The sequence below is a fragment of the Cydia amplana genome, chromosome 4 (assembly GCF_948474715.1).
Source record: "Cydia amplana chromosome 4, ilCydAmpl1.1, whole genome shotgun sequence".
Taxonomy (NCBI): domain Eukaryota; kingdom Metazoa; phylum Arthropoda; class Insecta; order Lepidoptera; family Tortricidae; genus Cydia; species Cydia amplana.
In genome coordinates, this window is record NC_086072.1 from 15,231,429 (window position 1) to 15,336,903 (window position 105,475).

At 36.2% G+C, this 105,475-nt stretch overlaps 3 protein-coding genes across 3 annotated transcripts; 1 reads left to right on the top strand and 2 right to left on the bottom strand.

Moving 5' to 3' along the window:
* The first annotated feature begins 22,980 nt into the window (after positions 1-22,980).
* LOC134647268 (protein windpipe) lies at positions 22,981-76,263 on the top strand. The gene is made up of 3 exons (XM_063501545.1): positions 22,981-23,212; positions 56,603-56,651; positions 73,164-76,263. Exon 3 carries the CDS (start codon positions 73,184-73,186, stop codon positions 75,233-75,235), a length of 2,052 nt encoding a protein of 683 aa, XP_063357615.1. The 5' UTR covers positions 22,981-23,212; positions 56,603-56,651; positions 73,164-73,183; the 3' UTR covers positions 75,236-76,263.
* Positions 76,264-78,312: 2,049 nt separating this feature from the next.
* Positions 78,313-81,135, bottom strand: LOC134647269 (insulin-like growth factor-binding protein complex acid labile subunit). The gene is made up of 3 exons (XM_063501546.1): positions 81,038-81,135; positions 80,510-80,720; positions 78,313-80,427 (listed from the first exon to the last, which is right to left on the bottom strand). The coding sequence occupies exons 2-3, from the start codon at positions 80,699-80,701 to the stop codon at positions 78,340-78,342; spliced, it is 2,280 nt and encodes a 759-aa protein (XP_063357616.1). The 5' UTR covers positions 80,702-80,720; positions 81,038-81,135; the 3' UTR covers positions 78,313-78,339.
* Positions 81,136-82,653: 1,518 nt separating this feature from the next.
* Positions 82,654-85,085, bottom strand: LOC134647270 (leucine-rich repeats and immunoglobulin-like domains protein 3). The gene is made up of 3 exons (XM_063501547.1): positions 84,945-85,085; positions 84,299-84,462; positions 82,654-84,012 (listed from the first exon to the last, which is right to left on the bottom strand). The coding sequence occupies exons 1-3, from the start codon at positions 84,952-84,954 to the stop codon at positions 82,696-82,698; spliced, it is 1,491 nt and encodes a 496-aa protein (XP_063357617.1). The 5' UTR covers positions 84,955-85,085; the 3' UTR covers positions 82,654-82,695.
* Between the last annotated feature and the right edge of the window lie 20,390 nt (positions 85,086-105,475).

The window sequence follows — 105,475 nt, forward strand, 5'->3', positions numbered from 1 at the left end:
AAAATATTCGGTGAGTTTAGTTATTGGTTAAAGATCTAAAGAACTACTAAATAACTAGGTAACAAATAACTTTTTACATATTAACTCACATTTATAGACGGGTCTATCTCGGGTTTCGCTGGGACATCAGTTAGCCGCGACCACGACCAGTGAAACCTGTGTGGAAACCTCGGTAAATAAAGGTAATTAAATAAATTACGCGATAGACCCGTCTATTCAAAACGCGATAGTTTTAAACAACGTTTTACCTGAAATAGATGTAGGTATACATACATAAGTAGGTAGGTACTCGGCACGTTGCTCGGGCTAGTGTAATTTCTCGTCAGCTGTTAATGCAATAAGTGTGTCCTTATTTAATAATTAAATAAGTATCAGGAACCGAATTTAAGTATATGAGTCGACTTAGACTCACTGTAAGTGCTAGGAACCTATCAAAACCAGGGCTTTCATGAAAGACTGGGTTAGTGATTAACGAAAATATGCGTTTGCTTACAAAATGTACATAGGACGACATAGGTAGGCTATGAGTATAATTATGAATAAAATACCACGCAGGACCGCTAGCTTCGTATTTGACCCTAGATCGACCCTTATTACTAACATCTAGGCCAACCGTGTTGTAAAATAAATTGTCGTCATTATTGAATGCAAGCAACACTATTTACATTAATATTCATATTCAGTAAAACCTATAAAAAATATACAGTGAAACCTGGTTAAGTGGGACCTGGATAAGTGAGAAACCTCTATAGCTGGGACTCATGGTGCGGTCCCGACACTTTAGCACTGAATTACCTCTGTTAGTGAGAAAAAACGAACCTCTATAACTGGGATTAGTTGTTGTGATTTTATAGTCACATTTACCTCTATAATTGAGACAGAGAGTGTATTTTACCTCTTTTACTGAGACTATATTTATAAGGTTACATTTTCCTAATAGTTTTTTTAGAATTGTATAGGAATTGACCTCTGTATCTGAGATAACGTCAATCAATGACCTCTCTAACTTGGACTTTATTGATCAATTTCCGTATTCTTAGTAACTCTTAGTATAGACTAAGCACAAATTCGGCATTTGCTTAATTGTGTCTAAACAACTTCAAGTTTCATTTAGTTACTTTATGTAGTTAAAACTATCGAAAAGAAAGCTGAAATTTTGATAAGTAACACGAATAAACAGATTTTCATTTAATACATTTTTAAGACGCAATGAAGTCCGTAGGTATCAAATTTAATTGAAAAATCTATCCTTTGGAGAACCATTCAAAAAAAATTCAAAGAAATATTTAAACAGATTTAAAAAATATTTAGGGTCAAGGATTATTTTACCTTATTTATTTTTAAAGATAATTACAAAAACCTTATTAACCACCTCTATAACTGAAATATATCCTCTGTTCTCACCTCTATTAATGGGAGCCTCTGTAAATGAGACAGACATTTATTTGTACCTGGCTAACTGAGAGCCTGGGTAAGTGAAATACCTCTTTAAGTGAGACAAATCTGATCGTCCCTTGAAGTCTCACTTATCCAGGTTTCACTGTAGTAATACACTGATGACTTATAGGTATCTGAGGTAGGTACCGAATGTTAGTTTAATGTTGCTATTTCATAGAAAATCGTTATACATGACATATACAATCGTAGGTATCTACAATCTACACACGCACTCGAACACGCTTGACTCAAGATTGCGCAAAAACATAGACAAACTCGTACACAGCATAATTATACATATCTATTTTAACCTTCAAGTCAAAATATATATAACATTTTATTATGTACCATAAGCCGTAAAAGTGTATGGCGAATGTAACAGTGATTTCATTCACAATTTCTCCATGAAATTTCGCAGCTCACTGTACGTATACGTGTACGTAAGCAGAAGAGAGATTCACGAGCATTTTAATTAAATCTAGATAAGTTACAGTTCGTCGTCATTCCTATAAGGTTTGTAAAACACCCGCCTTCGATCTTCACGGCCATCATTTTCTATCACTCAACGATCAAACTTAATTCATATAGCCGCTGATTATAGTAATGTAGTAATAACAGTATCGTCTTAGCGATGGATTGTAATTTAGTTAGCTTTTTGTGGGAAGTAAAAAGTAAGGAAGTACTATGACACTTCTGCTATAAAACAATATCGATTTGTACGTCATCCATTAACGCGTGGTGCAAGGGTGTTTCGCTTGGTACGCGTTTGTTAAGAAGCAATGTATAGTATTATGTTTAAAGTGGTTGTTGATTATGTATGACGGTTCTGCCACAGCGTCTAGCGGCAGTCTAGTCGATGGAGTCAACGGCAAGCCTACTTTCCCAGACGAAATCACGTCATGTTTTTTTTGCCGTAACAATAACTAAACTAAGCGATTGTAATCGTGTTCGCTGATACTATAGATCAGGGATGTTGCGGATGCTGATTTTTTGACATCCGCGGATGCGGATGCGGATTTTAAAAGGCTCACATCCGCGGATGCGGATGCGGATGCGGATGTCAAGATAGGTACATAAAAAACGTCAAATATTTACATTTTAGTAATTTTTATTTCAAAAAACCGGCCAAGTGCGAGTCGGACTCGCGTTCCAAGGGTTCCGTACATTAAGTCCCACTCACCCTTGACTGCTCATTTCTAATAGGTTTTTTGGCTAATGACTAAATTACCTAGCAGTCTAGCACTTACGCCGATGCTAAGACGTTCCAGTAGCGACCCGTTCCACATCCGCATCCGCATTAAACTCCGCATCGATTTTATGCGGATGCGGATGCAGATGCGGATGTTGAAAATAATGCGGAAGTTCCGCGGTTGCGGATGCGGATGCGGATATTCGCAACATCCCTGCTATAGATTGCTTTCGTTACAGTGTATTTTAAATTGCTCTAGAATTGATTTTGCTTTCTATTATGTAGTTACGTATTGTGAGATGTATTTATCCCGGCGCGGCGTCATACAAAAGGGGTTGATTGAAGTATAAAAAACACTGCTTATCTTTTTGTCATTATAGCTTCAGGCAAAATAAATAATTAGACTAGTTGTCTAAATATGGTCAAGAACACATTCAAGATATTTAACTAATGTTTTGAATACCTACTATTTATTTCTGTACCTGTTTAAAAATCCTTTATATACCTACATAATTGGACCAAACGAGAGTCAATAAAAAAATTAATATCATGAAATGATCAGTTAAATTAAAAACCATACCAGATTATATATTCAGGTAATTTTTTAACTCCCGTTATCAGCGGACTGCATCTTAGCTCATATCTGCATCATAGCTGCATCTTTACAGTGTGTGAATCAATTAATAGGTAAAAACAGCTGAAATTAACACCGAGAGAAAAAATAAGTTTATAAAACATTGTACAATAGATATGCAGTATGAAAAACAGTTTCTAAATTTGTAGTATTTTACCTATAATATTGTGCTAAATTTAGGCAAAAACGAAACCTTGTTAAAAAAAAATAGCATGTCGGTATGAATTGAATGTTCTCCCCATAGTTTTTCTTGTACCTACACATGGCCTTGAAGAAGGAGTAAACACATAAATTTAATGTTGTTTTCCCGACCAACCCAGACTGATCTACTTATATTTCGATCTGGTGGATGTTTGCAACATGATGGATAAGGCAACCGCATGCAAGTAAACATTTACAGAATCAGTTTATGAACCCTTTCCAACGTCGCAGTACTTGTGTAGTCGTCGACCGAAGACGATTCAAAATCGAACCCGTTTCAATTAAGGTCAAAACCGGCATTTCAGAGTAAAGTGAGTAATTGCTAGGTCGACGTACGTTGAACCGGCGGGTGTTATTTTTCTGCGGGCATTGGGTCGGCAGTCGGCACACACTAATTTAATTTCATCGACACAGTTAAGTGGGCGCAGGATGCGATTTAGGATTCAGGTCGGTGAGAAAGAGTTTCGGAGAGATCGGATGATATGATCTGAATTATTTCGCACTCGTTAATGAATACTAGAGCATCGAAATGTATGACTAATTGTACCCTACAGAGCTGGTACTAAGTGTTGATAAAAAAAAGACAGAATTAAGAATGAATCTACAGAATTCGTGCACAAAGTCGAAAGAATAAATCTTAAGAATTAATATTGTACTTAGTAATAGATTTATTCTGGAACACCTTTAGGTACAAAAATGTAATACCTATATATTGTACTTGTTTTACTTAAAACATATTATGATTTTTTAGCCATGTTAATCTTTTAGTTTAAGTGGCCTAGGTGGTTATTATATTGCATGCTGCTATACATACATGTGTTAAGAAAGCTAATTTATCACAAGGTGGTTAGGTTGCCTTCGTTATCAGTATCACTATCACTGTAAATTAATATAACCATTTAACTATTGTTTTTTTTTTCTTCAACAGGAAGTCACATGGCTTTATATATGCACGTGTTACCTTCAGAAATGAGATTCCATTTCCACGCAATCTTCCACGTTAGAGTCCGAGTTAGATTCCGACATCCTCCTCAGGACTCAAGGATCACACGTGTCATCTTCCTCCTGCTGTATTCCCAACATTGCTGAGCACACGCGAATGTTCACCTCAGAGAAAAATAAGTAAAACTCTGTTTTTCTAGGATAGTGGCGCCGTCATATAGCGGCCGTCTCCATACAAAATACTATTATGTAGGTATGTAGGTAGGTACATCCATGTATAGCCGTATTATTTTGTTTGGAGACGGCCGCTATATGACGGCACCGATCCTAGAAAAACAGAGCTTAACTATTATCGATGTTTAAATGGATTTCACTGAGATATGTTCTTGTTTGTATTTTCTATACCCAAAAACTCGTACAGTCAGCATCAAGTAGAATGTAAAGGCTAAAGTGGCCAAATATATCGTAATAACACACCTTTGTTACTATGTATATCTTCGTCACTATCTATTTGATGTTGACTGTGACCAAAAGTCACGTCATAATTTCCATAAATTGTTTAAGTTTTGATCGTCGTTTTCTACACACGATTGTCATATGGATCGGTCCCCTATTCCTTATGAGGCGGTGCATTTGGTAAGCGATGGTAAGAGTGGTGTGCGAGCGCCGGTACGGTGGCGGAACCATTCTAATTGTGTCCTGGACAACCAAGGTCGGATCAATCCGGAGATTGCTCGGAATTGGGGAGCGACAGCAGAACAGTCTAGCATTAAAGTATAGGACTTTAAGAACTTGTTATATAGGTTAGTGGGTGAAATATAGGAGGAAACTTGCATTCTAAGTATTTTGTTGCCGGTCGATGAGGGTTAATACCTTGACTACACGATCTGACGTTATGTATAAATTTTCCGCAAGGAAATGCGGTCATGCCCGCCATTGATTCTGCGAATTGGCCGCGATTGTATCCTAAGGTCGAAAATGAACGAAAGTACCTACAGCTGTGCTGATTTGGTAAGTCGACCTCACGTCACCTGAGCCTAGGATATGATCAGTGCCAATGGTAAAATTGGTCATGTGATTATTTTGTCACATTATCATGACAAAGGTCGAAGGATTGGGTGCATTACATTTTTTATAATTACTTTTCATATATTATAGTTTGATATATCGTTATTTTGAATAACGTAATAAATGGCATACTACCGCAATACCTAATTAACGATATACATCATGTTATTATTGGTATAATGGTCATAAGGTATATTTACACTTCATCTAATATACATTGCCATAATTATTACATACTCTAAAGCATATTATTTGTTATAACAAGTGATATCACATAATTATTTGTGTGGCATAATAGTTGCATGACATAAATGGGTTAGGTTAGGTTAGAACTGCGACTCCGCACATACGAATAACTAACTAGCAAAAGGAGGGTTAGGTTAGGTTAGAACTTTGACCCTCCGTAGAATAAAATACCTAGCAAAAATGGTTTAGGTTAAGTTTGAACTGCGACCCCCGCAGAATTGAAAATCGTGAAAAAATTGGTTAGGTTAGGTTAGAACTGCAACCTCCCTAGAATAAAAACTTACAAAGTTTGTAAAACTTTACGTTATCATTAAATGAATATATGACAAAAAATGTTATACAATATATGTATTTATATTTGATAAAATTGTATGAAGTATTACGTTATACAAAAATATATTATAACAAATGTCATTATAAAACATGTATTTATACTAATTAAATATTATATTACAATAGGCATGATATCAATGACAGTTTAGATGAAATCACAATATAACAAAGGAAACGTATAATAAAAATTACATTATAACATATAATAATATATCAAATGGCGTTATAACAAATGTATGATAGTTTTTTTATAATTATATTAAGCATTACACACCCCGAAGGATTTTACGGTTAAGGAAATTGAGACTGCAGCTTTTATGTGGCTACCGCAGAAGACAATTGTACTTGTGCAAGGTTGATGTACGGCATTGTACGGTGGTCACTTTTCTGTGAAGTAGATATTTTTATAACAACTGAATTATCAGAAATGGCAAACAAAGCAATCTCGTTAAACGAATATAGTACTTTATTAATAGCCATGACTTTAAATTACACAGGAAAATAATGCGTGTAACATGTTTTTTTATGGTTTATTTTCTTGGAACTGACTTTATGTACTACTTAACACAAAAATATACATGAAAAGACTGTGGTTTTTGCAGTTAGTACGCCACGTCTTAGTTTTATTTTGGTATTATTACTCAGATGAATATGAAGATTGATCTGAATATTTTGTCAACAAATTATCCTGAGTGACGTGCAGCTCTAACGTATCAGGACGTCCTTATCATGATATTCAGACAAACATTACAGCGTCGGTCGATTTCATTTCAGACGTCAATGTCCTGCCATTACTGATGCAAATGTGGAATGTCAATGACTAATAAAACATGAATATTGATTACTGGTAAAAATGACAGTTGATCTGGTACTCTCCATCTATTACTTTCAAGTTATCTACTGTGTAATCCAAACCTATAAACCATTATTTAATAAAAAAGTAAGTAATAAGTTACCGCGTTTTTCTTGTGATATTATTTATAATAAGTAGTTTAATCTCTTACTTAGTTGCACTTTATTATTTTTAAGTTTCTTGCGAAAAATATTGGCATTTTTTTATTGTCTTTGATCTTAAAGCATATCCAAAGGCGAGCTAATTTATTTATTTTCTAAGTAATTTTTTTACTAATTTGTGGATTTAGTAGAGCAAGCAATGATCAATTATTTAACATCTTTTCAAATGCTTCGGCAATAAGGCATGTGGCTTCAAATTGTTAATTATACTGATTTGTCTTATCCATTGAATTTATGGAAATTCATTCCAATCCTATCGCATAAAATGTCTTGTAGATTTGTCGTAGCTTGCGAACGACCATAAAGGTTCTAAAGCGTTAGCAAGCCAGGTTATAATTTCATCAAAACTGCAGGGGACTGATCGCCTTGATAGCCGTAAAGTTGCCACAAAGCCACAATGACACAGAATAGCAAGATACGAGAATATAATATATTAATGGAAAAGAGTAGGCTAATGCGATACAATTAATGTGTAGGCAATATTTACACTGTTTATGTGGTAGCGAGATAGAAATCAACAATAATATATAAAATAGGTCGGTCGGTCGGTCATACGTCTTCTTTGTTTCCTTGTGAGTAAATTAGATGATTTAAAACGAAATCCCTCGGGGTGTAGCTTAGTAGAGATCCTCCTTATTGCACGTTGTACATAAGGTTTACCAGAATTTTCATGTTACGTTTGCCAATTGTCTTGTTCCTCTCTCTAATGCTATACCTACAGTCGTTCATATTATTTAATACCCTTCCGTAGCTTCCTAATCATCGCTACTCGCGGCTGTAATCTATATATGTATATAAATCCAAGTGTCCTGACTGATTCATCAACGCAGAGCCGAAACTACAAAAGATAGAAAGTTGAAATTTGCACACCAGGTTACATTTATAAAGTGTACACGAGATAAGAAGCGATTTTGAGAAATTCAACCCCTAAGGGGGTTAAAAAGGGGATGAAAGTTTGTATGGGGTTAAAACTTTATTATATGCTAGCAACTTGAAACTTTGTAAAAATATATTTTATTAAAATACTTGAAAACGAGTTTCAGTGTTTTTGAAAATTCATCCCCTTAGGTGGTGAAAAAGAGTTGAATGTTCATAAGTTGAAGATATCAAAAAAAAAATTCGAGCGCGGGACTTGAAACATTGTATGGAAATATAACTCTTAGCAGCTCTCAAGTCTAGGGTAGTCGAGCTCTATATCGTTCAAACGACTAGGTAACCGGGCAAAAGCCATATTTACACTTACATTTTCAGAGAAAGTAGAAATTAACAAGAGTACAACGACTGAGCTTTCATCCGCGCGTTCATGTAAATTGTTCAAGTCTGTGTTGAATGCGAAAAGACCGTATATTTTATTCCCATTGAATGCGCAAATGGAAGTCATGGATATAACCGCGAAACAAATCGTTAGTTCGAATATGCGAATATGCAAGAGATGGAGAAAGATAACTAAATTTCGATTTTATATACTCGTGGTAGGCGCCTAGACAAATTTCGAAACCAACTAGTGTCAGCGTAGGTATCATGGCCGCCATTTTTGTGCAAAGCATAATTATGATAATGTATCTTTCTGGCATATATTTGACATGTAATGCGCGATAAACGTAATACTTCATAAGGCAGATTTTTTGTACTATTTAACATCTGTCATCTGTCTATTAACTAATAGTTCTGCTGGTTATGCTCATGCCCTCCCGTGCTCGTGAAGCGATTGGAATGCGACAAGATCTATCGCCTGGGCCGCGGCGCCTGCGCAGCCGTGCGTTTTCAATTAAGTTAGACTTTGGAGGGCGGCCGCCATACAAATGACTTTACTAATACTTTCATAAGTTATCTACGGGGTAGGTCTGGGGCTACCAGACTGCAAATAATTTACGTCAGATACTTCGTTACTAAAATTGTTGAAAACCGCGGGTGAACTAGATCAGAGTAACATAAGATTAGGCTTTTAATATATGATAGAAAGTTTTGTCACTGACTGTACTTTTCCTAAATGTAACCAGGTTATTTGAGTCAAACTCACCTATGTCTTGTGACTCTGTGCCACCAGACTTAAAATATAAAACATGCAAAAATACAGGTACCTACACACTACGAAACTATTACACACTACGCAACTATGTTTTGTATATTTAGATAATAGTTAATGTTAATGCTTTCCAGTATAATAAATAGTTAATGTTCATAATAGTTCGTGTTAACTAACCTCTTAATGAAGAAAACTAGCGCTAATAATAACATTAACTCGATATCTTACTCTGACCAATTTATATGCTACATAAAGCCAGTCACAAAAGCATGAATGAACAAGTCCTTAAATTAAAATCTGATCAAGATCTCGACTAAAGGGAATCCTGAACCAAACTACACTGGTTCGCCCACGGCAGACAGCTGTGGGATTTATTCGTTAACGAACTGACATTTATACGCAGAATACCTCATATTAGATGTACCTAGCAGGAAAATGGCACACCCTATGGACCCCTAGGTCAATCAAAAATAAATCTAATTAAAGCTAAGTAATGCCTATCTACTTCTAAACGCAGTCCTCCTTTATATTGCGTTGTTTTATTTACACTTTTATTTTACACGAAATTTACGAATGAATTTGGCTTTTCTTGTTGGCTTTTTGAATTTGACAACATCACGGCAAACCATTTAATACACTGAATATACACTTAATCTATATATGTATATAAACGTGAAAAACCTGACTGACTGACTTAAATCAACGCACAGCCCAAACCGCTGGGACTAGAAAGTGCAAATTTGGCAAGTTCCTTATGTCTAGGGGTCTACTAAGAAAGGATTTATCAAAATTAATAAAATAAAAAAAACTCCTGCACGTGCGAAGCTGCGGGCAAAAGCTAGTAATTTATGTACCTGTGTTCAGGCCGTGAAAAAGAACGCATAGTGTGCCGTAATCGTCTATACATGTAATACCTTGTTGTTAAATAATTCTTAGCTTAGCCTAGTGACATCAGGCGGTCTAGCACATTAAGTTGCGTTCTCGCGCGCGAGTCCATACTTGAAGTCGCGCTTGATGTATGGAGTCGCGCGCGTAAACGCAACTCATGCTAGCAGGTCTGGTGACATCTACTGATAGATACTCGTAATGGCCGCTCGAATGTGCGCTATCCCATCCAACGGCACTTGCGATCTTGGCCAGATAGTCGACCTGCCTTATGAGGAGCTTACAGTACAGTATCTACTTGAAGATATCTGTGTATAAAGGTACCTTTTATACAGGTACTAAAGGACTGCTGGCAGCACTGGACTATTCTACTTCTGTCGCGGAAAACGTATTAGCCATGTTATTGTTGAACGTTCATTGCGTGCAAATGTTTAGATTTTCCCTTCGCATTGCAATTAGCTTTCTTGCTGATTTGTTTGCTTAAAATAACATAAAAGTAATGTTCAACATTAAATAGATACAGGATTGTAGATTGAATTGAACACCTGGCCAGATTTAGGGGTTAAAATAGTGAGGGAAATTAGGGCACCCCATTTGAATGTGGTGTAGCTTTATTTGACGTTCATAAGCGCATTGTAATACTATCTTTTATCTTTATCTTATCGTAATGTACTTATGTCTGCATTTCTGTCGCAATTACCTAATACCATAAGGTAATAAACGTATTTTTCCCTAATTACATGTAATGTAATGTAAATATTGTATCTTTAAACGAGTAATTCTTGTTTATTTATTTATATGTATATTTGTTTATATATATATTTCGGGGATCTCGGAAACGGCTCTAACGATTTCGATGAAATTTGCGATAAATCGATCTAGCTAGGTCTTGTCTCTGGGAAAACGCGCATTTTTGAGTTTTTATATGTTTTCCGAGCAAAGCTCGGTCTCCCAGATATTGTAAATAAGCTAACATATACAGCAAATATCGCTGTTTATGTACTTTATGTACCAGGTGACAGCTAGAGTGGGGCATAGGTTTTTAGAGGGGTCCCTTTGTTTCCCATAAAGTTTTAAGTCATAATGTATTGTTTGTCATATTATCATTACTCATAAAACTGAAACCGTTAACTATTCAGGATTTTCGTCAGGTTAGCCTATAGATGGATTAGGTTAGATTAGGTTTGTTTTATGGCAATCCTGAAAGTGACGCGTTTCTGAACCAAATAAATTATGACTAACTAAAATGCGGGCAAACAATACATTATGACTTAAAATTATTTGGAAAACAATAGAGACCCGTTTTTAGATTTCGTTTTTTATATAAGTTAGTTTATAGTGTTTTTTTATATGACAGCATAAAACGCACGTTCTATCGGTCGGTCACTGAAGGCCTTAGTTACTTTTTTCTTTCATGTACGACATGTATTGCAGTTTTTGTGTAAGCTCGAAGCCGGAATAGCCCCGTCGCCCACCGCCCGCTAGTTTACGAGTCGCCCTGCATTTTGTTGTCGCCGACATCCGCTGAGTTATTGCTGTCCCTATCCTAAACCATTTCCCCTTAGAGCCGCGCCCGCGCATGATGATTAAGTCGTGAATTAATGCGTTTTAGACCTCCGGATGAGTAACAATGATGTAAAAACCAATGTTTTTGAGCATCAAACAAGACAAGTTTACATTAGCCCGAAGTTTATGTTTACTAAGTCTATGTATACTACTGTATCACTTCGCCTTTTTTGCTTGCAAAAAGTGCGGATAAATATTTCATTTTTGGTTGTACTAAAGTCTATTTTTTATTCGGTAGACTAAACTGACATTTCATAGTATGAACATCATGTGTCATTTCATACTATGAAATGTTATTTTAGTCTACCGAATAAAAAAATAGACTTTAAGGAAAGATAATAATAATCAAGTAAATGTTACGATGGCTAATGGCTATATTTATCCGAATAGGTACAGGCATTATGTACATAAATATACGTGTAATGTACACTAACTAGTCCGAAACTATACCCTTTCCTTAATCTGCCCATAAAATTGTAGCTTCATTAAAACGAGACAGGATTAAAATGCCAGGCAATTAAAAGGCTTCAAAACAAGAAAATCTCGTATGCCGATTTAGCTTTTATTTATCCATACTTAATATTATAAATGCGAAAGTGTGTCTGTCTGTCTGTCTGTCTGTGTGTTTCCTCTTCACGCTTAAACCACTGAACCGATTTAGTTGAAATTTGGTATAGAGATTGTTTGAGTCCCGGGGAAGGACTTAGGGTACTTTTTATCCCAGAAGTCATCCTTTAAGGGGGTGAATAGAGGGGTGGTAGTTTGTACGGGAAATCGATAAAAAGCAGATTGGATAAAAATAAGCTACCCAAATTACTAACTCCACGCAGACGAAGTCGCGGGCTAAAGCTAGTATTTCAATAAACATAAAAGTAAACAACAATAACTGTTAGCAGTTCAATTAAGCGGCGGACTTTCTCCGTCGATTTAATAAGTTAATTGGCTGTTAAGAGAATGCGGGGTTTTAGCTTTTTTGGAAAGCATTATTACCTACAATCAAATGTTGCTTTCTCACTATGTTTGTAAATTGGATATAGCAGTCAGACAGTCAGCAGGAAAAGTTGCTAAGCGGGCGAGGTGTTCGAAATGATCTTGACGCGACTTTGTTCTTAAGAGAATATGAGTGTGTCAAGGTAATTTTAAAACCCTCGCCCGCTTAGCAACTTCTGCTGCTGACTGGACATATTTTACGTAAGTAGATACACTTTAAACAAAAGCATTTTGAAGTCATCTTATATATTTAAAAAAAAACGGAAAACTTAAAAATATGTATATACTAAATGTGGCTGCGTAAGATCTATACCTATTTAAAAAATAAAAATATGCAACATAATCAAAATACAGACAGACTGAAGACAATCTTAATTTGTTCGCAGATTACCGAGGTTATTTTTTAATAATATTTTATTAAATATATCTTAATTTTACTGACGACTGTTTGTTTATAAAAATGACATGTTTTTATGTTGATACTATAACGGAAATAACGGGATTGATAATTTTTACTATTTTTCGTGACAAAAATAAAACCTTACCCATATACGAAGAAATGTCCGCCGAGTGCCCCCTTAACAAGTTAATTGGCGGTTAACGCAGATCGGGACGCTTTCACGGTGCTGGATATATTTCCCAGGCCGCTGTGATCTATGGCATAGTACCTACTGTCGGATGGGGACAGTTGCTGCAACCTTAATGACTGTCGTGAAAAGTTTGGGATCACACTAAAGTGTAGAATCGAGAATTTGACGCAGCGTATACGCAACGCAGTGACGTCCTTTGCTTTTGTTGAAATGAGGTCCGCGTGTTTATTTTTACTCCCTCTAGGTATCATTTAAATAGTGATATTAACTCATAATTTGCCACATTTCATAAAATTCGCCTTTTTCCGTAATTTTCTTTGCCCGCCGACCTGGCAATGTTATTTGGCATGTTATTAACTTGATTTTGAGAGCTTAACGAACGACAACACTGTGTTGTAAAATTGAACATAAATTATTTAGATAGACCTATTGTTGGCCTCACCAACAACGCCACTAAATTATATTGCATGTTTAATTCATGGTGTTGACTGTACTTAATTTTTATTACACGCGTCTACTTTTGTAAGTGTTGTGTGCACTTAATTAACGTCTACTTATGATTTACAAGGTCCGTTGCACCGGGGGTCATGAAAATGTATGGACTGTGTGGCTCCATGCATCTCTCAGTAATTTAAAAATTACTTATTAGGGACAAAATTAGATATATTCAACAGAGGGGAACGAGTGACATACATTTATGGTTTTTTGCTTCGGCAGTAATGCAACTATTGAATTAGACGAGGGTGAGATTTGGGGGTGGAGATGAGGGGAGCTTTATGGGTTCATTTATAAATTTTAATCAAGTTTTATTTGTATTTACATACTTTGGAATAGTTTTTATTGTTACTTATTGTTTGATTTTACTACGCAACGCATGCATTACCTCTCAAACCACTTATGAAATTGCTATAGTTAATATTGATTTTATAGTAGTCCATCAGGTCTAAACGGGTAGCACTGACTGTATCTGACGAATGATTATTCTAACACAGCTGTATGTGATAACAGCTAAGTAATACTGTAAAAATTGCTATGTTTTAGGGATCGTCTTATTTACGATAACTAGGTACTTAATTGGTGCTTGTTTTGTCGGTTTTTTCTAGGTAACAAGAGTATTCAATTCTAGAAGTACTTTGGATGTCTATTCTCCGCTAGTACATTGTAAAGAATATGTACTTAAGTGGATGATACGTGTGACATTAAAGTATTCTTGCACCGGGCATCGTGTGGCGCTCGTTTGCCGCTATTCTGTTTCACACAATAAGTAGATTATGTGAAGTAATGACGCAATACACGAACACTTCGCCCGTGTGCACAGCACATTAGTTGCCACCTCGTGCTAATAGAAAATACATCTTTCAATGACCTTAGACTCACATAGTACAGTTTACCACAATGGTATCACCTTTATTTGCAAAGCGATAACGTTGAAAATGTTAATAAATTTTGTGGCCGACCGTATGGTTGTTAATGTGCATCTACTTATAGATGTACTCGTACTTTCGGCTTCTGTTGCTTTGTGCTCTGAGAGTTCCCGCGGTTCTACAAACATGCGTTTTCCGGTGTTATTTTGAATTGCGGCATCTAGTTTAGGTAAATGGAAATTACATATTTACAACGTGTGATTTGGGAGTTTCAAATGTTTTAATTAATAGTTTACAGTTAGGGCAATGAGGCTCATTATATGGCGGCAAGTTGGTTTTCATGGAAGTTGTCTTTAAAGTACGTTTTTTTCCTCGCGGTATGTTACAGAAATCAATACCTACCTAAGCCATATCATACCGCTTTAACATTGCTTCCATCTTCCATCAATCTTTAGGAAGAGACAAACTATTAAAATATTATACAACATAAGTAAATTATTTACCAAGTATTTATAATCCAATACAAACTTAGGTAGTTACCTATTGAATTAGACGAGGGTGAGATTTGGGGGTGGAGATGAGGGGAGCTTTATGGGTTCATTTATAAATTTTAATAAAGTTTTATTTGTATTTACATACTTTGGAATAGTTTTTATTGTTACTTATTGCTTGCTTTTACTACGCAACGCATGCATTACCTCTCAAACCACTTATGTAATTGCTATAGCTAATATTGATTTTATAGTAGTCCATCAGAGTCTAAACGGGTAGCACTGACTGTATCTGACGAATGATTATTCTAACACAGCTGTATGTGATAACAACTAAGTAATACTGTCAAAATTGCTGTGTTTTAGGGATCGTCTTATTTACGATAACTAGATACTTAATTGGTGCTTGTTTTGTCGGATTTTTCTAGGTAACAAGAGTATTCAATTCTAGAAGTACTTTGGATATCTATACTCCGCTAGTACATTGTAAAGAATATGTACTTAAGTGAATGATAAGTGTGACATTAAAGTATTCTTGCACCGGGCATCGTGCAGTTACAGCTATACACAGTTGTGTATAGCTGTACTTATGTGATACATATCACCATACTTTAGATATAAATTATAGTCACTAATTTCGTTCAGAATGTGCATCACGTCGGTGAGTAGGTACCGTTAAAGTTAAAACTGCTAAAAGTAGCGCACTTGTCACGCCGTAACGAAGTGGAGCGCAATTTTCTTCGCGTCCAATATCTTGCTAATGTTCGCTTATCGTTCAACGACACCTCGTTAGACTGTTGTGCTCCAATATCAATTACCAGCTTCAGTTAACTAGTACTGGCTCTGTGTTCCGATTGCTTCGAACGGCTCGCTTTGGGCGGACCTAAAGGTGGATTAGGCGAAGGGCGGAGAAATACCACAGTGGACAGCTGACTGAACTTATCCGTAATAGATGGTGATCATACTATAATCAGAATAAGCATCTAAACTTTATAGATACTAAAACTATAGATCTTAACCCTTCGCCTGATCTGCATAAAGATCCGCCCAAAGTGAGCCGCTAGACTAATCTGCCAATGTTCTCACTCACATAAATTAGACAACATTTTCTTAACCTGATGTAGAAACTTTATTTTTTGGTTGAAAACATATTCACACATATTCTACTTACAAGGTAGAGTATGTTCCATAGATTACAATCAAATCGATTGACTCCTAATTGATTAAAGTCGGCGTAGTACGTAATTTAGGCACTACGGTGCGACAATAACACACCCATTTTTACATTATTGTGATACCTCGCCTAGTTTTTTTTACCGTTTCAGAGGTTTTTGTTTAGAAATCGGTAGGTAGTACTATTTTTCACATAAATTGTCAGTGCGTTGTAATTTTAAAAACAGACAGCTATGATCTCATATTCTCATATTGCTATTTGTTCATATGTCTTTCACCTGTTGCACCTCCACCCCCTCCCCCCTCCTCCTTTTGCATTTTCATAAAGGTTAAATGGAAGAGATCCCTTTTAGGGATAAGTTCGCCTTTGTACATAACATTTTTATTTTTGTTTTGTTTTGTCCGTTTTATGTAAACCCACAGCCTGTTTATGTGCAATACAGTGACATACATTGTACATGCATGATATCTGTGTTTTTGACTTGACAACCTTTCCTGTTAGGTTTGTCGTTGTTTTTTAAATGCTTTACACTTAACTTCCGCAGGAGAAAGCAACAACAATAGAGGCGATTGTAGACAATTTAAATGGGTATTTTTTTTTGTTAAAACTGGACATCATTAGTATCATCATCAAAATGCATTTGCCTAAAGTTTTTTTTTTATTCGGTAGACTAAAATGACATTTCATATTATGAAATGTTATTTTATGTTCATATAATGAAATGTAATTTTAGTCTACCGAATAAAAAAATAGACTTTAGTCTTGCGGGTCTTACTTATACTGGTTTGCGTGAGGCAAGTCAGTCGCTAGGATAATGTAATACCGGTTTAATACTGCGTGCTGTATTAAGTGTATTAACGGCACTGATGAAGGAGTCGATATACTTGATGTAAACTTATCACTTAGTAAGAGCTTGTAATACAAAGAGAAACTTTGTACACAGCTTTTCATAGTAACTGCCAACAAGCGTTGACAGTTACTTTAAAAAGCTCGTATCCCGTAACGTGTGTGGTGTATTACATTGCGGGCCGAATTATTTTGTATGGTTAAAATTTTCAATGCATTTCTAAGTAAAATCTATCTAAATATACTTTTTAGGTCCTATGCTAACCACCGTTTAAATATTCGCCCGTATTGGATTTACACACTGTATAATAGTATTATTTATGTTATTAAGAATCTAGACTCCTTCACTAAGAATTCTGATGTCCATAACTTTAACACTAGAAATAAAAATAAGCTTGCTATCAGAAAGTTTCGTGTCCGTAAAGTACAAAAGTCATTCGTTGGGCAATGCATTCATTTTTATAACAAGTTACCTGAGGATGCTTTAAGATTAATTACCCTTTCCAGTTCTTAAGAATTACTTAAAAAAATCATTGATGTTGAAAGCTTATTACAGAGTCGAGGACTACTTGATAGACAAACATGCATAGCCCAAACCAGAAACTAATAATAACTAAAAGCAATTAAAAACATTGTATTATGTATTATAGGTGACAAAGCTCAGTTAAGAAAGCACATCAAATATGTTGTGTTGGTAAATTGGTAATTCATAAATCATAACAATCAATCAGATTTACCTATATATGTTTTCCCATTTATTTTAATAACTTTATTTTCTTTTCCTTTTGCAAGAATTTGATGTTTTCTGAAAGACGATCTACGTATTTGTATGATTCCATGTACATATGTATATATTTTTTAAATCAAATTTCTATTACACTTTATGTGTATAATTGCATGAATTCTATAGTAAATTAAATTGTATTTTTTTTTACTTATTTTCTCGTAATGCATGTTAATTATAAGATGTAATTTTTTTTTAAAAGATGTGTCCCGCCGAGTTTGTTGCCGGTCCCATATTGGGATACCCTCCTCCAATTGAGGGGGGATTGAAATCTTCTCGGGGCAGAGGTGTAGGGTTGGAGCCGGTCTACCTAGCTTTATTTGACGTTCATAAGCGCATTGTAATTATGCCTACTTGAATAAACTATCTTTTATCTTTATCTTTACCTACAGGCGGACTCCAGACTCCCCTATGACCCATGGCAAAATGCCGAGACAACGCTAGGCGGATAATACTTGCATAGTACTTCCAATATAATATAATTAAAATAGAAAGATTCTACAAAATTTAATAAACAATGTTATAACTTATCAGCTACCACATCCGACCGAGCTTTAACTAGTATCTCAAAAATGCAACCAAAATCTGTTATCACTTTCCTGTTTTCACAAAATGCTCCACTCCTTGTTATTGCAATAATGATTCACGAGTATGTTGACTCATATTATTATCACTGTCCAATGTCACACGCAGATACGGAGTCACAAAAACGTCTCTATGACTAGAATTACCTCATCTGAGTCTGACTAGATTTCTTACCTTATGTTCGAGGTCATTTATGTCATGCGATCCAACCTAAATACATACATATTTTGTCACTCAGGTATTGGGAAGCATTGGTGGCCTAGCGGTAGTAGGTGGCCTAGGTAAGTGAGGCTTCCAAATCTCATTGAATGAGTATTTCAATTGATATTCTGCTGTTATGTCGAGTAAAAATATTAATAGGTATATTATTTGTTTAAGTGAACTCATTTTTAGGGTTCCGTAGCCAAATGGCAAAAAACGGGACCCTTATAGATTCGTCATGTCTGTCTGTCTGTCTGTCTGTCCGTCTGTCCGTCTGTCCGTCTGTCCGTCTGTCTGTCCGTCCGTATGTCACAGCCACTTTTCTCCGAAACTATAAGAACTATACTGTTGAAACTTGGTAAGTAGATGTATTCTGTAAACCGCATTAAGATTTTCACACAAAAATAGATAAAAAACAATAAATTTTTGGGGTTCCCCATACTTCGAACTGAAACTCAAAAAATTTTTTTTCATCAAACCCATACGTGTGGGGTATCTATGGATAGGTCTTCAAAAATGATATTGAGGTTTCTAATATCATTTTTTTCTAAACTGAATAGTTTACGCGAGAGACACTTCCAAAGTGGTAAAATGTGTGTCGTCCCCCACTGTAACTTCTAAAATAAGAGAATGATAAAACTAAGAAAAATATATGATGTACATTACCATGTAAACTTCCACCGAAAATTGGTTTGAACGAGATCTAGTAAGTAGTTTTTTTTATACGTCATAAATCGCCTAAATACGGAACCCTTCATGGGCGAGTCCGACTCGCACTTGGCCGCTTTTTCATTATTACTTTCTTACTAATGAACTATGCATGAAATAAGCAGACAAGAGGTCATTGCGGTTACATAGACACTTAACTGTCATTTGCTACTATTTAATTATAGATTTCTAATGAAATTGACACCACCTGTTTGGAATTGTTTAGTAATTAATTTGAAAGGAAAAAACAACACAAATAAAATGGTTAATTTGAAACATAACTATGTAGGTACATATATGAAATGTTTTACAGGAAACAAGGCTAAATTTTATGACCCAGGTCTATTTAAACTAGTAATTTCAAAATTTAAGTGATCGAGCTTAATTTAACGGTGTATTGGATTACATTTAGCCTGGCCTAATTTGAAGTGATTGCCCACTAGAGTAGAATAGAATACCTCTTTATTTCGAGGTGTTGTAAGAGGTGATTAAGGTTGACCGAATACCTACAGTACAGGGTTTACATTCCCATTGCTTACAAATTAAGTGCAAGTTGAATACTTAAGTTTCTGTGTATTTTTCTGTTTTTATTATGTATCATACATTCCATGAAAAATGAAAAGATTGGATCACGTTTTTCTGTACGGGACCCGCCTTAATGTAATTTTTTTATAGGTCTATACCTAGTAGTTAGACAAACATACCTTCAACTATTCACAACAGATAACAAGTTTGCCCTTAAACGGATCTTCAACATTTTTGATACGCTTGTATAAGAACGCAATCAAGACTAATTCTGTACTGTCCCTGACAAGCAGTCCCCGCGACCTTCATCGAGAGAAAGCATCCACTTTCCCACATTAGATTTTTATTGATGTATACCTACTTACTATCCCTTATACTAATGAGGAAGGAAACATGGCGCAATAAGTGTTTTTACCACTTTCAGCTGTTTTGATAAGCGCTGAGCGTTAATGGCTTCTTAAAAGCATGCTCGTTACGCCAGGTATTAAGATATGTTTGTTGATTATTTGTACTCGGTACAATATATACCTACCAGCTTTGAATTAACACTATTAATTTTGAAGTAAGCGACGTCTAACGTCACGGCGATGTAGTAGTTGGTATCAGCATCCGATAGTGAGTCTGCTAACGAAGTTGTTGTGGGTCCAAATCCCGGAACTTATACGATAAATATCTTTAAACTTGAATATTGATTTGATGAGTGCGAATATTTGTTCATAAGTCTTAGGTGTTAATTATGCTTGGCCATTTAAAAATTCATTCAAATTTCTACCGTATTCTCGCGGAACAGGTTTCAAATTCAAGAAAGATATTACGGATATTATGCGTGGTGGGGAAGCATAAGCATAGTCGCCAGGCTAGTGCCATAGTTGCTACATAACCAATAAATTGAAGTCTCGTGCAAGTAACCACTTAGAAAGAAAACTAGTCCCAGGAAAATTAATCCTTTTCCCGGCAATTAATTAATTTATGATTATGACGTTCCGTTTTATACCAACCACATTGATATCATAGAAAGCAGAATGCGAAGAAGTGCTGGCTGGACATGCAAAGGATGATTATGCGTGCGATTGGTTAGAAATAAACAGACTTAAAAAGAAAGTAACGGAAACCGGACGCTTAGTTTTTAAGCACTAGCTGTGGATGCCAAGATATAACTGAGATTACGCTGAGATAAGAAAGAATCAGAAAGGCTTAATATTGCCAAGCAGAATCAAATAATACTTAACCGGATACTTACATACTTTACTAATTAGGTACATAATTTTTTGGAACAGGCAAGTATTCAGTTATACTGTGAAAAAACGCAACAATTTTTCAAAATTTTCAAGTAGGTACCGGAAAATATTAATAACGAACTAGGATATTTCGTCGGGTGACAATTAAAAGTCATTAACTAACACCATTGAAATTATTGGACAATAAACCGTGTTACAAGTGTAATAAAGTGCATTGTTACTTTAATTTTTTGATACCTATTTGTGACCCGACGATTTCTTACAACGATACGAAAGTAAGTAGAAGTACTTAAGTACCTACTACTTATTTTAAATAATGTCAAGTGAAACTGGAACCGGCTTGCGAAATTTATTTTGCATACAAGACAGTACGGTAGCTAGATGTTTTATTGTATAATACAGCATTTCACTGATTCTGCTTTTACAGCGTGTTTACGGCGTACTTTTCAAGTTTATTATAAATTAAAAATTTGTCTTGGGAATATTATGTTATGTTTTATATTCAAACTTTTTAGTGTAAAATTATGAGAAAATTTGATGTATGGTAGCCCTGTCATATAGCTGGTAATTCGAGTCATTAACGCTTTGATATGACATGGTATATGATGAATGTTATTTTAACTGTAGGTACATTTTACTGAAAACAGTCTTTGCATTTCGAACAAAAATATTTTTCAATTTGCGCCTAAGTGGCACAGTCAGCAGCAGAAGTTGTTAAGCGGGCGAGGCGTTCATAATTACCTTGACGCGCTCTTATTCTCTTAACAATAAAGTCGCGTCAAGATTATTTTGAACACCTCGCCCGCTTAGCAACTATTGCTGCTGGCTGTACTAGCTCGACACTGTTGAAAGTATGGTTATTAGGTCAGTGTTTTGGGTCACGGTGATGGCTATTTATGCTATTATCATGTTCGCGATGACAAAGGGAGCGGCCAAGGCTGACGTTGACGTGGGGCGGACACCATCACGCACCCCGCATCGGAAAGAAAACATTAAATATTTGACCGTGATGACATGGCATAAAATTTGATGGACAAAGTAAAAGTAAAGTAAAAACTGGAGTAAAATGGTTTCACTCGGAAATTAAATTAGATGTTTTCTAAAATAATAACCAATAAATTATCTGCGAACAGCGATGGAGATACCGATTACAATTTTAAAGTTGGAGGCAAATGAAACAAAAACCCCATATGCATTATTGATGAGAATTGAAAATGTGTATTTATTATAGAAAAACATCGTAGTGTATAAATTTACGACAGACCGGATCATACAAAAAAAGTAAAATAAATGGTAGATAGTATTATAACGGAACCGTTAAAACGAGATAAATGACGTGTTTGCAAACCACTGCTAACCTAAACCACGCAATACGTAATCACACGCGTAATAAAAAACGTACCGTTTGCTAATTTATTACGATCGCTGAGGTGGTACGATTGTCGTACGATATCTGTGCTCATTACGTTTTCCAACAGACTCTGTGTGCGATTATTTGGAGTAAGCAAAATGTAATGCTAAGTAACGAACATGTTTTTGCGGTAGCTGCTGCGTGTTTCAGCTAAATTTTTGAGGAGAATGAAATCAGTTTTTCGCAGGTTACGTACACGTGTCGCATGATTTATAAGTACGCTTTTACGCCTGACTAACTCTCGGTCAGAAATTTACAGTTGTTGTTAATTTTGTAGGAGTATGAAAATAACAAGTAGGTAGGTAGGTAAACAGAAATGAGGTTTGGTAAAACTCTTGTCAAATTCTTTTCAAAATTGTTAAACGTTCTTTTAATGTCAGTCGAAAGAACAAACCCGAAACAATAATGTACCCGAGTCATGAAGCTTATGAGGGTGTCCTTAAAAAGAAAATGCAGTGTGTAGTCAATTTTAGCCAAGGATGGTTCTATAGTCGTGTCTAGTTTGGTTAGGAGCGAAGTTGCAGTTTGCGCGCGTGCATTGCTCCGGCTAGGCCGCGTCGAGTCGGACGACTGGATCAGTCCGCACCAACCCGCCGATCTGTCGACACGCCGCCGTCCCACGGACGGTCGTGGCGTGATACCCGCGTGACGAAGTGACAGTGCTGTGAGCAGTGAACCCGATTTTTCGGCAGGACGCTAATTTCACCGAACGACCGGAACGATACGACTGATTTTTTTAAATAATTAGTTGCACAATACACAAGGTACGTTTTTTTTTTAAATTGTGCATGAATGGGAAAATCGTCTTACCTACTTATATCCTTAAGTACGAGTATGTATTAAATTCATCTACCTAATAAGATAAGATAAACAAAATAATATTTAGGTTGTGTAGGAATATCTTCCGGCAATTATAGAAATTTGAAGCAAAGGATGGACTACCGGCATTTCCAAAAAAATGTTATAAGTATCTAATTTGAAACGTGATGTAGTAATAAAGTTTCACTTATTACAATTACAACTATTGAAAAAAAGTTTCTGATACTGAAATTCATGTAAACTTCTTTAATATTTTAGTTATAGGTACTTACAGTGTTAAATTTGCCGAATGCCGGTTTCGTACAAGAATGACAAAACAAGTTTTCAAGGTTTACATCATTTTCGTGCTACTACTACTGCTATGTTACGTGTAGGTAGGTACCTACGTTATTTTATGATCACGCTAGACAGGTAACTTATGATGCTAATTTAATGGTTTTGATGACTGATGGTTGTACTTTGGCTTGTCTTGACATGGTAACCTTACATGCTGATATCGTATCGTATCCGTTATAGGGGTCAATAGCGAGCTAACTTATAGTAATTACTGTGTGACGACTTCAAAATAAGTAAATCCGGTTGTAATTGTAATCAATGACTTTGATTACGGAACATACAATACAGTTCATGATTCTATTTGACTCTTTTAAGTTTCGTTCGAGATAAAAATAAACTTAATAAATGTTTTTTTTAGACTCTAAAACATCTCTACTTAGTTTAAGAAAATATTGTTTAACAAATAAGTTTTTTTTATTAAAACACCTATAACCCCGAAACAGTGCACATTAAATACGTATGCCAACTTGTACCCACTAGTCCTACTACTACCTAAATTTATCTTTTTCGCTTTCCTTTATATGTACCTATTACGTTTTATTTACTCAGACATCAGCGAGGTAGTAACGTTAAATAACAAATTACTCTTAACTGAACATATGGGCGTTTAAATGCGGGTTTTGGCATTCAAAGGGGTAGGTAATTTCACTGTATTTGTTGATAGCTCGTGACATCGCTTCCCATGTCACGGCCATATCATGATCCATGCCAATCATTACTTAACTGTTCACTGCCAGCAGTGGTGGATCCAGGGTTTTGGTTTGGGAGGAGCTTGAACCCAACGAGGGTAGGTTTAAGTAGGATCCTAATTATTTTTTTGTAGGGACTCTGATACTTAAGGGCAAGGCTTTCCTTAACTTCCTCCCCCCTCTAAGTGCAAGTAGGTAATGAAGAATATCTCTATGTAAAATGCGACACCGATCGCTTATTTATGTTCCAGAGACCCAGTATTAATGGCGCCGCCTTGCACTTCCTATCTAATATAAATAAAATTCTACCCTAATTAATAATAGCAGTAATCATTATACATCAATAATAAAACAATTAAGGTTAAAATATACTTGTTGTTTTTGTGGCTTTTAATTTGTTACTTACATGCAAGAAACTACGTTTTGGTAGGTACCTACGTATTTATTAATTACCTACGAATAACGGGTGCTAAACATGCTAACCTGCCCGTACCCATACCCTATTTAGGTACCTAGTACCTAACCAAGAAATAAAAGGGTTATCTGCATTGCATTAGATAAATGTAGCCCAAAAGCCGTCAGTATGGAGAGTGCAAAAAAATAAATTAAATTTCGGCTAGTTAGATGTTTTTTTTTGGGTTGAACCGCGCTTCCGCAGAAAAGTTGTTTAATGTGACTTTAATATTTTCCTCGCGGAATATGCAAGGAATAAAAAAATGGAGTAACGCGCGAATCTCGCAATCAAATTACAGCGCCACAAACACCGTTAATTTACACTCTTTCTGACAAGGTAAGTACCTACCGTGCACTCTGTGCAGTCATTACCATAGACATACCTAATAGAATACCAGAGCTCTATTCATATTGCTTATAGATGGTGCAAGCGTGCGACTCACAAAATTTTTAATGCTCCTTTAACTCTTATCTTATAATACTTTAAAAGTCGAAAAATACATACAAAAGGGGCATACTTGTGACTGGTACACATCAAATTTTGTTATTTTTGGAAAAATGTTAATATCCAGAGAGGAAAACTAAGTTTATATGGAAGGCGGTTTCGGGGCGGTCGTCCACTCTCGTCTCAAGACTGCCTAATAGACGCATTTAGTGAAGTTGTAGCAACATCGGAGCGATTTTCTAGCTCTTTCTTCTTCTTTCTTTATTTCTTTATTGCACCATGGTAATTACAAGATGTTATAGTACATTACATACTAGCGCAGGTGTTTGTGGCCCGAACCAAAGGTGAGGGCCATAAATATGCGATCTGGGGGTTTACGAATTACCGCCCGTGGTTTGTCTAAAGTTTTACGTCTTGCCTTGGCTAGGAAGTGAGATTTTCTCCCCGCTCACTTACGGGCCTAGGGTGACGTAAAAACATAAAACGTATTTCATGGACTCAGTTATAGTAGTTTTTCCGAGGCAAATACTCGAGTAAGCCGTGACAGTAACGCAGTAGAAGCGTCGCCATTAAGGTAATAGAAGCGATTAGCGAAGCTTGGATTAGCGGCCACCGGCGGCGCGCAATTTCCTACCTCCACTTACCTACGCCACATTGGCCACACTCATTAGCCTTGGGCAAGTTTGAAAATTATGATTGATCGGACTCTAACAGGGCTGCCAGTACATACTTTTCGATTATACGAACCAGTGCCTGCAATTATACGAAATTCGATTGCATTATACGACAACACAATTTTTAAAAAATCGATTAATATTAAATCGATATTTTAAAAAGTGGGGTCTTACCGCGAAGACCGAAATTCGCAAATTGCGGGGGTCTTTCTCTTTTACTCCAATGAAGGCGTAATAAGAGTGACAAGAGGGACGCCCGCAATTTGCGATCTTCGATTTTCGCAATTATTGCCCTGACGTTGACGTACCTACGGTTCCATTAAATTGTATAACAGGCCGCGTAGCCAACGTACCAATCGCTTACGCTCCGTAGCGATCGAAACACAACTGTCGCTGTCACACTAATATGGAAGAGTGATAGAGAGACACAAAGCGATTCGCCGGCGAAGCGATAGCGATTGTCACCTTGGCTAGGCCGCCAGTATTGACACACTGTTTTTTGAAGTATTGCCAGTAGTTTGACAACGGTGTTTTTGTTTCGTATCCAATTATACCGATTGACCACCTATACATAATAGATAGATACGAAAAAAATTCCATTATACGAATTTCGTATCCAATTCTACGATCTGGCAGCCCTGGACTGTAATCAAAAATTATTTACATAATCCAGGAAAAAAGCTATCGAAAATTCAAATTGTTGCAGACTCTTTAGAGTTTTTATTCTTCTTTCCGATTTTAATTCAAAAGAAGAAACTGACACATCAGGTTTATAGATTCTTTGATTTGGTTGTCAAACGCTGTGGTTTTCTGATCCTTGTAAATGCTAAATTATAATTAAATACACTATATCGAAGGTAACATCTTATCATTTAATACAGTCCACCAGTCCCATCTTTTTCACAAATGTTCACGTAATTTTCAGTTTCATCCATTTTTAACACACTCGGCGGGTTCTCTGTTTGTAGTCAATTTCCTCTACGAATTGGAAAAACGCTGGGATCGGCTACGAGCGTAGCGCAACGAAAACGTTGGCAGTGAATATGTTAACAATACGAGGGAAAAAATCTGGTAGAAAAAAAAATTGATGTGATGAGGGGTCAGTGTGACAATAGAACTATAATTAAATAATAATATAGTAGGTAATAGCACGTAATAGCACCTTATCTTGTGGAATACATTTAAGTATATTTGTGTTACACCTTTAGTCTACATTTAGCCACCTAATTAAGGAAAGTATATTAATCGCTTTTACTTAGTAAGCTAAATTAGGCTGCTAAGTGCACACTTTCCTTTTGATGATTAAATAATTAAGGGTGCTAATTGATTTGTTTGTTGCAGTGATAATGGTGACTCGAGTGTTTTTAAAGGGATTAAAATGGATATCGTATAAGTATTTTTTATTCACAATAAACTGCCTTAGGCTAAACAAATAATGCAGTGAATAAAATTGCTTTCAACTAATAATCGCACATAACAGTCACACCTTACTTTTAATAAATACAATAAGAAAACGAAAAAAAAAATCATTTCTCAATCAGTAAATATGCAAGTGAGGGCAACTTTAATGGACCAGACCTGTTAATAACCATGTGCTAACAGAAATATTGCATCCAATTAGATTTTCGTTTTCAAACAAGCCAAGACGATATAAGAAATGTTTGGCTGTTCTTCACAACCAAAATGGTGATCTTCTATTACGCTAAATAGTTAAGCAGTAAGAGTTCAAGATATACTAGGGACAGTTGAGACAAAAAAAGGTAAATTAAGTGGCTGAACTGGTTAGGCATGTGTTGACAGCGGGAATAACTTGCAGTTGACCTAAAGAACAGGGTTAGTTTGAAAGATTTCTCATTAACACTAATGAGGTTATGTCTATAAACTTAAAAGCTAATTAGCCTATAGCATAGAGAAATACAGGGTGGATTTTCTTTTTGGGTCAGTGAGGGCAGCTACCAGATCCCGTGCTGCTACGAGAAAACGGTCTAAGAAGACCTTCCCTCGATTTCAAATTAATGAAGATTGGCTTTTACAGATTTTGGAAAAAACATACAGGGTGCGAGAAAAAGGTCATTTTTGACAAACTTTTTTTTTGATGCCAATCGATCCCATTCCTATTAAGGATCAAAAGCTTGTATGGAACCAAAAAAAAATTTCCGGCTAGAAAAGCCACAAATCGAGGAAAACTTTTCCCATACAATTTGTATGAAAATGAAAACTTTTATTTTTCACATGCTGTTTTTGTATGCCAATCGATTCCATTCCTATCCAGTATCAATAGTTTCCTAGGGGTCAACTTACGGTAATGTACTAAAAAGCCACAAATTAATAAAAACTTTTTCCATACATTTACTATGGGGAAAATGTGAAATGTTATTCTCAGTTTTCTATCTCGCCCATCAGTCCTACAGCAATGTCTTCATACAGTATTATGGTCCTTAAATTAACACACACAGTGTTTGTAACAGGACTGATTGGCCAGATAGAAAAATGTGAATTAAATTTCACGTTTTCTCCATAGTAAATGTATGGAAAAAGTATTTATTAATTTGTGGCTTTTTAGTACATTACCGTAAGTTGACCCCTAAGAAACTATTGATACTGGATAGGAATGGAATCGATTGGCATACAAAAACAGCATGTGAAAAATAAAAGGTTTAATTTTCATACAAATTGTATGGGAAAAGTTTTCCTCGATTTGTGGCTTTTCTAGCCGGAATTTTTTTTTAGGTTCCATACAAGCTTTTGATCCTTAATAGGAATGGGATCGATTGGCATAAAAAAAAAGTTTGTCAAAAATGACCTTTTTCTCGCACCCTGTATGTTTTTTCCAAAATCTGTAAAAGCCAATCTTCATTAATTTGAAATCGAGGGAAGGTCTTCTTAGACCGTTTTCTCGTAGCAGCACGGGATCTGGTAGCTGCCCTCACTGACCCAAAAAGAAAATCCATCCTGTATAGTAAGACAAGAGTGCTCACTCCATACATCAGTTCAGACTATTAATTTCAGTGTCTAGATCAAGGACCGGAAAACCCCTCTTTACGCTTAATCCTATCCATTCGGTAACCCAATCAATTCGGTTACCGTATCATTCGGTAACCCTATCATACTGTTACCTGATTGTAACGGTAAGCTTATTGAAACAGTAACCTTAACCTTTAACCGAGTTAATCTCAAAACCCCATCGCGTTAGGGTTTTTGTTAGGGGTTTTTAACCGGTTTTTATTCAGTTATGGTAACCTTTATTATCGGTTGCTTATTGGTTTGCTACATTCGTATTTAGTGATGTGCCGTCAGTCAAATACCTACTAAAAGAAAAAGTTAATTTATTAATAGAACTAATAGTTTATTTTGTTATTTTTGTATTTTTTTTTTAATTTTGCATATTTTAATGTTTTTGTTTATTTTAATGTTTTTGTTTATTTTACTTATTTTGTCTATTTTTTTATTTTGTTTATTTTACTTATTTCATTTATTTTATTTGTCATTAATTTTGTTAATTTTATTTATATAATTTATTTTGATTATTTTGATTATTTTATTTATTTTGTTTATTTATTTTTATTTTTTATTTTATGTATTTTATGTATTTGATTTACTTTATTTACTTTATTTACTTTATTTACTTTATTTACTTTATTTACTTTATATACCTTATTTACCTTATTTACCTTATTTACCTTATTTACCTTATTTACCTTATTTACCTTATTTACTTTATTTACTTTATTTATTTATTTATTTTATTTTATTTATTTTATTCATTTTATTCATTTTATTCATTTTATTCATTTTATTCATTTTATTCATTTTATTCATTTTATTCATTTTATTCATTTTATTCATTTTATTCATTTTATTCATTTTATTCATTTTATTCATTTTATTCATTTTATTCATTTTATTCATTTTATTCATTTTATTCATTTTATTCATTTTATTCATTTTATTCATTTTATTCATTTTATTCATTTTATTCATTTTATTCATTTTATTCATTTTATTCATTTTATTCATTTTATTCATTTTATTCATTTTATTCATTTTATTCATTTTATTCATTTTATTCATTTTATTCATTTTATTCATTTTATTCATTTTATTCATTTTATTCATTTTATTCATTTTATTCATTTTATTCATTTTATTCATTTTATTCATTTTATTCATTTTATTCATTTTATTCATTTTATTCATTTTATTCATTTTATTCATTTTATTCATTTTATTCATTTTATTCATTTTATTCATTTTATTCATTTTATTCATTTTATTCATTTTATTCATTTTATTCATTTTATTCATTTTATTCATTTTATTCATTCTATTCATTCTATTCATTCTATTCATTCTATTCATTCTATTCATTCTATTCATTCTATTCATTCTATTCATTCTATTCATTCTATTCATTCTATTCATTCTATTCATTCTATTCATTCTATTCATTCTATTCATTCTATTCATTCTATTCATTCTATTCATTCTATTCATTCTATTCATTCTATTCATTCTATTCATTCTATTTATTCTATTTATTTTATTTATTTTATTTATTTTATTTATTTTATTTATTTTATTTATTTTATTTATTTTATTTATTTTATTTATTTTATTTATTTTATTTATTTTATTTATGTTATTTATGTTATTTATTTTATTTATTTTATTTATTTTATTTATTTTATTTATTTTATTTATTTTATTTATTTTATTTATTTTATTTATTTTATTTATTTTATTTATTTTATTTATTTTATTTATTTTAATTATTTTATTTATTTTAATTATTTTATTTATTTTGTTTATTTTGTTTATTTTATTTATTTTGTTTATTTTATTTATCTTATTTATTTTATTAGGATAAAGTTCATTTATTTAACTTAAAAGGTAATAATAAAAAAACATTACAACTAACTATAAAATCTATAAATTAAAAATGTAAAACCTAAACTAAAATTAAAATAAACCTACTTAAAAATTAAACTAATACTTATAATATTATATAAAAACTAAAATGCAATACTAATAAAATAGATGTCAATAATATAACTTATTTGTTTTTTTTTTATTTATTTAATTTATTTTATCTATTTTATTTGTTTTATTTATTTTAGAAACTTACAAAATTAAAAGTAGTAGTATGTAACTACAAAAGTTAAATTAATTCAGAATAACATTCTAATTGAATAAAACGTTATTTAGTATAATCCTACATCTGGAATAAATATTCCGTTTTGTCTTTTTCATTTAAAATAAAAGTGTCATGATTTATTCACTTTCTATTTATTCTAAAATAACGAGTGCAAGAATTATTCTTATTCAAATCGATTGGAATAAGAATGAAATTTCTGTTTTTATTCTTATTCTTATTCAAGTTATTTTTTGCCCAACTCTGCTCTAGATTACTCTCGTGTTGTTGAAGGTGACTATTGAACAAAATCTGCAAAATATCTTTCATGTATGAAGTCAATTATTTGCACTTCCTAGTACCTAATAACATGAAGATAATAAATATACCTACACGGGCGAAGCAACATGCGTATTTAAATCGAAACGCTGCGCTCCGCTGGCACGCGCTACAACGCAAGTGCACCGAATGTTTAAAGGTCGTGGTATTTTCTATTGTATTAGGATATTTAGGATTAAGCAGAATGCGGTGAGAGTCATAGTGACAACAATAAAGCCTTATTATTGTACTACACTACAGTATTGTTATCAGTACTCTGCCGTGTCATGACTAATTGATGTAATTGTAGATACATGAGTTAGTGGTAACAAGGTTAAATGGCATTTATTTGGTCATATTATACGTCATATTATATGTAGTACAATGTATATAGATAGTAAAATGAATTTCACCCCTCTTTTCAATGGTCGGATTGATTTGAATTTTTTGAAGCCTTCGAAACGGTGATGATAATTTTATAATGAAGCTACATAGAAAGTAAACTGCGAAATTATAATTATGATGGTTCAATGTATATTTCTTTGCGTATTAAGTATGTATTTTGTTTATTATTCCTACCAGCCTTGAGGTCTTACGTATGCTATCTCTTTCACACCTACGGAAAGTGAATGAGATAGTAAATTACTGCAGGTAAGAAAAGAGTCCTACGCTTATCACTATAATTAAATAGATTTGCAGAAAGTTGCAGGCGTGTTTGCACTTGAGACCGTCATTCATTACTCATTGGCAATAACAATAGGATTAAGTCGTGGCGTGGTGAATTCTTTGTCAGCATTTGCTAAACACGTGCGGCAAGCGTTGTGTCAAATATACCTGTTAATTTCCGTCTAAATAATAAATGCAAATTTTAAATATCAGAAGAGCTTTTAAAAACACCATAAGTCTTGGTAGTAACTCGGATACTGAAACCACATACTATAGTTCGTTTTTTTTAGCATTAGAAATAAGGTAATAGTACATTATTGCAGAGGCCGGGAAAGGGCAATTCGTGGATGAGTTTCGATTCGTTCGAAGAAGACGAATCCACGAATTGCTATTCCTGCCGAGGCATATATAGTGCTTTTCTCCAAACATGCGAGGAAATAAGGTAAAATAATAATTATTTAAGCAGCAAGCATCACTCAAATCGAACCTTCACATCAAAAATGTGAAAAACAATTTCCCTCTAAAATATTTTTTTTTTAAGTTAAGGGCACAAACTTATTCTGCCATTCAGTACCATTCAATATAATTGTGCAATATAGTTGGTCAAACCAATTTGTCAGTCAGTAAGAACCAGGAAAACTATACCCATCCTTTTCTTTTGGGTGCTAGTACTAGTGTAAGACAAAGATAGTATGATTCTCTCTGTCTCTGTTTATGTACACGGATGAGATCCTTAAAAAAATATAAAAATAATCTTTGATTTTATTAAGCAGTATTTGCACGATCATACACGAGCACAACGGTCTTGTAAGAACGAGACAAGTAAGGTCGTTTATCTTACTATCTCACTCTATCCTATAGTTTGAAATGATAGCTGATCGGGTCGTGTAGACGCGGCTCGCGGCTACAATAATTGGCTGTTTGCGTTTTTTATTTTTAAAAAGTAAAAAACACTACAGTAATAAGTCATTACTGTAGTGTTTTTTTCATTCCCGTCCGCTAGAACAGGACAGCGATAGTTTGATTTTTTTAAATTAGAGTTTGACAATAACGTAGAACTTCCCGTACTATTTTTGCTACAATAAGGTGAACATTTCCGAGCATATTGGAGAAAACAATCTTGATGTCTCTTTTAATTGAAAAGCACATTTTAAAAATAAGTTACGGTAAATATGTAACAATTATGAATCTAATACGATCTTTTATAGTCTTCTGCTTTCATAAGTAATAGTTATGGTTTTTAAAAAGTGTTTTTCAATTAAAAGACATGTCAAAATCGCTTACCTTCTTTCAAGTTCTTTCTAATGCTAAAAAAAACGAATTATAAACATAATTCGAAAACAGAAAAAAATCATGAGTATTTTCCCCATTTGTTCCTGCCCAACGTGATCGCCGCGATACATGGGGCGGGGACATATGGGAATGATTTAACTGAAGCGCCTATTCCCATCTGTGCCCGGCGGGGAGAAATAGGAATACACCATATCAAGCCATTCCTTATCCTACCTTTAAAAACATCTTTTTTAGGGTTCCGTACCCAAAGGGTATAAACGGGACCCTATTACTAAGACTCCTCTATCCGTCTGTCTGTCACCAGGCTGTATCTCATGAACCGTGATAGCTAGGCAGTTGAAATTTTCACAAATAATTAATTTCTGTTGCTGCTATTACAACAAATACTAAAAACAGCATATAATAAATATCTAAGTGGGGCTCCCATACAACAAACGTGATTTATTTGCTGGTTTTTGCGTAATGGTGCGGAACCCTTCCTGCGCGAGTCAGACTCGCACTTGGCCGGTTTTTTATTTTTTACATTAATTTACGCACAGTGAGCCATTGAAGAGTTTCGCTATCCACCATCCGTTCAGAGCAGCTGAATTGTACCTGATGATTTAGTTATCACATTAAAATAAATACGGGTATCGTCCAATACCAAGACTATGCGGCAGTAAATTAAATTTGTAAGATTTTATTGCATAAAATCAGGTATAAATTAGTCAAGAAACATAATAGTTTCTTGTCTAATTTACTTCTATCTATACGTAACGCCTATACGGCACCCATACTACATGTTTAATCCAGGAATATTATTTAGAATATAAAATCATGATTATATTTATTTGATTAAGAATGAGATGATTCTTATTCAATTTTTTCACATACGAATTATTTCCGATCAAAATTATTTGAATAATTTTGACGGGAATAAAATCAACATGATTTTATTCTTAGGAATTCTTATTTAAATAATGATTTTATTCTTGAATGCCCAACACTGCTTACTAAGTATGTATGTAATGTATGTATCTATTTAATTTAATCAAAACTATTTCACCTACCAATGTTATAGATACCCAATGAATATGTATAATGAATTCTGCCCTAGTAGCACGGTCGCATTTTTATCGTTTATCACCATGCCTGTCACGTTCTAACAAGTATGTAAGTGCGAAAGTGACGGGCATAGTGATAGTCGATAAAAATGGAACCGTGCTGAGCCCCCTGGTATTAATGAAAGATTTGTAGTATTAAAATAAGTTTATAACTGCTATAGATATATATTTTCTGATCGCTGCATTAAGCGGTACAAGGTAAATTACGACTTAGCTCATACAACTCACCGCATCTGAAAACATTTTAAACTAAAGTCTATTTTTTATTCGGTAGACTAAAATGACATTTCGTAGTATGAACATCATGTGTCATTTCATTTCATACTATGAAATGTCATTTTAGTCTACCGAATAAAAAAATAGACTTTAATTGCTTATTATAAAATAAGCTCATAATAACTAGTACATATGTCATTTGTTAACAATGGTAAAATATCTACCACAATCCGCTAGCGCATGTATCTTTATCACAAAGTGTTTTTTTTTTAAATCACTTAAGATAAATTATACCTAACTAGGTACCAGTAAAATTACTAGTTAGGTGAAAATTTTTCTTTAAATCAGTCTTTAATCTGTAGGTACATATCAAGTGTGAACCCGAAAATAAAAATAATAATCTAAGTAGCATAAAATATATCTAAATAATAGCAGATATTACTAGGATAGGATGTTGTTTACTTGCAACTCCTTTTCTAAAAATTTCTAAACTAGAATTGACAAAAACAATAGGAACACACAGGTATAAAGATAAACAAAGGAATGGCCGCGCTGCGCCGCGGCTGTCGCTCTAAAAATAATACTGTAATCGCTCACTTGTTTTCAATTTTAGCTTAAGGACTCAAAGTGCAATATTGTTTGAATTGACAATAAGCGAAGTTACCGGCAAAAAAACTTGTTTGTGCTGGAGGCTTCATAGACCGCCCATGCCAACCACGGTTATTCAATAATAAGTTGAATTTAAGTCTGCGTAAAGTTTACAATCGTTTGAACTGGTTCAAAACCTTATTATGAGGTAACAGCATAGACGGGGTTTTTATTTCGGTTACCGGTAACAGGGGTTAACTCGATCTGATACGGTTACCGAATCAAAGTGTTACCTTATCAGACGGTTACCGTTATGGTAGGGGTTTTTATAACCACTTCTAAAATAACCCTATGAAAAACCCCGGTTAAGGTAACCGGTTCCGGTCCCTGGTCTAGATCTAGCATCGAGTAGCGGAACTATCAGTACTGCTACTTGACAATAGATGTAGCACCGACCGGAAAGTCTTATCTCAATAGCATAAGACTTTCCGGTCGGTGCTACATCTATTGTCAAGTAGCAGTACTAATAGTTCCGCTACTCGATGCTAGATGCTAATAGTCTTTTTGGTACTAAAACTGATGTATGGAGTGAGCACTCTATGTATTTTTTTCTCTATGGCCTATAGGAAAATTAATTTGTGGTCATTTCTTCGCTCTGTGAAAGGAGACTTTCTGTATACCTACTAGATAATGCTTTGCAAACGAAGTATTATTTGTATGTGGAACATAACTAAAAATATAATATTTGGTACGGCATAATAGATCATTCCTTAAAAAATAAAAACTCCCGAGATTTTTTACAGATTTTGGAAAAAACATACAGGGTGCGAGAAAAAGGTCATTTTTGACAAACTTTTTTTTTGATGCCAATCGATCCCATTCCTATTAAGGATCAAAAGCTTGTATGGAACCAAAAAAAAATTTCCGGCTAGAAAAGCCACAAATCGAGGAAAACTTTTCCCATACAATTTGTATGAAAATGAAAACTTTTATTTTTCACATGCTGTTTTTGTATGCCAATCGATTCCATTCCTATCCAGTATCAATAGTTTCCTAGGGGTCAACTTACGGTAATGTACTAAAAAGCCACAAATTAATAAAAACTTTTTCCATACATTTACTATGGGGAAAATGTGAAATGTTATTCTCAGTTTTCTATCTCGCCCATCAGTCCTACAGCAATGTCTTCATACAGTATTATGGTCCTTAAATTAACACACACAGTGTTTGTAACAGGACTGATTGGCCAGATAGAAAAATGTGAATTAAATTTCACGTTTTCTCCATAGTAAATGTATGGAAAAAGTATTTATTAATTTGTGGCTTTTTAGTACATTACCGTAAGTTGACCCCTAAGAAACTATTGATACTGGATAGGAATGGAATCGATTGGCATACAAAAACAGCATGTGAAAAATAAAAGGTTTAATTTTCATACAAATTGTATGGGAAAAGTTTTCCTCGATTTGTGGCTTTTCTAGCCGGAATTTTTTTTTAGGTTCCATACAAGCTTTTGATCCTTAATAGGAATGGGATCGATTGGCATAAAAAAAAAGTTTGTCAAAAATGACCTTTTTCTCGCACCCTGTATGTTTTTTCCAAAATCTGTAAAAGCCAATCTTCATTAATTTGAAATCGAGGGAAGGTCTTCTTAGACCGTTTTCTCGTAGCAGCACGGGATCTGGTAGCTGCCCTCACTGACCCAAAAAGAAAATCCATCCTGTATAGTAAGACAAGAGTGCTCACTCCATACATCAGTTCAGACTATTAATTTCAGTGTCTAGATCTAGCATCGAGTAGCGGAACTATCAGTACTGCTACTTGACAATAGATGTAGCACCGACCGGAAAGTCTTATCTCAATAGCATAAGACTTTCCGGTCGGTGCTACATCTATTGTCAAGTAGCAGTACTAATAGTTCCGCTACTCGATGCTAGATGCTAATAGTCTTTTTGGTACTAAAACTGATGTATGGAGTGAGCACTCTATGTATTTTTTTCTCTATGGCCTATAGGAAAATTAATTTGTGGTCATTTCTTCGCTCTGTGAAAGGAGACTTTCTGTATACCTACTAGATAATGCTTTGCAAACGAAGTATTATTTGTATGTGGAACATAACTAAAAATATAATATTTGGTACGGCATAATAGATCATTCCTTAAAAAATAAAAACTCCCGAGAAGTCCTAAATATTTCGCCAAAAGTAATAGCAAAATGTACGTCACGCACAGTAGATAAATAGCATTAAAATTATTTTATGATAACACGAATTATATTTATCTGCGGTTGATTTTTTTTTTCTCACGATTTCCTATCTTTGCGATGTCGATGAACCGAATTCCAATCCGTAAAGGATGTTGTTCTCACTACTCCAAATCTACCTTTAAAATGTATTTGCATTCGATAGCCCGACTTAAGCAAACAGCATGATCGATGATAAGCGCAGATGTCGGGGTGTGACGAATTATTTACGTTTTTAAATGTCACATCCTTCTTAAGAAACGGTCCACAAAACTTTCGGGGTCTTATCATTCTGTGGGATAGGAGACGTCACATCCTTCTTTACATTTTTATACTAACAAATCGCCCTGGAGTTGAGATTATATCCGAATCAAATTCATGCATCAACCGGTTTTGATTAAGAAAGAGGTGTCGAGAATGATATTTATTTCCATCGTATTTAGCAATATTTCGACAATTTATTACGCAGTTGCATTACGAATTAAACCAAGATTAACCGAGATAAGTCCCGCATTGCTTTTTTCGCATTTATTCGCAGTGAAAGTGCACCTACTTTCACCCCCACTGCGAATCTGTATCAAAACTCGTGTGTGCAAAAAAATGGTGTCATTGGGTCTTCCCTCCGTGAATAATGCTAATCTATTAATCTGCAATTTGTTTTGAGCTGGCTGTTTCGAAATATTATACAGCATAGACATTTATCTTGTTAATCTAGTTTGCGTAATGTACCTACTTATAATAGCTAAGTAGACTAAGTAGTAGCGGGGATTTAGAGACATTGTCATAGTTTTTTAACGATTAATTTGATTATACATGTAATGCTGTTTATATTTATTTAACTTGCAACTCTTATTAGGTAAGAGCGCAGTAAAAAAAGAAAGCTAGTTACTTTCCTGGTCATCAGTTCATCAATGGTTCATTTCAAGTAATGCGTGACTGATTCAAAATAAAGTTATTCACATGCGTAAATAGGGCATACTAGTGGGTAAAGGTGTGTCCACACGTTGTGTCAAATAGGCCATGTGCGGCGCAGAAGCTATTGTGGCTCTGCCCATTGTGTCAGATGACAATAAATTATTACCATATTTAATGAGAGCGATGCACTGCGCTGGCGCATCTCGCCAACTTAGAAAAACAAAGACTGGCTATTGTTTGTTAATAATGCATAGAAATTCGTGTAACTATGATTTTGTAGTTTCGTAGCTGCATACTAATGTATAGACGTGTGCCGAGGATGTGAAAAAAATGAAGACGGGAGTCACGATGACGGACGTTTATTGTCGTGATGAATTGAAACTGCGTTGAATAATAACATAAACGTAACGTTATGTTGTTTTGAAGTTGAAGAAACTATGTGAATCTTTTACCATGATTATATTTTCTAGCCAAACCTTTTATGAAATAGTTATGATATACAAATACTTTCACATCCTTCATTTGTTACCTTTTAAGAAAAAGGTTTAAAAACTTACATGAAACATGCATGAAACCTTCGATATCTACGACGACAACGATATAGGTAGCCAAGGTTTGTTTCGGAAAATACCATTTTTACGAGTTTTCTGGATCACTCAGACAACTTTTAACATGTCGCAATAAATATTTAACTAGGGGCCCGATTCGGATTTTGCAATAGACATCTATTAGATATCTTTTAGACATCGCCAAGATACGATAACGATATGTTTAAGATCTAACCTTGCAAATTTGTCATTTCCGCGATTCTGGAGATAGGCTCTTGAACGATTTCCACAAGATATTACTTCGAGATAGAATTCACATCTAATAGATATCTACACGATCTATCGTAAAAGTGACATTGGTTGCCCGAATTGCGCTGCAAAAGAGAACTAGTTGAAATCTAAACTATAACGTATCTAGAATGGATCTAGTGCGTGTCGTCTCTTGTGAATATCTTGAAGTTCGAATACGGCAGTAGGTATGTTATTTTTATTTTACTAATTTGAGAAATGGACTCGTCATGTTTTCTTTTTATGTTATTATATTATACATACCTATTAATGCTAATTTATTTGTGGTGCTGTTGCAGTGACGTAAGGTGGTCATTCTGTCATCATTTTTGTTTACCTATCTGCAGTTGATTATCAACACTTTGGTATGTGTGGTCGCAGTATCATGTTAAAGATAAATATTTATGAAATTGGCCTGGGAACAGTAAATTAATTAAGAAGTTAAATATTTAACCAGATTCATAATAAGATAACTTATCGGTTTCTCTGTCAGTTGTCACCAACGTTATTGGATAGGCAATACAAAAGAGTTAATATAAGTTTAAAAGGAGTGTGAAAATGTTATAACCGTTTTGGATTTTAGAGTGCTATTACCTTTCGGGGATGAGCGAGTTTAGGTATTTTACGCGCTGCGGCAGGCCCCGCGAGCTCAGTACGCCGATCCGTTCCACCGCATTTTCCCTCGGTCGCACTAACAATGATGGATTAAACATTCTTGATCCGATCGTGAAGCATATTGAAATCAACCATAACAACACTAACTGTACTTTAATATCAAAGTCCTAAAAATGTTATTTGGTACGAAAATACTAAATCCAGTGCAAATATACATACTTATGTAGGTCATTATTACTAAAAAGAAATTATACGTAAGTACTTACTTAGGTACTCGCTTATTTTCATTTTTCGTCATTGCATATGGTATAGGTTGTATAGTGAAACTATTTTAGCTATATAATAAAACCTTTAATTTGTATCAACGAGGGTTTAGAAACGAGCTGGTACTAAGCATCTGATGATGAAGCCTGATGATGATGATGAAGGTGGTCACGGATACCAATCAACCATGTAGTAACATGATTAGGCTCGTTTGATTCGTCTCAAGAAGATCTTTGGCACTAGGTGATACTCAGGGTCTGATGATGGAGCTGGAAGGTAGTCTCCGGTACCAGTCAACCATGCAACTAAACCACTTCGTGTTTGGGCTCGTTTGATTCATTTCAACAAGATCTTTGACACAAGATATGACTCAGGGTCTGATGATGGAGCTGGAAGGTGGGCACCGGTACCAGTCAACCATGCACCTAAACCACTTCGTGTTTGAGCTCGTTTTATTCGTCTCAACAAGATCTTGGACACTAGGTGATACTCAGGGTCTGATGATGGAGCTGGAAGGTGGTCACCGGTACCAGTAAACCATGCAACTAAACCACTTCGTGTTTGGGCTCGTTTTATTCATTTCAACAAGATCTTTGGCACAAGATATGACTCAGGGTCTGCTGATGGAGCTGGAAGGTGGTCACCGGTACCAGTCAACCATGCAACTAAGGGATCATCCATTAATTACGTCACACGAATTTCTAGGTTTTTTTACCCCTCCCGTCCTTGTTACACTTGGTCACATTTTGCAAACCCCACCCCCCTGGTGTGACGTCACATTTTAGGCAATTTTGTTTTCAACGAAATCGACAATATTAACTCGGCATAATTTTTTTAATAAAAAAATATTTTTGATATATATGTCGAAGAGGGAGAGGGGGGCTAATTGTGTGGGGCTATTGATAGCGGGTGGTGGGCATGGTACCTCGATGTATTACTTCACAGCCAAAATAGTAGGTATGCTACCGGTGCATGAAATAAACATTCGGATTCGTTAACCATACTAGTGTCTACTATATTTCAGTACTAAATAATCAAAATAACTAAACGATCTTACGATGGAATCGGATTCAATTAGTAGTTTATGCAACAGTGATATAATAAGGGTTCTTAAAATTCAAGGGTCGAAGTTACAAAACGAGACGTAGTCGAGTTTTGTAAAAAAAGACCCGAGAATTTTAAGAACCAATTATGAGCTGTTGCATACATTACTTTTTCTATGACAGCTGCAGCAAAAAAAAAAAAAAAGTTATTATTAAAAAAAAAGAGATTATTAAAAAAAAAAGTAATTATTTAAAAAAAATTGAGTTATTATTTAAAAAAAAGAAGAGTTATTATTGTAAATGAAAACATACCTCTTTCAATCAAGATGATTGGAACTTGTATCTTTAAAAAAAATAAAGCAGTTGTATTATACTCATAAGATGACTGCTAGCAGTCATCTTATGAGCCTATAGACAAAGCATTCAAATGACATTGCTTTAGATATCACTGTCAGTCATTTAATTGACACATTTAAGTGCTGGAGTAGAAAAAAAAATAAAAAGATCACATGAAATCGTTCAAATCTTTATTTAAGTCAAACTACACCGGCTACAACCCTACACCTCTGACCCGAGAAGATTTAACCCGGCAACAAACTCGGCGGGACACATCTTTTCAAAACAACACATAGTTTCTTTATTTTACAAAAGTAAGCTTTTATAAGCTTGGCACATAAGAAATCAAAATAACACTTGGAATAAAACACTTAGCTAAACGGTTAAAGAACGTGAGAATCTATAAGCTTTCAGAATAATCCTTCAGGTAAGCCTTCAGGAACGTAGCGAATTAGGCACGAGCTTGGCTAACGTCCGATCTCTAGTGCGGTCCGATCAAGAAGAAGGAAGCCAGTTCCAGCGGCGGAGCCAACCGCTCCCGCCTCCAATTCAAGTTGGTAAACCTGCCTGACCAGTCTACCAACATAACGACAAAATTGCCTGCTCGTGCCTACGTTCACTCAAGATACACATCTTGATGTTCCAAAGCCTTCTACCTGTCATTTTAGTTCAACAATACGCCAATAGATGGTGGCGTTATTCACTACGCAACTTTATTATTTCGTTACAAGCAAATAATACGTAGCCAAACATTGCTAATCGACTTTATACAGGCGTTTAAAGCTATGAACTGTAACACTGCAATATGTCGTTCTCGTGTCTCGCTCCGACATATAAATATTAGTAATTTTATAACACAACGAAAGTTACATCCAAAATCTCATTATTTAACTATACAGCGAATAAAAAAATATAAATTAATTTTCGGTTACTGATGAGGCTAAAGTGACATCACAATGTTTGTGACTCCCCCCTCCCCCATGTCACAACATGTCACATTTTCTTGATCCCCTCCCTTCCCCTAAACGTGTGACGTAATTAATGGATGACCCCTAAACCACTTCGTGTTTGAGCTCGTTTGATTCGTCTCAACAAGATCTTGGACACTAGGTGATACTCAGGGTCTGATGATGGAGCTGGAAGGTGGTCACCGGTACCAGTAAACCATGCAACTAAACCACTTCGTGTTTGGGCTCGTTTTATTCATTTCAACAAGATCTTTGACACAAGATAGGACTCAAGGTCTGATGATGATGCTGGAAGGTGGTCACCGGTACCAGTCAACCATGCAACTAAACCATTTCGTGTTTGAGCTCGTTTGATTCGTCTCAACAACATTTTTGATACAAGATAGTACTCAGGGTCTGATAATGGAGCTGGAAGGTGGTCACCGGTACCAGTCAACCATGCAACTAAACCACTTCGTGTTTGGGCTCGTTTGATTCGTCTCAACAAGATCTTTGACACAAGATAGTACTGAGGGTCTGATGCCATGGAGCTGAATGGTGGTCACCGGTACCAGTCAACCATGCAACTAAACCACTTCGTGTCTGGGATGACCACCTTCCAGCTGCATCATCAGACCCTGTGAGTAATATGTTGTGTCAAAGATCTTGTTGAGACAAATCAAACGAGCCCAAACACGTAGTGGCTTAGTTGCATGGTTGACTGGTACAAGTGACCACCTTCCAGCTCCATCATCAGACCCTCACTACTATCTTGTGTCAAAGATCTTGTTGAGACGAATCGAACGAGCCCAAACACGAAGTGGTTTAGTTACATGGTTGACTGGTACCGGTCACCAACTTCAAGCTCCATCATCAGACCCTGAGTTCTATCTTGTGTCAAAGATCTCGTTGAGAGTAATCAAACGAGCCCAAACACGAAGTGGTTTAGTTGCGTGGTTGACTGGTACCGGTGACCACCTTCCAGCTCCATCATCAGACCCTCAGTACTATCTTGTGTCAAAGATCTCGTTGAAAGGAATCAAACGAGCCCAAACACGAAGTGGTTTAGTTGCGTGGTTGACTGGTACCGTTGACCACCTTGCAGCTCCATCATCAGACCCTGAGTTCTATCTTGTGTCAAAGATCTCGTTGAGAGGAATCAAACGAGCCCAAACACGAAGTGGTTTAGTTGCGTGGTTGACTGGTACCGGTGACCACCTTCCAGCTCCATCATCAGACCCTGAGTCCTATCTTGTGTCAAAGATCTCGTTGAGAGTAATCAAACGAGCCCAAACACGAAGTGGTTTAGTTGCGTGGTTGACTGGTACCGGTGACCACCTTCCAGCTCCATCATCAGACCCTCAGTACTATCTTGTGTCAAAGATCTTGTTGAGACGAATCAAACGAGCCCAAACACGAAGTGGTTTAGTTGCGTGGTTGACTGGTACCGTTGACCACCTTCCAGCTCCATCATCAGACCCTGAGTTCTATCTTGTGTCAAAGATCTCGTTGAAAGGAATCAAACGAGCCCAAACACGAAGTGGTTTAGTTGCGTGGTTGACTGGTACCGTTGACCACCTTCCAGCTCCATCATCAGACCCTGAGTTCTATCTTGTGTCAAAGATCTCGTTGAGAGGAATCAAACGAGCCCAAACACGAAGTGGTTTAGTTGCGTGGTTGACTGGTACCGTTGACCACCTTCCAGCTCCATCATCAGACTCCTATACTGTGGATGTGGACCTATATATGTATATTCTGAGATGTCATCAAAAACATTTGTATTCAGCCATTTTTTTCATTTAGTACCTATAAAATATCAGGTTGCATTACTATACTATATAAAACCAAATACACAGTAGTAGGATCAAAGTTTCTCAGTCGCCGTTTACACGCAGCGTCACGCACACAGTATAGCATTTTACACGGCGCCTGCCGCACACAACGATAAAAAACCTCGTCGACGCCGTTGTAAACGTGCGGAGCCGACCGACACACGTCCTACCTCTACAAGCTCTGCCGCGGCACTGAGCTCACGACCGCGCGTCATCGGTAATATTAGAGAAGTTTTCAAAAAATTGCCAAAAAATTATAGTAGAATTTCATAAACACTAATGTATACCAACAGTATAAGCAAACGCTGCAGATTGCTTGAGTATGAAAATTACTTCGATATTAAGTAGAATTTCGTAGGAATTGACACTTGTTTCGGAGAGAAAATTGAGTTTGTTTTTCTTCGATTTTCTCTTTCTAAAAGGTATTTAGGAAAAATGTCAAAAGTAATTCCTAAAGTACAGGGTATTAGTAATATAAAATAGCCAGCTTTACCAGAGTAAACTTCTCAACATTTACAAATACGAGCTGACAATTCAGTACTAGACGTGGTTTTTCGGAAACGACCATCAGAAAAAAAATCATTACTAATTTAATAAGTCCTTTTTCTAATATTTACAAAGTAATTCCTAAAGATAAGAAGACGCTTTTACTGGAACAAGTACTCATTATTTCTAATAATGAGCGTAAAGTACTGAATGTCATCGAGGAATATCATCAATTTTGCATTATTTCGACTTTCCTTGTGGGAGCGCTCTTAAACCAATTGATATTGAAGCCTTCTGTGGACAGTTATTCTTGTGGGGATATAGGTAATGATTTTATCTTAACTTATCCAAATAAAAGGAGTACCTTTTCATATGGGTAAGGGTTAAATAAGAAACTTAACCTAGCCCTTAACTTTTGGGTATGTCTACAAGAAAGACGTAAACACAGTTTTGTGCTTGACCCAGGATATGAGTTCATCTATTACGGACATGCATATAATTGTGTTTACTGGAAGTCATAAAATATTTATAATTTTCTACAACCCATGTATTAATTAATAACACATTTTCTATAGGGTTTAGAAACTATGTTAACACATGGATTCGTAGTAAATTATTAATGATGGTTAAGGTGTAGATCAAAACACTTATCTGAATAATCATAACCTACTTATAATTATTTTATACTACTTAATACAACATGCCATAGATAATTGTTTTGATATGCATTTTAACAGTCATAAATTAGATGATGAAAGCATGCCGTAACGTGCTCGTGTAGGTCATAAAATGTGTGATTTAATTACTGCCTGACCGCGGGGCACAGCATATCACATCACTGATACCTATGCTCTGCCCTGCCACATAACATCCGTAATAGTCGCTGGAAAAACAGTTTAAATTTAGAATCTATTGCGCGAGAATACGTTAAATAATTGACTGAGTTTTCCAGTGGCTGTTATTAGTAGGTATGTATTTATGGTTGTTATTTAATTTCATCGTGCACCGCCGACAAACAAAGTGAACATCTGAAAACAGTTTAGGTATGCATAATTGAGAGTGTGTAACAGATAACAATATTATTTGCTTGCAGATTGTTTTTTTATTCGAAAGCCCTATCATTTTATCATATTTATCATGTCAATCACGCCAAGTATAACAGTTTAATATGCAACATACACAAATGTAGGTAATTACACGTCAGTTCATTATTGTATTTTACTCAGTGCGTCATACTTACAAAAAAATACTACACTTATATTGTGGGTGCGAAAACGGTTAGTGCAAAATCGAGTCACGACTTTGGTTAATATATTTATGTATTATAAGTACACCCCGTTATCTAATGCTCAATTTGGGGGCAAGTGATGGGGCAGTTGCGATAGTCAATATCGATAAAAAATTAAGTTGATTTACTCACTTAATAACATATAAATAGATCTGATTCATACTTAACAGAGCTCTGCTATAGTGTTTTTTAAAAATTGTTATGAAATAAAAAACTTTTATTTATTATACGTTTCATATGACGTAACTTGTTTTATGTACAATAAAGTGCTACTACTACACCTGCTACTAATATTTACCCCCGAACTTAAACGGTTTATACAACACTTTAAGCACCTAGTACCTAATAAGTCGTCTCTGTACGATTCTATAATTTGTCGCCGTCCTATCTGATGAAAAAGCTGGAATATGTCTTTCACAAAATAAGAATTTTATTTTGACAAACGACCCTTTATAGATAAATATGAATTGACTAATAATGTGAAGCAACATCACTATTTGCCCCCAAACTGAGCATTAGATAACGGGGTGTAATTATAAGAAACTGAATTAAATAATAATAAAGGATGTTTTGTTAACTTTGGTTATGACTCGAAGACAAATATGCACACAATTATTTTAATTGGAAAAACATATTCTCCAATCACTCTCCTACCGTGAAGTGTAACTAATGGTTATTTACACAGCAGGGATTGATTGAGAAGTCAATATACGCCTTACTCCCATGACACTATACAATGGATTCTTTGACAGTTGGGCGACGATGACTTTTGACAGTTCATTGCACTCCGAAGCAACAAAGATACCTTGACCAGCACACTTACACTTTCAAAATTGAACACGGTGTATAAAAACCGTGTGAACGCGCATAGCATTAACTACACGCCTACCTTATTGTCCAATTGATAAAAATCGTATATCAATGACTGAATGAAACAGTAGTAATATAATATACAAATTTTAATAGAAAAAGCTCAGTCAGAACTTTTTTCTACTTAATCTTTACCTCGTACCATAGCGATGCACTGCAACTTACGCAATATTAATATTACGTATATCCCAATCGATGAAATCTGGGGAAAAAAAAGTGGCTGTTATTTATCTATTATCGCCCATTCATTTATATATTCAATTTCAGTTCCCTACTCTCTCTCTCTCTCTATTCACAGTAGGTACAAATTAATTTTTGTGTTAGGGGTCGGATAGGTCAGTGAAGAAAAAAATGTATCGAGTGTGTTTTAAAAGGAGATAGGGAAGTCTACTTAATTAAAAATTGGCAATTTGGAACGTTAGGAATTTAATTACTATAGTATTTACGGTATTTTTGTGGCAGTTTTTGATAAAACTACTATTAAAACGCAACACGCACAAGCCTTGGCAGTGAACCGCAACACAAAAATTTGATAAAACCTAACGGGCGTCGCCGAATAGCATTCATTATTTTGCTTGTTAAGGGGCCACTTTTATCTTTACTAGAATACTTGGAATACTAGCTTGGGCCCGTCTTGTCTATATAAGGTCCAAATGGCGTCTTCCGTACTGATCAAGATTCAGAGACGAGGCGGCGCGCGACTCGAGGAGTCGATCTGAAGCAAAAACACAAGGAGTTAGCAGAACTCGAAATATGCTGTAATTGATGGCGTGGACTCACTCTCGTGATATTATAAATCGGCTTGAGGGCCACTTTGATCATTAAAATCTGAGAGAATCCGCAACCACTCTACAACAGCTACAAGATTGCAAGGGCAACTTTGGATTACCTGAGCTCTACTTTTTATTACTAAGAATTTTATTTATGATCATCATTATTATCACACTGAACTGCTGATCTCAGGCGTCTCTTCGAATAGGTACTCAAGACTCATCTCATCCTGACCCAGTCTTATCTTAGTGACCCCCGATCTTTCTAGTATGATCGACCTGTTTACTAAGAAATTGCGACCGGTCCCATTTCAGATCATGAGAGGTATTTTTATACGTGCAATCAAACGACCAACTTGGGATGAATGTCTTGTATAGCTAATAAAAAAAAAGTACTTAACTATGCGTATACCGCGCGTGTTTTCGATTGTTCACAGAGCCAATATTTCTATTATTTACTTTGACCCTTCTTATTATTTATTTGTGATCATTTTGTTAAGTAAATGTATGTATGTATAGCCTGACCAGTAATATATGATAATTGTCAAGAGGGCGCTGTTATTCTCACGTATAGGGTGACAATTCAGTGTAGTATGAAAAAATTAGTTCCAGTGAAATTCCGCAACATGGCGCACCCTCAATAGATCCTGGTTCACCTATACGTAAATGTATTAGTTATTTTTTTTTATTTGATTCTTAAGTTAGATGATTTATTTTTACATGACTATCAATTAGACATTTGCAATAATTAGAAAATCCATACCTACTGAGAAGATTAAAAACAGGCAGCTGTCCGATAAATAGTGTGTAGAATTTGTATTGCAAATGTATTGTAGTATTTTTCGTTCACATGTGCCTTGAAGATAACCACAACCACCGCTATTACCACCTTAATTATAGGTATTTAATATATTAATTAATAATAATTAATAATTAATAATAATTGAATGCAAGTAGAAGTAGTAGATATTAAAGCGGGTATACCCGCTTTAATATCTACTACTTCTACTTGCACTGAACAATATACAATCCTCGCATGTTATAATTACGGTAGCAATTTTCCAGTTCATCCCAAGGATCTGTAAGTAAACATTTGTAGTTTATAGAATTACTCAAACATAATATAGGTACCTGAAGCTTTTGTATATTTATCGTTTATTCAGCTTATTTCAATATGCTCACTTTTAGGAGAACTCTCCACTGGAATGACAATAAAGAATTTCTGAGAAAAATGTGAGTTACATTACTTTCTGTTCCATAGGAATGTGGTCATTATTGTCTCTCTACGAGCATTAAGTACAAGCAAGTTATCGTAACTTTTGGAATGGTATCGATAAACAAATTCCTTCAACCGCCTGCCTTATCCACGCATTGATGGCAAGTAACCGTGTTAGGAAATCTAGAAACGCCATAGATGTCGTGTTAATAAGTGAGAAATGTTTTCCGTTAGGATGAGGGATATGACTGGGCACCAGGTGATATTCCAATAGATTAAACAGCGAACTCTTAGGACGTAGGTACACACAGCTTCAAAAGAGCGTCCCCACTTTATGAATGGAATTCTTTCATAAGTGTAGCTGTACCATTATAAAAATGCCTCTCAAATTTATGTGACGTAATATTAAGGATATGATTTGGCTTACATAAGTAGTACTAGGTACTTTGTTATTCAATTTGAAATCTACATAAACTCTCACTCTGTGGTCCTCCTCCACTGGTTTGTCTACTATGTCCGACTCATCAGCGGGATCAAAGAACGGCATGGATACTAGGAATGCTCGGAGGCGATCGCGTCGCCTACTCGCTGTGGGCGAGACGTAGGACACGACTGGTTCCTACAACCAGTCCTGTAACGACTCTAGCTTTACAATTACTTTTGAGTGTTGCCGGCTCTTTTATTACTAATGGCTATGTAAATTCTAGAAAGTAACCTTATCTTACCATTGTGATTTCTTAATTGTCGATGTCGCAGTGGCGCCACTGTGTCGCTACGTAAAACGAAGCGGCAGTGGTTCTACTCTTTTTTTTTAACAACAATATGTCCGCATGCGTTAATTTCTGAAAATCGTTATGACAATAGAATTCTCTCAGAATAGTGCCGCGCCAATACATATTATACCTAGGGTTTGCACGACGGATCCGAAATGTATGGGAAGATCCGCGGATCCGGATCCAGATCCGGATAATTGCATACATTTCGGATCCGGATTGCAAACCCTAATTATACCTAAATCACGTCGAATTGAATTTGTTCTTAGAATTATATTTCATTCAACAGAACCTGTTCTATAAGTAGGTACGACGTCAATTACCACTGCCTGTGGCTGCCTGTTGATTTGTCGTCCGATCGGTCGTTTCACAAATGGCTACAGCCTTCAGCTAGTACGTAGATCTTCGTTGCTTTGACAATGCGCTCCACCGCCCACGCCGCGCCGCGCCGCTCTCCAATCGTTTCATATTCCTGCTTTCCAAAGCAAGGAATCAAATCTCACAAATAGCCGTTTGATTACATCGCGACACTGCATTATTTAACTTCGACGTTTATGACCAAGAATCTGTTCTCAACAGTAAACGCAGGAAATTAGCAGCTAGAAAGTGCGAAACTTGCTCACCATGTCTCACAATGGTGAGCAATAATAATAAAAATAGGTATAATCCTTGTTTATTGATGGATTGCCTCATAAAAAGTAATCAAAGCTTTAGAGATGTTAGATGATTAGATCTATTCTTCGCGAAATTGACGCCAGTGTAAATGAGCAGTCAATCGCAAGACTTTCTAGTTTTATTTAAGTCAGTAGTTCAGCGATGCGCGCGAATGATTCTTTACATAACTAACTTCAGTAAATGTATAAGAACATTTTTGCGCAAATTGAGAAATATTGGGAGTAAAAAAACAGATGTTTGACCTGGAGGTACGACAGTTATAACGGGGAGAGAATTATTCTGGTCTGTGCGGGCATACCTCGGCGCGTATTTGGCTAAGTGTCACCGAAAATGGCGGTGGAGACATTCGCCTTTTAGCTAATTACGCAGTGAAGCCAGTCGCGAGACGGCGACTGATGAGGTCCATTACTCGAGCCGCCATACGCAGCTCATTATGGCTGCATGCAGCTACGCGTAGGTCATAAAATTGCCATTAACTTCACCTAGACTATTTGTCTTGAACAACGAGAGAAAATACGTTTATTAGATGGTAGACGCAACTTAATATAAGTCTCACTTGAGGTCTGCATTTAGGACGCGTTAGCTGATTGGGCGTTAATAATTTATTTGAACTTCCGTCCATATTTTAATGTGATTAGGTATTTATGCATATTTTGAGGCAGCATTGCGTGTGCAAATTTTGTAGGAGCAGATGTCTAACGCACGGATAAAGGCGTGTGTTTGCATCTCAAGTTAGATTCGGTACGTGTGGTGAATTTTTTCATTGCATCAACATCACAATGTATCTAAATACAACTGTGGCGTCAACTAATTATTACAAGAGGAATTACAATTTGTTAAATAATTTGCATTCAGCAAAGTTCTGTCAAGCCCATATTTGTAGAATGTCATCATCGATTGTGATTTAGATAAGACCTACAGTTTCTACTACCACACAAATAGCGTAGTATTTTTGGAAAGCTTAGGTTTAAGTTATTGACTGATTGGAGAAGTCTTTTGGTTATGGAAAGTATTTAATACAAATTGTTTTTTTACCATTTTTGAGTTGGTTGTGATCAGGAAGAAGCCAACTTCAAATAATCAAGTGTTATATTATATAAAGATGAAATTACTCACGTTGAAAAAAAGTATACGGTCGTACAAAAAATATTTGATAATTATGATTTATGTTGTTGTAAAACTGTCATAAGTATATGTATGTATTTACTTTCCTATGTATAGAGAATAAGCCGAAAAAATAAAGTTTAATCCCCTTTATTTAGTCATCCAGAATTGAAACCGTTTATATAATAGAAGTAAATCGTATTCGGCAAGTCTGTTCAACTGTACAATAAATATTTAAACCCGCGTGAATTTAGTTGACCCGACTCCTAATGCTATTCAAGGTCTAAAGTACCGCGTGGTACACATTAATATTGTACGTCGAGGGACGGAGCGGGTTAGGGTCGAAAAAACACGTAACAAGCTTTTGTTAATGTTGACATATTATACCAAGGACGACCTAAAAACAATGCAAATAACATGGCACGGAATACATATGTAGATTAATTGCTTATGTACTCGTATTATTTGTATATTTTTGCACAAAAAATTGTACAAATTTTAAGTTTTCTGTAGTAGGTACGAAATGTTGCAGAAGAAATTCAAGGTAGAATTGTCGGTAGGAAAAATCTGTCTGCAAAGCCACAGTTAAAGGATCTGCTCCAACGGTGCCATAGAAGTACGGAGTAAAAAGAAGAAAGAAGGTACAAATTTTGTACTGTGTAAACGCACTTCCTACAAATAGGTATACAATACATACTCGTAGATGTATCGCAGTCACGTATGCAAACGGTAAGGTCACCCATGTTTATGCAAACACTCTGTTAGAAGATAGTGGAGTTTGCCGTAAGTAACCAAGATAATATCGGGCAGAGAAATTCCTACCTGGCCCCGTCACTCCGACGCCCGCTCCGGACAAAAAACCGTTTCCTTTGCATTATGTTTACAGGACCTCCGACACCACGGCTCTAAGGTCCCTTTACGCACCGCCCCTCGAATAACTTCGAACGGACGTTTTTTGTTCACCAAGATGCCGTTAAGAAATGCGATTAAAATTGTTCTATTAGTCAACTTATCTTTTCTTATAAATTACGGGGATTCAAATTATAAATTGCGTATAAGATCGTTTTGACTGCACACGCATTTAGTAGATATTAAATTAAAGTCAAAACTAAATCATTAAGCCGCTGATAAATCCGTAACCCACCGATAAAATATTATCACCAAGGATCACGATTTACGAGTGTCTAATTTGAAACGAAATCCATTTTGATTTCATGGGTTTAGGACAATCCCGTAACTCTGATCTAAATAAAGACCACCAAGAGATGACATTAAACCTGATCCCTAAACAAAAAAGCTAATGGTTTTTGTCTCGTTCGAAGAATTGAACCGTTCCGATGCGTATGGGCAGATGTAGCTAGAAATAGTGCATTTCCAGTTCCCACGACGGGCGGGCTTGCGTGCTGGCTAATGAGTCTTAGCCAGATAGATTACATGTACTCGCTTGCAATTTACGCACCAATGCGTAACTACAGCGACCACAAATACTGCCAATTTCGCACGCCTCGTATCCCTCAGGATAAACACAAGCAATCAATATATGCAACGTGAGAGCGTTACATGTCTCTACACACTCTACTAACAAAACATTTTTTTCGCAACAATACTAGTCGTATTAGTAGCAGGATTCCACACCGACCACTTTAAGTACAGTTGACATAAAAAGTTATACGTTGGAATGCTTTCCATAGTAATGGAGAGGGCTCGTGTATTTTTTTCCTAACACTCCATATGCGGTCACTATAAATCTTAATCAAGTTTAGCTCATCAGACGTTTAGCGCGTTAAAAGCAAAAAGTATACATTGTAAGGCTTATTTATGATGATAGGATTATAAAATGTTTCTTGTAGATTTACTCCGTCGCTTAAGCCAATTATTACCAATTATTACGTTCAGGTAATTTAAATCAAGAACATCTTGATTACTAACTAGCCCAGTCATCTACACGTCTGCAATGACGTCCGATTCGGTAGTCAAGCTGTGAATACAAATATCATCGGCTTCTTTTTTGCTTTCATTTGCATAAATATTTGCAGTGCTGATTATCTGACTACCAAAAGCAGCAAACGTTGCATACATATTGTTATCATTGCTTACCATATTCTATTGTACTTTAATCTAAATGTTTCATTACACATATATCCTTTGCCTTGTTCTATTACGAAATATGGTCAGGCAATTATATTCGTCGAATATTAGCATGATCTTTATGACAGACAGATTTGCAATTATGCCACCCACGGTCTCATTATTTGCTAAAACACTTTCACCTCGCTTCCACATCTGTCAATGACCACCGACTCCTATTCACTGAGACTTTAGTGTGTCAGACGGAAGTGTGATAGATGGTTGCTAGCCTAGATGTATGTTGCAACTGTCTCTACTTTAAAAATTTAAATTCACACAATAAGACAATATAATGATATTCTCAAGACAACGTTAATATTTAAAACATAATCTTCATGTAGGTATTCAATAATATCTTAAGGGTATTTTTATATGGACATTTCATTGAAACGTATTATTATGGTAAACTTGTTTCCCTACTCAAAAAGCAGGCCAACCTTACGCAGCCCTTATTTATTTCTCTTATCTTCTACCAGATATCTGCGCGCTTAATTTACGTCTTCATGTTTACGGAGGTAATCATGTCCCCTATTTGGCCAATTTTTGTGTAACCTTGCAGTAACGTAAATCGGAAATGGCTGAAGTCACGGAACGGACGATGATGTCGTATCTCCATCTAATGTGTCGTTTTGTCTGAATCATGAACCTTTACCAAGCCTACATAAAGATTTATAAACATATTAGCTGTTGTGTTAAACGACAGAACACATTAATCAACAATTTCATCTAGGTAATTAGGACGCAGATGTTTGATGAAGTCTTTATCGCTGCGTTTGTATAAATTAAGTTAACTTGCTTAGTAGCTGAGGCAAAATTACGGATAAAAATGCGTCCGAATTTTGCAAAGCGAACTGTAGTAGATAGCCATTTTTGGTTTATGATGTCCCGTACGGTATTTGCAGCGGTTTGTACGTAGGTACCGTTACTCGTAACTACCTGCAAGACTAGATGATACTGTATAAAGAGCATTATCTAAGAGAGTCTACCGGACCATGGTTATTTATTAATTTGTTTATGATGCTCTTGAGGTTATGCCCCGTTAAGTCGAATTTAAAAGATATTGATTCACGAGCGATAACTTGTAACGATGTAAGATCACGCTGTCTTGTTAGATCCGCCTTCATGATTCGGAATTCATCTGGATAGATTTTCAAGTTTAATACGTTTCGTTTTTATGATATGTCTATCACGTCAGAAAGATTATGATATCTATATATCGTATCGCTATACGATCGTAATTGTAACATCTGATGTGTTGGTTATGGTTGCAAAGAAATATTTATAGGCCTAATCGCGTTTATAAACACTAAGGCAAAGGGGAATATTATTTCCAACCATTATTTATACTCTTTAAAAAAATTAAGCTTGGTTCAAATTTGCTTAATTTTGGACACCTGTCTATCCTATGAAGGGAAAAGGATAAGGACATAGGTAACTAAATAAAAGAATACTAGGTAAATATAATGTTGAAGTTTAATAATGAATCCAACCTCTGTGAACAGACAGTAATGCAAAAACACTGCTCATCAATCGTGGACATTTCCTTTCCTAGATATTTTCGTATTGATTTGCTAATTGGACTGTTAACAACAAATTTCTTAATTATACCCCTTTACTAGAAAAATATTCTTAATGATACCATACTTATAGGTAGGTAGGTATATAAATATCCAACAGATGACTGTTTTATGTGTACTCTCAAAATATGTTTAAAAATGTTCTTATCTGCATAAGTAAATGCATCTAAACATATTTACACAGCGCAGAGTCAAATCAATGTCAATCTGTTCTTATCAGTTACCTCATACTTTGTAACCTTGTCAACGATTCAATTTATGAATAATAATATGACGTAAGTTTACTTTGCATATGGACTGGACATATTGTAAGTCACGATTACCTTATTTGTAAAGGAAGTCATGTAGTTTCGTTTCAGGTGAATTCGCATTAAGTTTTAAGCCTTGACATATTGTTTCTTCGGCATGAGTCACAGATAGCTTCATATGTTATTTCTATACATGGTAGTGAGATGACAACGAAGGCTGAGGGAACGCCCTGATGGTCCATTAAAAGTTGAATATGGTGACATTTAAACTTAATGCCAATATTTTAAGTACATTATTCTTTGAATATTACGTAATTGGAACTGCGAGAACAGTTCATTCAACAACTTCCTTTTTTAAAGTGATATAATTATAATTATTACATTTTTATCATAAAAGGAAATGGTGACACTTGTTCGTTAAACGGACAATGGGGGCCTGTAGGACAAGTAATCAACTAATCATTTTAGTGGTAAAAGTGGTCCTTACGGCACACCAAAGCAGGAGGCGCATTCAGATTTGAAAAATATGATCCCAACATGATACATTTATGACAGTTACAGTAGTAGAGTCAGCATGACGCAGATTAATATCACATATTAAAATCTGCATGTGCCTCCAGATGGCCCGGGCTGCTCATAAAGATGGTACAATCTACCCGATAACCTATGCTCCGATATCGAGCTCTGAATGGCGAACTGTGATTAAATTACTGCAACTCTTTCACTGTGACTACGTTACTTGGATTCATAATTTTCTCACAGACGATTCTTTGTTCTGTCTCTTCGACAAGATAGCCATTGTCGCAAAAAGTGACCATAGCGATAAATATCGTCTCGAAAGGTGCGTCCTTGCGACTGTGGGTGAGACAGGTTCCTTGCTGCAACTCTCCAATCGGAAAGACGCTTTGTATCGTACGATGTTTTACCTATGTTGTGTAATAATAGTGCGCCGAGCTACTAACAGCTGTTCGGGCTCGGGCCATTGTCCTCTTTTACTCCAAGCCTGAGATCATTCGAGCGAATACTTTATTCTTTTCTTATACCCGATCAATTTTTGCAGCTGTTGATATATGGTACTGTAATTGGCTGTATGAATATGGCGATCGATGATTGTTTCACCTCATCGTAAAAAGTGATTGAATGGCTATACCTTTTAGGATGTAGATATTCTTAGTTCTTAGGGCTAATATGTTTACTGGATCGATTGTTTATGACTTTAAATAGATTTTTATTAACTTGTCTTTGTTTGTATTGTTACAGAAGTGCATGAAGGTGATGGTTCTACGCTGCTAATGCTCGTCTATTAAAGGTAAGGACAATGTTCAGTCGTATCATTGTTTAATCTTATTTATTATGTCATTAAAAGGTACCTTGAAAGCCTCAGGATAGTTCAGAGTCCAACTGTAAGTAAGTAAATAATATTTATTGCACCAATAATTTTACAGTTTAAATAATTACATGTAAAACTACAAAGAAATTTTAACGGAAAATAGAAGGAACCAGGTAACAACAGGCGGTCTGACTGTAAAGGGCTTATAAGTAGTATTACCTAATTATAATGATTATGTACATTTTAAATCAAACCTTTCAAACATGGTGTGAAGTTCGATTATTTGAAAGAAACGAGTGAAATATTTTTATCTCAATACGCAGCCGGAGGCATAATGTTAATACTATCGTTGCCAAGAAGTCCAAGAACCTGCCAGGCGGATACATTTAATATGGTTATTAAGCAGCTTGGCACTGAAAGTGTTAATTGCGGAAAGTTAATTAACAGTATTACTCGCATTTGAGAATAATTGGCGTAATGTGTGTCGACAGTAATGTGTTGCAGTAAAGTCCTGTTTATAAAAATCCGTTTCCCGCCAAATTACCCTGATAAGTGATAAAATATATATTAATTGAACTACCAGCCACTAAAGGCTTTATTATCATTTCTGTGTTCCGAGCCAAAAAGGAATAAGCTGCGTTAAAATACACTCATGGACCAATTTAGAGGAACGCAAAAAAAAGTGTAATTACTAATTTTGAAAGTACTAAGTTAGGTTCTGTAATTCAGTATATATTTTTTTGCTTTACTATAAATTTTGTCCATGGGTATATAATATTGTGTTCGGTTCGGTTACCGCGATAGTGGTACCCACTCATGAAATAGAATTATGGAAACGGATTATATCCTGTATAATTTTAAAACACATCCCAACGTTACTCGTCACCCGTTGACCACGAACGCTGTAAAGGGTTCGAAATGTCGGGATGTATTTTGAATTCAATATAAGCGATATAATCCGTTTTCATTCATAGTTATATTTCTTGCATTAAAATACCTAATACATACTCTCGAATTACGTGTCCAGCGTAATTGTTTTGTAAGTATATGTATTAGTTACTCACCCTGCTCGCCCAGTAGTCCAAAGGTGGCTTAGTACTAAGGTCAGAATACATCCGTCAAAAATAAACATGCCTTAGTCAAGTCCATAATCGTAAAAAGCAATGGTTTCAAAGTTCGCGATAGGGCGAAATGAAAAGGCAATTGATTTTAATTGAGCTGCGGCAATTATCGATCCTCAATTGTTACTTATTGAACTGAATGAACCAGAGTAATTTAGTTTTTACACTGAGTTAAAAATACGATATAATTATGAGGGTTTCAAACTTTTTGAAATACCCGGGATTAAGAACTATTTAGAAGTTGAAACTGGGAACATCGTAAATATTGATGTCGAAAATGTTGTATTGTACCAGTATCTATGGAGTATTTTTTGTAACGATGTATGTACCTATTGAATATTATGATTTATTAATCTTACTCCTCATACAACTTACCTATAGGTATGCAATTTATCCACAAGAGTGGCAAAGTAATAATTTGTTGCAAATTTTGAGCCTCGTGTTGGCTGACAGAATTGAATTTCAAGACATGATTTTGAATGATAAATATTAACACGAGAAGTTCAACAACAATTTTGCCTCCTTGTATAACAAAATTAGTTATTACATGAAAATGTAAATGATTATACATAGTCACATACAAAACAATAACTTGCGTGGAACATCGCTATAATTGTCTAGTCCTAGCCAAAGTCCATAAACAGTTCGCATTGCTATTGCGTCATTGAGATTAACAAATCTTATCTACTAGATAACAATTGTTGGATTCCGATGCGAGTAGGTTGTAGGTGCTCGAGCATTGAGTGAGGCGAAGCGGAACTTTGCGTGTCTCAGGTTCCATGTTGTGCATTGGTTATTGGTGTCTGTGCGGTACTCAAGTGGACGAAATGTCAGAGTTGTTCAAGTGCTGATGTTTTGAAACAGCGTGAGTTCTTTGTTTTTGACTACCTATTGATAATTTTAGGCCTGCCCTAACGATGCCCGTGGTTTGTCTAAAGTTTTACGTCTTGCCTTGGCCAGGAAGTGAGATTTTCTCCTCGCGGCTACGCCCGCTACCCGCTAGGGTGACGTAAATATTTTAATTCACAGATACCTATAAGCAAAGCGATAGTGACAGTTTTTCTTTGTGTTTTTTTTTGTACGGTCGCATCTTTCGCGTACCTACATATATGCAATGTTCTCTTTTATTTCTTCAATTAATATCAAAACCATGTCTAAATATAGGTACATGTTTTTGCAATTGATATAACTAGATTTCGACTTTAAGATCTTTACCAATTGCCTTATCACAAAGAGACTTGATATTCGTATTTGTAAGTGAAATATAATTAATATTATTTAATATACCTATACATTAATTGCTTGACATGTAAAAAAAAACAATATTTCAAGGAATCCCATTTTTATCACGCGTACATACAGTTATTTATAAGTATTATCGCAAAAGGTCGAGCCAGTTCAAGAAAATAAGATAGGTTTTATTATTCAGTACCTACTAGTAGTATTTAATCAGGAATCTGTGGCATAAATATATTGGTTTACAAAAATAGCTATCAGTAACTATACATTTATCTAATTACTAATTATTTAACAAACCACGTTGCTCACTAATAGGGTTGCCAACCGTACTATATTATATAGTCTATATTTTAGGTCTCTGTACTATAATTATACTTTTGGAAAAATATATAGTACGCTAAAATAGGTACTATATTTCCGATTAAACGTATATTACACTTATGTTTAGTATTTTATTTAAAAGTACTATAATATTTTTTGAAATGTAGGTACTATATTTTTGATGCCTTATTCTGGAAAATACTATATTCCACCAAAAAATAGTTGGCAACCCTACTCACTGACTATATGGATTACACATATGGGTTAAGACCCAGAATTCAAGAACAAAATATTATAAAATGATATAAGTAGGCCTAACAAGCGCTGGACGTCGTGATAACGGACATGAAAGAGAACAATCTCACACCTGAGGATGCCGAAGATTGGGCGAAGTGGAGAAGACTGAGCAGGAAAGCGGACCCTGGCGCTAGGCCGGGAAAACGCTAGTTGAACAAGAAGGATATATAGGTACCTTATCATCTTAATCCCTCAAGGATTCCATTAACTTCTAACCTAAGTCACCTAAGTTTAGTCCGACATTAAAATTTGATTTTGAAATGGCCGCACATTGCGGTTTCATCATGGTCGAGCAACTAAAACTGCGAATGTCGCTCGTGGTGGCTGACATTGTATGTTTTATGACCTGGACTTGTAAGACTGCTCATGACGAAATAAAGTGATGTGATTTACTTGAGTGTTGCCTACTACGAAATTGTATGATTGTAATTACTGTTAAAGGTTGTAGGTTATTACTAAAAACGAATTCAAACTATTAATTTAAAATCAGATTATATGAAAACTGCACAATATATGATAATAAAGCCCAGAAAGAAAGCGGAACTTGCTCACCTTGATACACATTTCTTCATTAGCGATACGTTACGAATATAAATCAATGATTCAGATATCGTGTCGGTGATAATAATACAGCCGACCTTACAAGATTATTCAACGAATCAGAAAACAATGCACAGATAAATATTAAAAGATTCATTTTTTATTACGGCATTGATAACGTAAATGAGTTTATAAACTACGGCGATGACGACGAAAAAAGTGAGGACGACATGTTCTGGCAATCAAGTACGATGACAGACGTTAACGAAGGTCAAGGTTTTAGGATAAACACGTAGTTATTTAGTGAAGTTACGCGTTTTACTTGAGATGTGATGTGTCACGTGGGTTAGGAGCGTCATAATGACAGTTTTGATTAGATTCATATACTTAGGTACCTACTATACAGCTTGTTTGATGTGTTCGTATTTCCCCGAGTTGATTGAATACAACGGTCTTCCGACGTCATCTAAATTTACATACCTACTTAATATATTCGCAGATTCATAACTAGAATAGTATTATGTAGAAATGTTGGATATGATTATGATACCAAAGTGATTTCAATATCAGTGCGTTGTACGTACATTTTGTCTTATGGTCAACTGTGTGTTTTCCGTGGTGTACTTAAATTGAACTCATCGCACCAATCGGTTTAAGTACATATCGTCTCTATACTTACTCAACCTCATATCTGCAACAATCATTTGATGGAAATATCGCTTTTCTTTCATTCGGAATACGGGTTTTTTTGTCATCAAATGAGTGTTGCAGATACGAGGTTCAGTAAGTATAGCGGCGATATTTGGTTTTAAGACTGTCAATTAGGATTGATACTAATGTCATTGATGATGGTGCTGACCATAGGTTTACTATACATAAGGGTTAGAAGATGTTTTGTATCTATAAGTACATAAATATTGGGCAAAAATTTAAAAAAATCTTTAAGAAAATTAGATGCCAGGTGTTAATTCTAGCCGTCACTGTGTCTCAGAATATTTGGCATTATTCCCAATGGGCCAATTGTATTCGTTTTGTTAGTAATCCATCCTCTTTACGCTACGCCGGAAGATCAACAGATGGTCACGTCTCAATAACAACAATTAGCGTTTAAAAAAGTGACAGTTTCAACAGAAAACACGACTTTATACGACAGTGCGGCAATCTGCACTTTGTTAAGTTATTTGTAGGTATTTATATTGTGTACCTAATTATTACTAGAGCGAGATAGGGTAAGCGTTAGTGCTTTAATATGTACAATAATTACAATACCGTTACTTTTAAGTAATTATCGTACCAGGGATACCAATCCCTCGTCGTAAATTACGTACCAGGACCACCTGGTACGTAATTTTTTTTTTAGAAAATCCTTATTCCACAAGTCTCGTAGAGACAACCCTGGTAGTCAGAGTTCCTTCGCCTGCGACACCATAGTCGTTAATGCAGACATAATTGCCCGGTTACCATGAGAACAATATAAAAACGTCATTAAAAATAAGCTGAAATAAATATGGTCTGCAATTTGTGCTGTCATTGCATAAAATTGTAACAACGAATTGGGCTTCGTCCGTGATATGACTTTAGTTATCTAGCTAAAATATCAGTCATCATATAATAAGCGAGCGTGTGGATATAATGGGGATGCCTGACAAATATAATTTGGTAGTTTACGAACACGGCTGCAGGCTAAATGCATAAAGGCGTAACAATTTGAGGACTATAATTAATCTACCTTGTGATGCCGTTTTTTTACGAGGATGTTTTGTCAGAATTTTTAAACATATTATTTCGTCTTCTTTTCTAATATCAAGCAATTAGGTTGATTTATAATATAAAGTTAATTTCGCAAATGATTGTCTATTATAAAAAAGAAACTCGTCCTTACACGCAACGGAACAACCAACCAAAAGGCAGTTGTTCAATTGCTTATCAACAGTCTGTAAATGTACGTTTCAAACGTGTTTCCAACGGAAACTGCTTCATGAATTCAACGTGAATTTTGGTTTGCTAAAAAGCGTTTGACGTAAGCAATGACGACTGGGCGAATGTTCTGAATGAATAATAAATTCCGAATAGCATAGGTACGTGGTTGCTATGAAATCTAAATTTACTAATGCCTCTTTTTCAGTTTATTTTCGGTTGCAGTCACATTGCATCTAAATATGGATCAAGCTCTATTTACGATGTCGCCCAACAGATGTTTTAAATAAGGCTTATGTTTTACTGTAATAGGTTATGGTTAACTGGTTATTTGAGTTCTTATTTTGATAGTCCTAATGAATCTGTCTACGGTAAATAGTTGGACAGTTTCTATGTGACTATTGATTATAAAAGTCAATGTTTTACAAGTCAGTAAATTAACCAAACCTAACCAAAGTGCAAACGCTCGATGGGTAAGACCACAGTTTTCTGAAAGTATTTGTAGGGTTTATGGCGACGTTTTGTGATAACCGGATTGTTACGTGAACAGAACCGTGCAGCGCTATCTATATCAGCTGTCAAATTTGCGGCTGCAAAATTTTGCAACGTTGGGTATTAGTGTGGGACTGGAAACAACGAACTAGAAATGAGACCTTTGCATATAAATTAGTTATGTTTGCATTAACTGCATATGCAGACAGCTTACTACTAAATTAGGTGACACAGTTCCATCTCTCACCGCCCAAGCACATGGGAACCGCAATTATCCGGTTAAGATATCGCCTAATTTCCCAAATTATTCAATTTGGACCCCGTCCAATGCCGGACAATACCGCTCACCTTGAGTGTCACAAATAAAATGTGACTTTTCACTTATAATGCAGTGTTCGGGGAAATCTCTGGTTAGCAGCACGTGTGAAATTCGAGCGTAGTGTTTGATGTTACAGTTTGTTTAAACAGTGTAACTATTTGTAAAGTGTGGTTACGAGCGTAATAGTCTTTGTTTCACTGCATATACGCTGATAATAATGATGATACGCTAAAAGAGGTGGGTTTACATGTCGAGCAATCATCCACTTTTATAAACGTGAGTGACCCTGTTTAATATATTTAATAGGTGGGTTACGTTACGATATAGTATTGTGCCTGCAAGCGATGATATCCATTTGTTTTATACAAGTGTTATTGTAAATTGTCAATAGCAGTGAGTACACTCGCATGACGATAAATCGAATGAGTTACCATTATGTTTTCATCACACTTACACTTGCGCAATAAGCGTCATGCTACTTCACGCATGTGCAGCGGGAATTAAAGTCCATTTTACTCCCACGGGAGTTAACATTTTTTTAAATTATGTCACTCTCATACGAACCAAGTAGGATCCAATCTAAGTAAAATACTTGTTAAATCGAAGGTATAAAATAAAATGAGTTTTACTTTCAAAACACTAACGTTTATAAGTAATATCATTATTTGTTTATGTCTAAAAATATTTAATTTGATTAATTTAATAGCCGTTTCAAATATTTTTACAAAATTTTCAATCGTGGCTGGATGCTGGAAGGGTCCGTGCTTCGATGCCTAATCAGTCACAAAATGTCAATATGGTGGACGAATGTCTGAAATGTCACCGTATTTAATAATTATTTCGCTTAAAATTTAGTTTTTTCTGTGCAATTGTGATGAAAAACATTGTAACTCCGGTCTGGGGGTAAACATATTACAAACTCCAGCCTGCAACTGGCGTAAATCTATAGACCTCGTTACCAATATCTTAATTTTTTATCGTTATTTTTGTATTGGTCCCATATTAAACTTGTTCAGTATAACCTATATATTCAACTCGCCAAAATAGCTAAGAGATTGAAAAAAAAACACCCCGTATTGATATCATAGTGTTCATTTGATACCACATATTTAATCAAATCAATCGTGTGTGGGTCATTAACGCTTCCATGCTCCTTGCATGGAAGCGTTAATGACCCACACACGAACTGGCCAACTTACATTACGCCACTCATTGCTCTATTTCACCACGGTCAAAGTACTTTAGCCAGTATCATACTTCGATATTAAACTTTCGTGGGGCATATTTTAAACTGTTTAGACGACAACGGTTTCACTCACTTGAATTTTTAGTCGCTATTGGCGACATGTTTCGGGCCCTTCGGGGGTCCTTCTTCGTGCTCGCGGCGACTGCAACTCGTGCACTGATCGCGCCGCCCGCCTCGTCGCTCCTTGCGCGCGCGCTGACAGGGCGGGGGCGGGCACTCGAGCCTGAAGAAGGACCCCCGAGGGGCCCGAAACATGTAGCCAATAGCGACTAAAAATTCAAGTGAGTGAAACCGTTGTCGTCTAAACAGTATCATACTTTATTATTTTCGTAGGTATAACAGCCATATTCGAACTTTAAGATGCGTCAAATATACGAAACATATATATATATATATTGAAACGATATAGATCGAATATGTCAGTGTCAAACAAATGTCAAAAGTGACGTTTCTTCAAATAAATACGTCACTTTTGACACAGCCGTAAGGCAAAATATTTTCACTGTTGGAAATCAATTTGGACTCCCGTAACCTTAATATGGCATTGAAAAATAATTCGAAGTTGCCCTCAAAATCTATTATTTCAAGAAGCTTCAGTTCAGTATTTGTCCATCGCTTTTTTAATCAATAATTTAGCATCGACATTTGCATTAAATGTTCCTTCACCTTTTTTATGTTGAAGTTAAAATACTGATATTATTTGTGTGATATGTACATATATACATGTATAGGTAGGTACCTAAATTAATTACTAATGAATTTTGCATGTTAGGTATTTGATACCTTCCGTAATTTGCGGGTTCGAGTTAATTTGACACCGAGGAAAAGGTCAACGTGCTGTCACAATGGTTTTACATTTACAACGTAGGTTATTTGAACGTACAATGTAACATTTCCAATGATAGAATTTACCACTACTACACTACATTATTGAAACCTGGGTTTTCAATTTTTAAATAAATAAATACTGTCAGGACAAGCTTGCCACTGATCACTGAAATGATGACCATGGCCATATGGCTTGCATCAAACTGTTTCTCATCGTTAAAGACTTCGCTAAATTTTATTGTATGCAAAGTTTCATAGTAAACCTCCGCGGCGCGGCGCGCCGGGTGGCGATGATCAGTCTGTCAAGTGCGGATGGTGCAACTGGCACTTAATCTCGCAGAGTTAGGAGCTCTGCCCTAACGTCAAACGAACTTAAAGGGCCGTTTAACATTAAATACGGCGTCAACAACTGATATGGCTGTTATGCCATAGCGAACTAACAATCTTTTTCGACTAGATAATAAATATTATTAATTTCAGCGCATGTCAATGTATAAAATATGTGGAAAAAATAAATACAGACATTTTACAGAATTTTAGTTTGCTAAATTATATGATAACTAAACAAGTCACGTTTCATTACTGAACGGCAGCGGAGAACAACTTTAATTTCTTAGTATTTTAATGTTTCGGGCTTTGCCTTCAGAGTCAATTAATTCAATTTCAATCAAATTTATAGGCCACTCTCTCTTGGCCTACACCATAAAACGAGTTATTCCGTGCAAACGATTCAATATATACTAACACAAAAAAATCAAGTACTAACTCAAGTGCATGTGCCTGGACCTAGGAACACTGGCGAGCAGTTTAACGACGCGCTGCGTCGGCGCATAAAGCGGGCGTATTAACGAGACTGGGATACGAGGCTCATTCGATTCTAATTGCTTACCAACCACGAGAGGGTTGACGACTGACGATCCAAGCGAACCAGCCGGCCTAGCCAAGGTGACAATCGCTATCGCTTCGCCAGGACACTAATATGGAAGAGTGATAGAGAGTCACAAAGCGATTCGATGGCGAAGCGATAGCGATTTGTCACCTTGCCAATCGCTTACGCTCTGTAGCGAACGATACGCAGCTGTCACTGTCACACTAATATGGAAGAGTGATAGATAGACACAAAGCGATTCGATGGCGAAGCGATAGCGATTATCACCTTTGAAGACACCGACAGTGTATGCATCTTCGAATAGTTACTTCGAATCTTGAGACCATATTCTCTTGTTCTCCAGAGAAACAAATTCACCGAAGCTTGCTCAGCCGATAGGAATATGTAGCCAGAATGATTGGGTGTTTTTATCGCCTCCGGGAAACAATTAAATTATAAGAAGAAGCACTAAAATTATCCATGTACTTTGGAGTACCGCAAAATGTTTTTGTTTATGTTCGCTAGACGCCCATGCATTCGTGTTCACACTAGTGGTTACGTATTGAAAATTATTATGCGTTCAACAAAAAAAAAAATGTATACGAACAGAGTTTGGCATCTTGGCAAACGAATTTTACAGTAACATATGTAATATTATTCACATTATTTACAATAAACATAATACTTTGCTGCTTGTGCTTTCATTACTTTCCTTAAAGATTCTTTAAATCGCTGTAATTCTTTAAACGAAATCAATTTTAAAATATCTCGAGTTTTGTCACACAAACGACACATTTATAAATTCTGTGAATAACCAAGAGAATGTTTCAAAACAACCTACAAACTGTCTGTTCGGAAAAGTCAATACTGGCTGAAAGAAAAGTACTGCTATCGCCATTGTTCAGATTTGAATACAAACGAACTTGGAGGATACAACTAAACGGAGTAACCATTAACAGGCTTTCCCCTCTGTCGAAAATAGGCGGCCAACGGTCATACACAATGTATGGACTGACGTTTATCTGACATGGCTATTTTTACGTTACGCATACATTTGACGTTCCCCTCCCCCGCAAAAATCGGCAGACTGTTTTGTACAGAAAATTACAGACATGGCGTCTCCGTTTGATTATATCCTCCAAGCAAACGAACGATCACGTCAGTCATGCGTGTTCTAAACATTACACTGGGTCCAAACCTAAATTACTGAATCGCCTAAACCAGCGTGTGGCTTAAAATAAATTGCCAAAGTATAATAGATCCTTAAGAAATACGTAAATATGAGCTAATGAATTTCAACATTTTCAACCAGCTTTAATCCAATCTTAGGAAAAAATATCCACACCCAACAAAGATTTTTTTAACAAAAAATTAGTAGTTCTAGTCGCATTATGTATTATCGTTAGAGAAGACAAGACATATTATTGAATTTTGCGCCCTAAGCATCGTACTTTATTTAACCGCCCTATTATCAGCTGAAGAAGTAAGAACTGCCATTTCCAGCTTCACCCGGCCGCTAATGACTTGCCGGTTGGCGCAGCGCCCTCAGGCACACAATAACGAGACGTTAGTTCCATAACCATAGTCATTCAAATATCTCTGCACTAATACAGCCATTAGGCTATCGTTGCCTTGCACTACGCGATACATTTTATCTCAAGATTTATTGTCGGCCTACGCTGGAAAATCGTGCTGGTAACGAAAATATATCTGGCATGCGATAAAAGAGCGTAAGATCATTGGAGTTTATAACAAATACATCTTTCTGTACTAGAAATATTCAGGTTCAAGTGCAAATAAATATTAACGCGAAGAGATTGACCGTGGAGTTTATGTAATGGACTAGTCTGCGAGCTGTTTAGATTTTCTGTTAGATACAATTTAAAAATGTGTTAAAACGTTTGATTTTATGCGATCGTGAGAGTTACTACGTAGCTAGTCGTGATTGCGCTATTTTCTTCTTATCTCTTGATAATGTTTAAGTGGTGGGTACATGAAATTGTAGTAACTCGCTGATATAAATATTTAATACAAGTTTTGTTAGGTCGATGTTGCTATCGAAACATTACGTGTAGTGTGACATATGTGGAATAATAAAAGTTCTGTTCCAGATAGATATCCCATGACAGAACGAACAATTCGTACAAATTTTTTTTTATGGTCGCCCAGTGAATAAAAAGCGGACTACCGACTACCTATATCTTTACTATAAAAAGCGGACTACCTATATTTTTACTATAAAAAGCGGACTACCTATATTTTTACTGCAATGTGCTGCATTCAAACATCGCATGTTACTAGCACACGATTTTTTTTGTTACCAATCGATACCTTATAACAACGTATAAAGGAATCTAAAAGTACGAGTATGTTTACAAAAGATGTGTTCATGACGTAAGAAAAATGTTTTGCTACTTTTGAGCAATCATCAGCTAATGTAAACACAATATTTAATGTTTACGCAAATTAAAAGATATGTCAATAAATAACATTTGTAAAAACGTATTTGCTTATAATAATATTATGTAATACTTGTTAATATTTTGTCACCCATCGTCGATCAACGCAAACATTGTGTCTCTTTTGTTATTTACGAGATTGTCTGTGATAAAATGATGTAAGCTTCAAGCTTCAAAAATACTCCCATGCGGCGGTAACACGGCCAGCGAAATTGTTGCATGTCCATGTCCACCGGCCTTGGTGACTCATGCAGTTTCTTCATTATGTAAAAATCCTTTCGCTTTCATATTTCGGTATACTGTACCTAAGTACATACAACTTGAGTAAAATTGTATAATCTTTGACTGTCCCTATTGGTATTTAAACAGTTTTACATTTTCCGACAAGGTATAAATTGTACCTTATATCAATTGAAGTTTAGCCAAACTGGGGTTTAGCCAAACTGGGTTGGTTAGCTGCGCTGGTGGCTCCTCTACACGATAGGCCAACGCCGGCCACTCCAAGGGACGCATTTATGCGTTAGAGGGAGCAAGTGATATTGCTATCTCATTCTACCGCATGGCTGCGTCCCTTGGACTGGCCGGCGGCGCTGGCTCATCGTGTAGAGGAGCCATGAAATTTGAAAGCACTCATTTTTCGTTCTTTGCTCGCATAAACAGACTGCTGGAATTGTTTATTATATTTCGCATAAATATACAACAAGTTCAAATGCACTGTTCAGTATCAAACATAATACCCGTGTACCTACGGAAATAACCACAGGTACCTACGTTTAAACAAATTCCTAACAGGCAGTCAAGTTCATTCAAGGTTCGAATAACTGATGTTAAAAATAGCATCCAATCTTCTTATTTGCGTTTGTATTGCAATTTGTACGTGTGTGTTGGGACTGCTGGGGGATCGAGGGACAGGAAAGGCCAAATAACGAGTAATCTCGTTAATAGTATGAAGGTTACCTTATGTTTCGGTTTAATTCATGAGCTGTGGGAATACTTACTTGTTAGTAACCTATGACACTGGATATAGGTGTAAATATGTCATAAATATTAGCGGTATGGCAACGGACAGAGATGGTTACATTTTGCTGTTTTCAATATCATTCTTGTGGTAAACTCACATTGTATGCTGCCTGCAATACGGCCACATCTCAAAATATAATGACTATTGGAGATTGATTCTTAGTTAAAAATAATAAAGTTAACTTTTATTTAAAAACTTTGGTGCCCAAGTGGCCGTATTGCAGGCACCATTATCATACCTATGGCATCATTGTTTGATGGTCTGATGGACACATACAGGTTCTAAAAATGAGTAAATATGTATTTAGTAAATATTTCATGTTACTTAAATCACTTTCCTTAATCTGTATCTATACCTACCAAGGCAATCTTGCGATGACGAGACGCCAGGCAAGTACGGTAATTTGTTATCAAAATTATAGTCGCTGTAAGTTATGAAGTCCATTATTACTGTTATAAATTGACCCTTATATTTACGAAGCTAAGACCTACTATTTAGCTCATAGCCAGTTGTCATATATAAGGGCGAATTCATAACTGCGTTCTTAGCTGCGTTAGACTACCTATATCCTCAAGGTAGGAGGTGGACTCATGTTATGCAGAATTGGATGCTTTCGTGTTCCTTGCTTGTTGGTTTCACCTCTCAGATTCATCTTTCTGCGAACTTACGTCATACCTGGTTGTGATTTCATCCACCTAGATGAGATCTAATCTTACGCGACATGCACATATTTGTACTTAGTACACAAGATTTGTCGTTAGTAAAAGTCGTATTTAAAGACGCTTACTTGAGACGCAAAGCATTTCAAATATGTATACCTAGATTTTACAGATTTTTGTTTTATTTTATTGTTCATTCTGCACCGCCACATATTATAACCAGAGATCGGACAAATTTGCGACATTGCTCGCAATAATGTGGACATGACTACAAAATTGATTAAATAATTAATCATTTAATTATTTTAATTAATTTTTTACCTGAGATTTAATTCTGTTCCCTAGTCAATAAATAGCACTTAAATATATTTTTGATATAAAAAAATGACTACCTACAGAAATTTTGGAAAATATACTGATTGTTTTTAAATAAATTTACATTATAAGAAATCATTGTGTTATTTATTGATTAGGAATCAAAATTAAACCTCAGGTAAGAAATTAATTAAATGATTAATTATTTAATCAATTTTGTAGTCATGTCCACATTATTGCGAGCAATGTCGCAAATTTGTCCGATCTCTGATTATAACAAACGTAAGTGGTATGTAGTTGATATTTGTTTGAACTTGAAATTCATTAGCGAGAATTCGGTAAACAAATGAATAACTTTAAAATGAAAAATCCCAGCATATGGTTATTCGTAGTGGGGCAGCACTGTTAGGTATATTGATATTATTGATCCAAAGGGCATCTGCTTGCAAGCAGAGAGTAAACAAACCAACCATGATTCGTTTTCCAGGAATACATGTAGGTAGCTATATGTTTCTCCTGATTTCAATGTCCGATCAGTGAGCGTCAAAAGTATTAGTTTCGTCTTCCAAAGTGAATTTTTATATGATTAGGTAATACACACGGTCGACTCACCCGTCCTTTTGGTTCAGTAGTGTGGGTAGTATTGTATTTACAACCGCTCTTGCCTCATGACTTGCGAGCGGCGTTTGCGCATGATGTCACACTTGTCGTAATCTTGCGAGTCTTGCGACAATAAACGACAATTTTACGCGAATTGCCACGTTTAACGTCCACAAATGTTATCATAGTTGCAAAATTGTACATCTGTATAGCTTTTTAGCTATCTTAGCTCTTCCACGATTACGTATAGAACCTCAAGTTTCAACGCAACGGCGTACAATATTATCGTTTCCTCCTAAAATGGCTATCCTGATTCATATATTTATATTCCTGTTTCTTTTGTTTAAAATTAAATTGCTCACCCTAATAGTAAAATAAAGTAGTACACGTAAATTGTCATTCAAAAGAACTTGCTAACTATGTAAACAAAAGTTACTAGTAAATGGGCGTTTTTTTTTTGTTGTCCCCTACACTTTTTTTCAAATTTGGGATTTTTTATGTTATTTCTACTCAGAATCACGAGCTCTTTCTATCCTAATAGGAGAAAAAAAGTGTCCTAAGGTTTTTATTTCCATTACGTCAGCATTTTTCATAGACTTTGTATGGCGGTCGCGGAATGGAAAGATCGAAAAATGTATGGAAGTTTTGGGACACTTTTTTCTCCTATTAGGATAGAAAGAGCTCGTGATTCTGAGTATAAATAACATAAAATATCCCAAATTTGAGAAAAAAGTGTAGGGGACAACAAAAAAAAACGCCCAAATTCACATTCAGTGTCAATTTTAGTATGGCGGTTTGTTTACATAGTTAGCAAGTTCTATTGAATGACAGTTTAGTAAGAAGTAGATTATAAGCTTAAAAATTCCAAGAAACAACAGACGGAACACATGATGTCTTCCAAATAACCTTTGCGTACTAGATATGATAAATTGATAAACTTATTTACGCCTTTAGTTAGAGTGCCTACTTCTGCCATTAACCTGTCTCTGATTCCAATCTGCGCAGCACCCTGGACTCGTATGTCACCTCGGCGGTATAAATCATCCATGCCCCCTGTAGAGTTCCGCTGCAGGCGTGGGCATTCGCGCAAGCGTTTAACCGCCCGCTTCCTGCCGCCCGTCTAACATTGAGCCATTTTAGCCTGCGGCCAAGTGCACCCATGTTTATTGCTAACAGAAATAGATCGCTTAAAACCACTAGAAATAGATTTATGTATATAGCGAATTCCGGAACATTGTGTGGACCGTGCTCTTCCGTAACTCATTCATTGACGCTTATATCGTAACTTATGTAGGTAAATGTTGTTTAAAATGTTGACGCCGCAGATTATAGGAGCTTAGCAAATATACTGGAAAACAATATTATGTGGCCCTAGAATTGAAACAGAACGACTTTAATTCACATTTGTGCTTTAGAATACGTGTGCCATTTAAATACAGACTTGTGTTTATAAAGATGTCGCGCAATTTGTCTCACAATACTGCCGAAGTGCGGGGTGTTGCGGGAAATTTATCCCCTAGTACTGTGCGCCGTAGACAGTTATTATTACGAGTATAAGGTAGGGCGCCTTGATTAAATTTTAAACTTAAAAAAAGTGACCCGCAGACTGAAAAAGAATGGACCTAAAGAAACCCTGCCCTAGTGGATTTGTAGTGGGCTTTATGAACGTTTAATTTGAAATGGTGCTGCTATGAATGAAAGGAAACGCCTAGATTCAAATTGCCGGCTGAACTGCAGTTGCACTAATTGAAGAGGTGGAGTTGATAGGCAATAGACTGCGGGGGACCGCAGTTATCTACTAGCCACTATATTTAGATGGAAATATCGGATGTTGCGATTTATTCCATTACTTCGAACTGTTGTGAATAATTGGTATCGATTCGTTTATCTAGTGGGAGGTTTATGAGCGTTTGCGGCTGAAACGTTATACCGTTCATGACCGCAACAGATTAGCGTTAAACGTATGTAGACGTGAATTACAGTGACACTAGATAATTTAGATTATCGCGAAATTCACGAGCTCTAGAACCATTTCACGCCGTTATGAAACAGCTGCGATATAATTAGTCACAATTTGTCATCGTCAATGTAGATTTAACGATCTTTCCGTTGTTACCCAAAATAGTCGAGTATGAGCTACGTAGTTTCTAATACTGTTCGAAACGAAAACGAAATATTTATTGATTAAACGGTCTTAAGGAACATTTTGGAACTTTTATTAATAGTTTTTTGTTTTCTTTATATTCCAGGTGCAGAGTCTATAAGCAAAATGAGTATACTCCGTGCATGGGCGAGCCTGCTGGCGGTGTCGGTGCTGCTCGCGCCGGTCCTGTCCTCCGTCTGTCCGGACGGCTGCATCTGTACAACCACCCGCGACGGCCTCCATCGCGCCGCCTGCAGCAACCTCGCCGAACTATACAAGTTCACTCTCCGCCAGAAACATCACAACATCAACATCCTGGATCTGTCACACAACAACATCACCAAAATTTCCCGGGAACTCGATCGATTAACCGAAGTCGTCACGCTGGATCTATCGACTAATGGTATCACTGAAATTAGCAAGTTTTTGAACAATGCGAAGAAATTAGTTCATCTTAATTTGGCTAATAATAGAATAGAAAGGCTGTCACTTGCGCACCTTCCGACTAGTGTCAGTTCTTTAGATTTAACTAACAATCTATTACGAGATGTGCCCAACAATATTGGTCATTTAGCTAGCTTAGAGCATTTAGAATTGGACGGCAACCCGCTTGATTGTACCTGTGATAATATCAAAGCACGAGATCGTTTACTGGCTTTAAATGTTCATATAGATGCCGTAAAATGCGCTTCTCCGGGAAAACTTAAAAGCAGGTCATGGTTAGAACTGAAAGCAAAAGACATATGCAAAATAAAAATTGAAACAGAACCCATAGATATGATGATGGGTGATCAACCCCCAGTTGATGCCGTAAGAATTGGTGAAGAGACTACGGAACTGAAATCTATGCCTTTAGTCGCTTCTAGTGATTTAGATGATGGCAATGTAATACATGGCCAACCTCAAGCAGAGGACGATGATAATCAGCAATTTTTAAAAGTAGGGCATATGTCTACGGTATCTCATACAGACTATATCGGATCTGAGGGTTCTGGAGATGTGGAAACTGCGACTGACTCTGAAATCATTATACACAAGCACGCAGAGGATTTAAATGCTGAAATACAAACTACTGATGACCCGATGGAAGGATCTGGCGAGGGTTCTGGTATTATTCCTTTCGATAGCGATTATGACAATGAAAGCACTTCAACATCCACGATATCACCTAATTATGAAGACTTTCATCCAACTCCAGTCACGCCATTATTCAACGATGAATTAAATAACACCACAGTAGAGGTGGCACCACCTACTTTGTACGCAGGAGGACCTGATTGGCATCTCAGAACTGATGAACCATCGACTGAAAAACCCGCAATCACGCCAATTACTCGGGACACGACAGTTTCTGAACAAATTAGAATAACTCCGGCGGAAGTTCAGGAAACGTCGTCTGAAGAAAATCCTGTACCTCATAAAACTGGTACATATGTATGCATTGCAATTATTGTCATTCTTTTAGTGGGGCTCATAGGATTTGCTATAATCAAAGGTCAAATGAGAAAACGCAGGGATAGGCGACTTTTACGACAGCAAAAAAGAGACATCGAAAATGCTTCCAAAGAAATGGTCGATATGAATAAGTCACTATTAGGTAAACCAGCAGTACTAGAACCTCCCATTGAAAGGAAAGTTAATGGTAAATATGAGCTCGTACCTACTCATGAAAGCTACCCAAAAAAGAGCGAGAACGGGGATATTGGCAATGGCATTAAACATGGAGATAACAATGGCATTAGAACCGAAAGTCCAAGAGACACTAATCAAAACAAAAGCAGTTCAAAAGATAATAACTTAGCCGAGGAGCCTAAACAGAACGAATCGTTCGAGTCTACTCCAGCATCTCCTGATTCGCGAAAAGACACTCACTCTTTATCAAGTGAAGATGTTTTTGTGCCTATCAATGACAACGAAGCACCTCATTTAAATGGTAATACTGACATGGATTTGTCCCAACTTTTACTGAATGGTGATCAGAACACAGTGTCCGACTTCTTATCGCCGTCTCGCGAATACGTTCCAGTGTATTCCCCCGACATGGGTCGAGTGCGAATCAAGATGACCGAGACGCCGAAGCCGAAAACCCCAGTACTCGTCACGAGGAGTCGGTCCAACGCCGGCGACATCATCATAACTCCGTCCTTGGACGACAGCACGCGCAAGTCAACCACTTGAAAATTGGTTTCGGTTAGCAGAACACTTGGTGTTATACAGTGTCAATCAGCAAACACTTCACTAATGGCAAAATTCTGTGATTGTATTGTGTGGATATTCGTTGGGATTATCACGCTGAAGCATTTGAAAATGTCGGTGCGTGTGTGAGTTAAGTCTAGAAACTTTGCTGCCAAAGTGTGTTTGTAGTCGACAGTGCCTTTATTTTAAACTTTGTTAGTGGTATATATATTTATGAGAGTATATTGAGCAATAAGTAAAATATTTTTGTACGTGTAAAAATGTTGCCATGTTCATGATAGCTGTAAATGTCGTATTAGGTGTATCTTTATAATGGTCTCGTAGAAATCTACGTTTCAAACCAAAACTGTATCCTACAGACATACAGTGTTATATCGCTTAGATATTTCAAGCACATCTGTACCTTGAGTACAATTTTTGAATTGTAATTTCAGTGGTTGTGTACTTATTTTTCCTGAAAAAACCCAGCTACTACAGCGACAAGTAACAAACCGGTACCAATAGACATCGATAAGTGACTGAAGGTGACATGTGGAATTGCAAATTTTGTCAATTTGCCACATATAAAAAACTAGTGATATGGTAACGACTTTCCCTTTGTCACTTTCTCGGGTTGAATTGGGCCCCTATAAATATTTGAGCTGGCTATGTTTTATCAAATGTCTTCTTATTAGAGATTTATTCTTTATCGGTCTGGCTAAACGTAAGTTCCTCTAAGTTATGCTTTTGAGTTTAGTGTTTAAGAATGTGATACCAATAATTTTAGTAATCTATACTATTTTATATGTATACGCCTATTTAAATTTCCATTTTATGATTTCTGTATATTGATCACTTATTTTCCATCATTGAGCTTGTATATTGTTGACATTTAATCACTTTTAATTTTGGTTTCATATAAGTTTTTTTATAAATGAATGAACAAAACAAAACAATAAAGTAGATCGTTAAGGAGAAAAATAATGTATTTTAAAGTAATCAATACAAATGATATAAACAGTTGGTCAAGACTTTGTCGTTTCACTTACATAAGTGTCCTCAACTTACATACAAGTCCTAATTGCGGCAAGATAGGTAAGTACATACCTATCTTGCCGCAATGAAGACTTTCAGTAAAGCAAGTGATGATCGTATCTAGAAAATGAATTGGTCATGACCATGGTCAGACCGAGCATTGACATTTTGTGGGGAAATTACTCACAGCCATGCTTAGAAGAACCTTAGCTTAGCTATTTAAGTAGTGGTTAATTTTTGTAAGAAATGCCTAAAAAATTTAAAAACCGAGTACAGTCCAAAGCGAATTAATTTTGAAAATGGCAAATATCTACTAAACTAGAAGCACCTTTTTACTGTAGCAACAGAGCAACAGTAGGTACGCTAGCTGCACGCTTTGCTACATAATATGTTGCTGCTGTTTCGCTCAGGCAGGCACAATCGGTTGCGTCGTTCAAGGAGAAGTTTTCCCCATCCCTTTTTGTGTAATATATGTATGTTTATCCTATACATTTTGTATGTATTTATATCCTTTATCTTTCTGGTACCTTGTTGTACATTTTGCTGCATTTGTCACCCTCTTTTCACTTTCTCCTCTCATCTACTCAAAGGTTAACTGGAAGAGATCCCTCAAAGGGATAAGTTCGCCTTTGTACTTCTTACTAATTGTATGTTATTTTTAATATGTCTTTTTGTACAATAAAGAGTTTACTACTACTACTAATATGTATTGTACGCTAGAAGTATTGCAAAAGGGTAAGTGTTGCTATGAAGTGCTTCTGATTTTATAGATAATTGCCATTTTAAAAATTACCCAGCTTTCGAAGTTATCCCAATGCACCTCACGGACGACTAAAATACGCAATTTATAAATTAGGTAAATGATGTAGGTACTTGTAAAATACGTGTCCCGTACAGATCAATTCGTTAAAAAAAGTTGTAAGTGCAAAACTATGACACAAGAATAGGACCTAGTAGAAAATTACTTATTTTATTACCTACTCTTAAACGAATCAAAATCTTGCTTAGAGCTAGATCACTTACGTACGTTTCCAAGTACACAGCACTGTGTCTAGGCTAGTTGTTACAAACCACACCATTTTAATGCTTATCAAAATGTGCAAAAGTACCTATGCAACTTGAAATCTAGAAATTATAATTTATAAGTTGTCGACCAGCGACATCTATTACTAAATGTAAAGTTTATTGTTAGACAATAACTTCGATAGGTGTCGCTGCAGGCCCGAAGTATACTCTAATGCAAATAAAGTAAAGTAAGTGGTTTCCAATGTGGTGGATAGATGGCGTTAAATAAATGATTAAGTTGTAACAAGATAAGGCGGCAAAGATTATTATCGTTGCTGCATTTTATCGTTGATAACCGAAATTTTACATTTACATTATATTTCTTACAAATTTCCATAAATTCATTACACCTCTTATAATTTTAAGTAGGTAGGTAGGTACCTACTGACTGATAACATAACAAAATTGCAAAAATGGAGATAGGTAGGTGTCTAAACTAAATGAAATAGCGTCGTAGGTAATAAAACCAGTATAATTCAATACTCTCGGTAGGATAGGTATCACTGCTACAAACAAGTCTTAAGAGCATATTAGTGGATAACCGCTTCTCCATATAAACGTAGTCCCCATTTTCCTTTCAAGATACCTATTGACATCAAGGAAAATATTTTACACAAACCTATGCCCCTCCGTTTGATTATAAGTGTTAGGGAGCGAAAAATAAAACTCATACAAATTTTTAAAAGCTCCTAACTTTTATAATATAAAATAATTAAAAAAAGCACCTAGTAAGGCAAACGGGGACTACATTTGTATGGAAAAGCGGTCATGTGACTTCTTCCCCTTTCGTCGAATTATGGAGTTTATTTGGTGAATATGGATAGAGGTTAGCTAGTAATGGAGTATATATAAGCACATATTTATCGTGTTACTTATGGTTAAAAACAACCGGTCTGTAGGAAAATCACAAGTATTTTAGGTGCCCTTGCCTTATATGTTATTTGGAACTTTAATATGTAAGTATAGGTATATTTTAAAAATAATTTAGTTAATGCTAAGAGGACATTTTAAAAATTACTCTCTCTTGGTTCATCGTCGTAAATAGAATGACTTCGGTTTCTAGGTCGCAGTGGCCTCTCCACTTCTGCCTCCACTTCTACAGTGATACTGTCTTCTGTGTCACCGTCGGCACCGTCACCGCCGAACTCGGACATTCGTCGGCGCCGCGCCCCGGGCGAATGTTCTAGTTCAGTTATTTCATGACTACCGTACCTAGCTGATCGCCTCCGTCGACTACGCCTGCGACTGTTGTCAGGTGTCTGACTACGACCCAAATCATTCAGAATTGTCACATCTCCGTTTCGTTCAGTCTCTTCAAGCAAGTCTCCGCTAGATTTTGTTTTTCTGCGCCCTTTCTTCCTTTTAGTTTTCTCAATTCCAACTTCGCACAGAGAACGGCAGGACGCGTTTAATTTTGGCATTGAGAGAGCTTCGTCATATGATGGTGGGGCGACCAAGTCCCGAGGGTCGGGAGCATTGCAAAGTGCCTCCTGCTCCGCTCTCATCCGCAGCTGTCTCAACCTATCTCTTGCTTCTTCCACTTGTCTTTCCCGCTCAGCTTGTATGGAAGTCATACGACGTTTCATAGATCGTTTGATAGCATTAACTAAGATAAGACACAAAGCTAAACCTATAATCATAACAATAATAAACCAGATGACGTTATCCGGACTAGAACCTTTTTCAGTGGGATTCCATGTATAGTAGCATGCTTCGAGCCAAGTTCGTCCAATAACGCTGGCCGGACTATTACAAACTAAATTGTAAGACTCCTCTTTTTTATTAGGTTCCAAGGTTACAAATTCGAAAAAATCATACATGTTATCATCACTACAATCACAGCGCCACATATTGTCACTAAGATCCAACCGTTCTAAATACGGATTTGACTGGAAATAATCCCTGTTCCAAATAACAGTGAATCTATTCCCAATAACACCTAATCCCGTTAACCTCGGTAACATAAAAAATGTGTAGTTGCTGATGGAACTTATTCGATTGTAGTTCAAATTTAAATATTGTAGTGTATTTGATGAAATACTATCGGGAATATGTGACAATAAGTTGCGAGAGAGATTAATATCGACTAGCGATTGTAAACCTTCAAAGGAATCCTTTCCTATGGTAGTGATTTCGCATTGGCTCATGTCCACCGTGTTCAAGGATAAAGATCTCAAATGTCCAACTCTTGTGAAATAATTTCTTGAAAGATTGATGTACGTCAGTGCTGGCATGTCTAATAAACTGTCTTCAGGTACATTCGCAATTTCATTCCACGATAAGTCCAAATATTTTAATATGCTGAGTCCTTTGAAGGTGTCCGAACTTAGAGACCCAATATTATTATACGACAAGTCCAAATGTTCAAGCTTACTATTATTTATGAACTCATTACTTCGTAAGTACCTAATCATATTGTGATTGATTAACACTTTTCTTAAATTAGGGAATCCTTGTAGGCTGGGCAGCATAATGTTACAATATGAAATATCTAGGTATCTAATGGAATCCGAAAACAAATTTGTACTAGCAGTTGATAAATCTAATCTAAAGTTTCGTGATAATCTCAAATATATTAAAGATGGTAAGTATAAGAGATCGTTATGACCAATCGTAGTCAGTAGGCAATTGCTCAGGTAAAGACTTTTCAAACCATTTGATACCATGCCTTGAATTCTTAACAGAGGATTGTTGTTCAATTTTAGCACTCTTAGGTTGTCAAGTCCACTCAATGGGGACCTGCCGTGTATGGATTCGATTTCACAATCGTTCAAGATTAATGTTTCCAATGAAGGACTTATCAATAATTCTTGATTGGCCAAATTTCCGAGTGTCCTAAATTTATTATGCGATAAATCCAATATTTTCAAGTTCACGGCCTGTTTGATAAAATTATTTGCGTTCAAGTTAAACCATTCTTCGAATTCATTGTTAGATAAATTTAGCGATTCTAATTTTGTAAGATTATGAAAAGCATCGTCTGGCAAATCTCTCAGTTGATTCGAACTGATATCAAGAGTAACCAAGTTATAAAATCTGCTTAGATTTGAAGGAAAAACCGATATTTCATTCTTTGAAATATTTAGTTTCTGTACCTGAAAGTATTAATGAAACTATTAATAATTAGAAAGTATGTAAAATTATTCACATTTATCTGGATTTAATCACAATATTTACCATATCACCAGATCCGTCCGGTATTTCAGTGAGACCTCTTCTAGAACAGTCTATAGTAGTTCTATCATCATTGCAAGTGCAGATAAAACACAATTCATTCGAATTTCTGCCATCAAAATCCAGGAAGGTCGAACTTCGTGTCAGCAAAGGCAGCAGAACACATGCTGTCACAAGTACGAGTTGATGATTCATCGTGTTATGACATTCCTATCTGAAATGAATCAGAAATCATCTTAATTTATTAAGTAATTAAAGAACTGGTTAGTAGGCTCCAATAAATTTCGATCTATGAACATCTGCGTGGTATATTTTTTAGTAAAATTGTCACGTACAGTTAGACAAAACTGGTCAGTCTGATTTGTGATCGGACTCAGCTACCTACCAATTATTATCAAAATATCAGCAGCCGCAAAAAAAGAAAATAAATAGCGAGTACACAACAATATTATCTATTTTATCAGCTATTGATATAAGCGAGTTTGTAGGATAAGTTGGTAAATTTGGGTCGTGCCTACAGAGTCTACGTACCCGTTATCAGAACCGTGAACCAACTCTTGAACATACGATTGCATAGTTAACAACGTCCCATGTACTTGTACTCATCACAAGTCGAAGGCTTTACACCGTTTTCCCTGTAAATCACAAATTTTTGGTTACTTAAAATATTAAAGTTAATTTTTCTGTTCCGGTTGTCATCCTTATAATTTTCAAGTTACGATAAAAACCAAAACTATGATAGGTATTTTATCTATCGTAAATTATTCATACTAAATAAATACTTATATATTATTATTCTTATTTTTACACTGCCACATGCAGTGACATCAAATTTAAGTTACTAATCCAACTAAAACTATATTAATTACTGTATTTTGGACTGAATGAATCAAAGTTCATTCAATCATTAGATTTATAAAAAAAATAACACACCTTCAAGACATTAGTCTATAAGAGTAAAAGAGAGAGATAGTGTTTATAAGAGGTGTCTTGCCTGCAGGTTTCCTATAAAAATAGGTAGGTAAGTTAAAAAGAATATCTTACCAAAATGTTATGTCCAAAAAAGCCGGTTATTTACTATTATTTCGCCTTTCCAATATATAAAACATGGTCACTTAATAAAATTAATATGCTTTTTTCTCCACTTATGCCATTTGGGCACTGTTCCACGCCCTTCTAGGAAAGATTAGTCATATAACACTTCAGTGAAAAAATTCACAGCGATTATGTATCACAAACATATGTAAATAATGCAGATTTTCACTAAGCGGTTATTTATATTCTTTAGAATTCCCTTCCCTTCCCCTCCCTTTTAATTAAATTTTAATATTTTGTACATAACACGTGTGATGCGGAGCAGGTGGTTCCATAGTATGAGCTATAGGTATCCATGACGTGTTATCATTGATAAAGAGATAAGAAATCGCAAGTATGTCTAATCTGGCCATAATTGGAAGACTGGCCAGTTTCTGGGTTGGTAAATATTGAATGAAAAATCAATCATTTACATTAAGATTTATTCATGTTTAATAAATTAACTTTTAATAATAAATTACCTTACATAAACTTAAAAACAATTTCATCGCATTACAATTTAAATCTATAACGAAATTTATCGAAATAAAATCAATAGGTATTGATTGTTTTCTACAATTTAATATCCATTGCACTACATTTTACTTTCTATATTAAACAGCGCCATCTAGTACTATAAGTAAGAATCAGAATGTATCCTATTTTGTAGTAGCGTCTCACGATATCCTCCATTCTCGGCTCATTTATTGATTAAATCATGTCCGCAATATCTGAATAGATGTCACCACTAGTACACAATTTAAAAGTATAATTTTTATGCTACATTGTTATGGACATTATTAAAGTTCAATGTACAATAAAAATATGCATTAATAAAGATATTTACGAATCAAGTGCAGAGAGGAAATTCGAAACTAGTGGCGATAAATTAAAACACGACCAAAGGGAGTGTTTAAAATCGACACGAGTTGCGAATTACCTATTCGCACGTGTATCGTACAACGTTTTACAGTACATATGGCACTTTAAACTTTTGACATACGCACGGAAAGTGCTCTTTCTCGCACTAGTTCGGGAAAGTAGCACCATATTTATGTACTTACTGTAAAACATGTTTATCATTTAACTCAACTTATGAAACATCTAGTCAGTTATTAGTTTATACGAATTTGAACTGTGTGTCTTACTGAGCGTCTGTCACTTATTCTAGGTCTAGATTCAGTAAGGTCTCCAATAGACCTAGACCTGCGGTGTCTACGCTCTATTGGCTCTTCGACTTCGTCCACAAAGTCAGGTAGAGAATGAAAGGATGAGTTTAATCGCGGCATCAGAAGCGCTTCATCGTAGGAAGGAGGGAGATCTTCGTCATGAAGGGGAACTCTCATTACCAAGGCCTCGACACGCGGCTGAGGTGTGATGCTGATGCCATTCAGAGCCGCAGTTTCCGTGGGCGGCGGTCTTGGTGGCTCCGGTTTGCTAAGAGACATCAGTCCTCGACATATGAATGATGTAATTAATACACCAATGATCACTCCAACCATCACAGCCATGAACATATACGATTCATCCGACGTCCCATCTCGGTGCCACGTCTCAATGTAAGCCCTCTGCCATGTTAATTGTGTCACATTAGATGGCGAGTAACATATTAATGAAGAAGCTGGGTCTACAACTTTTGACGGCTCCCTTGTCAAGTACTCATATGTAAGAAGCAAGTTTACGCCAAATCCTTCACAGCTCCATCGGTTTCCTTTTACATGTATTTCCCTCAAATACGGGTTTGAGGAGAAGTATGCGGACGACCAAACTTTTTTGAACTCGTTGCCTCTCAAGTCCAATACCGCAAGGTTGGGTAATGCCGAGAAGGTGCGGTCAGTAAGCGACGAAATCTCGTTATAGCTTAAATCTAATTTCTGCAAAGTGTGAGACTGGAAATTGTCCGGCACGCTCTCAATTTGGTTCAAAGACAGGTCAATTTCTAGTAAAGTTGTCATTTCTGTAAGGGAATCGACGTTAAGATTACCTATTAGACAGTTACTTAGATGAAGGCTTCTTAATGAAGTCGTTTGGAATACGGGGACATTTGTAAAGGAATTTCTGGATAAACTGAGAGTGAGCAAATTCGTTGCTCCAGAAAATAATGTTGGTTGTAGGCCAGCAATTCTGTTTTCTGATAAATCAAGATGATGCAGACCAGTCATTTCTTTAAAGGAATCGTCATGAATTTGGGTAATCTTATTCTTGGATAAGTCCAAATATTCTAGATTGCTATTAGGCATTTCACTTATCCAGATTTCATAGTTGTTGTCAGACAGGTTGAGGGTCTGCAAGTGTGGCATGTTCACTAAAAAATTTGGCAGAGGACGACTCAGTCGATTTCCTGACAAGTCTATTTTTTCTGCGTGAGAAAACATTTCAAGTTGACTAGGAAAACTTTCGAAATTATTATTCGAAAGAAGTAAAACCTGGGCCTGTAACAAAAAAAGTGAATTTAATATATTTTCGATTACTTATACATATCATAAGTTCAATTTTGTAAATATAAATTAAGGAAAATTGGTTTCTATGATCCTTTACAACAATATATAGTTTGTCAAAGGACTGTCTTATTTCAAACATAGACAGAGAGAATCATACTATCTTTGTCTTACACCAGTACTAGCACCCAAAAGAAAAGGATGAGTATAGTTTGTTTTGTTCTTATTTACTGACAAATTGGTTTGACCATCTATATATGTATTTTTTGTGGATACGTACATCGTAATTTAAATTGTCTGACAATTCAGTGAGTTCTCTGTCAGAGCAGTCAAGGTAAACCAAGTTGTTAAGAGAGTAGCTCCGGCACGGCTCGTCCTCGGTATCTCTTATGACTCCGGCCCATATAGTCGGTAGCAGCCACCACAAGGCCACTGCTAATACATCTGCAAACAGACATTATTATTTACTAGCTTGTGCTCGCTACTTCGTTACCGTGGAATAATGATGATGATTGATAAAAACTACCCTATATCCTTCCCCGGGACTTAAACTATCTCCATACTAATCCATATTAAATTTCATCTGAATTGGTTCAGCCATTTAAGCGTGGTAACAGACGGACAGTCAGAGTTACTGTCCCATGTATACTCGTGAGATTAGTAGGGATAATACCGAGGGGATAATTTTGCAGGGTCAGACATTTAAATTCAGCTTTCTTGATCCTGGTAACAAATAGATTGAGACTCAAAATTAATCAGAATTTGTGAAAGAATAAGAGCAAAATGATATTTTACGCAAATTAAAACAAGATCGCGAAACCAGCTGACGAATGTGGATTTTAATGTCCATACCCTTGTTAAATTTACAGTCATAATATTAAGAGGACAACAAAATGTATAGTTAGTCATCACAACAATTGACTTACCAGATTTCATCAGGGTTGTTTTATAATCACATTGTCAAAATATTCAAAATATTACACTACATTCACTTCACTCAAGGCATTATCTGTGTTATATATGCTCTATATTTACCATGCACCGATATAATTTATGAATAGGTGTAGCTGAGTCATTAAATCGGTAAATTACAGTTTACGTTCATAAACAGTGGTGCAATTGTTTAGTGTTCCTAAAAACTACAATTTGACTACAATGTAACGTTGACCATTCTAGTTTGAAGGTGCGTCTTAACTAATCTATAGGATAACAACATACAGGGGGTATTTATGTTCGCAATGTTCTTGCTCTCAAGCGTTCGTAAGTGGTTGGAAGGTAGAAGCGTTGGTAGACTAGCGGTAAGGGCGTGCGAATGCAGGAAGGTTACTTTTAACACTGACAGTAATCTGATATGACTATCCATAACAAGACGAGATCAAATTCATAACCTGTTATTGCAATCTGAATAAGTTTCACGTCTTCACGATCAACTAGATTAAGTTGGACTAAAATAACGTTATATTACGGTGTAGTGTGTGTATTTCACATGCGACCCTGCCAGGATACACACACTACAACGGATGCAAATAATTAATATTCCATATTTATATTACCAACGATTTAACGGCCTCCGTAGCTTAGTCGGTGGTGACCCTGCTTACAAAGCTGGAGGTCCCAAGTACGTATCCCGGTCAGGGCATTTATTTGTGTATTATTACGAATATTTTCTTCCTGAGTTATAGGTGTTTTCTATGTTTAGTATGTATTTATTTATATACGTATATATAAGCGGTAGTGGCCGAGTGGATATGACGCTCGACTTTCAATCGAACGCGTCGCGGGTTCAAATCCTGGGTCGTACCAATGAGTTTTTCGGTACTTATTTACGAAATATCATTTGATATTTACCACTAGCTTTTCGGTGAAGGAAAACATCGTGAGGAAACCTGCATACATCTGCGAAGAAATTCAAAGGTGTATGTGAAGTCCCCAATCCGCATTGGGCTAACGTGGGGACTATTATAGCCCAAGCCCTCTCGCGCATGAGAGGAGGCCTGTGCCCAGCAGTGGGACGTATATAGGCTGAAATATTATGTATTTCGCCGCCTAGTACCTACCCATAGTACAAGGTTTCCTTAGTTTAGGGCTAGGTTGGTAAGATTGTCCCCAGATATTTATTATTTACTCGTATTTTATTACCTGTGTTTACTAAAAGTAAGAATTTCACAGAATGTCATTTTAAAATCATCCTTTACACGGCCATCGTATCGTTATCGACACTTTCTTATCACTGATTAGGTATCAGGTTGTCGTCCATTCTGAAGAAATGCTCGGTGCCAGTTTTAACCGTTGTAATCTCAAAACGTTGACTAATCCAATGTCGCCAAGAAAGATCTAAATGGAGATAATATTCTAATTTAGTATATCAAATTTTTACAACGATAATAAACTTTGTTTCGGGTGTTTAGGGGGGGGGGGGAGGGGGGAGTAAGAACCCGTACACGCTGAATTGAATCTAGAAATAAATTTAGGAAGTACCTACTTATTTAGCTATGATGAAACTATGTTGCATCTCGCGTCGCATGATTCCTTTAAGTCTCTTTTGGTTGGGCATAATTATAAAAACTAATAAATACGTATTTACTGTAATTTTATTACATTAATAAACAATAGAGATAAAAAGGGAGTGAGTAAAATATATGGGTCTCTATTGTTTCCCAAAATGTTTTAAGGGAAAAATGTATAGTTTGCCCGCATTTTCTTTAGTCATTATTATCTATTCTATAGGATAACCTAACGAAAATCCTGAAAAGTTAACGGTTTTTAGTTTTATGACTAATGATAATATGACAAACAATACATTATGACTTAAAACTTTATGCGAAACAACGGGACCCCAAAATATATCAATACATTGCAGAGAAAGGCAGTGTCGACATATATAACATATATATTATGTATAAGATTTTCATGACATACGTCTTTTAAAACAGCTAGGCAGCCGCTTCCCAAAATCCTAAGTGCCTCAGGATTAAGCCCGCCAGGTGACGCTACAGTCGCTAGCGCAAAAACGTCTCGTTCGGCGTTCACGGCTGTCTGAACTCATTTGCGGTAGATTTGCACCCCTTGAAATCAAAGTTGTACGAAGGATTCTACTTGATAAGTTATTACGATTAAAATATCGGAAGGGTTACGTAAATTTGTCGAACTCTTGAATACCACGTTACTTATTGTGCTTGGGTACTTACTTGGAAAAGTAGTTTAAAGAATGGGCAGAATTTATTTTGGTCTTTTTCTTGATTTCATAAAAAAAATAAACTCCCTACGCTATATGCCAAAAAAATCCATATAATACTAAATATGCCTTACATAATTTTGGAATAGAGCTGACACTCTTCCAACTGCAAAAAAATTCGCTTTCACTGAAGAGCCCATCAACGTGGACACTAGCGCCACTGCTAAATAATCGTGATTATTTAAATTTAAAGAAAGATATTTTAAAAAAGGGGGCCACTACGTACTGTATATTGTATTAAATTGAATATATCAAACTAGTTTACTCAAAACAAAAACGGCCGTATTAACTTTGAACGCATAGATTGACGAATCCAGAAACTAGTTTGATGTATTCAAAAGATACTTTAAAGTAGTATAGTACGTAGTGGCCCCCTTTTTTTAATGTATTTCGTAAAATTTAAATAATCGTGATTATTTAGCAGTGGCGCTAATTTGCACGTTGATGGCCTCTTAAAAAAACCGTATCGACATCGATCCATCCGTTGGCACAGAATAAGTAATAGTATTATCATACAGAACGGACACGCACCGCCCCGCCCCGACTCGGATTACCTCGCTCCTGGACAGCAGTTAGCCGAGTTTTAGCCGCGCGCTCAGGGGCCCGATTTTTGAAATTCGACCGCTCGATTTCGTGTATTTCGTTCAGTAATATCTTCACTACTAGGCATGTAAATTCTACTAATAGAATTGAAAACGAGTGGTCAATACCACTAGATTCCCAATTTCTATCGCTCGTATTTCAAAAATCAGCATTTCGCCGTTTTCCACCGATTTTCGAGTGACGAAATCGAGCGATCGAAATTCAGAAATCGGCCCCCAGTTCGGTTAGCGACGCGCGCGATGACGGACGGAACGTTCAAAATGCCGGTCTATTGTGCTATGTACGAGTACCGAGTGTACCCTGTGTGTGTGTTATTTTAGAAATAAGTAATCAAGTTTTTCAATTTAAAGTACATGAAATGTGTATAAGGCTAAACTTTTGTATAATAAGTTGATAACAGGTAATAATATCGTACGTCACACGCCTACCGATTTTTTGTTCGTTGAATTTAGGAATGTTAAGTTAACATTTTAATGTAAATACCTAGATAGACACGACTACACAGCACAAATATTACTTGTAAATGTTTTATTTTTAGTTTTACACTCTTCACAAAAAAGAATGTATGCTCGGAATATTCGCGTTTTTATTGATTGATTTATTTATTTATTTATATTTTGGAGATCCAACAGCTATCTATACAGAGTCACCTTCCTCGCGTTATCCCGGCATTTTTGCCACGGCTCATGGGAGCCTGGGGTCCGCTTGGCAACTAATCCCAGTAATTGGCGCGGGCACTAGTTTTTACGAAAGCGACTGCCATCTGACCTTCCAACCCAGAGGGTAAACTAGGCCCGTATTGGGATTAGTCCGGTTTCCTCACGATGTTTTCCTTCACCGAAAAGCGACTGGTAAATATCAAATGATATTTCGTACATAAGTTCCGAAAAACTCATTGGTACGAGCCGGGGTTCGAACCCGCGACCTCCGGATTGCAAGTCGCACGCTCTTACCGCTAGGCCACCAGCGCTTTTTTCACGCTTCAGCGCTATCTATACAGAGTATCCCAAATTAATAAGAGATTAAGAACAGATGTTTTTTTTTATTGTAATATAATTAATTCGGTATTTTGCCCAAAAACTCAGCCTGACTGTGCAGAGGGGGAACGCGGCCAGTATCCTAGGAACTGCCTCAGGCTAATTTAGGGTTAGATTTTTGATTTATTTTGTTATTCAATCTCTGTTATTAATATATACCTATTGAATTCTTCCATTAGGTTTGTATGTTATATAAAATCAATAGGTATCAACAATAACGTAAATATAATAATGGCGTAACAAAACAATTGGAGCGTAAGTAATTAAACTTAAACATTAGTTAACATATTTCGGTTGAATTATCCAACGCAGCGGGCGGCTCGTCGCCATCGTGGCACTTCGGCCGGCCTTGGCAAGCTTCGGCTTAGCCTTCCCCGCGCCGCGCGCCGCACGAGAGTCAGCCCTAAGCGACTTACTCACACAATGACGCGTGTACAGACGTGCCGTTCACACATATAAACGCCAATGATTTTCGATGTATGGCGTGTCCGCCCTGTGCCGTTGCAGAGCTACAATGCGACAGACAGACAGCCCTCTTTTTGCGTAGGAGGTAAATAAAATAATTTAAAAAACTCTAATAGGTTTTAATACCATGTAGAAGTTGTTTATACGTCTATTTTGGGATAACTACATAAAACATGAAATTAGCTTAAAATTTTTAAACAACGGCAACACCGCTGTCCGCTAACTTAATTAATTTCTACTAAGACCATTCCGTACCGCAAGACAACCGAAAATGTCTTTAACTCGCAAGTTTAAAATGTGTATCGTACCTATATATATCGTGGTCTATAAATAAGGATAAGTCCCATTAGAGGCGGTCCGGCAAATCTTCGCCCGCCGAACGCCACTTACTTAGACTTAGAGAGCGCCCGGCTACTTTGTTAAAGATTTGGGATTCTAACGTCCATTTTGATATATATTTGGCAACTGAATCCGGTAATTTGCTGCTAGTTTTGGGATACAGCGACGAACCTTGTAGGATAGGTAATAGCCAGAACTATTTAGATATATTGAGAGTCCAAACAGATAGGTACTCAACATTTTCTTTCAGTTAACATTTTTCATCAGCTACAGGCAAACGGAACAATTACACTTAAAGGTTAATAAGTAAAACTAAACTTTATTTTTTAATACTGAGAAAAAACATTTTTACAATATATAGTTTAGACGTGTGCGCCGATTAAAAAACGATCGGCGGCGGCGTTTTCCAAAAAATCGCCGGCGGCGGCGTGTTTTCGGCGTAAAATCGGCGTGACCTTGACTTTCAAGTTTCTACAGAAAAATCATTAATTTGTTGTTTTTTCTTGAAAATTTGATTAATCCTGAATGGTGGTAAGTGAACTACGTAATCTACGTATAGTTTTGAATAGGTTATGAGTAAAATAGGGTCGCGTTTGTAAATGAATATAGGATATAATAACTTACTTTTCCTAGTAACTGGGTTGCATTAAGGGGTTACCAGCGCTCGTAGCACGGTCGCATTTTTATCACCTGTCACCATGCCTATCACGTTCTAACAAGTATGTAAGTACGAAAGTGACAGGCATAATGACAGGCGATAAAAATGGAACCATGCTGCCACCACTGGTCCCAATGACTTTCGATCCGATCTGTATCGCTCTGTGACTCTGTTTTCTCATGCTATCCATGGCTTATCTTTAAATATCCTTGAAATTTGCTAGACATAATGGACTGCTATGGCTTCCCTTTAATGGTTTTCTTGTCGTATTAGCACCAGTCTCACTGAGACGTATCTTCATCTTTCTCGTTTTATCATTGCTGAGGATTGCGACCACTTGTAATTTGTCACCATTTCGTGCGGTCGCGGTCATAAACCGTGTGGACTGCACGGTGCAGACTGCAGACTGCCACCAGCCATCGACTATCTCACACATGCTCCACTCCGAGCACGTTTGCCATCCATCCTTCACTTCACCTACCCTTGCCTACTTTGCTTGCCTACTGTTCGGTATTATGAAGTCTCAAGCACCTCGATACCTGCATGAGAAGCTCCGGTTTTTGCAGCGCCAAAGATTATCCACTCTACTCATGTGTCCAAAACACAAAACTGCAGCATTTCGTGGCAGTTTTAAGTATACCGCCACAAAATGCTGGAACTACCTGCCACCACCTTTTAAGCAACTAACTTCTTTACAGTCTTTTAAAGTTAAACTAAAAAGTTATCTTCTGTCCAAGCAAAAAGTAGTGTCAGAGTCATTTCGAATTTTAGGTACTGTAACTGTTTAGACTATTTATTTATTTTATGTATTGTATTTATATATATAGTCAGCCAGACACACTTTCGTATTTATAATATTAAGTCCATATCTTACATTTTCCAGACCATGCTAGTCATACTATCAATTGATGTCAACTGCTTCATTGCCGCTTCGTTGTGTATTATCGTAATTAATACAATTAATATAGTTATCTTATAACTCTACTGTATTTAGTTGGTAGCTGCGCGCAACTACGCTCCCTACAGGTGTTCACGGAAGACCAGCGTCAGGTACTACTCCAGTAGTACCCGGCATCATGCTGAGTGTTCACCTTTTTCAGTGTAGTGACAGTGTACAAGTTAGTTATAAGTTTTTTCTTTCTTCCTGTGTATGTATTGTATAACTGTGTACCTATGCTGAAATAAATAATATTCTATTCTATTCATTGGGCCTTAATGCATATGTTTCTCCACATTATGAGTTGGAAAAGGCATAATATGTCCGAAGAAAGATGTTGTGGAGAGCCGAGTAACGATATTGAGGTATCTGAGAAGCTGAGCTGTCCTAGGTATAAGCAGCAGTCATCGCAAACACCACATCTCAAAAGCGCCACCCTTTGGACGTCACACTTTTTGAGGCTCCACGTTTCGGCACCATACTGAAGATTGAAGATTACTCCGTTTAACCAGTATGTCAAAAAGTTTGTGCCACTCACATAAATCCGTTTCATTTAATAAATAATTGATAAAAATTTGACAACTGTAACATATATAATACAAATAAATCCAAATTTTAATACAAATGCCGAGTTAGAATAGCTGATTAACAACACTCAAGGTCACGCCGATTTCACGCCGATCATTTATCGGCGGCGGCGGCGCGGCAAAAAAACCCGGCGGCGGCGGCGCGCCGGCGCGGCGCACACGTCTAATATAGTTACATAAATATAAATAAAAAAATAATAAATATAGTAATAGCAAAAAAATAATAAGTATAGTAATATAGTAACAGCATTGAAACTGTTCTTTTAAGCTCAAAACATTATATGAAATATTAAGCTATAAGTAATGAAGGAAACACATCAATAAAACAAAAACAGAACTAGTTTTCTGGGTTACCGGTACCTTCATCAAAAATGATAGCAATAAAACCTCTTACTCATATCAATACGTCACGGAAACATAAGAATTACGACTCCACTGACCCTTCCGGAGCCTAATACCCTCGGATCAAGGAAATATGATAGGTAAGGAGAACCGTATTATTTGTGCTCACTTTAGGATTTGCCCTCGGCCGTAATTGTTGATAAGTTAAGCTGTTTGACCCTTCGGAAATGCCAATTTGTTGTGACTTTTCGTTTGCTCAGAACTGCTATCAATTGACCGATGGATTATTTTTTGCGATGTTTTGATGTCATCCCTTGTTTTTTGCGGATCGCTAAGTACCTACTTTTCCTTTTAAATGCTATTGGCTAGAATTGGTAAGAATTTTACGAAATTATGTAACATCTCCATCTAACAGACAATTAATGTTAGGCCAATATGAGTACGTTTTTCCCAACCGACAGAAATCAGGATTTAGTTGTTAGGTTAGGTTAGCTGGTATGTTAAAGATGATAATTATATTAAAAAAATAGAAGTAAAACATTATACCTAAAAATACATTATTTTGAATTAAATCTTATTTTTTAATAACTTAATTAACATGTAGGTATGTAGCAATTAAGATTTCTGTGCTTTCTATCCGATCCGATTTTTTTTCGATTTGATATGTTTTTCTATTTTTTAAATTCACTATCATTTTCTCGTCTAGATGCGTTTTGTCAATTGTAGTTTATCCGCACAAAATCTACAATTAACATATAATAAACTAAATAAAATATTCTTTGTAATTGCAAAGTCTGTAAGAGATAGCTTGGTCCGACTTAAACTTATTGATTATGTTATTTAAGTATTAAAAAAAATACAAAAGTGTTCCTGGTGAGCCCGTATTAAACCAAGACATTCTTAATTCATTCAAATCGCAAGCAAATCACTAACGTCGATACTCAACCAAATAGTCTCTTTATATTTGAATATCAGTTCAATATTTGCCATTATCAAAGAAGTATTTGGAAGCGACTTTGTCTCCGTCTGAATCCGCTACTCCGCCCTCCCGGCCTCAAATGTCAAATCCTTTTATAAGGCATGGGGTTGTAGGTATCGATAGATTTTTATCAATATGTGTGATAACCAATTTAAATATTTGAATACAAATGTTTTACTTTATTTTTTGTAATCAAGACTATAGTAGCATGTTTTTATACTAGATCGGTGACAAACAAACATAAGGCCCGACTGATAGTAAGCAGTCGCCGTAGACTATGGACGCTTGCAACTCCAGGGATGTTAAAGGCATTTTTGAAGAACTCCATATTGTAGTCACTCGAAAAAACTTGCTCTTTACACATTCAGTGCCAGCGCGAGATACGCGCTACGAGCGTAGCCGATAACACGGGAAAACGTATGTAGCGAAAAGTGCCTACGAACAGAGAACCCGCCGAGCGGGTCGCTGTCAGTGAATGTGTTGAATCCACAGAACAAGTTAGAATGGCGATGCGAGCAGGGTACGTGTCGCCGCCGGTTTTGAGCAAACGCTCGCATGCTACTCGCCCGCGCTGGCCGAAAAACGAAGTAAACATGCCTTTTGCGCCACAATAACTTTCAGATTAAGAAGCCATCTCCAATCAAATCTGTCTAAAAGAGGCGTATCCATTCACCACGCATACAAGTTTTTACTACCGTTGCGCGAGTGTTAGTAAATGTGGAGAGGAACGAGCGGCGACACCGGTTCCGATCCGATACTAACTGCGCGCGATAGCCATTCTAACCTCTTTAATATGTTCTGTGGTTGAATCGCACAGCGCGCAGATTCTAGTACTCGTATCAACTATCCCTATCTATGCCGAGTTTTAAATAATGTATCGTATACCTGTATCCGTGGATATATGGGCCATAATTTAAATAGCGTCATATATTGTTGGCTATTAAGCACAAGAAAATTGTATGACTACAAAACATCTTATTTTAAGAAAATAAAGATGTTTCAAGGTCAATTTGTTAAATTCCTTCCTTCGTAATTTGGTGCTAAAGCACAAAGCTAAAAAAGTAACAAAAAACAAAATATATTTTTCTCTTAAAAAGCTTTTGGTTGTTGCAATTATTAAAGTAATTCGAGTATTATTAAAGAAGGAATTGTAATAATCACAAATGTTATCAATGCTTTTTATCGATAGGTACCACCTACATCACTAAACCGTTCACAAGCATTTTAAGTATTGATGGTAGCAGAATAAAACAGCATTGAGTCGCGCATCTAAACCCTGTCGTCGGGAAACAGGCTTATTCCTCCAATGAGTGCTATTGGAGCGGCCTTTCCTCTCGGGGGGGCTCAGCCTTTTACAGCGTATAGCCTTACGATCGTTCGCGATGGGCTATAAGGCTAGACTTTGCAATGTATTCGGAAAATTATCCGTTTTAGTGTTTGATAATTATGAAAAGCCTTTTAATTTTTCATTGAATTGGTGCCCCAATTGAAAAACAACCGGTATAAATTGTTTTCAACTTACTATAGCTACAATCATTTAGTTTAGAATAATAAATATACTAAAGTGTCATTCTATAGAACTTGCTAACTATGTAAACAAACGTCACTTAGTAAATTCATCATTAGGAGACATTTCAATATGGCGGTTTGTTTACATAGTTAGCAAGTTCCATAGTAATAGACACTCTACCTCTATAGTAATAGACATATTCAATACCTACACATATCAATTCAGAATTTACCACTTTTAAGTAATTTGTAAGTAAGGGAATATATCTATGATTTCTGTGAGTATGAATACAATCTAATTTATTGTTTATGATTTAATGTAAGGTTTGTGATAAGCATTTCTTTTTTCAGACTAGTGTTATTTAGCTAGAATATAAGACCTCATTTTTGAGAAGTAAACGCGAAACGAAACGCGTAGACACCGCAAAACAAAATGAGAGGAAGATAAATAAAACTGGGTATGTATAATTATTCCTCCGACTCGACTCGTCCGTCGCGAAGCTAAGAAAGAAGTCATAACTAAAATTAAATACACTTTGGTAAATTTTCGCTAGAAGCCACGTCTTACTTCGGAGCTTCGGTAAGTTTTCATAAAGTTATAGTTTCTCAAAAGCCCGTCTCAAAACTGTGGAACATTCCAGAAAACGAGGAAGCGAGGCATCCGAGTGAAACGAACACGGCTGAGGCGGAATAAAGTTGACATTTTTGCAAAGCTATGTTAGAATTTCAGTTAAATTAAATGTGGCACTACACGAAATGAAAATAGTGTGAGCGGTGTCGCCGCCCGCGCTCGCGGCCACCTTTTTCTCTTTGTGAATCTGAGATATGTCTGAGCTAGTTCTGTACCGGTACAATACCGCCCGATAATGTTGGAAAAATCTGAAGTAACCAAACCTAACAAATTCCTGTATTAGTATCTAGGTACTAATAAATAGACCTACATAAGTACCTCTATTACTACTTCGGATTAGGTATTTATTATAAAAAAGACAGCGGGACAGTAATATTCCAAGTTAAAGAGATTGAAATGACAGTAGTTTTGCAAAAATAATATATTTTGATATTTCAGTATCTTTTCATGAAAATATTCAAGAAAAGGGGTGAAGAACCATAATGAAAATTAACTTAACTCATAATAAGTACATATTATTATATCTACACCCACTAACGACAAATTACTATTTATCATTCTATAAGTAGGTACCAGGCGGATTCAAACTGCACCAGTGTTACTGCTGCAGTAATGCGGCGTTACATTTTTCTAAAGTCCATTGGTCGAGTCACGAAAAGCTCAAAAGTGTAGGTAACTATCGTCACAGGTTCTTAACGAGGTATGTGAAGTCATTTTTGCAATTGATCCCGATATGTAACAGGTGCCTGTTTTAAAGCTCAATTATTAGATGTTCGAATGTTTTTAATTACCCCTGACAAGAATCTCGTTCTATGGCAGCAACGCAATGAATTAATTTCAAAAACTTTTCAAATACATTATGGGTACTGAAATACGAAATATTTACACACCGTATTATGTATTGCAGCGCATTTATATTAAAATCTTATCTTCCTCAGCGTCAGAATGCAGAAGCCGTCTGTATTACAGAATGCAAACGAGATGCAGCTGTGGGTACATTAGCGAACGAATAACCTCTGTCGTGGTTACTATCGCGCGCGACATAAACTACCGCGCACATTACCAGTGCCACAGCTCGACACACGGCCTACTCGGATGTCCAACGTTTTGGACTCTATCGTGGTAGCGTACCTGTGTTTCAACTGGATGCCTGCCCCCCTGGGCCCAACAAAGTGGACGAATAAACTCGGTCGTGGTTACTATCGCGCGCGACATTATCTACCGCGTACATTACCAGTGCCACAGTTCGATACACGTCCTACTCGGATGTCCAACTTTTTGGACTCTATCGTGGGGGCGTACTTGTTATTCAACTGGATTCCTGCCGCCTGGGCCCAACAAAGTGGACGAATAAACTCTGTCGTGGTTACTATCGCGCGCGACAAAAACTACCGCGCACATTACCAGTGCCACAGCTCGACACACGGCCTACTCGGATGTTCAACGTTTTGGACTCTATCGTGGTAGCGTACCTGTGTTTCAACTGGTTGCCTGCCCCCTGGACCCAACAAAGTGGACGAATAAACTCTGTCGTGGTTACTATAGCGCGCGACATAAACTACCGCGCACATTACCAGTGCCACGGCTCGACACACGGCCTACTCGGATGTCCAACGTTTTGGACTCTATCGTGGTAGCGTACCTGTGTTTTAACTGGATGGCTACCCTGGGCCCAACAAAGTGGACGAATAACCTCTGTCGTTGTTACTATCGCGCGGGACATTAACTACCGCGTACATTACCACAGTGCCACAACTCGACACACCCTCTGCTTGGTTGTCCAATATAGTGGACTCTATCGCGGTGGCGTAATAAGCTATCGCCTAGGTGTTTAGGCGCTCGCTAGGGGCCTAGTCCGACAATCGTCGATATAAAAGGTGTCGTGTTTCGGAGGTTCCGGGGCAAACTGCCGAATCCGACACAAGAGCAGCCGATTCAACGGAGCTACGCCGTTTTGTCGACTAAATAACTAGTGTTTAGTTTTAAGTTTATGAAATACATATGTATATTAGTCTGTAAGATATTAGTAAAATGGGCCTTGTTGCCTGATTTAAAATTCAAAATAAAATAAAATAAATAAATAAAACTCCAATCGAAACTTATGTAATAAATGGAAATAATCTCGTGGCTTTACGTATAGGTGAACCAGGATCTATTGAGGGTGCGCCATGTTACGGAAATTTGTTGGTACTAATTTCTAGCAATGGCAACAATTTTAATAATAGACAACATCTACCCTCTATGATAGTTGTCAATATTGACAATGTAAACATTGCTTTGTCTAGTTTCGTGTGAATTATGTGTGAATTATTATTAGACTGCAATAATCATGCCGAAAGTTTTAGATTTTACAGAGAAAAAAGTTGTAAATAGTGTATATAGTTATTTATTGAAAAAAAAACGTGCGAGAGAGAAATTTCTTCCATTAGAAAACATAACGAAATTAGCATCTGAATTGACGGGTAAGTTTCAAACTTATGGACAAATGTCACTATAGTCAGGTCGTCACGATTTGGTTGATGTCTTGTAATCATTTGATTTGTGTATTAGGTGTATCGCATGCATCGGTATCACGGATTGCTAGCGAAGGGCCTAAGGGCGGAATTAAACGACCAAACCTAAAAAAAAAAACAAAAAAAGAAAATTGACTTTACGCTATTCATTTTATCTAAATCGAGTATTTAAGCGTAAAAACCGAAGAAATATCCACACATCAAACTTCGCACTTATTAAAGTTGTCGGAATAAAACAAAAATCATCTGCCAATTTCCATTGTCCCCACTATACAAATTGTTGCTATATAAAATTCAAAACGAGCGCCCTCTTGACAATACTCCCAAAGTTCTGGTTTACCTATAGCATCTGTCATCCCGATACATTTTTTCTTTTCGTTTGGCGTTTGTCGATGTCTTCTTCGAGTTCTTGGCTAGGCCGCCCGGCTTACCCTTAGCTGAATGTCCAACATATTGGACGAATAATAACCTCTTTCGTAGTAACTTATGGCGCGCGACATAAACCCTGCCTGATATTGCCTGATTTAAAATGTTAAATAAAAAAAAAAAATATATATATATATATATATATATATATATAATGCATATATATGTTAGTCTGTAAGGTATTTGTAATATGGGCCTTGTTGCCTGATTTAAAATGTTAAATAAATAAATAAACACTTCGCACAACTTAACAACTTGCCCAAGTGTACAACATAGTGGACGAATGTGAAATAAGGGGCCAAAGTAGAGTGGTGGTAATAGCAGAGATTTAAACTAAAGACTAGAGAAGAATTGTCTGATATATGTGTCCGTGTGTATTGTTAACAAACACTATCAAGACCGCACTATCGTCAGCCTAATGGGTCCTGATCATAGCTTACAGAATTCACTGTATAGATATTCAACGAAATATCCTGCTAAATAAGTAATTTAATTATCAAAGTAGGGTGAAAAATTTATATAGGTACAATTAGGTTTTTTTTTCAGTTATGCTTACATTCTTCAATCGCATTGAAATTAGCTGAATTATGGCTCGTCAGCCCACATGTTACACTACTTTTATTTGATTTTGAGCATTGGGTTATTTGCGGGCTGAGATGATAAAGTACATCTGTGTGTCATGTATTTAGTGAACAGTGTAGATCATATAGGTACCTAATTTTTGTACAACACTTAATGCAACAGAAACGTCAAGATGACATATCCATAACTAGGTAAGACATCTTCATTAAAGCACACCGCAATTTTTTTGCTATATTAAAGTCTATTTTTTTATTCGGTAGACTGAAATGACAGTTAATAGTATGAAATGACATTTCATGTTCATACAATTAACTGTCATTTCAGTCTACGGAATAAAAAAATAGACTTTAGGTTTTTTTTTAACTCAAAGATGGTCATTAATTGTCCCCTGAAACCACATTTTTTAACAAACTCTCCAGCCATTGTGCTTAACGAACTCCTTATCTGGTTGCAAATTTGCCCAACGCCCCTGGCCGGCCATTTTGGTACAGTCAGCTAAATAACGTCTGTAATTGGCGCCGCTCCATCTGCCAGGCAATTAGGAGCGCCGCGCGCTTTAAAAGATCCATATTTATTCGGCGACTGTACCGGTGTCAAATGGCTTGCAATGTTGCTGATTACGCAACCGCCTGGCAGTTTGTGAGACTGGATGTTTATTTTGACATATTTTTTAATGTATCAGAATCAGAATCAGAATCAGAACATTTATTGATAAAAGCAAATTTCATTTACATGTCAGAAATGGGGTTATAAATATTTACAAGATATGTCACAACAAGTATACATTCATACAAATTTATAGGTACAGGCAATAATACAAGTAGGTACAATATCAAAAAAAAATGTTAGGTACATTAGTTTGTGGTTTGTTTTTGTAGTAGTGGGTCAATGAATATTATGGAAATATTCGTCAATAGTAATAAATCGTCAAATGTAATAAGCCATCTGTAGTAAAACATTTTTAAGTTTGTTCTTGAAAATTAAGTACGTTAGCTGGAAGCGCGGCTGTAGGGGTGTTACATAACAGAAAAATAATTTATAGAACTTGAGGCATGCAGTTAGAAAGAAGTAAGGATATATGGTTACGCGGATTGACTAAAAACACAGGCAAGTTTGTCAAAATTAATTACCTATAAGTAGGTACATTCATGTCGTACCATACATAGTAAAGTCTATTTTTTTATTTGGTAGACTAAAATGACATTTCATAGTATGAAATGACATTTTATGTTCATACTATGAACTGTCATTTCAGTCTACCGAATAAAAAAATAGACTTTAGGTAGACTAACAAATTGAATACGTTTTTTTATTGCAGTGTCTAATGCAAATTTGGTTTTAATTTCATGTGGGCGAACGAACCAAAAATGGTAACGTGAGCTCGAAACTATTTTTGGCAGCATAAACTAAAACAATCAGAACAACGTTTTTACTAGGTACCAGAAATTGTAGTAACATATACCTACCTGAAGTAGTCGACATATCAAATAACACCCAGTAAAGTACAAGACACGGAGTTCCATGTAGGCAATGCACTGTGAATTTGTAGGCGCATCTTTCTGGAACTAATTTCCGAAACAGCCGCCATTTTAGGATATTGTGCCGTTATCGGCTCCGTTGTGTCCGTCGCTACACAGGCCGCTTCCACAGTATACGTGCTATGTCCCACCATCCAGGTTTAAATTTCAACAATAAAACAGCACGAAACGCAAGTAAGTAGATTAGGTAGTTAGGTAGGTCGGTATAATATTCACTTGACTGGCATTTATAACCTACCTCAAAAACAAAAGTAGGAGGTTATCAATTCGCCTACATGTTTGTTATATGTCACTAGTTAGTCGCATATTGTTTCCGAATAACAACTTGGGTAAAATGCGAGCTTTTACATTACAATCATAGAGGTATTACCGGACGCGTGAAGGTACCGTACGCTCCGCCACTTCTTCGCTATATATGCACGTTTCATTTAATTGTTTTATAGGCATTCAACTAACCAGCATCTATAGTACCACTTCTCGCTTTCTAAATTGCTTAACCCTTCCAAGCTTCATCTTATTAACGACATCTTTGAAAGCTCCGCGGACACACCTATACACTTCCTACCCCCGTTTAAACATGGAGTCATTTCTACTGTGACAGCTCGCGGTTGAGTTGATCTCTTAGCAACCAGGATAAGAGCTCTCTCTGATTACATATTATTGTTACGCTAGAAAGGGTCACATAATACTGGTTCGCTCAAGAAATCGTCTGGAGAAAAGCAATGAGAATACTCGAACAGTTCATCTATAAGACGGCGCAAGTCGTCCGACGACAACTAAATTCCTAATTGGCACTGAATCGAATTACAAAACGGGGAATCGACCCCCGATCCTGCACTTAGTAGTCCTTTTAACGGTTTAGTGGAGACGATCCCTTCTAGACGATATTTGGCAATTAGGAGATATTGATGCTTTGGTTTGAGAATAGAGGTTGTGTCTTGGTGCGAGTTAGTATTATAGTTAAATTGATACTTCTGTAGCATCGAGCATTGATACAAGTGCTGTAGAATAAAGTAATGAAAAGTTTAAGAATGTAGTAAAATTTTAAAAGAAAACGTGGTGAATTTACTGACTAAATATTAATCTCACATTTGTGTTTTTTCTTTAAGCAAAAATGTTAGGACTATAATTTGAGGCCTTAGTTGAGGATTTCTTATAATCCGGTTCCTTAAATCGATAATTAGTACAATTACTAATTTCATAATATTTAATTCAGTGAAACTAAAGTCTCTTGACGCCGCCGGCAATATGACATCAAATGAGTCCTCATTTAATGTCCTAATGTCAAGTCATTCAAGTCCCTAAAATGTTAGATTTTAGGATTTCATCATTTACATATTTTGTAAGCATATAATAATTGTATAGGTATGAAATAGCTCCATCTCCTTGATAAGTTCTCAATATAATAACAACTAAGGATGTATGGACTGAAATTAATTTCCGGCCAGAGTGGTGACCCGAAGTTGGTCCAAGATCGCCGATTGCAGAGTACGTGCGGACACAAGATGCTCCGGGAGGCACTTTGCTGGCCGATACTTCGAAATTAGCCCGAGAATACCGGTTGTACGGGATTGACTGGAGGTTGAAATTCAGCTTCAAATTATTGTGTTTGCTTTGTTTTCACCTAACAATGTGAAATGTGTTAGACAATGTAAAGAGTATTGCTGATAGTAAGGTCCGCCGCTCGCCAGTTAAGCACGTATTTTTCCAATTTTAGAAACTTCCTAAAAACAACATAAACAGAAATGGAAATGATAGAGAAGAAATACAGGTCCAGTGCAGTCACTGAATGATGATGACGAGTAAATGAACATGACGCTTGTGTTTTAATTGAGCTTATATCAGCTCATGTCCCCATTCGAATTCAGAGATGCGCTACTCGTATCAATACGCTACCATAGAACACCAAACGCCATGCCGCAATCATGCCACGGCTGTGGCAACGGCAGCTTCAACATCGACCACGCGCTCTGCTGTAAAACTGGAGGCCTAATCACAAGGCGGCATAATGAAATTAGAGACATATTTTGTGAACTTTGTCAATACGCGTGGGGCAACGTAACAAAAGAACCTATTGTAGTGTATACTAGATATAGTTATGTACGTAGTTCATAGGATATATATAAGGACCATTTACTCATGTATTTAGTGCAGTAATAAATCATCATTCTAGCTGAACACTTGTTTGTACTCAGCTCCGAATCCTCACCTTACATGGCGATCCTGCCATATACGGTGTCGCGCGTGCAGTCAGTCACCGAGTGATATTGAGAGCTCAATTAGTTACAATGTAAACATAGCTCAAGTGGACGATTAATAGAACAATTAAATAATGTAATGCTGTTTCTCACGGTTAAGTGGTTACGCTGTTGCTGATTCAAAGTTTCATCATGGGGGCTACAAAATCAAAAGAAGAGGTTATCATCGCACAAACTGCGGCCGGAGGTGACAATAAGGCTTCTGCGGGCACCGACGAACTTCGATTCCACGCAAGCACCACTAATATTATCCTGGGTATAATGCTCGTCTTATTCGTCATTGGAGGAGGCTACGCCCTGTACAGAAGGTGTAAGAAAACCCACAAGAAATGGATGCGCCAGGAGGTCGCTCTAGCTGAGCTGCAGCGTGCTGCTCGTACGGCTCCTATAAGTGTTTGAGTGAAGTGTTAACGGATAACGTGTATCGTGTAGTGTGTGTATCGGATTTTCTTTTGTGATACAATTCAACGGACAGAGAAACAACTGTTGCTAAGTGATATAGTGAACAAAGTTTCATATGAAGAAAATTAAGGACAGTAATGTGACGCCAATGTAAGTTAAAACACGTAGGTATATTAAACTAGTAGTTATAATTTTGTGATGGCAGATGAATTATTGAAATGTTACGAAGAGTTAATCGTAATAAGAAAATATTTAGTTAAAAAAGGGAAATCAAGGTTTGAAGGTAACATAACAAAAAATCAACTGTCAAAAGTTAATGATATTATAGATAGGTGTAATAATTTTATCGCACAATTTTCCCTACTAAAGGACGTAAAATCAGGAGTTATTGAGGAGACCAACAAATTGTATGCTAATATTACTAGTTTGCATAACGAAATATTAGAGTTATGTTCAAAGTCTGAGGTAGAGGAAAGTACAAGTAGCGATAGCGAATACAGTGAATTCGACACCATGGAGTTCGATTTAAAGTCAGCGTGTAGTCTTATACCACTTATGGATGGTACTGAGGAAACAACAAAGAGATTAATAGATGCTGTTGATATGTATTCGGGTATGTTAAACGAGACAGGTAAAAAGTCGCTAATTACATTTGTGTTAAAAGGAAGGTTGTCTGAAAGTGCGAAATTACGTATGTCAGCTACTTATACAACCGTAGAGCAACTTATAAGGGATTTACGTAACTCACTTTTACCTAAAAAGTCCTTTACAGCAATCCATTCCCGACTTCAAAATATAAGTCAGGGTTGGCGTAGTATAGATCAGTATGGATCCGAAATAGAGAAACTTTTTTCTGAGTTGACTATAACTCAGGCAGAAGGTAATTCGGCGAGTTATGATGTGCTAAAGCCGCTGAACGAAAAAATGTGCATTAAAAAGTTCACAGATGGTTTAAAGGATCCAAGGCTCAGCACCATCATTGCGGCGCGGAACTTCAGCAGCTTGAAGGATGCAATCCAGGCTGCGCAGGACGAAGATGTATCGAGGCCGACAACGTCCAGCCAATCGGACGTCATGGGTATGTACCGCTCACAAAACTCTTTTAACAGGTACCACAGAGGCTTTGCTCACAGCTCGTACAGAGGTCATCGGCATCGTAATCAAAGGGGTCCGCGACAGTACTCCTATGGTCGATATCCTCAACCCCAACAAGGCAACTCGCGAGGAGGTGGCCGTGGATACAAGTCACGAGGCAGGCCGGCACGAGGGGGTTCGTATTTCGGGTTCCGTGCCCGAGGGGTCACCGCTCGTGGCAGCCTGCATGTGATACGGCACGCCGAGAATGGCTCGACCGGTCAACACCCGAGTGCACCAAATACGGAATCGCTGAATCATTTTTTTCGAGACTGATGTTATTTACACGTGTAATGCTTTAAATAGGGTAACCTTAAATATAGGGAAAACCGCTTACAACTGGCTATTGGATACGGGAGCATCTTTGTGCGCGATAAAGTATGAAATCATACAAAATTGGGACATTCCGTTCCATAATAAGAGATTATGTGTCACAGGTATAGGCGGACAAGTAACATCTAACGGATATGTTATGTTAAAATTAAATTACAATGGCTGTGAGTTCGAGCATTCATTTTTTGTTTTTGAGAATTTATCATGTAGCGCGGATGGTATTTTAGGTCAAGATTTCTTTGCGAAGCATAAAGCCAATATTGATTTTGAAACAAACACTGTACGATTACTATCGCGACATGGACAGTTAGCTAAGATAGGGTTTAGAAGCTCATCAGAACCGGCAAATAGTTATTTAACTATACCCGCTCGTAGTGAAATCATTCATTACATGGATACTAGTATTACGGAGGATTTTGTAGTAAATAGTCAGGAATTATGCGAGGGAATATATGTTGCAAGTGCTATAGTTAAACCAATTCAGGGTAAAATACCAATTAAAATATTAAATACAAGGGATAGCGACGTAAATTTAAGCCGATTTACAATTAATAAGAGCAGATTGAGCGATTTCTTTATTTGTGAATTTAGTAAGCCAACTATGAATGCCGAAAGGGTGAAGTTGTTGTTTTCTGCTTTAGATTTGAGTAAATTAAACGAAGAGGAACAGAAATCCATTGAGAATATATGCGCAAAATATCCGGATGTCTTTTTCCTACCGGGTGATAAGCTAACCACCACAAAGCTTTATAACCAGACGATAGAATTAAAACCGGGTAGTTCACCAGTTTATGTAAAACCTTACAGATTACCTTACTCGCAAAAGGCTGAAATTGATAGGCAGATTAAAGGAATGTTAGATGATGGAATAATTGAAGAGGCAAGAAGCGCGTGGTCGAGTCCGTTATTGTTAGTTCCCAAAAAATTAGATTCCTCGAAACAGAAGAAA

Excerpts from the sequence above, each read along its gene's own strand:
- LOC134647269 (XM_063501546.1), bottom strand. The coding sequence starts at position 80,701 with ATGAATCATCAACTCGTACTTGTGACAGCATGTGTTCTGCTGCCTTTG. Across the intron at positions 80,428-80,509 it reads CGGACGGATCTGGTGATATG|GTACAGAAACTAAATATTTC; the intron begins GTAAATATTGTG and ends TAATACTTTCAG.
- LOC134647268 (XM_063501545.1), top strand. The coding sequence starts at position 73,184 with ATGAGTATACTCCGTGCATGGGCGAGCCTGCTGGCGGTGTCGGTGCTG.
- LOC134647270 (XM_063501547.1), bottom strand. Across the intron at positions 84,013-84,298 it reads CAGACAATTTAAATTACGAT|GCCCAGGTTTTACTTCTTTC; the intron begins GTACGTATCCAC and ends TTTTTGTTACAG.